The following is a 144,179-nucleotide window of genomic DNA, read 5'->3' on the forward strand; positions in this document are numbered from 1 at the left end:
ACCACCACACCACTACCATTACCACTGCATCATGACTGAATAATACCGCCACACCACTACCGTTACCACTGCATCATTACTGAATAATACCACCACACCACTACCATTACCACTGCATCATGTCTGAATAATACCACCACACCACTACCATTACCACTGCATCATGACTGAATAATACCACCACACCACTACAATTACCACTGTATCATGACTGAATAATACCACCACACCACTACCATTACCACTGCATCATGTCTGAATAATACCACCACACCACTACCATTACCACTACATCATGACTGAATAATACCACCACACTACTACCATTACCACTGCATCATGACTGAATAATACCACCACACTACTACCATTACCACTGCATCATGACTGAATAATACCACCACACCACTACCATTACCACTACATCATGTCTGAATATTACCACCACACCTCTACCATTACCACTGCATCATGACTGAATAATACCACCACACCACTACCATTACCACTGCAGCATGACTGAATAATACCACCACACCTCTACCATTACCACTGCAGCATGACTGAATAATACCACCACACCTCTACCATTACCACTACATCATGTCTGAATAACACCACCACACCACTACCATTACCACTACATCATGTCTGAATAACACCACCACGCCACTACCATTACCACTACATCATGACTGAATAACACCACCACATCACTACCATTACCACTGCATCATGACTGAATAATACCACCACACCACTACCATTACCACTGCATCATGACTGAATAATACCACCACACCACTACCATTACCACTGCATCATGACTGAATAATACCACCAGACCACTACCATTACCAGTGCATCATGACTGAATAACACCACCACACCACTACCATTACCACTGCATCATGACTGACTAATACCACCACACCACCACCATTACCACTGCATCATGACTGAATAACACCACCACATCACTACCATTACCACTGCATCATGACTGAATAATACCACCACACCACTACCACTGCATCATGACTGAATAACACCACCACATCACTACCATTACCACTGCATCATGACTGAATAATACCACCACACCACTACCGTTACCACTGCATCATGACTGAATAACACCACCACACCACTATCATCACCACTGCATCATTACTGAATAATACCACCACACCACTACCATTACCACTGCATCATGACTGAATAATACCACCACATCTCTACCATTACCACTGCATCATGACTGAATAATACCACCACACCACTACCATTACCACTGCATCATGACTGACTAATACCACCACATCACTAGCAATACCACTGCATCATGACTGACTAATACCACCACATCACTACCATTACCACTGCATCATGACTGAATAATACCACCACACCACTACCATTACCTCTGCATCATGACTGAATAATACCACCACATCACTAGCATTACCACTGCATCATGACTGAATAATACCACCACTACCATTACCACTGCATCATGACTGAATAATACCACCACACCACTACCATTACCACTGCATCATGACTGAATAATACCACCACACCACTACCATTACCACTGCATCATGACTGAATAATACCATCACACCACTACCATTACCACTGCATCATGACTGAATAATACCACCACACCACTACCATTACCACTGCATCATGACTGAATAATACCACCACACCACTACCATTACCACTGCATCATGACTGAATAATACCACCACACCACTACCATTACCACTGCATCATGACTGAATAATACCACCACACCACTACCATTACCACTGCATCATGACTGAATAATACCACCACACCACTACCATTACCACTGCATCATGACTGAATAATACCACCACACCACTACCATTACCACTGCATCATGACTGACTAATACCACCACACCACTACCATTACCACTGCATCATGACTGAATAATACCACCACACCACTACCATTACCACTGCATCATGACTGAATAACACACCACACCACGACCATTACCCCTGCATCATGACTGAATAACACACCACACCATGACCATTACCACTGCATCATGACTGAATAATACCACCACACCACTACCATTACCACTGCATCATGACTGAATAATACCACCACACCACTACCATTACCACTGCATCATGACTGAATAATACCACCACACCACTACCATTACCACTGCATCATGACTGAATAATACCACCACACCACTACCATTACCACTGCATCATGACTGAATAATACCACCACACCACTACCATTACCACTGCATCATGACTGAATAATACCACCACACCACTACCATTACCACTGCATCATGACTGAATAACACCACTACACCACTACCATTACCACTGCATCATGACTGAATAATACCACCACACCACTACCATTACCACTGCATCATGACTGAATAATACCACCACACCTCTACCATTACCACTGCATCATGACTGAATAATACCACCACACCACTACCATTACCACTGCATCATGACTGAATAATACCACCACACCACTACCATTACCACTGCAACATGACTGAATAATACCACCACACCACTACCATTACCACTGCATCATGACTGAATAATACCACCACACCACTACCATTACCACTGCATCATGTCTGAATAATACCACCACACCACTACCATTACCACTGCATCATGACTGAATAATACCACCACACCACTACCATTACCACTGCATCATGACTGAATAATACCACCACACCACTACCATTACCACTGCATCATGACTGAATAATAATACTACCACACCACTACCATTACCACGGGATCATGACTGAATAATACCACCACACCACTACCATTACCACTGCATCATGACTGAATAATACCACCACACCACTACAATTACCACTGTATCATGACTGAATAATACCACCACACCACTATCACTGCATCATGACTGAATAATACCACCACACCACTACCACTGCACCATGACTGAATAATACCACCACACCACTACCACTGCATCATGACTGAATAATACCACCACACCACTACCATTACCACTGCATCATGACTGAATAATACAACCATACCACTACCATTACCACTGCATCATGACTGAATAATACCACCACACCACTACCATTACCACTGCATCATGACTGCATAATACCACCACACCACTACCATTACCACTGCATCATGACTGAATAATACCACCACACCACTACCATTACCACTGCATTATGACTGAACCATACCACCACACCACTACCACTGCATCATGACTGAATAATAGCACCACACCACTACCATTACCCCTGCATCATGACTGAATAATACCACTACCATTACCACTGCATCATGACTGAATAATACCACCACACCACTACCATTACCACTGCAACATGACTGAATAACACCACCACTACCATTACCACTGCATCATGACTGAATAACACCACCACTACCATTACCACTGCATCATGACTGAATAATACCACCACACCACTACCATTACCACTGCATCATGACTGAATAATACCACCACACCACTACCATTACCACTGCATCCTGACTGAATAATACCACCACACCTCTACCATTACTACTGCATCATGACTGAATAATACCACCACACCACTACCATTACCACTGCATCATGACTGAATAATACCACCACACCACTACCATTACTACTGCATCATGACTGAATAATACCACCACACCACTACCACTGCATCATGACTGAATAACACCACCACACCACTACCACTGCATCATGACTGAATAACACCACCACACCACTACCATTACCACTGCATCATGACTGAATAATACCACCACACCACTACCATTACCACTGCATCATGACTGAATACCACCACCACACCACTACCATTACCACTGCATCATGACTGAATAATACCACCACTACCATTACCACTGCATCATGACTGAATAATACCACCACACCACTACCATTACCACTGCATCATGACTGAATAACACCACCACACCACTACCATTACCACTGCATCATGACTGAATAATACCACCACACCACTACCATTACCACTGCATCATGACTGAATAATACCACCACACCACTACCACTGTATCATGACTGAATAATACCACCACACCACTACCACTGCATCATGACTGAATAATACCACCACACCACTACTATTACTACTGCATCATGGCTGAATAATACAACCACACCTCTACCATTACCACTACATCATGACTGAATAATACCAACACATCACTACCACTGCATCATGACTGAATAATACCATCAAACCACTATCATTACCACTGCATCATGACTGAATAATACCACCATACCACTACCACTGCATCATGACTGAATAATACCACCACACAACTACCATTACCACTGCATCATGACTGAATAATACCACCACACCGCTACCATTACCACTGCATCATGACTGAATAATACCACCACACCGCTACCATTACCATTGCATCATGACTGAATAATACCACCACACCACTACCATTACCACTGCATCATGACTGAATAATACCACCACTACCATTACCACTGCATCATGACTGAATAATACCACCACACCACTACCATTACTACTGCATCATGGCTGAATAATACCACCACACCACTACCATTACCACTACATCATGACTGAATAATACCAACACATCACTACCACTGAATCATGACTGAATAATACCACCAAACCACTATCATTACCACTGCATCATGACTGAATAATACAACCACACCACTACCATTACCACTGCATCATGACTGAATAATACCACCACTACCATTACTACTGCATCATGACTGAATAATACCACCACACCACTACCATTACCACTGCATCATGACTGAATAATACCACCACACCACTACCATTACCACTGCATCATGACTGAATAATACCACCACACCACTACCATTACCACTGCATCATGACTGAATAACACCACCACACCACTACCATTACCACTGCATCATGACTGAATAATACTACCACTACCACTGCATCATGACTGAATAATACCACCACACCACTACCATTACTACTGCATCATGACTGAATAATACCACCACACCACTACCATTACCACTGCATCATGACTGAATAATACCACCACACCACTACCATTACCACTGCATCATGACTGAATAATAATACTACCACACCACTACCATTACCACTGCATCATGACTGAATAATACCACCACACCACTACCATTACCACTGCATCATGACTGAACCATACCACCACACCACTACCACTGCATCATGACTGAATAATAGCACCACACCACTACCATTACCCCTGCATCATGACTGAATAATACCACTACCATTACCACTGCATCATGACTGAATAATACCACCACACCACTACCATTACCACTGCAACATGACTGAATAACACCACCACTACCATTACCACTGCATCATGACTGAATAACACCACCACTACCATTACCACTGCATCATGACTGAATAATACCACCACACCACTACCATTACCACTGCATCATGACTGAATAATACCACCACACCACTACCATTACCACTGCATCATGACTGAATAATACCACCACACCACTACCATTACCACTGCATCCTGACTGAATAATACCACCACACCTCTACCATTACTACTGCATCATGACTGAATAATACCACCACACCACTACCATTACCACTGCATCATGACTGAATAATACCACCACACCACTACCATTACTACTGCATCATGACTGAATAATACCACCACACCACTACCACTGCATCATGACTGAATAACACCACCACACCACTACCACTGCATCATGACTGAATAACACCACCACACCACTACCATTACCACTGCATCATGACTGAATAATACCACCACACCACTACCATTACCACTGCATCATGACTGAATACCACCACCACACCACTACCATTACCACTGCATCATGACTGAATAATACCACCACTACCATTACCACTGCATCATGACTGAATAATACCACCACACCACTACCATTACCACTGCATCATGACTGAATAACACCACCACACCACTACCATTACCACTGCATCATGACTGAATAATACCACCACACCACTACCATTACCACTGCATCATGACTGAATAATACCACCACACCACTACCACTGTATCATGACTGAATAATACCACCACACCACTACCACTGCATCATGACTGAATAATACCACCACACCACTACTATTACTACTGCATCATGGCTGAATAATACAACCACACCTCTACCATTACCACTACATCATGACTGAATAATACCAACACATCACTACCACTGCATCATGACTGAATAATACCACCAAACCACTATCATTACCACTGCATCATGACTGAATAATACCACCATACCACTACCACTGCATCATGACTGAATAATACCACCACACAACTACCATTACCACTGCATCATGACTGAATAATACCACCACACCGCTACCATTACCACTGCATCATGACTGAATAATACCACCACACCGCTACCATTACCATTGCATCATGACTGAATAATACCACCACACCACTACCATTACCACTGCATCATGACTGAATAATACCACCACTACCATTACCACTGCATCATGACTGAATAATACCACCACACCACTACCATTACTACTGCATCATGGCTGAATAATACCACCACACCACTACCATTACCACTACATCATGACTGAATAATACCAACACATCACTACCACTGAATCATGACTGAATAATACCACCAAACCACTATCATTACCACTGCATCATGACTGAATAATACAACCACACCACTACCATTACCACTGCATCATGACTGAATAATACCACCACTACCATTACTACTGCATCATGACTGAATAATACCACCACACCACTACCATTACCACTGCATCATGACTGAATAATACCACCACACCACTACCATTACCACTGCATCATGACTGAATAATACCACCACACCACTACCATTACCACTGCATCATGACTGAATAATACCACCACACCACTACCATTACCACTGCATCATGACTGAATAACACCACCACACCACTACCATTACCACTGCATCATGACTGAATAATACCACCACACCACTACCATTACCACTGCATCATGACTGAATAACACCACCACACCACTACCATTACCACTGCATCATGACTGAATAATACTACCACTACCACTGCATCATGACTGAATAATACCACCACACCACTACCATTACTACTGCATCATGACTGAATAATACCACCACACCACTACCACTGCATCATGACTGAATAATACCACCACACCACTACCATTACTACTGCATCATGGCTGAATAATACAACCACACCACTACCATTACCACTGCATCATGACTGAATAATACCACCACACCACTACCATTACTACTGCATCATGACTGAATAATACCACCACACCACTACCACTGTATCATGACTGAATAATACCACCACACCACTACCATTACCACTGCATCATGACTGAATAATACCACCACACCACTACCATTACCACTGCATCATGACTGAATAACACCACCACACCACTACCATTACCACTGCATCATGACTGAATAATACCACCACACCACTACCATTACCACTGCATCATGACTGAATAACACCACCACACCACTACCATTACCACTGCATCATGACTGAATAATACTACCACTACCACTGCATCATGACTGAATAATACCACCACACCACTACCATTACCACTGCATCATGACTGAATAATACCACCACACCACTACCATTACCACTGCATCATGACTGAATAATAATACTACCACACCACTACCATTACCACGGGATCATGACTGAATAATACCACCACACCACTACCATTACCACTGCATCATGACTGAATAATACCACCACACCACTACAATTACCACTGTATCATGACTGAATAATACCACCACACCACTATCACTGCATCATGACTGAATAATACCACCACACCACTACCACTGCATCATGACTGAATAATACCACCACACCACTACCACTGCATCATGACTGAATAATACCACCACACCACTACCATTACCACTGCATCATGACTGAATAATACAACCACACCACTACCATTACCACTGCATCATGACTGAATAATACCACCACACCACTACCATTACCACTGCATCATGACTGAATAATACCACCACACCACTACCATTACCACTGCATCATGACTGAACCATACCACCACACCACTACCACTGCATCATGACTGAATAATAGCACCACACCACTACCATTACCCCTGCATCATGACTGAATAATACCACTACCATTACCACTGCATCATGACTGAATAATACCACCACACCACTACCATTACCACTGCAACATGACTGAATAACACCACCACTACCATTACCACTGCATCATGACTGAATAACACCACCACTACCATTACCACTGCATCATGACTGAATAATACCACCACACCACTACCATTACCACTGCATCATGACTGAATAATACCACCACACCACTACCATTACCACTGCATCATGACTGAATAATACCACCACACCACTACCATTACCACTGCATCCTGACTGAATAATACCACCACACCACTACCACTGCATCATGACTGAATAACACCACCACACCACTACCACTGCATCATGACTGAATAACACCACCACACCACTACCATTACCACTGCATCATGACTGAATAATACCACCACACCACTACCATTACCACTGCATCATGACTGAATAATACAACCACACCACTACCATTACCACTGCATCATGACTGAATAATACCACCACACCACTACCATTACCACTGCATCATGACTGAATAATACCACCACACCACTACCATTACCACTGCATCATGACTGAACCATACCACCACACCACTACCACTGCATCATGACTGAATAATAGCACCACACCACTACCATTACCCCTGCATCATGACTGAATAATACCACTACCATTACCACTGCATCATGACTGAATAATACCACCACACCACTACCATTACCACTGCAACATGACTGAATAACACCACCACTACCATTACCACTGCATCATGACTGAATAACACCACCACTACCATTACCACTGCATCATGACTGAATAATACCACCACACCACTACCATTACCACTGCATCATGACTGAATAATACCACCACACCACTACCATTACCACTGCATCATGACTGAATAATACCACCACACCACTACCATTACCACTGCATCCTGACTGAATAATACCACCACACCACTACCACTGCATCATGACTGAATAACACCACCACACCACTACCACTGCATCATGACTGAATAACACCACCACACCACTACCATTACCACTGCATCATGACTGAATAATACCACCACACCACTACCATTACCACTGCATCATGACTGAATACCACCACCACACCACTACCATTACCACTGCATCATGACTGAATAATACCACCACTACCATTACCACTGCATCATGACTGAATAATACCACCACACCACTACCATTACCACTGCATCATGACTGAATAACACCACCACACCACTACCATTACCACTGCATCATGACTGAATAATACCACCACACCACTACCATTACTACTGCATCATGACTGAATAATACCACCACACCACTACCACTGTATCATGACTGAATAATACCACCACACCACTACCACTGCATCATGACTGAATAATACCACCACACCACTACTATTACTACTGCATCATGGCTGAATAATACAACCACACCTCTACCATTACCACTACATCATGACTGAATAATACCAACACATCACTACCACTGCATCATGACTGAATAATACCACCAAACCACTATCATTACCACTGCATCATGACTGAATAATACCACCATACCACTACCACTGCATCATGACTGAATAATACCACCACACAACTACCATTACCACTGCATCATGACTGAATAATACCACCACACCGCTACCATTACCACTGCATCATGACTGAATAATACCACCACACCGCTACCATTACCATTGCATCATGACTGAATAATACCACCACACCACTACCATTACCACTGCATCATGACTGAATAATACCACCACTACCATTACCACTGCATCATGACTGAATAATACCACCACACCACTACCATTACTACTGCATCATGGCTGAATAATACCACCACACCACTACCATTACCACTACATCATGACTGAATAATACCAACACATCACTACCACTGAATCATGACTGAATAATACCACCAAACCACTATCATTACCACTGCATCATGACTGAATAATACAACCACACCACTACCATTACCACTGCATCATGACTGAATAATACCACCACTACCATTACTACTGCATCATGACTGAATAATACCACCACACCACTACCATTACCACTGCATCATGACTGAATAATACCACCACACCACTACCATTACCACTGCATCATGACTGAATAATACCACCACACCACTACCATTACCACTGCATCATGACTGAATAATACCACCACACCACTACCATTACCACTGCATCATGACTGAATAACACCACCACACCACTACCATTACTACTGCATCATGACTGAATAATACCACCACACCACTACCACTGTATCATGACTGAATAATACCACCACACCACTACCATTACCACTGCATCATGACTGAATAATACCACCACACCACTACCATTACCACTGCATCATGACTGAATAACACCACCACACCACTACCATTACCACTGCATCATGACTGAATAATACCACCACACCACTACCATTACCACTGCATCATGACTGAATAACACCACCACACCACTACCATTACCACTGCATCATGACTGAATAATACTACCACTACCACTGCATCATGACTGAATAATACCACCACACCACTACCATTACTACTGCATCATGACTGAATAATACCACCACACCACTACCACTGCATCATGACTGAATAATACCACCACACCACTACCATTACCACTGCATCATGACTGAATAACACCACCACACCACTACCATTACCACTGCATCATGACTGACTAATACCACCACACCACTACCATTACCACTGCATCATGACTGAATAATACCACCACACCACTACCATTACTACTGCATCATGGCTGAATAATACAACCACACCACTACCATTACCACTGCATCATGACTGAATAATACCACCACACCACTACCATTACTACTGCATCATGACTGAATAATACCACCACACCACTACCACTGCATCATGACTGAATAATACCACCACACCACTACCATTACCACTGCATCATGACTGAATAATACCACCACACCACTACCATTACTACTGCATCATGACTGAATAATACCACCACACCACTACCACTGCATCATGGCTGAATAATACAACCACACCTCTACCATTACCACTACATCATGACTGAATAATACCAACACATCACTACCACTGCATCATGACTGAATAATACCACCAAACCACTATCATTACCACTGCATCATGACTGAATAATACCACCATACCACTACCACTGCATCATGACTGAATAATACCACCACACAACTACCATTACCACTGCATCATGACTGAATAATACCACCACACCGCTACCATTACCACTGCATCATGACTGAATAATACCACCACACCGCTACCATTACCATTGCATCATGACTGAATAATACCACCACACCACTACCATTACCACTGCATCATGACTGAATAATACCACCACTACCATTACCACTGCATCATGACTGAATAATACCACCACACCACTACCATTACTACTGCATCATGGCTGAATAATACCACCACACCACTACCATTACCACTACATCATGACTGAATAATACCAACACATCACTACCACTGAATCATGACTGAATAATACCACCAAACCACTATCATTACCACTGCATCATGACTGAATAATACAACCACACCACTACCATTACCACTGCATCATGACTGAATAATACCACCACTACCATTACTACTGCATCATGACTGAATAATACCACCACACCACTACCATTACCACTGCATCATGACTGAATAATACCACCACACCACTACCATTACCACTGCATCATGACTGAATAATACCACCACACCACTACCATTACCACTGCATCATGACTGACTAATACCACCACACCACTACCATTACCACTGCATCATGACTGAATAACACCACCACACCACTACCATTACCACTGCATCATGACTGAATAATACCACCACACCACTACCATTACCACTGCATCATGACTGAATAACACCACCACACCACTACCATTACCACTGCATCATGACTGAATAATACTACCACTACCACTGCATCATGACTGAATAATACCACCACACCACTACCATTACTACTGCATCATGACTGAATAATACCACCACACCACTACCACTGCATCATGACTGAATAATACCACCAAACCACTATCATTACCACTGCATCATGACTGAATAATACCACCACACCACTACCACTGCATCATGACTGAATAATACCACCACACCACTACCATTACCACTGCATCATGACTGAATAATACCACCACACCGCTACCATTACCACTGCATCATGACTGAATAATACCACCACACCGCTACCATTACCATTGCATCATGACTGAATAATACCACCACACCACTACCATTACCACTGCATCATGACTGAATAATAATACTACCACACCACTACCATTACCACTGCATCATGACTGAATAATACCACCACACCACTACCATTACCACTGCATCATGACTGAACCATACCACCACACCACTACCACTGCATCATGACTGAATAATAGCACCACACCACTACCATTACCCCTGCATCATGACTGAATAATACCACTACCATTACCACTGCATCATGACTGAATAATACCACCACACCACTACCATTATCACTGCAACATGACTGAATAACACCACCACTACCATTACCACTGCATCATGACTGAATAACACCACCACTACCATTACCACTGCATCATGACTGAATAATACCACCACACCACTACCATTACCACTGCATCATGACTGAATAATACCACCACACCACTACCATTACCACTGCATCATGACTGAATAATACCACCACACCACTACCATTACCACTGCATCCTGACTGAATAATACCACCACACCTCTACCATTACTACTGCATCATGACTGAATAATACCACCACACCACTACCATTACCACTGCATCATGACTGAATAATACCACCACACCACTACCATTACTACTGCATCATGACTGAATAATACCACCACACCACTACCACTGCATCATGACTGAATAACACCACCACACCACTACCACTGCATCATGACTGAATAACACCACCACACCACTACCATTACCACTGCATCATGACTGAATAATACCACCACACCACTACCATTACCACTGCATCATGACTGAATACCACCACCACACCACTACCATTACCACTGCATCATGACTGAATAATACCACCACTACCATTACCACTGCATCATGACTGAATAATACCACCACACCACTACCATTACCACTGCATCATGACTGAATAACACCACCACACCACTACCATTACCACTGCATCATGACTGAATAATACCACCACACCACTACCATTACCACTGCATCATGACTGAATAATACCACCACACCACTACCACTGTATCATGACTGAATAATACCACCACACCACTACCACTGCATCATGACTGAATAATACCACCACACCACTACTATTACTACTGCATCATGGCTGAATAATACAACCACACCTCTACCATTACCACTACATCATGACTGAATAATACCAACACATCACTACCACTGCATCATGACTGAATAATACCACCAAACCACTATCATTACCACTGCATCATGACTGAATAATACCACCATACCACTACCACTGCATCATGACTGAATAATACCACCACACAACTACCATTACCACTGCATCATGACTGAATAATACCACCACACCGCTACCATTACCACTGCATCATGACTGAATAATACCACCACACCGCTACCATTACCATTGCATCATGACTGAATAATACCACCACACCACTACCATTACCACTGCATCATGACTGAATAATACCACCACACCACTACCATTACCACTGCATCATGACTGAATAATACCACCACTACCATTACCACTGCATCATGACTGAATAATACCACCACACCACTACCATTACTACTGCATCATGGCTGAATAATACCACCACACCACTACCATTACCACTACATCATGACTGAATAATACCAACACATCACTACCACTGAATCATGACTGAATAATACCACCAAACCACTATCATTACCACTGCATCATGACTGAATAATACAACCACACCACTACCATTACCACTGCATCATGACTGAATAATACCACCACTACCATTACTACTGCATCATGACTGAATAATACCACCACACCACTACCATTACCACTGCATCATGACTGAATAATACCACCACACCACTACCATTACCACTGCATCATGACTGAATAATACCACCACACCACTACCATTACCACTGCATCATGACTGAATAATACCACCACACCACTACCATTACCACTGCATCATGACTGAATAACACCACCACACCACTACCATTACCACTGCATCATGACTGAATAATACCACCACACCACTACCATTACCACTGCATCATGACTGAATAACACCACCACACCACTACCATTACCACTGCATCATGACTGAATAATACTACCACTACCACTGCATCATGACTGAATAATACCACCACACCACTACCATTACTACTGCATCATGACTGAATAATACCACCACACCACTACCATTACCACTGCATCATGACTGAATAATACCACCACACCACTACCATTACCACTGCATCATGACTGAATAATAATACTACCACACCACTACCATTACCACTGCATCATGACTGAATAATACCACCACACCACTACCATTACCACTGCATCATGACTGAACCATACCACCACACCACTACCACTGCATCATGACTGAATAATAGCACCACACCACTACCATTACCCCTGCATCATGACTGAATAATACCACTACCATTACCACTGCATCATGACTGAATAATACCACCACACCACTACCATTACCACTGCAACATGACTGAATAACACCACCACTACCATTACCACTGCATCATGACTGAATAACACCACCACTACCATTACCACTGCATCATGACTGAATAATACCACCACACCACTACCATTACCACTGCATCATGACTGAATAATACCACCACACCACTACCATTACCACTGCATCATGACTGAATAATACCACCACACCACTACCATTACCACTGCATCCTGACTGAATAATACCACCACACCTCTACCATTACTACTGCATCATGACTGAATAATACCACCACACCACTACCATTACCACTGCATCATGACTGAATAATACCACCACACCACTACCATTACTACTGCATCATGACTGAATAATACCACCACACCACTACCACTGCATCATGACTGAATAACACCACCACACCACTACCACTGCATCATGACTGAATAACACCACCACACCACTACCATTACCACTGCATCATGACTGAATAATACCACCACACCACTACCATTACCACTGCATCATGACTGAATACCACCACCACACCACTACCATTACCACTGCATCATGACTGAATAATACCACCACTACCATTACCACTGCATCATGACTGAATAATACCACCACACCACTACCATTACCACTGCATCATGACTGAATAACACCACCACACCACTACCATTACCACTGCATCATGACTGAATAATACCACCACACCACTACCATTACCACTGCATCATGACTGAATAATACCACCACACCACTACCACTGTATCATGACTGAATAATACCACCACACCACTACCACTGCATCATGACTGAATAATACCACCACACCACTACTATTACTACTGCATCATGGCTGAATAATACAACCACACCTCTACCATTACCACTACATCATGACTGAATAATACCAACACATCACTACCACTGCATCATGACTGAATAATACCACCAAACCACTATCATTACCACTGCATCATGACTGAATAATACCACCATACCACTACCACTGCATCATGACTGAATAATACCACCACACAACTACCATTACCACTGCATCATGACTGAATAATACCACCACACCGCTACCATTACCACTGCATCATGACTGAATAATACCACCACACCGCTACCATTACCATTGCATCATGACTGAATAATACCACCACACCACTACCATTACCACTGCATCATGACTGAATAATACCACCACTACCATTACCACTGCATCATGACTGAATAATACCACCACACCACTACCATTACTACTGCATCATGGCTGAATAATACCACCACACCACTACCATTACCACTACATCATGACTGAATAATACCAACACATCACTACCACTGAATCATGACTGAATAATACCACCAAACCACTATCATTACCACTGCATCATGACTGAATAATACAACCACACCACTACCATTACCACTGCATCATGACTGAATAATACCACCACACCACTACCATTACCACTGCATCATGACTGAATAATACCACCACACCACTACCATTACCACTGCATCATGACTGAATAATACCACCACACCACTACCATTACCACTGCATCATGACTGAATAACACCACCACACCACTACCATTACCACTGCATCATGACTGAATAATACCACCACACCACTACCATTACCACTGCATCATGACTGAATAACACCACCACACCACTACCATTACCACTGCATCATGACTGAATAATACTACCACTACCACTGCATCATGACTGAATAATACCACCACACCACTACCATTACTACTGCATCATGACTGAATAATACCACCACACCACTACCACTGCATCATGACTGAATAATACCACCACACCACTACCATTACTACTGCATCATGGCTGAATAATACAACCACACCACTACCATTACCACTGCATCATGACTGAATAATACCACCACACCACTACCATTACTACTGCATCATGACTGAATAATACCACCACACCACTACCACTGTATCATGACTGAATAATACCACCACACCACTACCATTACCACTGCATCATGACTGAATAATACCACCACACCACTACCATTACCACTGCATCATGACTGAATAACAGCACCACACCACTACCATTACCACTGCATCATGACTGAATAATACCACCACACCACTACCATTACCACTGCATCATGACTGAATAACACCACCACACCACTACCATTACCACTGCATCATGACTGAATAATACTACCACTACCACTGCATCATGACTGAATAATACCACCACACCACTACCATTACCACTGCATCATGACTGAATAATACCACCACACCACTACCATTACCACTGCATCATGACTGAATAATAATACTACCACAAAACTACCATTACCACGGGATCATGACTGAATAATACCACCACACCACTACCATTACCACTGCATCATGACTGAATAATACCACCACACCACTACAATTACCACTGTATCATGACTGAATAATACCACCACACCACTATCACTGCATCATGACTGAATAATACCACCACACCACTACCACTGCATCATGACTGAATAATACCACCACACCACTACCACTGCATCATGACTGAATAATACCACCACACCACTACCATTACCACTGCATCATGACTGAATAATACAACCACACCACTACCATTACCACTGCATCATGACTGAATAATACCACCACACCACTACCATTACCACTGCATCATGACTGAATAATACCACCACACCACTACCATTACCACTGCATCATGACTGAACCATACCACCACACCACTACCACTGCATCATGACTGAATAATAGCACCACACCACTACCATTACCCCTGCATCATGACTGAATAATACCACTACCATTACCACTGCATCATGACTGAATAATACCACCACACCACTACCATTACCACTGCAACATGACTGAATAACACCACCACTACCATTACCACTGCATCATGACTGAATAACACCACCACTACCATTACCACTGCATCATGACTGAATAATACCACCACACCACTACCATTGTATCATGACTGAATAATACCACCACACCACTACCATTACCACTGCATCATGACTGAATAATACCACCACACCACTACCACTGAATCATGACTGAATAATACCACCACACCACTACCATTGTATCCTGACTGAATAATACCACCACACCACTACCATTACCACTGCATCATGACTGAATAATACCACCACACCACTACCATTACCACTGCATCATGACTGAATAATACCACCACACCACTACCATTACCACTGCATCCTGACTGAATAATACCACCACACCACTACCACTGCATCATGACTGAATAACACCACCACACCACTACCACTGCATCATGACTGAATAACACCACCACACCACTACCATTACCACTGCATCATGACTGAATAATACCACCACACCACTACCATTACCACTGCATCATGACTGAATACCACCACCACACCACTACCATTACCACTGCATCATGACTGAATAATACCACCACTACCATTACCACTGCATCATGACTGAATAATACCACCACACCACTACCATTACCACTGCATCATGACTGAATAACACCACCACACCACTACCATTACCACTGCATCATGACTGAATAATACCACCACACCACTACCATTACTACTGCATCATGACTGAATAATACCACCACACCACTACCACTGTATCATGACTGAATAATACCACCACACCACTACCACTGCATCATGACTGAATAATACCACCACACCACTACTATTACTACTGCATCATGGCTGAATAATACAACCACACCTCTACCATTACCACTACATCATGACTGAATAATACCAACACATCACTACCACTGCATCATGACTGAATAATACCACCAAACCACTATCATTACCACTGCATCATGACTGAATAATACCACCATACCACTACCACTGCATCATGACTGAATAATACCACCACACAACTACCATTACCACTGCATCATGACTGAATAATACCACCACACCGCTACCATTACCACTGCATCATGACTGAATAATACCACCACACCGCTACCATTACCATTGCATCATGACTGAATAATACCACCACACCACTACCATTACCACTGCATCATGACTGAATAATACCACCACTACCATTACCACTGCATCATGACTGAATAATACCACCACACCACTACCATTACTACTGCATCATGGCTGAATAATACCACCACACCACTACCACTGTATCATGACTGAATAATACCACCACACCACTACCATTACCACTGCATCATGACTGAATAATACCACCACACCACTACCACTGAATCATGACTGAATAATACCACCAAACCACTATCATTACCACTGCATCATGACTGAATAATACAACCACACCACTACCATTACCACTGCATCATGACTGAATAATACCACCACTACCATTACTACTGCATCATGACTGAATAATACCACCACACCACTACCATTACCACTGCATCATGACTGAATAATACCACCACACCACTACCATTACCACTGCATCATGACTGAATAATACCACCACACCACTACCATTACCACTGCATCATGACTGAATAATACCACCACACCACTACCATTACCACTGCATCATGACTGAATAACACCACCACACCACTACCATTACTACTGCATCATGACTGAATAATACCACCACACCACTACCACTGTATCATGACTGAATAATACCACCACACCACTACCATTACCACTGCATCATGACTGAATAATACCACCACACCACTACCATTACCACTGCATCATGACTGAATAACACCACCACACCACTACCATTACCACTGCATCATGACTGAATAATACCACCACACCACTACCATTACCACTGCATCATGACTGAATAACACCACCACACCACTACCATTACCACTGCATCATGACTGAATAATACTACCACTACCACTGCATCATGACTGAATAATACCACCACACCACTACCATTACTACTGCATCATGACTGAATAATACCACCACACCACTACCACTGCATCATGACTGAATAATACCACCACACCACTACCATTACTACTGCATCATGGCTGAATAATACAACCACACCACTACCATTACCACTGCATCATGACTGAATAATACCACCACACCACTACCATTACTACTGCATCATGACTGAATAATACCACCACACCACTACCACTGCATCATGACTGAATAATACCACCACACCACCACTACCATTACCACTGCATCATGACTGAATAACACCACCACACCACTACCATTACCACTGCATCATGACTGAATAATACCACCACACCACTACCATTACTACTGCATCATGACTGAATAATACCACCACACCACTACCACTGCATCATGGCTGAATAATACAACCACACCTCTACCATTACCACTAAATCATGACTGAATAATACCAACACATCACTACCACTGCATCATGACTGAATAATACCACCAAACCACTATCATTACCACTGCATCATGACTGAATAATACCACCATACCACTACCACTGCATCATGACTGAATAATACCACCACACAACTACCATTACCACTGCATCATGACTGAATAATACCACCACACCGCTACCATTACCACTGCATCATGACTGAATAATACCACCACACCGCTACCATTACCATTGCATCATGACTGAATAATACCACCACACCACTACCATTACCACTGCATCATGACTGAATAATACCACCACTACCATTACCACTGCATCATGACTGAATAATACCACCACACCACTACCATTACTACTGCATCATGGCTGAATAATACCACCACACCACTACCATTACCACTACATCATGACTGAATAATACCAACACATCACTACCACTGAATCATGACTGAATAATACCACCAAACCACTATCATTACCACTGCATCATGACTGAATAATACAACCACACCACTACCATTACCACTGCATCATGACTGAATAATACCACCACTACCATTACTACTGCATCATGACTGAATAATACCACCACACCACTACCATTACCACTGCATCATGACTGAATAATACCACCACACCACTACCATTACCACTGCATCATGACTGAATAATACCACCACACCACTACCATTACCACTGCATCATGACTGAATAATACCACCACACCACTACCATTACCACTGCATCATGACTGAATAACACCACCACACCACTACCATTACCACTGCATCATGACTGAATAATACCACCACACCACTACCATTACCACTGCATCATGACTGAATAACACCACCACACCACTACCATTACCACTGCATCATGACTGAATAATACTACCACTACCACTGCATCATGACTGAATAATACCACCACACCACTACCATTACTACTGCATCATGACTGAATAATACCACCACACCACTACCACTGCATCATGACTGAATAATACCACCACACCACTACCATTACTACTGCATCATGGCTGAATAATACAACCACACCTCTACCATTACCACTACATCATGACTGAATAATACCAACACATCACTACCACTGCATCATGACTGAATAATACCACCAAACCACTATCATTACCACTGCATCATGACTGAATAATACCACCACACCACTACCACTGCATCATGACTGAATAATACCACCACACCACTACCATTACCACTGCATCATGACTGAATAATACCACCACACCGCTACCATTACCACTGCATCATGACTGAATAATACCACCACACCGCTACCATTACCATTGCATCATGACTGAATAATACCACCACACCACTACCATTACCACTGCATCATGACTGAATAATACCACCACTACCATTACCACTGCATCATGACTGAATAATACCACCACACCACTACCATTACTACTGCATCATGGCTGAATAATACAACCACACCTCTACCATTACCACTACATCATGACTGAATAATACCAACACATCACTACCACTGAATCATGACTGAATAATACCACCAAACCACTATCATTACCACTGCATCATGACTGAATAATACCACCACACCACTACCATCACCACTGCATCATGACTGAATAACACCACCACACCACTACCATTACCACTGCATCATGACTGAATAATACCACCACACCACTACCATTACCACTGCATCATGACTGAATAATACCACCACACCACTACCATTACCACTGCATCATGACTGAATAACACCACCACACCACTACCATTACCACTGCATCATGACTGAATAATACTACCACTGCATCATGACTGAATAATACCACCACACCACTACCATTACTACTGCATCATGACTAAATAATACCACCACACCACTACCACTGCATCATGACTGAATAATACCACCACACCACTACCATTACCACTGCATCATGTCTGAATAATACCACCACACCACTACCATTACCACTGCATCATGACTGAATAATACCACCACACCACTACCATTACTACTGCATCATGGCTGAATAATACAACCACACCTCTACCATTACCACTACATCATGACTGAATAATACCAACACATCACTACCACTGCATCATGACTGAATAATACCACCAAACCACTATCATTACCACTGCATCATGACTGAATAATACCACCACACCACTACCACTGCATCATGACTGAATAATACCACCACACCACTACCATTACCACTGCATCATGACTGAATAATACCACCACACCGCTACCATTACCACTGCATCATGACTGAATAATACCACCACACCGCTACCATTACCATTGCATCATGACTGAATAATACCACCACACCACTACCATTACCACTGCATCATGACTGAATAATACCACCACACCACTACCACTGCATCATGACTGAATAATTCCACCACACCGCTACCATTACCACTGCATCATGACTGAATAAAACCACCACTACCATTACCACTGCATCATGACTGAATAATACCACCACATCACTACCATTACTACTGCATCATGGCTGAATAATACAACCACACCTCTACCATTACAACTACATCATGACTGAATAATACCAACACATCACTACCACTGAATCATGACTGAATAATACCACCAAACCACTATCATTACCACTGCAACATGACTGAATAATACAACCACACCACTACCATTACCACTGCATCATGACTGAATAATACCACCACTACCATTACTACTGCATCATGACTGAATAATACCACCACACCACTACCATTACCACTGCATCATGACTGAATAATACCACCACACCACTACCATTACCACTGCATCATGACTGAATAATACCACCACACCACTACCATTACCACTGCATCATGACTGAATAATACCACCACACCACTACCATTACCACTGCATCATGACTGAATAATACCACCACACCACTAACATTACCACTGCATCATGACTGAATAATACCACCACACCACTACCATTACCACTGCAGCATGACTGAATAATACCACCACACCACTACCATTACCACTGCATCATGACTGAATAACACCACCACACCACTACCATTACCACTGCATCATGACTGAATAACACCACCACACCACTACCATTACCACTGCATCATGACTGAATAATACCACCACACCACTACCATTACCACTGCATCATGACTGAATAACACCACCACACCACTACCATTACCACTGCATCATGACTGAATAATACCACCACACCACTACCATTACCACTGCATCATGACTGAATAACACCACCACACCACTACCATTACCACTGCATCATGACTGACTAATACCACCACACCACTACCATTACCACTGCATCATGACTGAATAATACCACCACACCACTACCATTACCACTGCATCATGACTGACTAATACCACCACACCACTACCATTACCACTGCATCATGACTGAATAATACCACCACACCACTACCATTACCATTGCATCATGACTGACTAATACCACCACACCACTACCATTACCACTGCATCATGACTGAATAATACCACCACACCACTACCATTACCACTGCATCATGACTGAATAACACCACCATACCACTACCATTACCACTGCATCATGACTGAATAATACCACCACACCACTACCATTACCACTGCATCATGACTGAATAATACCACCACACCACACCACTACCACTGCATCATGACTGAATAATACCACCACACCACTACCATCACCACTGCATCATGACTGAATAACACCACCACACCACTACCATTACCACTGCATCATGACTGAATAACACCACCACACCACTACCATTACCACTGCATCATGACTGAATAACACCACCACACCACTATATCATCACTAGAGATAAGCGAACATACTCGTCCAAGCTTGATGCTCGTGCGAGCATTAGCGTACTTGAAACTGCTCGTTTCTTCGGACGAATATTTTGGCAGCTCGAGAAAATGGCATCTCCCGCCGTTTTGATTTTTGGTGGCCAAAAAACAGAGCCAATCACAAGCCAGGAGACTCTGCACTACACCCAGCATGACATGGTACCCTTACACATCGATAGCAGTGGTTGGCTGGCCTGATCAGGTGACCCTGGAATAGACTAGCCCCTGCCCTGTCTGGATGGAGGCAGATAGAGCTGCTGCTGCTGCTGCAGGGATAGCGTTAGGCTGTTATATTAGATTAGTGTTAGGCAGGAGTGAGTCTACAAGAACCCAACAGCCCTTGTTAGGGCTACAATACCGTATTTTTTTTGTTTGCTTGTGGCTGGGCTTGCTGGCACTAGTAGTGCAGCTACTACCATATTGTGACGAATTTGCAGGGAGACTTGCGAATGTTAATTTTGGCTCTTAGTGACACACATATCCATTTCAAAGAGCTAAGTGGGACAATTTATTGGGGGTTTGATTGGATTAGGCACAGTCTGCCGATTTTTTTTTTTTTTTTTTTTTTCCCCAAAAGTGAAAGTCACAGCACAAAATCCTTTTGTGTGCTGTCAGTGGTGCAAATCCAATTTCATCTAGCTTAGTCTGCCTGCTACTGTTTAGCAAGCTAGTCTCCAGAAAATTGTGTGTTGGTTAGAAACAAGCCATAGCAATCATCTTCTGAGGTTGCTGTCTGATTTCTTCTGCACGTTTTGTTCTTCTATAATTCCTAAAAAAAAACAATAAAAAAAAAAAATTACCGAAAAACATTTTTACAGTTTATATTTCTCTTTTGTCTATAAAAAAGACATTTATTTGGAAAATGTTGAACCCGAGGGCTAAGGGTAGAGGACGAGGGCGTGGGCATCCAATTACTTTAGGGGTCAGAGGCCGTGGTCCTGGGCGGGGTGAGACACTACCTGCTGATGAAGGAGCAGGGGAATGCCGCAGAGCTACACTCCCTAGCTCCATGTCTCAACTTACTGGGACGCGTGGTAGAGCACTGTTGAGGCCAGAACAGTGCGAACAGGTAATGTCAGTCTTCCACGCAGTCCACCCATGTTACCCAAGTGAGCGCTCCTCCACCTCAGCCTCCTCCCCCCCCAGTCTGCCCCCTCCCAGGAAAATTTGGAATTTGATCCGGCATACTCTGAGGAACTGTTTACTGAACCCTTCCCAGAGTCACAAACCACTTGTCCGGTTGCTTCTGAGCTCTTTCCCGAGTCCGATCTGTGGCTGGCACCGCTGGACCTGAAGCCAGGCATGGTTGTGTGTGACAATGGCCGTAACCTGGTGGCGAATCTGCAACTCGACAGACTGTCACATGTGCCATGCCTGGCCCATGTGTTCAATCTCATAGTTCAGCGTTTCCTCAAGACATACCCCAATCTGTCTGATTTGCTCACGAAGGTGCGCCGCATCTGTGCGCATTTCAGGAAGTCCAGCACAGATGCTGCCACTTTCAGGGCAGCGCAGCGCCGCCTCCAACTGCCCGCTCACCGACTGTTGTGCGACGTGCCCACGAGGTGGAATTCAACATTAACCATGTTATCCAGAGTTTACCAGCAGCGCAGAGCGATTGTAGACTGCCAGATGTCAACTTCCACCAGAACTGGTAGTCAGGTCAGTCAGCTTCCTCAAGTCTACAATGAGGAGTGGACGTGGATGTCTGATATCTGTCAGGTGCTGAGTAACTTTGAGGAGTCAACACAGATGGTCAGTGGCGATGCCGCCATCATCAGCCTCACCATCCCGCTGCTTGGCCTGTTGAAAAACTCTCTGATCAGCATGAAGTCGGAAGCTTTGCGCTCGTCACAAGAGACGGGGGAAGAAGATTCCCTTGTTGATAGCCAGAGCACCCTCAGGTCTGTTTCTCGGCGCATATCGGAGGAGGTGGAGGAGGATGAGGAGGAAGAGGAGGAGAATGTTGGCTCAGTCCTTCACTGTTCAGCGTGTATGGGCAGAAGAAGAGGAGTTGGAGGAGGAGGAAATCGAGAGTCAGGCCAGTGAGGGGAGTGAATTCTTGCGCGTTGATACTCTGGCACATATGGCAGATTTCATGCTAGGCTGCCTATCCCGTGACCCTCGCGTTCAAAGAATTTATTCCAGCACCGATTACTGGGTATTCACTCTCCTGGACCCACGGTACAAGCAAAATCTTGCCACTCTCATCCCTGGAGAGGAAAGGAGTGTGAGAATGCATGAATACCAGCAGGCCCTGGTGCACAAGCTGAAACACTATTTCCCTTCTGACAGCGCTAGCGGCAGAGTGCGTAGTTCTGCGGGACAAGTAGCGAGGGAGAGTAGGCGAGCAGGCAGCTTGTCCAGCACTGGCAAGGGTACGCTTTACAAGGCTTTTGCCAGTTTTATGTCACCCCAGCAAGACACTGTCACCTGTTCCCAGTCTCGGCAGAGTAGGGCTGATCTTTACAGAAAGATGGTGAGGGAGTACGTAGCTGACCATACCATCGTCCTAAATGATCACACAGCTCCCTACAACTACTGGGTTTCAAAGCTGGACCCTGAATTCCTTGTTTGTGCCCTACAAACAATGACTTGTACCTCTAAAACACATATGGTGGAGCCATGACTAAGAGCGTGAGGTAACGCTGGAAGTGGGTAAGCAATTATTTACGCACAAATTGCAGGGAAAAAAAAGTAAATAAAATGGATTGGAGTATTTTAACCGAGCGCTGGATCACATCTTCTGATTATTTTTTTACATGAGTTGTCGCCCTCATTCACTCTTGTCTTCCTACTGATCGGTCAAACCTGCCCGGCATAACCCCATGTGGGGGAGGGGGATATACACAAGTTGCTTCATTAAGGCAACAAACAGCAAATTATTGCAAAAAAAAAAAGTTGAGAGAAAACTACACCTGTAAGTTAAATAACTGGTTAATTAATTAAGCCGTGTATATAGCCAGCCCTCCTATGCCTCCAGTATATAGACATCCAGTCCATGCCCTCTAGTATATAGCTAGCCCATGTCCCCTAGTATATAGCTAGCCCATGCCCCCTAGTATATAGCTAGCCCATGCCCCCTAGTATATAGCCCGCCAGCCCATGTCCCCTAGAATATATCTTTAGCCAGCCCCTGGCCCCTAGTATATAGCCTAAAAACCCATATCCCCTAGTATATACCCCACCAGCCCATGCCCCCAGTATATAGCCAATAGCCCATGCCCCCTAGTCTATAGGCAGTAGCCCAGGTACGTAATTTTGACACAAAAAACTGGGAAAACCTATTGACTTGATTATAAACCAAGGGAAATGCATTGGTCACAGCCTTCACCCAGTATGTAGCCAGCCCTACCATGTCCCCAGTATATAGACATCCAGTCCCTGCCCTCTAGTATATAGCTAGCCAGCCCCCTGCCCCCCCAGTATATCAACATCCCTACCATGCCCCCTGTATATAGACATCCAGGCCATGCCCTCTAGTATACAGCCAGCCCTCCCATGCCCCCAGTATATAGGCATCCAGTCCATGCCCTCTAGTATAAAGCTAGCCAGCCCACTGACTCCCAGTATATAGCCATCAGCCCATGTCCCCTAATATATAGCCAGTGAGTCCCTGCCCCCCAGTATATAGCCTGCCAGCCTATGCCCCTTAGTATATAGCCAGCCTATGCCCCCTAGTATATAGCCCATCAGCCCATGCCCCCTAGTATATAGCCTGCCCTGAAAATATAGCCAGTGCCTGCCCCCATAGTAAATAGCCAGCCAGTCCATGCCCCCTAGTATATAGCCAGCACCTGGCCCCTAGTATAAAGCCAGTGCTTGCCCCCTCGTATATAGCCAGTAGCTCATGCTCCCTAGTATATAGCCATAAACCCATACCCCCTAGTCTATAGCCAGCAGCCCATGCCCCCTAGTATATAGCAATATCCCATGGCCCCTAGTATATAGCCAGCCAGCCCATGCCCCCAGTATGTAGCCAGTAGCCCATACCCCCTAGCATATAGCCAGCCAGCCCATGCCCCCAGTATGTAGCCAGTAGCCCATACCCCCTAGCATATAGCCAGTAGCCCATACCCCCTAGCATATAGCCAGTAGACCATGCACCTTAGTATATAGCCAGTAACCCATGCCCCCTAGTACAAAGCCATAAGCCCATGCCTCCTAGTTTATAGCCAGCATCCCATGCCCCTTAGTGTATAGCCAGCCCCTGCCCCTAAAATAAAGCCAGCGTCTGCCCCCTAGTATATAGCCAATGCTTGCCCCCTAATATAATACCATAATTTATAGTCAGAGCCTGCACCCAGTATATAGCCAGCCCTTTCCCCCTAGTTTATAGCCAGAACCTGCCCCCTAGCTTATAGCCAGGACCTGTCCCTAGTATATAGCCAGTGTCTGCCCCCTAGTATTTAGCCAGCAGCCCCCTAATATTTAGCCAGCATCCCCCTATAGCAAGCGCCTTCCCCCTAGTATATAGCAAGCGCCTGTCCCCTAGTATATAGCCAACACCTGTCCCATAGTATATAGCCAGTGCTTGCCCCATAATATAATACCCCTGCCCAGTAGTTTATAGCCAGGTCCTGCACCCAGTATATAGTCAGCAGCCCCCTAGTTTATAGCCAGCACCTCCCCCCAAGTGTATAGTTAGAGCAGACCCTCAAGTATAAAGCCAGCACCTGCCCCCTAGTATATACCCATCCCCTGCCCCTAGTATATATCCAGCACCTGCCCTCTATTATACAGCCAGCAGCCCCCTAGTGTATAGCCAGCACCTGCCCCCTAGTTTATAGCCAGCATCTGCCCCCTAGTATAATATCCTGCCTCCTAGTTTATAGCCAGCACCTGCCCCCTAGTATATACCCAGCCCCTGCCCCCTAGTATATAGCTACCGCCTGCCCCCTAGTATAATAGCCAGGCTCTGAACCCAGTAAAATGCCAGCCCCTTCCCCCTAGTATATAGCCAGCCCCTGCCCCCTAGTATATATCCAGCCCCTTCCCCCTAGTATATAGCCAGCCCCTGCCCCATAGTATATGGCTGTCTGTATCGGGGTTAGTGGACCCACTGAACCCTTGCGAGTGATAATGTAAGCCGGTGCCTGGAAATGGAGACTCCGGTATTCACCAGATACCACTAGGCCGCTCCACAAGCGCTGCTTGCTTGTGGTAGTGGCCACGGCATGGTACAGAAATGACAGGCAGAATCAGAGTATTAATCAGGGGGCAGGTCAGGACAGGCGGCACAAGATTGGAGTCGGGGTCGCCGCAGAAGGTCAAGACAGGCGGCAGAGAACCGAGGTCAGGAAAGGAAGCAGAGGTCACAATGGATAGAACAGAATAGTCTCAGTATAAGGCTTTCTCAAAGGAATCGAGGAACAAAGAATTGAGGAACAAAGCTAGATTTTGCTTGTCCCTTCTCTGGCCTGCTGTGTCCCCAGCCTGTGGACTATTGCTACACATGGGGCATTGCCATACCTGAAGTAACCCACTGAATGATTTTTGGGGTGTTTATCCACAGTGGGATGAGTTGGGCTGAATACATTTCTTCCTACTTTGGCACATCTGAGAAAACAATGCAATTTTTACACTGCCATTTTCTGTTACATTTGACCCAGCATCTCAGGGGTTGAAATGTTCATACAACCCTAGATAAATTCTTTGAAGGGTGCCCTTTCCTAAAATGGGGTCACTACTTTGGGGGTTTCTATTGTACTGGTACTGGCGCACCCCAACACCAGTCTAGTGACAAGGGTGCTCCAAACGCAAAATTTCGCTCCTTCCCTTCTCAGCCCTGCCGTGTGCCCAGCCTGTCAATTTTTGGCACATGTGTGGTATTGCGGTACTCGGAACAACCCAAACAATTATTTTTGTGGTGTTTGTCTTAAGTGACATGAATTGGACACAGTGGGGGTCATTTACTAAGGGCCCGATTCGCGGTTTCCCGACGTGTTACCCGAATATTTCCGATTTGCGCCGATTGTACCTGAATTGCCCCGGGATTGTGGCGCACGCGATCGGATTGTGGCGCATCGGCGCCGGCATGCGCGCGACGGAACTCGGGGGCGTGGCCGAACGAAAACCCGACGTATTCGGAAAAACCGCCGCATTTAAAAACCGAAAAAGTGTCGCTTGGGGAGCGCTTACCTTCACCTGGTCCGAGGTGGTGCATTCCGACGCGATGAGATGACTTTCAGCGCAGCAGCGCCACCTGGTGGACGGCGGAAGAACTGCCTTCATGAATCCCGGCCGGACCCGAATCCACCGCAGAGAACGCGCCGCTGGATCGCGAATGGGCCGGGTAAGTAAATTTGCCCCAGTATATTAGGTGCTAAAATGACATTTTTGAGATACAAACTCAATTTTTAATATGCACCATTTACCGTATATACTTGTGTATAAGCCGAGTTTTTCAGCACAAAAAAATGTGTCAATATCCTCTATAAAGAGTAAAAAGTACTTATAAAATAATAAACTTATATACTCACCCTCCGGTGGCCCCGATGTTCAGCGCTGCTCCCCCGATTGTTTGTCTTCAGGCGTCCGCGCTGCTTGTCTTCAGGCTTCCGCGCCAGTCTTTCTTCTGCTGGGCGCCGCCATGTTCTTCCCCCGGGCGGCGCCTAGTATAACGTCAGCAGCAGCGCGTCATACTAGGCGCCGGCCGGGAGAGAGCAATGGCGGCGCCCAGCGGAAGAAAGAAGACGGGCGCGGAAGCCTGAAGACAAGCGGCGAGGACATCGGGGGAGCAGCGCTGCACATCGGGGCCACCGGAGGGTGAGTATATAAGTTTATTATAAGGCTGTATACTACTGGGGGAAGGCTGTATACTACTGGGGGCAGTGCTGTATACCACTGGGGGAAGGCTGTATACTACTGGGGGCAGTGCTGTATACTACTGGGGGCAGGCTGTGCTGTATACTACTGGGGACTGGCTGTATACTACTGGGGGCAAGCTGTATACTACTGGGGGCAAGCTGTATACTACTGGGGGCAGGCTGTATACTACTGGGGGCAGGCTGTATACTACTGGGGGCAGGCTGTATACTACTGGGGGCAGGCTGGGCAGTGCTGTATACTACTGGGGGCAGGCTGTATACTACTAAGGGCAGGCTGGGCTGGTTGCATACTATAGGGGGCTGGTTGACTATATACTGGGGGGGGGGGGGCGGGGGTCTGTGACCAATGCATTTCCCACCCTCGGCTTATACTCGAATCAATAGTTTTTCCCAGTTTTGGTGGTAAAATTAGGGGTCTCGGCTTATACTCGGGCCAGCTTATACTCAAGTATATACGGTACTTTGCATTACATTTTGACCATCATGTTGGGGGTTAAAACGCTCACCACACCCCAAGATAAATTCTATGAGGGGTGTAGTTTCTAAAATGGTATAATTTCTTGGGGGTTTCTATTGCACTGGTACCTCACGGGACCTGCCAACATGACATGACCCTCTAAATCCAAACATGTAAAAACGGAGCTGCAAAAGCAAAGTTTTGCTCCTTCCCTTGTCAGCCCTGCTGTGTTCCCAGCCTGTCAATTATTGGCACATGTGTGGTATTGCCGTACTCGGGACAACCTGCAGAATGATTTTTGGGGTGTTTGTCTAAAGTGGCATGGTTTGGGCACAATATATTAGGCACTAAAATGACATTTTTGAGATAAAAACGCAATTTTTACTATGCACCATTTACTTTGCATTAGATTTTGGCCAGCATGTTGGTGGTTAAAATGCTCACCCCCAACCTGAGATAAATTCTTTGAGGGGTCTAGTTTCCTAAATGGTGACATCTTTGGGAGTTTTATATTATACTGTTACTTCAGGGGCTCTTCAAGTACACTGTGGCACCACAAAATATTTGCAGTCAAATTGGCCTTCCAAAAACCCAATGGTACAAACTCTGTTCTGGACATCGCTGTGCGGAGAAACAGCAGCTGACATCCACATGTCTGGTATTGCCATACTCGGAAGAAGCAGGGCAACAATTTTGGGATGTATATTTACCTCAAATTCCTTCTGAATGTGTCCAATCGAGGGCTAAATGAAAATAATCTTATTCAAAAATTGAAATTTCAAAATTTTCAATCCATTTCGTATGCTTCCAGAGAAAGATTTAAAGGGTTAACAGACTTCTCAAATGCTGATTTGAATAGTTTGAGATGTTAGGTTGATAAAATGGTGCTACTTGTGGGGGTATATAGTACATAAGCCTTTATAGAGCACTTCCAAACTGAATTGGTCACAAAAAACTTTACATTTTTCAAATCTCTTGAAAATCTGAGAAGTTGCTGCTAAAACTTGAAACCTTCTCAGATCCGTAAAAAAAATGGAAATGTAAAACAAATTATGGAAATAAAAATAAGACCAATGGCAAAAGGTTTCTACAAAAAAAAAATTGTGGTATCACTTTGTGTCTAACATTTGAACATTTGAAATTTGAAAATTGTCATTTTTTTTCAAATTTTTCCTAAATAATTGAATTTTTACCCCCCCCCCCCAAAAAAAAAGAAACTGATCACCGAAATGATAATACAAACATAAATTACAATATCTTACGAGAAAACAATCTCAAAATCACAAGGATATCTTAAAGTGTTGAAAAGTTATTACCACAGGAAGAGAAACTGGTCAAATTTTAAGAAAAAGGTCTGAGCATTAACTTAAAAACAGGCTGCGTCATTAAGGAGTTAAAGACAGCTGCTTAATCACAACACTAATCCATAAACCAACATACAGAACGACCTACCTGAAAAATAACAGATTCCACCCCAAACATACCAGACAGTCCATCATATACAGCCAGGCCATACACTACATCCGTATCTATCATATACAGGCAGGCCATACACTACATCCATATCCATCATATACAGCCAGGCCATACACTACATCCGTATCCATCATATACAGCCATACACTACATCCGTATCCATCATATACAGCCAGGCCATATCCTACATCCGTATCCATCATATACAGCCAGGCCATACACTACATCCGTATCCATCATATACATCCAGGCTATACACTACATCCGTATCCATCATATACAGCCAGGCCATACACTACATCCGTATCTATCATATACATCCAGGCCATACACTACATCCGTATCTATCATATACAGCCAGGCCATACACTACATCCGTATCCATCATATACATCCAGGCCATACACTACATCCGTATCTATCATATACAGCCAGGCCATACACTACATCCGTATCCATCATATACAGCCATACACTACATCCGTATCTATCATATACAGCCAGGCCATACACTACATCCGTATCCATCATATACAGCCAGGCCATACACTACATCCGTATCTATCATATACAGCCATACACTACATCCGTATCTATCATATACAGCCAGGCCATACACTACATCCGTATCCATCATATACAGCCAGGCCATACACTACATCCGTATCCATCATATACAGCCATACACTACATCCGTATCTATCATATACAGCCAGGCCATACACTACATCCGTATCCATCATATACAGCCAGGCCATACACTACATCCGTATCTATCATATACAGCCATACACTACATCCGTATCTATCATATACAGCCAGGCCATACACTACATCCGTATCCATCATATACAGCCATACACTACATCCGTATCTATCATATACAGCCAGGCCATACACTACATCCGTATCCATCATATACAGCCAGGCCATACACTACATCCGTATCTATCATATACAGCCATACACTACATCCGTATCTATCATATACAGCCAGGCCATACACTACATCCGTATCCATCATATACAGCCAGGCCATACACTACATCCGTATCTATCATATACAGCCAGGCCATACGCTACATCCGTATCTATCATATACAGCCAGACCATACACTACATCCGTATCCATCATATACAGCCATACACTACATCCGTATCCATCATATACAGCCAGGCCATACACTACATCCGTATCTATCATATACAGCCAGGCCATACGCTACATCCGTATCTATCATATACAGCCAGGACATACGCTACATCCGTATCCATCATATACAGCCAGGCCATACGCTACATCCGTATCTATCATATACAGCCAGGCCATACACTACATCCGTATCCATCATATACAGCCAGGCCATACACTACATCCGTATCTATCATATACAGCCAGGCCATACGCTACATCCGTATCTATCATATACAGCCAGGCCATACACTACATCCGTATCTATCATATACAGCCAGGCCATACACTACATCCGTATCTATCATATACAGCCAGGACATACACTACATCCGTATCTATCATATACAGCCAGGCCATACGCTACATCCGTATCTATCATATACAGCCAGGACATACGCTACATCCGTATCCATCATATAGAGCCAGGCCATACACTACATCCATATCCATCATATACAGCCAGGCCATACACTACATCCGTATCCATCATATAGAGCCAGGCCATACACTACATCCGTATCCATCATATACAGCCAGGCCATACACTACATCCGTATCTATCATATACAGCCAGGCCATACACTACATCCGTATCCATCATATACAGCCAGGCCATACACTACATCCGTATCTATCATATACAGCCAGGCCATACACTACATCCGTATCTATCATATACAGCCAGGCCATACACTACATCCGTATCCATCATATACAGCCAGACCATACACTACATCCGTATCCATCATATACAGCCAGGCCATACACTACATCCGTATCTATCATATACAGCCAGGCCATACGCTACATCCGTATCTATCATATACAGCCAGGCCATACGCTACATCCGTATCTATCATATACAGCCAGGCCATACACTACATCCGTATCTATCATATACAGCCAGGCCATACGCTACATCCGTATCCATCATATACAGCCAGACCATACGCTACATCCGTATCTATCATATACAGCCAGGCTATACGCTACATCCGTATCTATCATATACAGCCAGGCCATACACTACATCCGTATCTATCATATACAGCCAGGCCATACACTACATCCGTATCTATCATATACAGCCAGGCCATACACTACATCCGTATCCATCATATACAGCCAGGCCATACACTACATCCGTATCTATCATATACAGCCAGGCCATACACTACATCCGTATCCATCATATACAGCCAGGCCATACACTACATCCGTATCTATCATATACAGCCAGGCCATACACTACATCCGTATCCATCATATACATCCAGGCCATACACTACATCCGTATCTATCATATACAGCCAGGCCATACACTACATCCGTATCCATCATATACAGCCAGGCCATACACTACATCCGTATCTATCATATACAGCCAGGCCATACACTACATCCGTATCTATCATATACAGCCAGGCCATACACTACATCCGTATCCATCATATACAGCCAGGCCATACACTACATCCGTATCCATCATATACAGCCAGGCCATACGCTACATCCGTATCTATCATATACATCCAGGCCATACGCTACATCCGTATCTATCATATACATCCAGGCCATACGCTACATCCGTATCTATCATATACAGCCAGGCCATACACTACATCCGTATCCATCATATACAGCCAGGTCATACACTACATCCGTATCCATCATATACAGCCAGGCCATACACTACATCCGTATCCATCATATACAGCCAGGCCATACACTACATCCGTATCCATCATATACAGCCAGGCCATACACTACATCCGTATCTATCATATACAGCCAGGCCATACACTACATCCGTATCCATCATATACAGCCAGGCCATACACTACATCCGTATCTATCATATACAGCCAGGCCATACACTACATCCGTATCCATCATATACAGCCAGGCCATACACTACATCCGTATCTATCATATACAGCCAGGCCATACACTACATCCGTATCTATCATATACAGCCAGGCCATACACTACATCCGTATCCATCATATACAGCCAGGCCATACACTACATCCGTATCTATCATATACAGCCAGGCCATACACTACATCCGTATCCATCATATAGAGCCAGGCCATACACTACATCCGTATCCATCATATACAGCCAGGCCATACACTACATCCGTATCTATCATATACAGCCATACACTACATCCGTATCTATCATATACAGCCAGGCCATACACTACATCCGTATCCATCATATACAGCCAGGCCATACACTACATCCGTATCTATCATATACAGCCATACACTACATCCGTATCCATCATATACAGCCAGGCCATACACTACATCCGTATCTATCATATACAGCCAGGCCATACACTACATCCGTATCCATCATATACAGCCAGGCCATACACTACATCCGTATCCATCATATACAGCCAGGCCATACACTACATCCGTATCTATCATATACAGCCAGGCCATACACTACATCCGTATCTATCATATACAGCCAGGCCATACGCTACATCCATATCTATCATATACAGCCAGGCCATACGCTACATCCGTATCCATCATATACAGCCAGGCTATACACTACATCCGTATCCATCATTTACAGCCAGGCCATACACTACATCCGTATCTATCATATACAGCCAGGCCATACACTACATCCGTATCTATCATATACAGCCAGGCCATACACTACATCCGTATCCATCATATACAGCCAGGCCATACACTACATCCGTATCCATCATATACAGCCAGGCCATACACTACATCCGTATCCATCATATACAGCCAGGCCATACACTACATCCGTATCCATCATATACAGCCAGGCCATACGCTACATCCGTATCCATCATATACAGCCAGGCCATACACTACATCCGTATCCATCATATACAGCCAGGCCGTACACTACATCCGTATCCATCATATACAGCCAGGCCATACACTACATCCGTATCCATCATACACAGCCAGGCCATACACTACATCCGTATCTATCATATACAGCCAGGCCATACACTACATCCGTATCTATCATATACAGCCAGGCCATACACTACATCCGTATCTATCATATACAGCCAGGCCATACACTACATCCGTATCCATCATATACAGCCATACACTACATCCGTATCCATCATATACAGCCAGGCCATACACTACATCCGTATCTATCATATACAGCCAGGCCATACACTACATCCGTATCTATCATATACAGCCAGGCCATACACTACATCCGTATCTATCATATACAGCCAGGCCATACACTACATCCGTATCTATCATATACAGCCAGGCCATACACTACATCCGTATCCATCATATACAGCCAGGCCATACACTACATCCGTATCTATCATATACAGCCAGGCCATACACTACATCCGTATCTATCATATACAGCCAGGCCATACACTACATCCGTATCTATCATATACAGCCAGGCCATACACTACATCCGTATCCATCATACACAGCCAGGCCATACACTACATCCGTATCTATCATACACAGCCAGGCCATACACTACATCCGTATCCATCATATACAGCCAGGCCATACGCTACATCCGTATCCATCATATACAGCCAGGCCATACGCTACATCCGTATCTATCATATACAGCCAGGCCATACACTACATCCGTATCCATCATATACAGCCAGGCCATACACTACATCCGTATCTATCATATACAGCCAGGCCATAAGCTACATCCGTATCCATCATATACAGCCAGGACATACACTACATCCGTATCTATCATATACAGCCAGGCCATACACTACATCCGTATCTATCATATACAGCCAGGCCATAAGCTACATCCGTATCCATCATATACAGCCAGGCCATACACTACATCCGTATCCATCATATACAGCCAGGCCATACACTACATCCGTATCCATCATATACAGCCAGGCCATACACTACATCCGTATCCATCATATACAGCCAGGCCGTACGCTACATCCGTATCTATCATATACAGCCAGGCCATACACTACATCCGTATCCATCATATACAGCCAGGCCATACACTACATCCGTATCTATCATATACAGCCAGGCCATACACTACATCCGTATCTATCATATACAGCCAGGCCATACACTACATCCGTATCTATCATATACAGCCACGCCATACACTACATCCGTATCTATCATATACAGCCAGGCCATACACTACATCCGTATCCATCATATACAGCCAGGCCATACACTACATCCGTATCTATCATATACAGCCAGGCCATACACTACATCCGTATATATCATATACAGCCAGGCCATACACTACATCCGTATCCATCATATACAGCCAGGCCATACACTACATCCGTATCTATCATATACAGCCAGGCCATACACTACATCCGTATCTATCATATACAGCCAGGCCATACACTACATCCGTATCCATCATATACAGCCAGGCCATACACTACATCCGTATCTATCATATACAGCCAGGCCATACACTACATCCGTATCTATCATATACAGCCAGGCCATACACTACATCCGTATCCATCATATACAGCCAGGCCATACACTACATCCGTATCTATCATATACAGCCAGGCCATACACTACATCCGTATCTATCATATACAGCCAGGCCATACACTACATCCGTATCCATCATATACAGCCAGGCCATACACTACATCCGTATCCATCATATACATCCAGGCCATACACTACATCCGTATCTATCATATACAGCCACGCCATACACTACATCCGTATCTATCATATACAGCCATACACTACATCCGTATCCATCATATACAGCCAGGCCATACACTACATCCGTATCTATCATATACAGCCAGGCCATACACTACATCCGTATCTATCATATACAGCCAGGCCATACACTACATCCGTATCCATCATACACAGCCAGGCCATACACTACATCCGTATCTATCATACACAGCCAGGCCATACACTACATCCGTATCCATCATATACAGCCAGGCCATACGCTACATCCGTATCCATCATATACAGCCAGGCCATACGCTACATCCGTATCTATCATATACAGCCAGGCCATACACTACATCCGTATCCATCATATACAGCCAGGCCATACACTACATCCGTATCTATCATATACAGCCAGGCCATAAGCTACATCCGTATCCATCATATACAGCCAGGACATACACTACATCCGTATCTATCATATACAGCCAGGCCATACACTACATCCGTATCTATCATATACAGCCAGGCCATAAGCTACATCCGTATCCATCATATACAGCCAGGCCATACACTACATCCGTATCCATCATATACAGCCAGGCCATACACTACATCCGTATCCATCATATACAGCCAGGCCATACACTACATCCGTATCCATCATATACAGCCAGGCCGTACGCTACATCCGTATCTATCATATACAGCCAGGCCATACACTACATCCGTATCCATCATATACAGCCAGGCCATACACTACATCCGTATCTATCATATACAGCCAGGCCATACACTACATCCGTATCTATCATATACAGCCAGGCCATACACTACATCCGTATCTATCATATACAGCCACGCCATACACTACATCCGTATCTATCATATACAGCCAGGCCATACACTACATCCGTATCCATCATATACAGCCAGGCCATACACTACATCCGTATCTATCATATACAGCCAGGCCATACACTACATCCGTATATATCATATACAGCCAGGCCATACACTACATCCGTATCCATCATATACAGCCAGGCCATACACTACATCCGTATCTATCATATACAGCCAGGCCATACACTACATCCGTATCTATCATATACAGCCAGGCCATACACTACATCCGTATCCATCATATACAGCCAGGCCATACACTACATCCGTATCCATCATATACAGCCAGGCCATACGCTACATCCGTATCCATCATATACAGCCAGGCCATACACTACATCCGTATCTATCATATACAGCCAGGCCATACACTACATCCGTATCCATCATATACAGCCAGGCCATACACTACATCCGTATCCATCATATACATCCAGGCCATACACTACATCCGTATCTATCATATACAGCCACGCCATACACTACATCCGTATCTATCATATACAGCCATACACTACATCCGTATCCATCATATACAGCCAGGCCATACACTACATCCGTATCTATCATATACAGCCAGGCCATACACTACATCCGTATCCATCATATACAGCCAGGCCATACACTACATCCGTATCTATCATATACAGCCAGGCCATACACTAAATCCGTATCTATCATATACAGCCAGGCCATACACTACATCCGTATCCATCATATACAGCCAGGCCATACACTACATCCGTATCTATCATATACAGCCACGCCATACACTACATCCGTATCCATCATATACAGCCAGGCCATACACTACATCCGTATCCATCATATACATCCAGGCCATACACTACATCCGTATCCATCATATACAGCCAGGCCATACACTACATCCGTATCTATCATATACAGCCAGGCTATACACTACATCCGTATCCATCATATACAGCCAGGCCATACACTACATCCGTATCTATCATATACAGCCAGGCCATACACTACATCCGTATCTATCATATACAGCCAGGCCATACACTACATCCGTATCTATTATATACAGCCAGGCCATACGCTACATCCGGATCTATCATATACAGCCAGGCCATACGCTACATCCGTATCCATCATATACAGCCAGGCCATACGCTACATCCGTATCCATCATATACAGCCAGGCCATACACTACATCCGTATCTATCATATACAGCCAGGCCATACACTACATCCGTATCTATCATATACAGCCACGCCATACACTACATCCGTATCTATCATATACATCCAGGCCATACACTACATCCGTATCTATCATATACAGCCACGCCATACACTACATCCGTATCTATCATATACAGCCATACACTACATCCGTATCCATCATATACAGCCAGGCCATACACTACATCCGTATCTATCATATACAGCCAGGCCATACACTACATCCGTATCTATCATATACAGCCAGGCCATACACTACATCCGTATCTATCATATACAGCCAGGCCATACACTAAATCCGTATCTATCATATACAGCCAGGCCATACACTACATCCGTATCCATCATATACAGCCAGGCCATACACTACATCCGTATCTATCATATACAGCCAGGCCATACACTACATCCGTATCCATCATATACAGCCAGGCCATACACTACATCCGTATCTATCATATACAGCCACGCCATACACTACATCCGTATCCATCATATACAGCCAGGCCATACACTACATCCGTATCCATCATATACATCCAGGCCATACACTACATCCGTATCTATCATATACAGCCACGCCATACACTACATCCGTATCTATCATATACAGCCAGGCCATACACTACATCCGTATCCATCATATACAGCCAGGCCATACACTACATCCGTATCTATCATATACAGCCAGGCCATACACTACATCCGTATCTATTATATACAGCCAGGCCATACGCTACATCCGGATCTATCATATACAGCCAGGCCATACGCTACATCCGTATCCATCATATACAGCCAGGCCATACGCTACATCCGTATCCATCATATACAGCCAGGCCATACGCTACATCCGTATCTATCATATACAGCCAGGACATACGCTACATCCGTATCCATCATACACAGCCAGGCCATACACTACATCCGTATCCATCATATACAGCCAGGCCATACGCTACATCCGTATCCATCATATACAGCCAGGCCATACGCTACATCCGTATCCATCATATACAGCCAGGCCATACACTACATCCGTATCTATCATATACAGCCAGGCCATACACTACATCCGTATCTGTCATATACAGCCAGGCCATACACTACATCCGTATCTATCATATACAGCCAGGCCATACACTACATCCGTATCTATCATATACAGCCAGGCCATACACTACATCCGTATCTATCATATACAGCCAGGCCATACACTACATCCGTATCTATCATATACAGCCAGGCCATACACTACATCCGTATCTATCATATACAGCCAGGCCATACGCTACATCCGTATCTATCATATACAGCCAGGCCATAAGCTACATCCGTATCCATCATATACAGCCAGGACATACACTACATCCGTATCTATCATATACAGCCAGGCCATAAGCTACATCCGTATCCATCATATACAGCCAGGCCATACACTACATCCGTATCCATCATATACAGCCAGGCCATACACTACATCCGTATCCATCATATACAGCCAGGCCATACACTACATCCGTATCCATCATATACAGCCAGGCCATACACTACATCCGTATCTATCATATACAGCCAGGCCATACACTACATCCGTATCCATCATATACAGCCAGGCCATACACTACATCCGTATCTATCATATACAGCCAGGCCATACACTACATCCGGACTGCAGGGATTAACAAACCCAAACCTTAAATTTGGTACTTGCCCCTGTACCTTAATAAACCAACCAACCGTCTGGTACTTGACCTTGTACCTTGATAAACCATCCAACCGATTGGCACTTGACCTTGTAACTTGATCAACCATCCAACCATCCGGTACTTGACCTTGTACCTTGATAAACCTTCCATCCGTCTGGTACTTGACCTTGTACTTTGATAAATCATCCATCCGTCTGGTACTTGACCGTGTACCTAGACTAACCACCCAACCGTCTGGTACTTGACCGTGTACCTAGACTAACCACCCAACCATCTGGTACTTGACCGTGTACCTAGACTAACCACCCAACCATCTGGTACTTGACCGTGTACCTAGACTAACCACCCAACCGTCTGGTACTTGACCGTGTACCTAGACTAACCACCCATCAACAGACCGGGAAACTAAATGTTTGGGTAATGTGGGAAGGCCACAGCGTTTATTAACAACTAAGATAAATTATTAAATAATGTTATAAATTAAAACATTTCCCAACTTGCTAGGCCCGCTTGGCATCTTCAAAATCTTGAGAACCAACTTCGCCCGAAATGGCGGCTGCGTCCCTGCAGCCGGCATGTGGGCATCTTCCAGCGCCTTAGGGCCTGTGTAACTTCCGCCTTCGCTGTGACAACTGTAGGAAAACAGAAGGAAACAGCCAGAACCGAGGAAAGAAAAGCTGAAAAGAAATACTTCTGAGGGCAGGGTGGGAGGGTGACTTCTCGCCTCTTCGGTACAGGGGGCAGAAGGAAAGAGGCCCCCCCACGTGCTCTCGGACTTTTTAAAACCACCGGGCGGGTCCTTACCCGCCCCCAAACACCACCTCCTGTGACCTCACACAGGAGGAGTAAAGGGGCAAGCCCCACCAGCCTACCAGAAGGCTAGAAACCACCCCCTACAGTCCTCAGCCCCTTCGCTATTTGCTTTGGGGCTTGTTAGACTGCAGGGATTAACAAACCCAAACCTTAAATTTGGTACTTGCCCCTGTACCTTAATAAACCAACCAACCGTCTGGTACTTGACCTTGTCCCTTGATAAACCATCCAACCGATTGGCACTTGACCTTGTAACTTGATCAACCATCCAACCATCCGGTACTTGACCTTGTACCTTGATAAACCTTCCATCCGTCTGGTACTTGACCTTGTACTTTGATAAATCATCCATCCGTCTGGTACTTGACCGTGTACCTAGACTAACCACCCAACCGTCTGGTACTTGACCGTGTACCTAGACTAACCACCCAACCATCTGGTACTTGACCGTGTACCTAGACTAACCACCCAACCATCTGGTACTTGACCGTGTACCTAGACTAACCACCCAACCATCTGGTACTTGACCGTGTACCTAGACTAACCACCCATCAACAGACCGGGAAACTAAATGTTTGGGTAATGTGGGAAGGCCACAGCGTTTATTAACAACTAAGATAAATTATTAAATAATGTTATAAATTAAAACATTTCCCAACTTGCTAGGCCCGCTTGGCATCTTCAAAATCTTGAGAACCAACTTCGCCCGAAATGGCGGCTGCGTCCCTGCAGCCGGCATGTGGGCATCTTCCAGCGCCTTAGGGCCTGTGTAACTTCCGCCACGGAGCAGCCTCCTCCCTCCTACCACCGGCTGCGACCCCCCACACAGACCAAGGCCATGGCCTTCTCAGCCTGCTCCTGCAGGCCGGGAAGGAAAATATTCGAAAATATTCACCTCAATGGAATTGAGATGGACCCCGTCGCATAATAAGGGATGGTGGTTATCCCCTGCAGATTCTCATAATAAGAGATGGAGGTTATCCCCTGCAGATTCTCATAATAAGAGATGGCGGTTATCCCCGCAGATTCTCATGCCTATACACCACTCCACCCAGGGACACCATGTATTTTTGATAATCAGGACTTTCCTTGCTCTCCTTAAGGCAGCTGTGAATAGGATGCCTGACCCATTAACTGCTCGAAGACATACCTGCAAAACCCACAAGACTTCCTTCAAGGGACTAGTTATCCGGGGTGAGATGTGCCATTTACATAACCCAGGATTATCCTTTACCGACTTTAAGTTACTGCATTTACCCAAAACCAGGGACCGAGACCGCAAAAGCTCGCAACTAGTTATGGAGAGTTTTGGACACTTCCATCTTTCTCTGCACTAAGTCAACCGCCCTATCAAAGGAGACGTACATAACCGCCACAACCTCCTATATAGCGTCATTGACCGAGGGACCTTTGGGAAAAGACAGGTGGAAGATTAGACTGAACGTTCCGGGCTCCTTTTGGGAACTAAGCCTGGCGGTTCTATAAGGGGGCGGCCATCCTACCCGGGGAAACCTCTTCCCGACCATCTCCAGTGCTAATACTGGATTGAAAGAAATTAAACTGCCGCATTTAACCAACATTGCGGTGGGCTGGTGGCTAACCTGATGCAGTGGATGGGGTGAGAAGTGCCTTTTGTGCTGCCCAGGATTATCCTTCACTGACATTAACCCCTTAACGCCGAAGCCACTTTTCACCTTCCTGACACGGGCCAGTTTTTGAAATCTGCCCTGTGTCACTACGCGTGGTTATAACTTGGAAGCTTTAACAGATCCAAGTGATTTTAAATTTGTTTTCTCGTGACACTTTGTACTTTATGTTAGTTACAAAATTTTGGTGGTATGTTTTGCATTTAATTAGGAGAAATTCAGATATTTGGAGAAAATTTTTGAAAAATTCTCAATTATTTGGTGAAACTTTAGAAAAATTCTCGATTACCGGACTTCAAAATGTTCTACTTCATCCCATACATAGTCATAACCGCTAAAAACGTAATAACTAACATTCACCGAATGACTAATTTATGTGGACGTGATGCTTTATGCATATTAAATTTTAACAGGATGTTAAGGGGCTTTGAACGTTACATGCGATTTTCCATATTTTCATAAAAAACGCAAAAACCTGCTATTGAGGGACCTGCTCAGTTTCAGGTCACTTTGAGAGGTCTAAATAAAAGAAAACCCCATAAATTACCCCATTATAGAAAGGACACCCCTGAATGTATGTGAAACAACTTTTGTGAAACAAAAACGGATGCAATTGAATTTTTTTTTTTTTTTTTGACTAAATTAATGTGTTTTCAAAATGTACAAATTCAGTGGATAAAATGCCAAAACGCTCCATGAATATTAATCCCCAATCCCTTCTGCGTATAACAATCCCTCCCGCGTATAACAATCCCCCATATGTGGTGGTGACCGCTGTATGGGCACACGCCAGGGCATGGGGGGGGGGGGAGCTGCGCCATTCACCGCAGATTATGCATTGTCACTTTTTTTTTTTTTGGACAAATAAAGGCTTATTCTTTGCGTCATGAGATGCACAAATACTTCCTTTTAGTGGGTCATTAGCTTATTGATGAGATTTGATTAACTCTTGAATGTATGGGTGAAAGAAAAATTGTCAATTTTGGTTCCCTTTCTCTTTCTATTTATTGGAGGTCGTACACTAAAAATACTATATTATCTTTATTCTATATGTCACTACGATTACGTTAATACCTATGTATATAGTTTTTTTTTTTTTTTTTTTGTTTTGTTTTTACAATTTTACTGAATGAACTAAAATCGAGGAAATCTCATTTGTTTTTGCATCGCCATCTTTTCGGAGACGTAACTTTAATATTTTTTGTTGACAGAGCGAGTTTAGGGCTTATTTTTACGTGTTGAGTTGTTCTTTTCAAGTGATACCATTTTGGCGCTCAATTTTTTATTTTTTTTTAAATATGTTTTTATTAAATGTATTAACTCTTATCACTTTTACAGGTAAGCCTGATCAAGCGATCCACTGATCGCTTGTTAAAGCTATTGTTCACCACACACAGTGTAATACCGATATATTAGACTGCGCATGCACGGACCCGGCTCCTGGAAGGAGGATCGCACAGCCCCGGGCACTGGCATTCCTGGGGCTGCGATCCCTAAATGTGTTACCCTGTCCTGCGTTAGCTAAATTCCCTAAGCCCACAGGTGTATCCTGACTGGCTTCTAATTGTGTGATCAGTGATCTAATGGACGTGATCACCTCTGTTCTTGTGTGAAGACCTGTGTTCTCGTGTGATGAGATAATGGATGTGATGACCTCTGTTCTTGTGTGATGAGGCAATGGACGTGATGACCTCTGTGTTCTTGTGTGATGACCTCTGTGTTCTTGTGTGATGACCTCTGTGTTCTTGTGTGCTGACCTCTGTGTTCTTGTGTGCTGACCTCTGTGTTCTTGTGTGAGGAGGTAATGGCCGACCACGAGGGGAGGCCACTGAACTCACCGGATGAAGTCTTCGCTGGTGGAGCTGACGTGTCCTGATGAGAAGACTGTGCTTTGTCCTGTTCAGATGGTTGGTGATGTTCGGAAGCTGAAGTGATGCGTTGATGTGGTTTCTTGATGATGTCATAACTGCGAGGTGGAGCTTGAGAGCCTTGGCTGCCATGACGGGATGACCTCTGGGACTGCGGTGGCTGTAGATGAGCTGAGGATCTGTTTTCGGATTCCTGGCGAGTTGTTGGATGCTCTGATGTCCGCCTGGAGCGCTTGGTCAGGCGGTGAGGGAAATCTCTGTGACGGGTGCGGGTGTGTGAGTGTGCCGCCTCGCGGCCACTGGAACCCGGTGATGATGGGCTGCTGTAGTGTCTGCGACGTCCTCCGTGATGATGATGGCGGCTGCGGCCTGGTGAGGGGAGCTCAGAGCCAGTATCGGCAGCCCGCCTGCGGTATGGCCTCTGGGAGTCCATCCTGCTGGGATGTTGCTGCTCCTAGGACGAGGATCTGTTGCTCCGGTCTCTGTGGTGCCCAGGGATCCAGAGCTGTGGTGTTGGCTGTGCCGGGGGAGAGGGGGGGAGAGCCTGGGGCTGGCTGGGGAGTAGGCCCGAGGCCTGAGATGGGGCCTAGGGCTGTCAGGGGAGTAGGCCCGAGGCCTGGGATGGGGCCTGGGGCTGTCAGGGGAGTAGGCCCGAGGCCTGGGATGGGGCCTGGGGCTGTCTGGGGAGTAGGCCCGGGGCTGTCTGGGGAGTAGGCCCGAGGCCTAGGGCTGTCTGGGGAGGAGGGCCTAGGCCTTCGGTCGGCTGTAGGGAAGGCCCGATGCCTGGTGGGCGGCCCGGGGCTGTCTGGAGTACAGGCCCGAAGCCTGCCGGGAGGCCCTGGCTTGTGAGCCGAGTAGGCCTGAAGCCTGCCGCGGGTGAAAGGGGGGGGGGCCTGTGCGCTGCCGGAATGGCAGGGGGAGAGCCGGCCCCGCGACAGAGAGGAGCAGGAGGAGGATCGGTGTCGGGGCGGGCGCCTGGGCTCGCAGTAGGCCCAGACCACAGCGTGGCCGGGCCTGGAGGCCGCAGGCATCGGATGGTGCCGGGGTGAGCTGAACGGCAGGGGGAGCGGGATCGCGTGCGCCGCGGAGGTGGGGGGGCGGCCGATGCCGGCCGGGTGCTCAGGAAGCCGCGCCACGCGGCTGGAAGAAACTTCAGGCTGGGGCCTGGTCTGAAGGTAAGGGGACCGGAGCTGAGTGCAGGGGGTGGGGGAGCGCTGGCTGAGCGGGTCGCAGAGCTGGGGTGCGGGGCAGGTGAGGGGGCAGAGCGATGGGGTGCGGGGCAGGAGAGATGGGGTGCGGGGCAGGTGAGGGGGCAGCAGCGCTGGGGTGCGGGGCAGGTGAGCTGGCAGCAGCGCTGGGGTGCGGGGCAGGAGAGCTGGCAGCAGCGCTGGGGTGCGGGGCAGGAGAGCTGGCAGCAGCGCTGGGGTGCGGGGCAGGTGAGCTGGCAGCAGCGCTGGGGTGCGGGGCAGGTGAGCTGGCAGCAGCGCTGGGGTGCGGGGGAGGGGATGCAACGCGCTTACCCTTTGCATACTTCTCAGCAGGGCTCCCACGACGATCCTCTGGGGCAGTCGGTGTCCCACGTGGTCCAGGCGACGCCATCTTCTTCTGGCCCGGGCCGCGCTTCCTGGCTGGTGCAGGTGATCCTGGGCTCAGGCGGACAGAAGGCCTGATCTTCCTCACGGGACGTCCTCTATCTTCTGCCAGCTGCTCCCGTGGAGGAGGTGAGGAGCACTGGGTGGGTGGTGGTGACAGGGTGGCGGGCCGCCGGGCGGGGGTGGTGGCTGTACCCTCCTGGGTGTAAGCCACTGCAGCGGGTTTCGATCCAGGGAGATGGGTGTCCCCTTCAGGGACGTCCGCTTCTTGAACCGACCCCGCAGCAGGGCGCTGCAGGAGGGTATCCAGCCAGGCTGAACCATCCAGGGCCATGGGTTGAAGCACATGTTCTTCTAGGGAAGCCATGCTGGGTATTTGGAGAGGGGTCTCTGACTTCTCGCCTCTTCGGTACAGGGGGCAGAAGGAAAGAGGCCCCCCCACGTGCTCTCGGACTTTTTAAAACCACCGGGCGGGTCCTTACCCGCCCCCAAACACCACCTCCTGTGACCTCACACAGGAGGAGTAAAGGGGCAAGCCCCACCAGCCTACCAGAAGGCTAGAAACCACCCCCTACAGTCCTCAGCCCCTTCGCTATTTGCTTTGGGGCTTGTTATATCCATCATATACAGCCAGGCCATACACTACATCCGTATCCATCATATACAGCCAGGCCATACACTACATCCGTATCTATCATATACAGCCAGGCCATACACTACATCCGTATCTATCATATACAGCCAGGCCATACACTACATCCGTATCCATCATATACATCCAGGCCATACACTACATCCGTATCCATCATATACAGCCAGGCCATACACTACATCCGTATCCATCATATACAGCCAGGCCATACGCTACATCCGTATCCATCATATACAGCCAGGCCATACGCTACATCCGTATCCATCATATACAGCCAGGCCATACACTACATCCGTATCCATCATATACAGCCAGGCCATACACTACATCCGTATCTATCATATACAGCCAGGCCATACACTACATCCGTATCCATCATATACAGCCAGGCCATACACTACATCCGTATCTATCATATACATCCAGGCCATACACTACATCCGTATCCATCATATACAGCCAGGCCATACACTACATCCGTATCTATCATATACAGCCAGGCCATACACTACATCCGTATCCATCATATACAGCCAGGCCATACACTACATCCGTATCCATCATATACAGCCAGGCCATACACTACATCCGTATCCATCATATACATCCAGGCCATACACTACATCCGTATCCATCATATACAGCCAGGCCATACACTACATCCGTATCCATCATATACAGCCAGGCCATACACTACATCCGTATCTATCATATACATCCAGGCCATACACTACATCCGTATCCATCATATACAGCCAGGCCATACACTACATCCGTATCTATCATATACAGCCATACACTACATCCGTATCTATCATATACAGCCAGGCCATACGCTACATCCGTATCCATCATATACAGCCAGACCATACGCTACATCCGTATCTATCATATACAGCCATACACTACATCCGTATCCATCATATACAGCCAGGCCATACACTACATCCGTATCCATCATATACAGCCAGGCCATACACTACATCCGTATCCATCATATACAGCCAGGCCATACACTACATCCGTATCCAACATATACAGCCAGGCCATACACTACATCCGTATCTATCATATACAGCCAGGCCATACACTACATCCGTATCCATCATATACAGCCATGCCATACACTACATCCGTATCTATCATATACAGCCAGGCCATACACTACATCCGTATCCATCATATACAGCCAGGCCATACACTACATCCGTATCTATCATATACAGCCAGGCCATACACTACATCCGTATCTATCATATACAGCCAGGCCATACACTACATCCGTATCCATCATATACAGCCAGGCCATACACTACATCCGTATCCATCATATACAGCCAGGCCATACACTACATCCGTATCTATCATATACAGCCAGGCCATACACTACATCCGTATCTATCATATACAGTAAGGCCATACACTACATCCGTATCCATCATATACAGCCAGGCTATACACTACATCCGTATCCATCATATACAGCCAGGCCATACACTACATCCGTATCTATCATATACAGCCAGGCCATACACTACATCCGTATCTATCATATACAGCCAGGCCATACACTACATCCGTATCCATCATATACAGCCAGGCCATACACTACATCCGTATCCATCATATACAGCCAGGCCATACACTACATCCGTATCCATCATATACAGCCAGGCCATACACTACATCCGTATCTATCATATACAGCCAGGCCATACACTACATCCGTATCTATCATATACAGCCAGGCCATACACTACATCCGTATCTATCATATACAGCCACGCCATACACTACATCCGTATCTATCATATACAGCCAGGCCATACACTACATCCGTATCCATCATATACAGCCAGGCCATACGCTACATCCGTATCCATCATATACAGCCAGGCCATACACTACATCCGTATCTATCATATACAGCCAGGCCATACACTACATCCGTATCCATCATATACAGCCAGGCCATACACTACATCCGTATCTATCATATACAGCCAGGCCATAAGCTACATCCGTATCCATCATATACAGCCAGGCCATACACTACATCCGTATCCATCATATACAGCCAGGCCATACGCTACATCCGTATCCATCATATACAGCCAGGCCATACACTACATCCGTATCCATCATATACAGCCAGGCCATACGCTACATCCATATCCATCATATACAGCCAGGCCACACACTACATCCGTATCTATCATATACAGCCAGGCCATACACTACATCCGTATCCATCATATACAGCCAGGCTATACACTACATCCGTATCTATCATATACAGCCAGGCCATACACTACATCCGTATCCATCATATACAGCCAGGCCATACACTACATCCGTATCTATCATATACATCCAGGCCATACACTACATCCGTATCCATCATATACAGCCAGGCCATACACTACATCCGTATCTATCATATACAGCCAGGCCATACACTACATCCGTATCCATCATATACAGCCAGGCCATACACTACATCCGTATCCATCATATACAGCCAGGCCATACACTACATCCGTATCCATCATATACATCCAGGCCATACACTACATCCGTATCCATCATATACAGCCAGGCCATACACTACATCCGTATCCATCATATACAGCCAGGCCATACACTACATCCGTATCCATCATATACAGCCAGGCCATACACTACATCCGTATCTATCATATACATCCAGGCCATACACTACATCCGTATCCATCATATACAGCCATACACTACATCCGTATCTATCATATACAGCCATACACTACATCCGTATCTATCATATACAGCCAGGCCATACGCTACATCCGTATCCATCATATACAGCCAGACCATACGCTACATCCGTATCTATCATATACAGCCATACACTACATCCGTATCCATCATATACAGCCAGGCCATACACTACATCCGTATCCATCATATACAGCCAGGCCATACACTACATCCGTATCCATCATATATAGCCAGGCCATACACTACATCCGTATCCAACATATACAGCCAGGCCATACACTACATCCGTATCTATCATATACAGCCAGGCCATACACTACATCCGTATCTATCATATACATCCAGGCCATACACTACATCCGTATCCATCATATACAGCCAGGCCATACACTACATCAGTATCTATCATATACAGCCAGGCCATACACTACATCCGTATCCATCATATACAGCCAGGCCATACACTACATCCGTATCTATCATATACAGCCAGGCCATACACTACATCCGTATCTATCATATACAGCCAGGCCATACACTACATCCGTATCTATCATATACAGCCAGGCCATACACTACATCCGTATCCATCATATACAGCCAGGCCATACACTACATCCGTATCTATCATATACAGCCAGGCCATACACTACATCCGTATCCATCATATACAGCCAGGCTATACACTACATCCGTATCCATCATATACAGCCAGGCCATACACTACATCCGTATCTATCATATACAGCCAGGCCATACACTACATCCGTATCCATCATATACAGCCAGGCCATACACTACATCCGTATCTATCATATACAGCCAGGCCATACACTACATCCGTATCCATCATATACAGCCAGTGCATACACTAAATCCGTATCTATCATATACAGCCAGGCCATACGCTACATCCGTATCCATCATATACATCCAGGCCATACACTACATCCGTATCTATCATATACAGCCAGGCTATACACTACATCCGTATCCATCATATACAGCCATACACTACATCCGTATCTATCATATACAGCCAGGCCATACGCTACATCCGTATCTATCATATACAGCCAGGCCATACACTACATCCGTATCTATCATATACAGCCAGGCCATACACTACATCCGTATCTATCATATACAGCCAGGCCATACACTACATCCGTATCTATCATATACAGCCAGGCCATACACTACATCCGTATCTATCATATACAGCCAGGCTATACACTACATCCGTATCTATCATATACAGCCAGGCCATACACTACATCCGTATCTATCATATACAGCCAGGCCATACACTACAACCGTATCCATCATATACAGCCAGGCCATACACTACATCCGTATCTATCATATACAGCCAGGCCATACACTACATCCGTATCTATCATATACAGCCAGGCCACACACTACATCCGTATCTATCATATACAGCCAGGCCACACACTACATCCGTATCCATCATATACAGCCAGGCTATACACTACATCCGTATCCATCATATACAGCCAGGCCATACACTACATCCGTATCCATCATATACAGCCAGGCCATACACTACATCCGTATCTATCATATACAGCCAGGCCATACACTACATCCGTATCTATCATATACAGCCAGGCCATACACTACATCCGTATCCATCATATACAGCCAGGCTATACACTACATCCGTATCCATCATATACAGCCAGGCCATACACTACATCCGTATCTATCATATACATCCAGGCCATACACTACATCCGTATCTATCATATACATCCAGGCCATACACTACATCCGTATCTATCATATACAGCCAGGCTATACACTACATCCGTATCCATCATATACAGCCAGGCCATAAGCTACATCCGTATCTATCATATACAGCCAGGCCATACACTACATCCGTATCTATCATATACAGCCAGGCTATACACTACATCCGTATCTATCATATACAGCCAGGCCATACACTACATCCGTATCCATCATATACAGCCAGGCCATACGCTACATCCGTATCCATCATATACAGCCAGGCCATACACTACATCCGTATCCATCATATACAGCCAGGCCATACACTACATCCGTATCTATCATATACAGCCAGGCCATACACTACATCCGTATCTATCATATACAGCCAGGCCATACACTACATCCGTATCCATCATATACAGCCAGGCCATACACTACATCCGCATCTATCATATACAGCCAGGACATACACTACATCCGTATCTATCATATACAGCCAGGCCATACACTACATCCGTATCTATCATATACAGCCAGGACATACGCTACATCCGTATCTATCATATACAGCCAGGCCATACACTACATCCGTATCTATCATATACAGCCAGGCCATACACTACATCCGTATCTATCATATACAGCCAGGACATACGCTACATCCGTATCTATCATATACAGCCAGGCCATACACTACATCCGTATCCATCATATACAGCCAGGCTATACACTACATCCGTATCCATCATATACAGCCAGGCCATACACTACATCCGTATCTATCATATACATCCAGGCCATACACTACATCCGTATCTATCATATACATCCAGGCCATACACTACATCCGTATCCATCATATACAGCCAGGCCATACACTACATCCGTATCTATCATATACAGCCAGGACATACACTACATCCGGATCTATCATATACAGCCAGGCCATACGCTACATCCGTATCTATCATATACAGCCAGGCCATACACTACATCCGTATCCATCATATACAGCCAGGCCATACACTACATCCGTATCCATCATATACAGCCAGGCCATACGCTACATCCGTATCTATCATATACAGCCAGGCCATACACTACATCCGTATCTATCATATACAGCCAGGCCATACACTACATCCGTATCTATCATATACAGCCAGGCTATACACTACATCCGTATCTATCATATACAGCCAGGCCATACACTACATCCGTATCTATCATATACAGCCAGGCCATACACTACATCCGTATCCATCATATACAGCCAGGCCATACACTACATCCGTATCCATCATATACAGCCAGACCATACGCTACATCCGTATCCATCATATACAGCCAGGCCATACACTACATCCGTATCTATCATATACAGCCATACACTACATCCGTATCCATCATATACAGCCAGGCCATACGCTACATCCGTATCTATCATATACAGCCAGGCCATACACTACATCCGTATCTATCATATACAGCCAGGCCATACACTACATCCGTATCCATCATATACAGCCAGGCCATACACTACATCCGTATCTATCATATACAGCCAGGCCATACACTACATCCGTATCTATCATATACAGCCAGGACATACGCTACATCCGTATCTATCATATACAGCCAGGCCATACACTACATCCGTATCTATCATATACAGCCAGGCCATACACTACATCCGTATCTATCATATACAGCCAGGACATACGCTACATCCGTATCTATCATATACAGCCAGGCCATACACTACATCCGTATCCATCATATACAGCCAGGCTATACACTACATCCGTATCCATCATATACAGCCAGGCCATACACTACATCCGTATCTATCATATACATCCAGGCCATACACTACATCCGTATCTATCATATACATCCAGGCCATACGCTACATCCGTATCCATCATATACAGCCAGGCCATACACTACATCCGTATCCATCATATACAGCCAGACCATACACTACATCCGTATCTATCATATACAGCCAGGCCATACACTACATCCGTATCCATCATATACAGCCAGGCCATACACTACATCCGTATCTATCATATACAGCCAGGCCATACACTACATCCGTATCTATCATATACAGCCAGGACATACGCTACATCCGTATCTATCATATACAGCCAGGCCATACACTACATCCGTATCTATCATATACAGCCAGGCCATACACTACATCCGTATCTATCATATACAGCCAGGACATACGCTACATCCGTATCTATCATATACAGCCAGGCCATACACTACATCCGTATCCATCATATACAGCCAGGCTATACACTACATCCGTATCCATCATATACAGCCAGGCCATACACTACATCCGTATCTATCATATACATCCAGGCCATACACTACATCCGTATCTATCATATACATCCAGGCCATACGCTACATCCGTATCCATCATATACAGCCAGGCCATACACTACATCCGTATCCATCATATACAGCCAGACCATACACTACATCCGTATCTATCATATACAGCCAGGCCATACACTACATCCGTATCTATCATATACAGCCAGGCCATACACTACATCCGTATCTATCATATACAGCCAGGCCATACACTACATCCGTATCTATCATATACAGCCAGGCCATACACTACATCCGTATCCATCATATACAGCCAGGCTATACACTACATCCGTATCCATCATATACAGCCAGGCCATACACTACATCCGTATCTATCATATACATCCAGGCCATACACTACATCCGTATCTATCATATACAGCTAGGCCATACACTACATCCGTATCCATCATATACAGCCAGGCCATACACTACATCCGTATCTATCATATACAGCCAGGCCATACAATACATCCGTATCTATCATATACAGCCAGGCCATACACTACATCCGTATCCATCATATACAGCCAGGCCATACACTACATCCGCATCTATCATATACAGCCAGGACATACACTACATCCGTATCTATCATATACAGCCAGGCCATACACTACATCCGTATCTATCATATACAGCCAGACCATACGCTACATCCGTATCTATCATATACAGCCAGGCCATACACTACATCCGTATCTATCATATACAGCCAGGCCATACACTACATCCGTATCTATCATATACAGCCAGGACATACGCTACATCCGTATCTATCATATACAGCCAGGCCATACACTACATCCGTATCTATCATATACAGCCAGGCCATACACTACATCCGTATCTATCATATACAGCCAGGACATACGCTACATCCGTATCTATCATATACAGCCAGGCCATACACTACATCCGTATCCATCATATACAGCCAGGCTATACACTACATCCGTATCTATCATATACATACAGGCCATACACTACATCCGTATCTATCATATACAGCCAGGCCATACGCTACATCCGTATCTATCATATACAGCCAGGCCATACGCTACATCCGTATCCATCATATACAGCCAGGCCATACACTACATCCGTATCCATCATATAGAGCCAGGCCATACACTACATCCGTATCTATCATATACAGCCAGGCCATACACTACATCCGTATCCATCTTATACAGCCAGGCCATACACTACATCCGTATCTATCATATACAGCCAGGCCATACACTACATCCGTATCCATCATATACAGCCAGGCCAAACACTACATCCGTATCCATCATATACAGCCATACACTACATCCGTATCCATCATATAGAGCCAGGCCATACACTACATCCGTATCTATCATATACAGCCAGGCCATACACTACATCCGTATCTATCATATACAGCCAGGCCATACACTACATCCGTATCCATCATATACAGCCAGGCCATACACTACATCCGTATCCATCATATACAGCCAGGCCATACACTACATCCGTATCCATCATATACAGCCATACACTACATCCGTATCTATCATATACAGCCAGGCCATACACTACATCCGTATCTATCATATACAGCCAGGCCATACACTACATCCGTATCTATCATATACAGCCAGGCTATACACTACATCCGTATCTATCATATACATCCAGGCCATACACTACATCCGTATCCATCATATACAGCCATACACTACATCCGTATCTATCATATACAGCCAGGCCATACGCTACATCCGTATCTATTATATACAGCCAGGCCATACACTACATCCGTATCTATCATATACAGCCAGGCCATACACTACATCCGTATCCATCATATACAGCCAGGCCATAAGCTACATCCGTATCCATCATATACAGCCAGGCCATACACTACATCCGTATCTATCATATACAGCCAGGCCATACACTACATCCGTATCTATCATATACAGCCAGGCCATACACTACATCCGTATCTATCATATACATCCAGGCCATACACTACATCCGTATCCATCATATACAGCCATACACTACATCCGTATCTATCATATACAGCCAGGCCATACGCTACATCCGTATCTATTATATACAGCCAGGCCATACACTACATCCGTATCTATCATATACAGCCAGGCCATACACTACATCCGTATCCATCATATACAGCCAGGCCATACGCTACATCCGTATCTATCATATACAGCCAGGCCATACACTACAACCGTATCCATCATATACAGCCAGGCCATACACTACATCCGTATCCATCATATACAGCCAGGCCATACACTACATCCGTATCTATCATATACAGCCAGGCCATACACTACATCCGTATCTATCATATACAGCCAGGCCATACACTACATCCGTATCCATCATATACAGCCAGGTCATAAGCTACATCCGTATCTATCATATACAGCCAGGCCATACACTACATCCGTATCCATCATATACAGCCAGGCCATAAGCTACATCCGTATCTATCATATACAGCCAGGCCATACACTACATCCGTATCTATCATATACAGCCAGGCCATACACTACATCCGTATCCATCATATACAGCCAGGCCATAAGCTACATCCGTATCTATCATATACAGCCAGGCCATACACTACATCCGTATCTATCATATACAGCCAGGCCATACACTACATCCGTATCTATCATATAAAGCCAGGCCATACACTACATCCGTATCCATCATATACAGCCAGGCCATACACTACATCCGTATCCATCATATACAGCCAGGCCATACACTACATCCGTATCTATCATATACAGCCAGGCCATACACTACATCCGTATCCATCATATACAGCCAGGCCATACACTACATCCGTATCTATCATATACAGCCAGGCCATACACTACATCCGTATCCATCATATACAGCCAGGCCATACACTACATCCGTATCTATCATATACAGCCAGGCCATACACTACATCCGTATCCATCATATACAGCCAAGCCATACACTACATCCGTATCTATCATATACAGCCAGGCCATACACTACATCCGTATCTATCATATAAAGCCAGGCCATACACTACATCCGTATCCATCATATACAGCCAGGCCATACACTACATCCGTATCCATCATATACAGCCAGGCCATACGCTACATCCGTATCTATCATATACAGCCAGGCCATACACTACATCCGTATCTATCATATACAGCCAGGCCATACGCTACATCCGTATCCATCATATACAGCCAGGCCATACACTACATCCGTATCTATCATATACAGCCAGACCATACACTACATCCGTATCCATCATATACAGCCAGGCCATACACTACATCCGTATCTATCATATACAGCCAGGCCATACACTACATCCGTATCCATCATATACAGCCAGGCCATACGCTACATCCGTATCTATCATATACAGCCAGGCCATACACTACATCCGTATCTATCATATACAGCCAGGCCATACGCTACATCCGGATCTATCATATACAGCCAGGCCATACACTACATCCGTATCTATCATATACAGCCAGGCCATACACTACATCCGTATCCATCATATACAGCCAGACCATACGCTACATCCGTATCCATCATATACAGCCAGGCCATACACTACATCCGTATCTATCATATACAGCCATACACTACATCCGTATCCATCATATACAGCCAGGCCATACGCTACATCCGGATCTATCATATACAGCCAGACCATACGCTACATCCGTATCCATCATATACAGCCAGGCCATACACTACATCCGTATCTATCATATACAGCCAGGCCATACACTACATCCGTATCTATCATATACAGCCAGGCCATAAGCTACATCCGTATCTATCATATACAGCCAGGTCATACACTACATCCGTATCTATCATATACAGCCAGGCCATACACTACATCCGTATCCATCATATACAGCCAGGTCATACACTACATCCGTATCTATCATATACAGCCAGGCCATACACTACATCCGTATCTATCATATACAGCCAGGCCATACACTACATCCGTATCCATCATATACAGCCAGGCCATACACTACATCCGTATCCATCATATACAGCCAGGCCATAAGCTACATCCGTATCTATCATATACAGCCAGGCCATACACTACATCCGTATCTATCATATACAGCCAGGCCATACACTACATCCGTATCTATCATATAAAGCCAGGCCATACACTACATCCGTATCTATCATATACAGCCAGGCCATACACTACATCCGTATCTATCATATACAGCCAGGCCAAACACTACATCCGTATCCATCATATACAGCCAGGCCATACACTACATCCGTATCTATCATATACAGCCAGGCCATACACTACATCCGTATCTATCATATACAGCCAGGCCATACACTACATCCGTATCTATCATATACAGCCAGGCCATACACTACATCCGTATCTATCATATACAGCCAGGCCATACACTACATCCGTATCTATCATATAAAGCCAGGCCATACACTACATCCGTATCCATCATATACAGCCAGGCCATACACTACATCCGTATCCATCATATACAGCCAGGCCATACGCTACATCCGTATCTATCATATACAGCCAGGCCATACGCTACATCCGTATCTATCATATACAGCCAGGCCATACACTACATCCGTATCCATCATATACAGCCAGGCCATACACTACATCCGTATCCATCATATACAGCCAGGCCATACACTACATCCGTATCTATCATATACAGCCAGGCCATACACTACATCCGTATCCATCATATACAGCCATACACTACATCCGTATCTATCATATACATCCAGGCCATACACTACATCCGTATCCATCATATACAGCCATACACTACATCCGTATCTATCATATACAGCCAGGCCATACACTACATCCGTATCTATCATATACAGCCAGGCCATACACTACATCCGTATCCATCATATACAGCCAGGCCATACACTACATCCGTATCTATCATATACAGCCAGGCCATACACTACATCCGTATCTATCATATACAGCCAGGCCATACACTACATCCGTATCCATCATATACAGCCAGGCCATACACTACATCCGTATCTATCATATACAGCCAGGCCATACACTACATCCGTATCCATCATATACAGCCAGGCCATACACTACATCCGTATCTATCATATACAGCCAGGCCATACACTACATCCGTATCCATCATATACAGCCAGGCCGTACGCTACATCCGTATCTATCATATACAGCCAGGCCATACACTACATCCGTATCCATCATATACAGCCAGGCCATACACTACATCCGTATCCATCATATACAGCCAGGCCATACACTACATCCGTATCTATCATATACAGCCAGGCCATACACTACATCCGTATCTATCATATACAGCCAGGCCATACACTACATCCGTATCCATCATATACAGCCAGGCCGTACGCTACATCCGTATCTATCATATACAGCCAGGCCATACACTACATCCGTATCCATCATATACAGCCAGGCCATACACTACATCCGTATCCATCATATACAGCCAGGCCATACACTACATCCGTATCCATCATATACAGCCAGGCCATACACTACATCCGTATCCATCATATACAGCCAGGACATACGCTACATCCGTATCTATCATATAAAGCCAGGCCATACACTACATCCGTATCTATCATATACAGCCAGGCCATACACTACATCCGTATCCATCATATACAGCCAGGCCATACACTACATCCGTATCTATCATATACATCCAGGCCATACACTACATCCGTATCTATCATATACAGCCAGGCCATACACTACATCCGTATCCATCATATACAGCCAGGCCATACACTACATCCGTATCCATCATATACAGCCAGGCCATACACTACATCCGTATCTATCATATACAGCCAGGCCATACACTACATCCCTATCTATCATATACAGCCAGGCCATACACTACATCCGTATCCATCATATACAGCCAGACCATACACTACATCCGTATCCATCATATACATCCAGGCCATACACTACATCCGTATCCATCATATACATCCAGGCCATACACTACATCCGTATCTATCATATACAGCCAGGCCATACACTACATCCGTATCCATCATATACAGCCAGGCCATACACTACATCCGTATCCATCATATACAGCCAGGCCATACACTACATCCGTATCCATCATATACAGCCAGGCCATACACTACATCCGTATCTATCATATACATCCAGGCCATACACTACATCCGTATCCATCATATACAGCCAGGCCATACACTACATCCGTATCCATCATATACAGCCAGGCCATACACTACATCCGTATCCATCATATACAGCCAGGCCATACGCTACATCCGTATCCATCATATACAGCCAGGCCATACACTACATCCGTATCTATCATATACAGCCATACGCTACATCCGTATCTATCATATACAGCCAGGCCATACACTACATCCGTATCCATCATATACAGCCAGGCCATACACTACATCCGTATCTATCATATACATCCAGGCCATACACTACATCCGTATCCATCATATACAGCCAGGCCATACACTACATCCGTATCCATCATATACAGCCAGGCCATACACTACATCCGTATCCATCATATACAGCCAGGCCATACACTACATCCGTATCTATCATATACATCCAGGCCATACACTACATCCGTATCCATCATATACAGCCAGGCCATACACTACATCCGTATCCATCATATACAGCCAGGCCATACACTACATCCGTATCCATCATATACAGCCAGGCCATACACTACATCCGTATCTATCATATACAGCCATACGCTACATCCGTATCTATCATATACAGCCAGGCCATACACTACATCCGTATCCATCATATACAGCCAGGCCATACACTACATCCGTATCTATCATATACATCCAGGCCATACACTACATCCGTATCCATCATATACAGCCAGGCCATACACTACATCCGTATCCATCATATACAGCCAGGCCATACACTACATCCGTATCCATCATATACAGCCAGGCCATACACTACATCCGTATCTATCATATACAGCCATACGCTACATCCGTATCTATCATATACAGCCAGGCCATACACTACATCCGTATCCATCATATACAGCCAGGCCATACACTACATCCGTATCTATCATATACAGCCAGGCCATACACTACATCCGTATCCATCATATACAGCCAGGCCATACACTACATCCGTATCTATCATATACAGCCATACCCTACATCCGTATCCATCATATACAGCCAGGCCATACACTACATCCGTATCCATCATATACAGCCAGGCCATACACTACATCCGTATCTATCATATACAGCCAGGCCATACACTACATCCGTATCCACCATATACAGCCAGGCCATACACTACATCCGTATCTATCACATACAGCCAGGCCATACACTACATCCGTATCTATCATATACAGCCAGGCCATACACTACATCCGTATCCATCATATACAGCCAGGCCATACACTACATCCGTATCTATCATATACAGCCAGGCCATACACTACATCCGGATCTATCATATACAGCCAGGCCATACGCTACATCCGTATCCATCATATACAGCAAGGCCATACACTACATCCGTATCCATCATATACAGCCAGGCCATACACTACATTCGTATCCATCATATAGAGCCAGGCCATACACTACATCCGTATCCATCATATACAGCCAGGCCATACACTACATCCGTATCCATCATATAGAGCCAGGCCATACACTACATCCGTATCTATCATATACAGCCAGGCCATACACTACATCCGTATCCATCATATACAGCCAGGCCATACACTACATCCGTATCCATCATATACAGCCAGGCCATACACTACATCCGTATCTATCATATACAGCCAGGCCATACACTACATCCGTATCCATCATATACAGCCAGGCCATACACTACATCCGTATCCATCATATACAGCCAGGCCATACACTACATCCGTATCTATCATATACAGCCAGGCCATACGCTACATCCGTATCCATCATATACAGCCAGGCCATACACTACATCCGTATCCATCATATACAGCCAGGCCATATACTACATCCGTATCCATCATATACAGCCAGGCCATACGCTACATCCGTATCTATCATATACAGCCAGGCCATACGCTACATCCGTATCTATCATATACAGCCAGGCCATAAGCTACATCCGTATCTATCATATACAGCCAGGCCATACACTACATCCGTATCTATCACATACAGCCAGGCCATATACTACATCCGTATCCATCATATACAGCCAGGCCATACACTACATCCGTATCCATCATATACAGCCAGGCCATACACTACATCCGTATCCATCATATACAGCCAGGCCATACACTACATCCGTATCCATCATATACAGCCATACACTACATCCGTATCCATCATATACAGCCATACACTACATCCGTATCCATCATATACAGCCAGGCCATACACTACATCCGTATCCATCATATACAGCCAGGCCATACACTACATCCGTATCCATCATATACAGCCAGGCCATACACTACATCCGTATCCATCATATACAGCCAGGCCATACGCTACATCCGTATCTATCATATACAGCCAGGCCATACGCTACATCCGTATCTATCATATACAGCCAAGCCATAAGCTACATCCGTATCTATCATATAGAGCCAGGCCATACACTACATCCGTATCCATCATATACAGCCATACACTACATCCGTATCCATCATATACAGCCATACACTACATCCGTATCCATCATATACAGCCATACACTACATCCGTATCTATCATATACAGCCAGGCCATACACTACATCCGTATCCATCATATACAGCCAGGCCATACACTACATCCGTATTCATCATATACAGCCAGGCCATACACTACATCCGTATCCGTCATATACAGCCAGGCCATACACTACATCCGTATCTATCATATACAGCCAGGCCATACACTACATCCGTATCCATCATATACAGCCAGGCCATACACTACATCCGTATCCATCATATACAGCCAGACCATACACTACATCCGTATCTATCATATACAGCCAGGCCATACGCTACATCCGTATCTATCATATACAGCCAGGCCATACGCTACATCCGTATCCATCATATACAGCCAGGTCATACGCTACATCCGTATCCATCATATACAGCCAGGCCATACACTACATCCGTATCCATCATATACAGCCAGGCCATACGCTACATCCGTATCCATCATATACAGCCAGGCCATACACTACATCCGTATCTATCATATACAGCCAGGCTATACACTACATCCGTATCTATCATATACAGCCAGGCCATACACTACATCCGTATCCATCATATACAGCCAGGTCATACGCTACATCCGTATCCATCATATACAGCCAGGCCATACACTACATCCGTATCTATCATATACAGCCAGGCCATACACTACATCCGTATCTATCATATACAGCCAGGCCATACACTACATCCGTATCCATCATATACAGCCAGGCCATACACTACATCCGTATCCATCATATACAGCCAGGCCATACGCTACATCCGTATCCATCATATACAGCCAGGCCATACACTACATCCGTATCCATCATATACAGCCAGGCCATACACTACATCCGTATCCATCATATACAGCCAGGCCATACACTACATCCGTATCCATCATATACAGCCATACACTACATCCGTATCCATCATATACAGCCAGGCCATACACTACATCCGGATCTATCATATACAGCCAGGCCATACGCTACATCCGTATCCATCATATACAGCCAGGCCATACACTACATCCGTATCCATCATATACAGCCAGGCCATACGCTACATCCGTATCTATCATATACAGCCAGGCCATACACTACATCCGTATCCATCATATACAGCCAGGCCATACACTACATCCGTATCTATCATATACATCCAGGCCATACACTACATCCGTATCTATCATATACAGCCAGGCCATACACTACATCCGTATCTATCATATACAGCCAGGCCATACACTACATCCGTATCCATCATATACAGCCAGGCCATACACTACATCCGTATCTATCATATACAGCCAGGCCATACACTACATCCCTATCTATCATATACAGCCAGGCTATACACTACATCCGTATCTATCATATACAGCCAGGCCATACGCTACATCCGTATCCATCATATACAGCCAGGTCATACGCTACATCCGTATCCATCATATACAGCCAGGCCATACGCTACATCCGTATCCATCATATACAGCCAGGCCATACACTACATCCGTATCCATCATATACAGCCAGGCTATACACTACATCCGTATCTATCATATACAGCCAGGCCATACACTACATCCGTATCCATCATATACAGCCAGGTCATACGCTACATCCGTATCCATCATATACAGCCAGGCCATATGCTACATCCGTATCTATCATATACAGCCAGGCCATACACTACATCCGTATCCATCATATACAGCCAGGCCATACACTACATCCGTATTCATCATATACAGCCATACACTACATCCGTATCCATCATATACAGCCATACACTACATCCGTATCTATCATATACAGCCAGGCCATACACTACATCCGTATCCATCATATACAGCCATACACTATATCCGTATCTATCATATACAGCCAGGCCATACACTACATCCGTATCCATCATATACAGCCAGGCCATACACTACATCCGGATCTATCATATACAGCCAGGCCATACGCTACATCCGTATCCATCATATACAGCCAGGCCATACACTACATCCGTATCCATCATATACAGCCAGGCCATACACTACATCCGTATCCATCATATAGAGCCAGGCCATACACTACATCCGTATCCATCATATACAGCCAGGCCATACGCTACATCCGTATCCATCATATACAGCCAGGCCATACACTACATCCGTATGTATCATATACAGCCAGGCCATACGCTACATCCGTATCTATCATATACAGCCAGGCCATAAGCTACATCCGTATCTATCACATACAGCCAGGCCATATGCTACAACCGTATCCATCATATACAGCCAGGCCATACACTACATCCGTATCCATCATATACAGCCAGGCCATACGCTACATCCGTATCTATCATATACAGCCAGGCCATACGCTACATCCGTATCTATCATATACAGCCAGGCCATAAGCTACATCCGTATCTATCACATACAGCCAGGCTATACACTACATCCGTATCTATCATATACAGCCAGGCCATACACTACATCCGTATCCATCATATACAGCCAGGCCATACACTACATCCGTATCTATCATATACAGCCAGGCCATACACTACATCCGTATCCATCATATACAGCCAGGTCATACGCTACATCCGTATCCATCATATACAGCCAGGCCATACACTACATCCGTATCTATCATATACAGCCATACACTACATCCGTATCTATCATATACAGCCAGGCCATACACTACATCCGTATCCATCATATACAGCCATACACTACACCCGTATCCATCATATACAGCCATACACTATATCCGTATCTATCATATACAGCCAGGCCATACACTACATCCGTATCCATCATATACAGCCAGGCCATACACTACATCCGTATCCATCATATACAGCCAGGCCATACACTACATCCGTATCTATCATATACAGCCGGGCCGTACACTACATCCGTATCTATCATATACAGCCAGGCCATACACTACATCCGGATCTATCATATACAGCCAGGACATACGCTACATCCGTGTCCATCATATACAGCCAGGCCATACACTACATCCGTATCCATCATATACAGCCAGGCCATACACTACATCCGTATCCATCATATACAGCCAGGCCATACACTACATCCGTATCCATCATATACAGCCAGGCCATACACTACATCCGTATCCATCATATACAGCCAGGCCATACACTACATCCGTATCCATCATATACAGCCAGGCCATACACTACATCCGTATCCATCATATACAGCCAGGACATACACTACATCCGGATCTATCATATACAGCCAGGCCATACACTACATCCGTATCCATCATATAGAGCCAGGCCATACACTACATCCGTATCTATCATATACAGCCAGGCCATACACTACATCCGTATCCATCATATACAGCCAGGCCATACGCTACATCCGTATCTATCATATACAGCCAGGCCATACGCTACATCCGTATCTATCATATACAGCCAGGCCATAAGCTACATCCGTATCTATCACATACAGCCAGGCCATACACTACATCCGTATCCATCATATACAGCCAGGCCATACACTACATCCGTATCCATCATATACAGCCATACACTACATCCGTATCCATCATATACAGCCATACACTACATCCGTATCCATCATATACAGCCAGGCCATACGCTACATCCGTATCCATCATATACAGCCAGGCCATACACTACATCCGTATCTATCATATACAGCCAGGCCATACACTACATCCGTATCTATCATATACAGCCAGGCCATACACTACATCCGTATCCATCATATACAGCCAGGCCATACACTACATCCGTATCCATCATATACAGCCATACACTACATCCGTATCTATCATATACAGCCAGGCCATACACTACATCCGTATCCATCATATACAGCCATACACTACATCCGTATCCATCATATACAGCCATACACTACATCCGTATCCATCATATACAGCCAGGCCATACACTACATCCGTATCCATCATATACAGCCAGGCCATACGCTACATCCGTATCTATCATATACAGCCAGGCCATACGCTACATCCGTATCTATCATATACAGCCAGGCCATAAGCTACATCCGTATCTATCACATACAGCCAGGCCATACACTACATCCGTATCCATCATATAGAGCCAGGCCATACACTACATCCGTATCCATCATATACAGCCATACACTACATCCGTATCCATCATATACAGCCATACACTACATCCGTATCTATCATATACAGCCAGGCCATACACTACATCCGTATCCATCATATACAGCCAGGCCATACACTACATCCGTATCCATCATATACAGCCAGGCCATACACTACATCCGTATCCATCATATACAGCCAGGCCATACACTACATCCGTATCTATCATATACAGCCAGGCTATACACTACATCCGTATCTATCATATACAGCCAGGCCATACACTACATCCGTATCCATCATATACAGCCAGGTCATACGCTACATCCGTATCCATCATATACAGCCAGGCCATACACTACATCCGTATCTATCATATACAGCCAGGCCATACGCTACATCCGTATCCATCATATACAGCCGGGCCATACACTACATCCGTATCTATCATATACAGCCAGGCCATACACTACATCCGTATCTATCCTATACAGCCAGGCCATACACTACATCCGTATCCATCATATACAGCCAGGCCATACACTACATCCGTATCCATCATATACAGCCAGGCCATACACTACATCCGTATCCATCATATACAGCCATACACTACATCCGTATCTATCATATACAGCCAGGCCATACACTACATCCGTATCCATCATATACAGCCATACACTATATCCGTATCTATCATATACAGCCAGGCCATACACTACATCCGTATCCATCATATACAGCCAGGCCATACACTACATCCGTATCCATCATATACAGCCAGGCCATACACTACATCCGTATCTATCATATACAGCCAGGCCATACACTACATCCGTATCCATCATATACAGCCAGGCCATACACTACATCCGTATCTATCATATACAGCCAGGCCATACGCTACATCCGTATCCATCATATACAGCCGGGCCATACACTACATCCGTATCTATCATATACAGCCAGGCCATACACTACATCCGTATCTATCCTATACAGCCAGGCCATACACTACATCCGTATCCATCATATACAGCCAGGCCATACACTACATCCGTATCCATCATATACAGCCAGGCCATACACTACATCCGTATCCATCATATACAGCCATACACTACATCCGTATCTATCATATACAGCCAGGCCATACACTACATCCGTATCCATCATATACAGCCATACACTATATCCGTATCTATCATATACAGCCAGGCCATACACTACATCCGTATCCATCATATACAGCCAGGCCATACACTACATCCGGATCTATCATATACAGCCAGGCCATACGCTACATCCGTATCCATCATATACAGCCAGGCCATACACTACATCCGTATCCATCATATACAGCCAGGCCATACACTACATCCGTATCCATCATATACAGCCAGGCCATACGCTACATCCGTATCCATCATATACAGCCAGGCCATACACTACATCCGTATCTATCATATACAGCCAGGCCATACACTACATCCGTATCCATCATATACAGCCAGGCCATACGCTACATCCGTATCTATCATATACAGCCAGGCCATACGCTACATCCGTATCTATCATATACAGCCAGGCCATAAGCTACATCCGTATCTATCACATACAGCCAGGCCATATGCTACAACCGTATCCATCATATACAGCCAGGCCATACACTACATCCGTATCCATCATATACAGCCAGGCCATACGCTACATCCGTATCTATCATATACAGCCAGGCCATACGCTACATCCGTATCTATCATATACAGCCAGGCCATAAGCTACATCCGTATCTATCACATACAGCCAGGCCATACACTACATCCGTATCCATCATATACAGCCAGGCCATACGCTACATCCGTATCTATCATATACAGCCAGGCCATACGCTACATCCGTATCTATCATATACAGCCAGGCCATACGCTACATCCGTATCTATCATATACAGCCAGGCCATATGCTACAACCGTATATCTGCTCAGACAAGAGAGACCTGGAGAAACACCTCCTGGAGTTTAGGTCTGAATTTCTCCAGTTGGGCTACAGAACAAAAGTGACTGATAACCAAATAAGAAAAGCAGCCGCCATCAACAGAGACCATTTACTCACATATAAGGAGACCCCACAGGAGGCCAGAGTGCCCCTAGTAGTCACTTACAGCCACAACTGGAGATCCTACGTCACATTGCCAAGGAACTCCAACCGATTCTACATAAAGACACAAGACTAAAAGAATTGTTAGAGATCTTTAATCTAGGGCTCAAACAGCCCTTCTCAGTTGTGAGGTGACTTCCAAATTAACTGCTATAACCAAAATGGCTACCAGTACAGGGGATGAGAGCAGAAACCAAGACACATACTCCAGTCTCTTGGAAAATGCAGACTCACAATGTTAATTAGCGCGCATTCACATATATAAAACACAGAAAATGATCTGCATAGTGGCATGAAAAGGTGATAAAATACTACAATGCTATAGGCCAGCTTGAATATCTCCCCATAAATTCACTTTCCCAAAACATGCAGATGAACTTTACATCATATTATTTCTCACACAGAGCACCGGCTCCAGGGAAGAAGACTCCGATGGCTCCTCGGTGAGGCCAAAACATAAAATAAGCAGGTGCTGAAGCAAAAATATAGGACAAGGTCAAGGAGTCAAGGACAGAACTGTCTCTCGGCAGATTAAACTAAATTATGTTTGAATCATGAGATGAATAGACATTTAACAATATGGCTTCTGAGGGGACAACATGACCCCTGGCTAAGAAAAGATGACGTCCGGATGGACAAAATGGTGTCTGTAGAGAAATATGGTATCTCCTACATTTCCCCCCTTTTGAGTCTTGCAAACCCGTAAACTCCTTAAGCAGGGTACTTTGTGGATGCCGCTCTGGTCTTCCGGCATCACATCCCAGTGGTTCACCTTGAGAAGTAGTTGGTCATCTCCTCTGTAAGTGGCCAAATCCTCTCTGACCTGGTCCAGTACTGCACCAAGCCTCTGTTCTTGCAAGTCGGTGTGCTGCACAAGGAGAGACTGTCCTTTTATGTACTACCGCGGTCCACATCTTCCATCCTGTTGGGCCTTCCGTGGCTGCAGCTCCATGCACCAGTACGCAACCGGATGACAGGGGAAATTCTTTGTTGGGATCCAGAGTGCCAGTCCCGCTGTATGGTGGCGCCTCTTCCAGTACCTGTCTTGGTCTCCTCCGTGTCTCCTAAGCCCTTGGAAGGTCTACCAATGTGCTACCGGGACTTCTTTGATGTGTTCCCCAAGAAGCAGGCAGAGACTTTGCCACCTCACCGTCCCAACAACTGCCCTATTGAGTTGTTGCCGGGTACCTCTCCTCCCCGAGGTCGGGTGTACCCGCTCTCTGTTCCCGAGACCACAGCCATGTATATTAAGGAGAACCTGCAAAGAGATTTCATACAGAAGTCCTCCTCTTCTGCGGGTGCAGGATTCTTCTTTGTTACCAAGAAGGACAGTTCCTTGCCTCCTTGCATTGACTATCGAGGACTTCACAGGATCATGGTTAAGAACCACTATCCCCTGCCGTTGATCAAAGAGCTCTTCGACCGATCACGGTTCCAGGATTTTCTCAAAGCTGGACCTGCATGGGGCCTACAACCTCATCCGGATCCACGAGGGTGACGAATGGAAGACAGCATTTAACACACCGAGATGGACATTTCAAATATCTTGTTATGCCATTTGGGCTTTGTAATGCTCCAGGTGTCTTTCAGGAACTTGTCAACGACATCTTTCGAGATTTGCTGTACACGTGTTTCGTGGTCTACTTGGACAACATTTTGGTCTGCTCCAAGACCTTGAGTCCCACCAGTCTCACGTGCGGCAAGTTCTTGGCCGTCTACAGGATAATCGTCTCTACACCAAGCTCAAGAAGTGTCTGTTCTACCAACGAAGCATACCTTTCCTCGGTTACATTGTTCTGTCTTCATATACGTGTATAGCTGTGTATACTCTGACATACAGCATAAACCTCCCTGCCTTCCAATAAGCCAGACTGTTGTGGTTATGTAGTCAAACTTTATTGCTCCAACAGGTTGACAACTGAACAGTGAGGATTTGGATATTCAGATGTCTGTTTAATGGTAAAACAGCTATGAAGTTGACAAGGAATGAAAAGGAGAAAATATATAGCGGGTAGAATGACTAAGATGGAGAGTGTCTGATCTCCTCAAAGTACAGTCTCGAAATGGTGGAAGCTCCCACAATGCATTTCACCTACTACCAATAAGATTGCATTAAGTCATAGGTCACATGACAATGACATAAGCATTAGACAATTACATGGTTTACAACTAATAACAATAACAGCTGACAGCCACTAGGTGGCGTACTCAGGGCCGGTTTAAGGTTGGTGGGGGCCCCTGGGCGCAAAATCTGGTGGAGGCCCCCGACCTTCATTTAAATTTTTATTAGACATTGATGTGCGATTCCAGGATTCGTTTACAAACGCATCCAAAAATTCAACTTGCAGACACAGTCTAAGGCTTCTTAGAATGTGTTTGCGCCCCGTATTTGCAGGAAAATAGAGCTTTTTCCTGTGGCCTATTACAAGAATATAACTACTATAATACTGCCCCCTATGTACAAGAATATAACTAGTATAATACTGCCCCCTATGTACAAGAATATAACTACTATAATACTGCACCCTATGTACAAGAATATAACTACTATAATACTGCCTCCTATGTACAAGAATATAACTACTATAATACTGCCTCCTATGTACAGGAATATAACTACTATAATACTGCCCCCTATGTACAGGAATATAACTACTATAATACTGCCCCCTATGTACAAGAATATAACTACTATAATACTGCCCCCAATGCACAGCAATATAACTACTATAATACGGCCCCTGTGTACAAGAATATAACTGCTATAATACTGCCCCCTATGTACAAGAATATAACTACTATAATACTGTCCCCTATGTGCAAGAATATAACTACTATAATACTGTCCCCTATGTACAAGAATATAACTACTATAATACTGCCCCCTATGTACAGGAATATAACGACTATAATACTGTCCCCTATGTACAAGACTATAACTACTACAATACTGCCCCCTATGTACAAGAATATAACTACTATAATACTGCCCCCTATGTACAGGAATATAACGACTATAATACTGCCCCCTATGTACAAGACTATAACTACTATAATACTGCCCCCTATGTACAGCAATATAACTACTATAATACGGCCCCTGTGTACAAGAATATAACTACTATAATACTGCCCCATATGTACAAGAATATAACTACTATAATACTGCCCCCTATGTACAAGAATATAACTACTATAATACTGCCCCCCTATGTACAAGAATATAACTACTATAATACTGCCCCCTATGTACAAGAATATAACTACTATAATACTGCCCCCTATGTACAAGAATATAACTACTATAATACTGCCCCCTATGTACAAGAATATAACTACTATAATACTGCCCCCTATGTACAGGAATATTAGACATTGATGTGCGATTCTAGGATTCATTTACAAACGCATCCAAAAATTCAACTTGCAGACACAGTCTAAGGCTTCTTAGAATGTGTTTGCGCCCCGTATTTGCAGGAAAATAGAGCTTTTTCCTGTGGACAGCATGGTACAGTGACAGACGTTGTGTTCACCATAGTATTGCCAGACGCCATTGGCATCTATGGGGACGGATATTTGGTCACAAACTGTAGGCCGTTCGTATGAAAGGTGCCCAAGGATGCTGTCACAGGTTTGTGTTTTGAGAATAAACTACTATTACAAGAATATAACTACTATAATACTGCCCCCTATGTACAAGAATATAACTACTAAAATACTGCCCCCTATGTACAGGAATATAACTACTATAATACTGCCCCCCTATGTACAGGAATATAACTACTATAATACTGTCCCCTATGTACAAGAATATAACTACTATAATATTGCCCCCTATGTACAGGAATATAACTACTATAATACTGCCCCCTATGTACAGGAATATAACTACTATAATACTGCCCCCTATGTACAAGAATAACTACTATAATACTGCCCCCTATGTACAGGAATATAACTACTATAATACTTCCCCCTATGTACAGGAATATAACTACTATAATACTGCCCCCTATGTACAGGAATATAACTACTATAATACTGCCCCCTATGTACAAGAATATAACTACTATAATACTGCCCCCTATGTACAGGAATATAACGACTATAATACTGCCCCCTATGTACAAGACTATAACTACTACAATACTGCCCCCTATGTACAAGAATATAACTACTATAATACTGCCTCCTATGTACAAGAATATAACTACTATAATACTGCCCCCTTGCTGAGAGGTTGTGTGCAGTGTGAGCTCCTGAGGTCTCCTCATGTCTGGAGCTAGCCCAGGGCGGGGCCACCCTGGGTGGGGAACTTCCCCATGCAAGGCCCAGGCTCCAAGGCCTTCTCTGGGAAATAACTCCCAGACACCAAAACTAATGGATGAGAATCCTAAAATCTCCGGTACAGTAAGTCATGTCAGCGGCTCCAGTTCAGCCAGAAGCAGTGAAGTAAAGAATGAAGAGTTTGTGAAGAAAGAAGCAGCAGTAAGTTCCAGTTTGGTGAAGTCACCTACCAGTGTGAATGTGCAGCAGAAGCCAGTGAGTGGGAACACAATGTCGGGTCATCCAGGACAGAGGAGCGAGCAGGTTGTGCAGGAGCAGAGGAAGCCTCCAGCCCAGGCCTCACCTGTGCCGTGTACACCTCCATCATCCAGGCAGAGGAGGACATCTCTGGAGAAGCAGACCTTGCTGGAGAACCTGCAGCAGCCTGTGCTCATCCGCTCTGAGCGCACAAGGTATGGGAGTGGAGGCAGCAAGGCCGAGACCAAACTAGCAGGGAGGCCTCAGGCTGCCACAAGTGCTGCTACTGGACAGTGTCATCCCCCAGCAGTAAGAGCCGCAGCGCGTCAGAACCCAACAGTGGCGCAGAGACCCGGACCCAACAGAGTGCCATCACCTACCACCTGTAAGAAACCTGCAGCAACTCCATGTACAGCGGCTGAGCGTGCACCTGCAGCAACTCCCTATGCAGCGGCTGAGCGTGCACCTGAGCTCCTCCTGGCTGATCAGATCCCAGCACTGGTAAAGAGACTGGGAAACCTGAAGGAACAAAAACTGCTGCTACAAAAAAACATTGACTGTGCCTACAAGCTGAAGGCAGCAAACCCGGAGAGACATGAGCTGTTAGACAAGAAGCTGACCACCCTGGCCAAGCAGCTCGCTGACAATGTCGCCCAGACTGAGGCTGTCCTGGAGCAGATGGGTCCCCTGGCAGAGACCTACAGGAACCAGGAGCGCTTCCAGGCCCAGAGACATCATGGAGGGGCATCTAATCCGGCAACTGAGACCAAGGGGAAACCTATACTCCAGCCTGCGACTTTCCCATACCAGCAAGGGGATCTCTACAAGAAAGATAAAGCCATGAAAAAGCAACCACCCACAGCAGAAGCACCACAAGTCCCAGCAACCTGCAATCAGCAGAAGGATCACAGCCGTCCCTCTGATGTTACCAGAGCAGAGCAAACACCACATGTCCCAGCATTCAGCGTGCAACGTGGACATCTGCCTGATACTAGCGGTGGAGAACAAGCACCACAAGTCCCAGTTGACGGCTCACTGCAGCAGGACTGTGCACCTGATCCTGAAGGTAACGCTGTGGCATCTGAGCAGGATCATCAGGACTCTGCTGGGACTGATTGTACTGACATTGATGGGACTCCAGTGCCTGATACTGCTCATACATCAGTGCCTAATGCTGTTTCTAATATCTGTGACACTGCTGCCCCCAATGTTGGTGATAATGCTGATGCATCTGTATCTCCTCCTGATAATACCATTGTGTGTGATAATGTTCCAGCAGGGGAAGCGCAGTCTGTGTGGGATGTTGCCATAGAGCAGGCAGAGCAGTATATGGAGGCTGATGGTGGGGAGGGGGTAGTACAGTCTGATGCTCAGGACTTCCCCCCTCTAGTTGCTGAGGTATCAGACCCTCAGAGTGCAGGAGCCCAGCAGCCCCCGCAGCGCCCCCAGACACAGCAGGGTACGGGCCCTCACCAGTCTTCTTCTGGCAATGCCTGGAGCCGGGGTGCACCATCTTTTTCATCCGGCTCTCATTACACCGGTCAGGCATTTAAGAGGAGGAATGTGGTGAGATTTAGGCACAAAGGGGCCAAGGAGGACCTACCTGACAGGCGGTTTGTGGTCAGGTCGCTATTGTGTGAACAAATGGGTTTCTCGCCAAGTGACATTTTGGCAGTAATTAACCTCCCCGATCGCCAGGGATATGATGTGAGCTTTAAGCTGATGGGCAACCTGGACCGCTTTTGGGCCGTCTTCCCCAGGTTTAGAGATGCAGAGGGGTGGAATAATTTCAGCTTCATCCCCATCTCTAAACTTGGTACAGTCACTGTCACAGTCATCTTCTGGAATGAGTCTGTTCCCCAGCAGGATATTGTCATCTGGCTCAAGAGGCACTGTGACCTTATGTCAGAGCTCACCAAGACCCGGGATGAGGACGGGATCTGGACAGGAGGGTGGAAGGTCCTGGTGAAATTAAGACAATATAACAACATAACCCAGCATCTGCCCAACTCCTTCTTCATTGGCCGGGAGAAGGGGGTATGTTTCTATCCAGGTCAGCCCCGTAGATGCTTCAAATGCGGTAGAGTCGGTCACATCGCCAGTAATTGCTCTGTGGTCAAGTGCAGCCTGTGTGGGGATATCGGCCATGTGAGTGCGGACTGCCAGAACATCAGGTGTAACCTGTGCGGTGAGATCGGCCATGCCCACAGGGATTGTCCCAATGCCTGGCACAACATATGTAAGAGCTTCCCTGATGAAGACCTATTGGCAGGGGCAGATGACCTGGGGGAGGAGGAGGCTTTGTTATTAGGGTCAGATCAGGCTACGCCAGAACCTCAGCAGGTCCTAGAATCAAGTGATGCTGTACCAACACCAGACCAGCCTCAGACCCAAACCACAGAGGGAGATATGGAAGTTGTCCAGCAGGTTGCACCACCCTCAGTGCTCATTCCCTCTTCAGCCACAACATCTGCTAATAAGAGGAGGAAAAAAGATAGGTCCACCCGGAAGCCTGAGGGTGAGTGGACCACAGTTCACAAGTCATCTAAGATCAGAGTGGACAGTGGAACAGACATGACCATGACAGTGAATAGATTCAGTGTCCTCTCAGAGTCAGACGCAGAGGAGGAGCTAGAGAAGGAACTGCAGAGGATGGTGGCAGAGTATGATGAGGATCCCGATGGTGACCCCCCCTCAAAACGGAGACCCCATAGGGTGGGGCCAGAGTCTGAATCAGACATGGAGACGGGTGGTGAAGAGGAGGGATCTGATCCAGATTTATGATGATGGGGACACTCTCTCTGCTTCTTGTTATAGCTCTAATGGCGAACTTTAATCTGAAAATAATATCTAGCAATGTCAACAGCATTAGGGCAAGAAGGACAAGACATGCGGTGTATGAACATCTACATTATCTCGATGCCGATGTCTTTTTCCTACAGGAGACTCATCTTAATAGTCTTAGTTTGTTAAAAGAAGCAGAGAGAGAATGGCGCTCCGGGCCGTCCATCTGGTCACTGTCTGTGGAGCCATGTGCCGGGGTCTCCATACTGTTTAATACCCACGATGTCACCATTCACAGACTAACCGAGGTGTCGATGGGAAGATGTTTGGTGCTGGAGGTTACTATCCGAGGTAGAAGGCTCCGGCTTATCAATATCTATGGTCCACAGACAGTGACTGACAGAGTCAATCTATTTAATGATGTGAAGCCATATTTATTTACATCTCTCCCAGTCATCATGGCGGGTGATTTCAACGCCACTAGGACAGTGAGTGACAGACCCACTGGTAGGCCTCTTGCTAGGGACTCTAAGGTGTTAAATGATATTATAGCACAGTCAGGTTTGTCTGATGTCTTTGTGCAGGGTGGTAGGAAACCCAAATTTACCTACTCCTGTGCTGGGAGGCATAGCAGAATAGACCTAGCGCTGGTGACTCCCTCGGAGGTCATTGGGGATAGAAGTGAGAAGTCTGTCCCATATTCGGATCACCTGGCCCTATACTTCTACTTAGGTAATACAGAACGGCCAGATATAGGAAGAGGCTTGTGGAGACTAAATTCTACCCTATTAGAAGATGTGTTTGTCCAGGAGCAAGTCCACTCTCTTATACAGGGTGAATCGGAGAGAGTGTATTTCTATAACCACATATCCGACTGGTGGGAGGACGTCAAGGAGGAGATCCGGTCCCTCTTGAAGAGACTGTCAGTGAAGAAGGGTAAGAATAAGTACAGCCAGTATCTCAAGCTGCGGAAAGAATTGGAGTCACTCTATTCGGCGGGTGGGGATGACAAACAAAAGATTGACCGACTGAAATCTGAAATAAAGCAGTATCAGTACAGCCGCTACACGTCCCTGGTTGTGGAGCGTGACTATGGAAACTTAGTCACGCCGGATCCATATGAGAGTTGCCGGGAACGTGTGGCTAAGAAATCAATCACAGGTCTCACTGACTCCCAGGGAGTTTTACAGGAATCTCGGGAGGGTATCCTGGGGGTGGTGAGATCCTACTATGCTGAGTTATTTCAGAAGAAGGTTTTGGATAAAGACAAAATGGCTCAATTCTTGGAGGCAACTCCAGGCCCTGACACTAGAGATTTCGACTTTTCTCCTTTGACAGCAGAAATAACAGAGGAGGAGGTTAAAGAGGCCATTGATAAGTTACATCTGAAGAAGGCACCAGGTCCTGACGGTATTACAGCAGAATTTTATAAGAAGTTCAGGGACCTCTTGGCTCCAATCCTCGTGGATGTTTACAGAAATTGTCTAGAAAATCACCTGATGCCTCCATCCATGAGAGTGTCCTCCCTTATTCTGCTGTCCAAAGGTAAGGAGCCTAGTGACATCAAGAACTGGAGGCCGATCGCCCTCTTGAATGTTGATAGGAAAATTCTGGCAAAAATCCTGTTTTCTAGATTAGTCTGTTTGTCCCCGGCACTGTTGGCAGGCTCTCAGTACGGCACAGTAAGAGGGCGGAACATCTCTGGAGCAGTCATCTCGATAAGGGAGATGTTTGAGAGATGTAAAGCTCTGAGGTGTGGGAGATATGTTGTAGGTCTGGACCAGGCTAAAGCCTTTGACAGGGTTGATCACGATTATCTATGGGCCACTTTATCAAAGTACGGTATTCCGGGACAATTTATAGATTGGCTGAGAACTTTGTATAGAGAGGCGAAGAGCTTTCCTCTGATCAATGGTTGGCAGGGGGACGCTTTCGGGGTAGAGGCTGGGGTGCGACAAGGTTGTCCTCTGAGTCCACTGCTGTATGTGTTTGCTATCGACCCGTTCCTGAGATCACTGCAGCGGTGTGATTTTCAGGGGGTGCCTGTCCCCCATTGCTTGCCTTTGAAGGTAGTCGCCTACGCGGATGATGTGACTGTGGTGATATCTGAACCTCGTGAGGTGGAGATGCTGTCCACAGCCATCAGAAGTTACTCAGAGGCCTCCGGGTCTCTGGTCAACCTTGAGAAGAGTCAAGCTTTCTGGACATTGGATGCTGCTCCTGGCTTTGATCTGCCACAATTCGCCAAGGCCTCCACCCATATTAAGATCCTTGGGGTTAAATTCGGGAGGGAAGATAATGCCAAACTAAATTGGGAAGAGAAGTTGGATACCGGAAATGTAAAGGTTCAGCGATGGAAGAACTGGAGGCTGACCTATAGAGAAAGGGTTACTCTGATGAAGACTTACCTGGTCCCTGTCTTCCTCTACGTCTCTGTCGTCTTTCCTTTGCCAGAATCTTTCTCCGCTAGGCTCTTTAGCCTGTTCTTCCAGCTTTTATGGGGGAACAGGTTGAACCCAGTAAAAAGAGGGATCACCTACCTGCAGAGGAGAGAGGGTGGACTGGATATGTTAAATCCAAGGGTGTTCTTTGACTCCATGTTTCTGAAAGTCAATTTTGGTTGCCTGGACTCAAACAATGATCTCCTGTGGGTAAGTAGTGTCAGGGACTGGATATTGCCTTTTGCAGAGTCTTGGGTGCGAGGCGGCAGTCTCAAGAGGGGCCGATGGACTCCTGGCTTCCTCCCCCAGTATCTGGTATATGGTCTGAAGTGTGTCAGGATGTGGAAGCTGGAGAAGTCCTACATTGTCAGTAACACCAGGAGAGATCTCTATACTAGGATATGTCGGGCTTTCTACCACTCCCCACTCGCTCTCAGAGACTGTGTGACCACCACCTTACAGAAGAGTCTCAGGTTCCTCAATGCGAAGCGACTTCCCCCCAAGTTGTTTGATATCGCTTGGTTGTCACTACATGGGAAGTTATTTGTGAGAGGGAACCTAAAGTTTGTGAGTGTGGCAGATAGGAAGTGTCCCCTGGGGTGTCAGCAGGAGGAGACCATGGAGCATTTCATCTCTGAGTGCTGGGGAGGGAGGAAGATCTGGAAGGAAGTATCTGACCTGCTGAACATCCCGAGGCTGCAATTCCTCCAGTACCCGGACATCATCTATGGCGTCCCATCTCCAGATGGTGATATAGATCCGGGAACCATGTATCTCATAATAACAGTGATAAAGTATTACCAATGGCATGCCAGAACCCGGGTGTCCCTGCATAGTGAGGACTATAACTACATGGCTGTGGTATCCCAGATATTGTCTGAGCTAAGGTGGATAAAGTCACTGGAAATCAGGAAAGACCAGAGAACTAGGAAATTATGGAGGAATATATCTGGTGTTTAATTTCTATATTTATTGATTTAGTTTTCTTCTTTTTCCTTTCCAGCAGCAGCAGCTATGGACTCTAAGTTACATTTACTCTGAGATTATATTTGTTTGATTCCTAATTGTGTATACAGAAGAATGTATTTATGATTTTGTTTAATTGTATTTTGTTGGTTTTTACAATAAAAATTGCCCCCTATGTACAGCAATATAACTACTATAATACGGCCCCTGTGTACAGGAATATAATTACTATAATACTGCCCCCTATGTACAAGAATATAACTACTATAATACTGCCCCCTATGTACAGGAATATAACTACTATAATACTGCCCTCTATGTACAGGAATATAACTACTATAATACTGCCTCCTATGTACAAGAATATAATTACTATAATACTGCACCCTATGTACAAGAATATAACTACTATAATACTGCCCCCTATGTACAGGAATATAATTACTATAATACTGCCCCCTATGTACAGGAATATAATTACTATAATACTGCCCCCTATGTACAAGAATATAACTACTATAATACTGCCCCCTATGTACAGGAATATAACTACTATAATACTGCCCTCTATGTACAGGAATATAACTACTATAATACTGCCTCCTATGTACAAGAATATAATTACTATAATACTGCACCCTATGTACAAGAATATAACTACTATAATACTGCCCCCTATGTACAGGAATATAACTATTATAATACTGCCCCCTATGTACAGGAATATAACTACTATAATACTGCCCTCTATGTACAGGAATATAACTACTATAATACTGCCTCCTACGTACAAGAATATAACTACTATAATACTGCCCCCTATGTACAAGAATATAACTACTATAATACTGCCCCCTATGTACAGGAATATAACTACTATAATACTGCCCCCTATGTACAGGAATATAACTACTATAATACTGCCCCCTATGTACAGGAATATAACTACTATAATACTGCCCCCTATGTACAGGAATATAACTACTATAATACTGCCCCCTATGTACAAGAATATAACTACTATAATACTGCCCCCTATGTACAGGAATATAACTACTATAATACTGCCCCCTATGTACAAGAATATAACTACTATAATACTGCCCCCTATGTACAAGAATATAACTACTATAATACTGCCCCCTATGTACAAGAATATAACTACTATAATACTGCCCCTATGTACAAGAATATAACTACTATAATACTGCCCCCTATATACAAGAATATAACTACTATAATACTGCCCCCTGTGTACAGGAATATAACTACTATAATACTGCCCCCTATATACAAGAATATAACTACTATAATACTGCCCCCTATGTACAGGAATATAACTACTATAATACTGCTCCCTATGTACAGGGATATAACTACTATAATACTGCCCCTATGTACAAGAATATAACTACTATAATACTGCCCCCTATATACAAGAATATAACTACTATAATACTGCTCCCTATGTACAGGGATATAACTACTATAATACTGCCCCCTATGTACAAGAATATAACTACTATAATACTGCCATCTATGTACAGGAATATAACTACTATAAGAATACAATATGCATAACACAAATATCTGTACCACCACTGCATGAGTGGTATGTAAGATATAGCATTACACAAAGGACTGCTGCAACCTGTACCCCCGTACATTACAAAGTTCTGCCATGTGTACTAGAATACAACAATGTTACACCTGCTGCTTCACATAGAGGGAGTGGCAGCAGTCCTGTCCAAGAAAACATAGGAGGTCAGGCTGTAGCAAACCGTTGTAAAAATATGGACCTATGGGGTGCTACAGACCTGTGTAAGTTATCCTCATTTCTACTGCACCCCAAGTCACCATATTATATGCAGGAATGCTGCTGCAGGCCTAACGTCTTTCCTTCCACAGGACTTATGCTGCTACCTTGTGTGACATTTAGCAACTCACAGGTGATGATCTTCTCCATCAGGTATAGAAGTGCATAAAGATTCTCCAGGCCGTCACTTGTCGATGAAGAATTCACGCTCGGCTGTAGTCGGCTCCTTGCATCACCTCTGTGATCCTAAAGACACTACAGTCACTTACACTATAGGGTCACCTGAATAACACTGTGCCCCTAAATTATATAGCATATACCCCTCACACCACAACTGACCACACTGTGCCCTAGGATGTGTGTACTAAATTAATAATGATATTTACATTGCCCCTATTAATTTCCTTTAATACATTCAGCTCCCCACTACATTCAAATAACTACAATCTACCTGAATAAATGATTTATACAGGCGGTCCCCTACTTAAGGACACCCGACTTACAGACAACCCATAGTTACAGACGGACCCCTCTGCCCACTGTGACCTCTGGTGAAGCTCTCTGGATGCCTTATTATAGTTCCAGACTGCAATGATCAGCTGTAAGGTGTCTGTAATGAAGCTTCATTGATAATCCTGGGTCCAATTATAGCAAAAATTTTGAAACTCCAATTGTCACTGGGACAAAAGAAAAAAAATTGTCTAGAACTTCAATTATAAAATATACAGTTTCGACTTACATACAAATTCAACTTAAGAACAAACCTCCAGACCCTATCTTGTATGTAACCCGGGGACTGCCTGTACTGTGAATACAGAATTATATTCTGTTATATTTCCAGTGGCACATTGTAATAATTATGTGTTAAATCCACATATACTGCCATACTGTAGTATTACATTGTATTGTAGGATCAATCCGACAACCCAGGGGAATGAAAAATGGTAAAAAAAAAAAAGTTTGAAATCACCAGTTCGCTAAAGCTGATATAAAAAAAAAAACAAAAAAAAAAAACAGTAAATCATAAACATGTTAGGCATCCCCGAATCTCAAAATGTCTGATCTATCAAAATATAATAATGGTTATTCTCGGCATTGAGCCCAGTAACACAAAATAGCGCCCAACTGTTCGAAAGCCGTTTTTTTGCAACATAAAAAATGTTATAACAATTGATCAGAAGGTCATACAGTCCCCAAAATGGTAGCAAAGAAATCATCAGCTCATCCCGCAAAATTTCACATCCCACACACCGAAGTATGAAAAATTTTTTTGCGCCAAAATATAGCGAAACAGAGAATTTTCTTTTTGTACAGAAGGTTTTCATTTTTTTTTAAATGTACTAAAATACAATAAACTGTATATAATTTTGGTATCCCGTGATCGTACTGAGTCAAGGAATAAGGGAAATTAGTCATTTGCGATGCACAGTGACAGCCTTGAAAACCAAGCCGAGCAGAAAATGGCACAAATGTATTTTTTCACTATTTTTACTGCATTTGGAATTTTTTTTCCCGCTTCCCAGTACACGGCATGGAATATTAAATACTGTCAATATAAAGTGCAATTTGTTATGCAGAAAACGAGTGCTCACACAGCTCTGTACATGGAAAAATAAAAAAAGGTATAGATTTTTGAATGTGGGGAGTGAAAATGGAAATACAAAAAATTTAAAAAGGCCAGGTTTTTAAGGGATTAACAGCAATAGATCTAGTGACAACCTTATAGTATCCCCAATAACAATAAAGTTTTCCCTTTAATTAGTATTTGAATAATTAGTGCCCCAGCCCTCCTAATAGGAATCTAATATAGTTTTAATTGTAAATATTGAGTCCATCACCAGCCCCAGCAGTGCCCCCTCCCCCACCTACACTTGAAGTCTCACAGAGATAGATAACCTCTGGTCCCTGATTGTTTATGTTTTGTAATACATTACCCTGTCCGTCCCTGCTGCTTTTAAAGCTGCTGTCACCTCTGGCCTTCTCCACGCTGTAAATCTCCATGGGGTCCAAGATTCGGCCATTCAGCCTGCAGCCGGGCCCGCGCACTGGAGCGCAGCACACAGTATGTGCCGACACTCCTCCACGCTACACAGGTCACGCAATGATGTCACTAGCGCGACCTGTGTAGCTGACATGCAGGCCAGGCGCAGAGTATACAATGGCCAGTCCTCTCCTGCTAGAGGGGAGCGATACTCTGCAGCCAGCGTACGGAGTTACAGTCACTCAGCTGACTGTTCTAGGATGAGATCGAGTGGCCAGAGGTGCGGACCGGCGGCGCGTCACTGCCGCTGTTTCGCACATGATTGGCAGCGATCCAATGTGCAGCGCAGCTGTCACTTGTGTGCTGAGCTGACAGGAGCCATTGGTGCCAGTGTGCGGCGCCGATGCAAATAAAGCTACGGGACCGAATAAGCCGTTACCTAATCATTGCGTCGCCAGATGCTGGCAGCTGGTGGGGGCCCCCTGGGGGGGCAATATGGTGGGGGCCCCGGGGCTCGAGCCCCGGGAGCCCCGCCTATAATCCGGCCCTGGGCGTACTAATCAAAAATTAAACTTTATAATGATCATAATGTGGTCAACAATGCTTTCCACCTTATGCCCTCATTGAAGGGCAGAACATACATAATCTCTGATAAAGGCCTCCAGATGGATATAGCCAAATTGTCGGCAGTTCTGCAGTGGCCACGTCCAGAAAGTCTTTGAGCCATTCAGAGGTTCCTGGGCTTTGCAAACTACTAGGGGCAGTTTATCCCACATTTCTCTCTCGCTCACCAAGATTGGTGCTAATCCACGCCTCTTGCCTTTGGCAGCTGAAGAAGCCTTCACAAAGTTAAAGTCCACCTTTGCCATGGCTCTTGTTCTCTCTATCTAGACCCAATACAGAGAAGCCATTTATCCTGGTGGTGGATGCAATTTATGTAGGTGCAGGGGTGGTGCTCACCCAGAAGGGGCCTAAGGGCCAAACATTCACCTTAAGCCTACTAGACAGACTCTGGGTCCCATCTGTGCAGCTGCCTTCGCCACCCTGTCAGCCACATACTTGCCCTTGGCTTGTAGGGTTAACAATTGTGTGTGCTTTTACTCTTATTATCCCCACCTCTTGTTGAAGTAAAAGAGCATCCATGAGCTCTTTATTCAGCGTGCCATGCTTAAAGGGGGAAAGTGAGGAAATCTCCAGCCTTCCATATGGGTCCATAATCATGTTTAGACCCCAATCTATACCTTGGGCCACATTTATCACTTTTGTGCGCCTAAGTGTAGTAGTTGCGCCTAAATTCGGGCGCACTGTTTTCCAGAATTATCACAAGCTACAACCATCTGTGATAAGTATATTTTCTGCCTCTTATTAATCACTTTACTTTAACACAGTTTAGGCGCAGTTTAGGCGCAGTTTAGGCGCAATGTTAGATTCGGGCTCTTACATGTGATCCGGCTACAAGCTGCTCTCTGCTTCTCCCACAGCCCAGAATGAAGATAACACTCACAGGAGCACCCAGGTGTGTGACACCCTGCACCCAGTGACCAGCAGTGGCTTCTCCTAGAGGGGATCCCCCAGTGCTGGTCTCCTGCTGCACCCCTGTAATTCTGCACAGTATCCCCCTCAAACACTGTGCAGAATTACATGGGGGACACTTGTTTGCAGTATCTGCAAAATTCTGCAAGCTTCTGCAAACTTGTGCAAACTTCTCTTGCTCTTGCTTTGAGCTCAGGTTTTGCAGAATATTTTGTAAATAGAAGTGATGACCTGTAAATAGAGTCTGCAGCTCCTGTCTGTAATGTATCTAATTGTATCTATTATATGTTCTAGTGTCTGGCTGAGCTTTGCTGCTAGAAATGAGCTCTTCTGCAAAGGGGCTCAGTGCTTTCTTCTCAGATAACGCCACCTTCGAGCTGGAGTGTTTTTGCGCCCGTTTTTGCGCCTAAATGCAAAAGTCGCACGTGATGAATATCATTAGGCGCAGCAAAACATCTGGAATTGAACGATAGATGAGGGAAAGGTGGTTATTTTTGCTGCGCGGCTAATTTGACGTTTAATCGCAAAAATGGCGCAAAAACGGTGCGCCTAAACGAAAAGGCGCAAAAACAACAGAAAAAACAAGTGATAAATGTGGCCCCTTGAGTATAGATGTTTGCCCTTTTACCTTCTGCCAGCTGTAGCTCTTCCTTGAGTGAACCTCCTGCGCAGACCTGTGTGGAGGGAGTGGTTCTGCTTTTATTACCTCATGTGCGCCACTGACCACTGTATATCCAGTGTAGAACGTCTGTCTCCTCCTGCAGACCTGGAGCCATCTATGAGAAAAAATACTCAACATCTGGGTTAAGCACCCACCCCCCCTTTGAATCCTGTAAGGCTGGATTCATAATGGCAGGATTCAGAGCTGTGCACCTTGTCAGTGTGAGGTTCTGGGGCATCAGGAGTGCACACTGGAGTCTGAGCTGTCTGGCCATTGCTCAGATGCTTGGGCTGTACTTGGGTACACTGGTCTAGGATCAATTCACTGGCCTTGCTGAGCAGATTGCTGGCTGCAGCTACTGTCACATGAGGTGCTCCCCAGGAGTCTAACCAGGCTGAATAGTGGGCCACTTGGGAGGCCACCATGTTCCTGGGCTTGGACACCTTGCATCCTGGCAAACCTGCAAAATGGTTGCACAAAACAGTAGGTCCTCCGCATACTGAAAAGGAGAACATCCGGTAAGGGACTAGTCTGCCAGTCTACTCCCTGTAGGGCGGTGGACTGCTGGCTGGGGAGTTTTACCCCCTTTGTGGGTAAAAAAAAGGAAACCAGACATATTTATAGAGCGGTACAGGGATTCACCCACCTTCTGGACCAGATGAGCTGAAATTTCTGGCGGCACTTCCTGTTAACATATAACCAGCGGTAGTGAGGAATGACCCTGGTAATAAGTAGTATCCATCATTCTAAGGAGGCAGGGTCCTGGTCTTTCCATGACATCATCACCACTCTCCTGGCCTAGTATAGGGTGAACCTAAAAAAGATTTTATTGTAGTGGCCATTGATAACCTCATTCATAAAGCTAAGGAGACATGCCGGAGGGGACATTAAGCGTGGGAACTCAAAATGTTGATTAAGAAACTCCATGACTTCAGACCAAAAAACATGAATTTTAGGGCAGGTCCAAACACAGTGCAAGAAGGATCCAGCTTTACCCTGACAGCGGAGACACAAATCCTTGGGCATGACCCACATGTGACATAGTACTGCAGGGGTGAAATACACTCGGTGGATACATTTAGACTGGATTAGGAAGTCCCTTGCACTTACCACAGATGTAAAATCGGATAATTCGACCTCCCCCCAGTCATCATCCGACAGGTCAGGGATGTCACGTCTCCAACATTCAAGGGCTTTATCAAATGGTCTAGTCCTTTGTTCTTGCAAGAGAGCATAGACCTGGGTGAGTGGTTTCCGGAGGTCCGGGGTGTTCATCATAGTCTCCAGTTTGCAGAATTTCACTGTCAGGCTGGAGGAACCAAACTGGGCCCTGGGCGTAATTGTGTATAATGGAAACTAGCAGTAATGGGTACGGCATGTCTCTCTCTTATCTCATTAAATCTAGGTAGCTCTGCATCCATAGGTAGGAGCTGCCTGATGAACTTTATTCCTGCTGCCACCCACATCGTCCATCCCGGGAGGGAAAGGAAGGAGCCAAGGATTGAGCCACAATGGAGTCCTACGAGAGAGGAGGGAAACTCTTCTCTCCTACCAGAATTTGCGCCCTGCGCTAACACATCCCTGCACCCCCGTGTCCCCCTCCGTGGCGCCGTTCCCCCCGGCCTGCACTTACCTGTCCACAATCCTGCTCCCATTTAGGCCGTGTGCAAGATTTAAAGGGCCAGCACACCGCTGATTGGCGCTGGCCACTTCCGGGTTTTCCATAAAGACCGGCGGCTCCCATCATTCCCCGCCGGATCTTTGCGCTCATTAGTCTTAGAGAAAGCTTCCTGTTCCCTGCGATTGTTCCCTTTCCCATTCTGCTTAGAATTCCTTTTGTGACCTCAGACTTGACCTTGCATCTCTGCCGCCAGCCCTAACTACGTGCCTGTACCTGACCTCGAGCCTGAGCGCCGATTCTGTTCCGCCATGTAGTATAAAATGCATATAGCGTACCGTCATGTAGTATAAAATGCATATAGCATACCGCCAATGTAGTATAAACTGCATACAGCGTACTGCCATGTAGTATAAATTTCATACAGAGTACCCCCATGTAGTATAAAACTAAAATTTGCAATTATTTCAGGGCTTCCATGCCACTTTCATGGTGCATAAACCCTGATAAATATCACCAATACTGCATAAACAATACTGCATATATACACACACAGTATATACAACATCTACACACATACTGAGTATACATACAGCAAATACATATACAAACTGTATAAACAGCATATACACATACTGCACATACATACAGCAAATAAACACACACCATATACAGAATATACATATATATATTACACACACATCTATACATACATACACATATACATAAAATTTACCTTACTTTTTTCTGTTTTTACAGTCCTGGCAGGTTCGGCCTTGTCCTCTGGCACTGGTGGGTGGTTGGTCGGGTGGGCGACTGGAGCAGGGTGGGGCAGAGCCTGGCCTGGAGCCGGGCGGACCAGAGCCTTGACTGGAGCCAGGAGCGGAGGTGAGTGTGCGGGGGGGGGCTACCTGGAGCAGACAGGTGGCGCTGGGGTTATGTGGCTGTGCAGGGCAGTCGGGGGGAAGTGCCGGCGGATACATGTCCCAATGTGCGGGAGAGTGATGTTACGGGGTAGTGCTAGTGGGCAGAGGATGTGCCAGGAGGTGTGACATCATGGGGAAGTGCCGGCCGGCTGGTACGTGCCAGGGGGGGGGGGAAGACGACACGTTATGGGGAAGTGCCGTGCCGGGGATGTGCCGAGAGGCGAAATGTTATGGGGAAGTGCCGGCCAGCGGGCAGGTACATGCGCAGGGGTGGGCGGGGGATGTGCCGCCCAGTGGGACGTCAAGGGGAAGTGCCGGCAAGCAGGCACATGTGCCGGGGGTGGGCGGGGAATGTACTGGCCAGCGGGCAGGGGGATGTGCGGTTCATGGAGCGCGCTGAAGAGCTGTGATACCAGCAACCACAGGCCCTGCTTCCACGTCTACCTCACATGGCTCCGGTTTTCCAAAGGCTGCTCCAGCCTCTGGCAGCACAGTCTGCAGAGGAGTCTATGCAAGGGGACAAGGTCCGTTCCAGACGTTGCAATGAGAATCTGTGTCTGTATGTGCCAGTACCAAGCACTTCATTGGGGCTTGTCCATGTCCAGCGTCCGGGAAACGCCAGCAGCTAGGGTTCGTGGAAGCATCGTACCTAGGTGTTAATACAGCTTCTCAACGTCTGACACCCGCACTACAGGTTTCTGCTTTCTTGGACTCTCGCTCTTCGGGGAACATTGTGGATGCCGCTCTGGTCTCCCGGCATCCACACCGGGATTCCGGTGGTTCCTCTCGAGAAGACTCCTAGAGCCCGTGCCTACGCTCTCTCTGTTCCTGAGACGTCTGACATGTCCGAGTACATCAAAGAGAAGCTGCAAAGAGGTTTCATATGCAAATTCTCCACTCCAGCTGGTGCAGGGTTATTTTTTGTCACCAAGAAGGACGACTCTCTGAGTCCCTGCATAGACTGTCGCAGGCTGAAAAAGGTCACGGTTAAAAAACGCTACCCCCTGCCATTGTTTAGAGAGATCTTCGGGTGAACCAGGGTCAGTATTACCTTATTGAGTATTGTGGCTAGTATTTTTGCTGATATTTTTATATTTTATGAGTCAGGAGGCAGGGGGTCCTTGCCTTGCTTAGGTAGGACTACAATAAGAGCCTCTCGCATGGAGTCGGGGAGGGAACCACGTTCCAGCGCAGCAGAGTATGGGTTAAGGAGACGGGGAACCAAGGTGTCCTTATACCACACACCTCCCAAACCGTCAAGACCATGGGGCACATTTACTTACCCGGTCCTGTCGCAATCACGCGGTGTGTTGTCCGACGAGGATTCGGGTCTGCCGCGATTCACTAAGATCGTGCGCCCGAGTTCCTGCATCCATCGCTTCCGCGCTGAGGTCCGCTGGAGTTCACCTGCTTCTTCCTGGGGCATGTGAGTGCTTGATCTTGCGACACCATTCCTTTTTTAAATTCCGTGGTTTGCCCGAATCCGACGGGTTGCCAGATGGCCACGCCCCGATATCTGTTGCGTGCAAGCCGGCGCCACTGCGACACAATCCGATCGCGTGTGCCAAAATCCCGAGGTAATACAGCGCAAAATGGAAATCGTCGGGAAACCCGATGAAAATGCGTCCGACGGACCCTTAGTAAATGAGCCCCCAGGTGTCTTACCAGAGGGAAGCGATTGTATAGCCAGGGCCACCACCTCCACCAAGATCGAGGCAACAAGTCCAGACGACTGTGCCGCTGTAAGCTGCCAGAGGGGAAGATTATCCACAAAAAAAAGGTTCATCTCAATGGAAGAGGCGGACAACCTGGAGTATAGATTGGGGTTCAGAGACCAGGGCTCCAACGTCAAATATGGAAGGAACAGAGGCACAAGGTCGCTCAGCCCGTGAAAGATATGACATATATGACAACAGTTTCCTCTTATTATCTCCAGATTTAAATATGGCCGCTTCCCTGGCGCTTACTGGTGCGTTCTTTTACCACAGCCGGATGATTCCTTTGTGCCTGCACCCAAGCTCTTTTATCCCCGGAGTCGGGTGCACAAGGTATTTCCTTATCTGCGGTAACCAGCACAGCTGATAGCTCTTCCTATCAGATACTACCGGAAATGTGTAGTATCTGATATGGGACATGTATTTACCTATGTGATAAATACATTGGGGGTCATTTACTAAGGGCCTGGTTCGCGTTTTCCCGATGTGTTACCCGAATATTTCCGATTTGCGCCGATTGTACCTGAATTGCCCTGGGATTTTGGCGCACGCGATCGGATTGTGGCGCATCGGCGCCGGCATGCACGCGACGGAAATCGGGGGGCGTGGCCGAACGAAAACCCGACGGATTCTGAAAAACCGCTGCATTTAAAAAAAAAATTGTGTCGCGAAAAATTCACTCACCTTTATCCAGGATAGGCCGGTGTATTTCGAGGCATTCCAGCGGACTTCAGCGCAGCAGCGACACCTGGTGGACGGCGGAGGAACTACCATCATAAATCTCGGCCAGACCCGAATCCAGCGCAGAGAACGCGCCACTGGATCGCGAACGGACTGGGTAAGTAAATCTGCCCCATTGTGTATCTGATACTATCCCGAGCCCTATAGGTTTATTACCACATGGTTTCTGATTTGTGTTTACCTAATCAGAAGACCTAAGATTTTTGGTGAGGGAGCTATTGGATTATGTTAATGTGCACTATGAATATTTGAATAAAGATGATCTATAATGTTTACATCCTGTCTTTTTGTGATTTTTGATATAAATAAAGATTATTTTATATATATTCTTCTGTTTTTTCTCATGACCATAAATATATAATGACACACAATTTATAACATTGATGTAAAGGCGTGGGCACGGCTAGCAGCCGACATGCTAAGGCTTGATATGCAGAAGCTCAGGGAGCGAGTGAGAGAGACGGAGACGCGTACATCTCAGCTTGAGGATTCCTCGGCTCCTGTCCCTGGTCAGATACAGGCCCTGGAGCATGACTGCTCAATGGATGCAGCGAGCGGATGACATAGAAAACCGGCTACGCCGTAATAACCTTCGCATACTGGCTTTACCAGAGAGAGCTGAAGGCCGAGACCTGGTAGCTTTCATGGAGGCCTGGCTGAAAGATACGCTGCCAGGCGCCAACCTGTCCACCTCCTTCGCCATTGAGAGGGCACATAGGGTACCCGGAAGACCACCTATACCAGGAGCACCACCACGCCCTATGCTTGCCAGGATCCTGAGCAGCAAGAACCGGGACCAACTACTTCAGGCAGCCAGACAGATCTTCCCTGATTTTTCGGCCGCCCTACAGAAAAAAAGGGCTTCCTTTTCGGGAGTGAAAAAATGTCTTAGGGGCAGATGCAGTTTCAATACAGCATGACATTTCCATTGCGCCTACGAATCATCTACGAGGAGCGATCACAATTCTTTACGTCGCCTACCGAGGCCGACTCTTGGATAAACACTCTGCGAAGGTCACCACGGCGCTGAACTCAAGTTGCCATTCAGATGTCATCAAGGTGGATGGCTGTGTCCCACCATTGGCCCTGTTGGACATTGTGCCTCGTTTGCTGGTTAAATGTTATAAATGCATTAGCTTGGGGGACCCCAGTTAATGGAGCAATAGATTGTTCTTCTACATCTTAACTACTTACTACATACTTAACTGTCATGGAACGTGAGAGGGCTGGGGGAGATTAGGAAACGCCACATGATCTTTGCCTATACGATACGGCACACACCACATCTAATGTGTCTGCAAGAGACGCACCTTACAAGCCAAACTACCTCAGCCTTAAAAAAGCCCTGCATACAGTGGGCATGTCATGCAACACACACCTCACATTCTATAGGAGTGTCTGTCATTCATGGTACATCATGCGGTGCGATGGGAGTCTGATGTGGTGCGCTACATATTCATACATGCATGGATTAATTGCAAACCATTCGTTCTCATTGGCGTGTATACCCCCCCCCCCCCCCCCCCCGGCCTCCTCACAAGAAATACTGCATGAAGCGGGGGGATTCGCAGCCGCATACCCGCACGCCACGGTCCATTGTATGGGGGATCTTAACTCTATACTAGAACCCTCCATGGACAAATTCTGGACACCAAGCACGGTACCCTATAATCTACAGATGTTCCTTACAGAAATGCGGTGGAGTGACCTATGGCGGTGCCGCCATCCTCAGCTCCAGGAGTATTCCTGCTACACCCTGGGCAGAAACACACTCTCCCGAATAGATTACATTCTAGGAAATACCCTTTTCTAGAACACAACTCTCCAGACTATAACCCCAACCTTTTTCTGGGAATCCCTTAAAGCCTCACTTAGATCACACTTGCAATCAGCCATTAAACATATGAAAAAGACCCCAGCCGCCGAGGAGGAGGCATTAGCGGCCCAGTGCATTTCCCTGGAGGCCACGTTTATTGCTGACCCCACTGATAACAATAGGAAGGCCTGGCTCCTCGCTGGTAGGAAATATGTGCAGATCCTACACGAGAATCAGAAACGTTGCATGTTTTTCATGCAACAGAAATACTCTGAGATGGGCATCCAATCTAGTGCCCTTCTAGCCCACATAGTCCACCAGAACAACTCATCCCCAGATATTCTAAAAATAACAGGAACAGATGGGACTATACAGACTGACAATGCAGACAAACTCAACACGTTCACTTCATTCTACCAAGACCTGTACAGCGCAAGATGTAACAATACACCAGAAGAGATCGCTCAATATTTGGGTGATTTGACATTCCCCCGCCTTCCCCATGATCAAAATCAGACGTTAGGCGCCCCCATATCACTAGACGAACTAAAGGAAGCATTAGCGGAGATGGCCAAAGGGAAAGCGGCAGGTCCGGACGGCTTCCCGATTGAGAATTACCAACAATACCAGGACCAGATCCTTCCACCCCTCCTTCAGGTACTACAAAAAGCCTCTGACAGGGGCACTCTACCACCCTCCTTCTATGAAGCCACAATAGTACGGATTTTACAGCCTGTTTTAAAGATCCTTTAGATTGTGGGTCTTATAGACCCCTATCGTTACTAAATTCGGATTACAAGCTTTTAACTAAAATCCTAGTCATTCGGATCAGGTCGGTTTTATGCCGGGTTGCAGCACCTCGACGTGCACAGGTAATATTACAGATAGGACAGGCTAGACACTAGATGCCGCCAAGGCCTTTGACTCCGTAGAATGGCCATACCTAATAACAGTCCTTGAACACTTTGGATTTAGCCCCTCCTTTGTCAAGTGGATTTCTATGCTATATGCACACCCAAAAGCCTCAGTCGCCCTGAGCTTTGGGCCAAGAGAATCTGCAGAGAGGATTCATACATAAGTCCTCTTCCCCGGCTGACGACGGGTCACTCCGTCCATGCATAGACTATCGCGGTCTTAACAAGGTCACAGTTAAGAACCGCTACCCGTTGCCGCTGATTACGGAATTGTTTGACCGTCTTCATGGAGCCAAGGTCTTCTCCAAATTGGACCTTCGAGGCGCCTATAATCTTATCCGTATCCGTCAGGGAGACGAGTGGAAGACCGCTTTTAATACCCGTGATGGACACTTTGAGTACCTGGTAATGCCGTTTGGACTCTGTAACGCCCCAGTCGTTTTCCAGGAATTCGTAAATGACATTTTTAGAGACTTGCTTTATGTCTGCGTTGTGGTCTATCTGGACGATATCCTGGTATTCTCTCCGGACCTAGAGACACACCAAGTCCACGTACGGCAGGTTCTCAATCGTTTAAGGGCCAATCGTCTCTACGCCAAACTTGAAAAATGTCAATTTCATCAGCGGAGTATTCCATTTCTCGGCTACATCATCTCCGACAGAGGTCTCCAGATGGATCCTGCAAAGCTGTCAGCGGTTCTTCAGTGGCCCCGTCCAGTAGGACTGCGTGCTATACAACGGTTCCTGGGATTTGCAAATTACTACCGGCAGTTCATCCCACACGTCTCCTCGCTGGTGTCTCCTATTGTCGCGCTCACCAAGAAGGGTGCCAACCCCCGTCTCTGGCCTTCATCTGCTGAAGAGGCCTTTACAAAATTAAAGTCTATGTTTGCTTTTGCTCCAGTCCTGGTGCGTCCCGACACTGAAAAGCCTTTCCATCTGGAAATAGATGCCTCCTCAGTAGGGGCCAGTGCAGTGCTGACACAGAAAAGTTCCAAGGGCCGAACCGTCACTTGTGGATTTTTTTCTAAGACGTTCTCCCCTGCTGAGAGGAACTATTCTATAGGGGACCGAGAACTGTTGGCGATTAAGCTTGCCTTAGAAAAATGGCGCTATCTTCTGGAGGGAGCTCGGTTTCCGGTCAGCATCTATACGGACCATAAGAACCTTCTCTATCTCCAGACTGCTCAGCGACTGAATCCTCGTCAAGCTCGCTGGTCACTCTTCTTTGCCCGGTTCGACTTCCTTATTCATTTCTGCCCGGCCGAGAAGAACATCAAGGCAGACGCCCTCTCTCGTGCCTCGCATGTCATTGGGGAGGAACCGGCTCCTCGGCATGTCATTCCTCCTGATCGACTGGTACTGGCCGCACCTGTGGATCTTCATCAGCTTCCCCCTGGCAAGACATATGTAAAACCTGCTCTACAGAGGAAGATTCTGTCTTAGGGACATTGCTCCCGTGTGGCTGGGCATCCTGCAGTGTTCTCTCTCCCTCATTTCCCGATTCTACTGGTGGCCAGAGCTGGCCAAGGATGTTCGGGACTTTGTGGGTTCCTGTGCTTCCTGTGCCCGGAATAAGCCATCACGTTTCAAGCCTGCTGGTCTTCTTCTACCGTTGCCGATACCCAGCTGCCCGTGGACTCACGTGGCGATGGACTTTGTCACAGACTTTCCGCCTTCATCAGGCAACACCGTCATCTGGGTGGTAACCGACCGTTTTTCTAAAATGTCACATTTTGTCCCTCTGCCAGGCCTGCCGTTTGCTCCACACCTTGCCAGCCAGTTCTTCACCCATATCTTCCGCTTGCATGGACTTCCGTTGAACATTGTCTCAGACCGTGGGGTCCAATTTGTCTCCCGCTTCTGGCGATCCCTATGCAATCAGTTACAAGTGAGACTGGACTTCTCTTCTGCGTACCATCCGCAGTCAAATGGACAAGTGGAGAGAGTTAACCAAACTTTGGGCTGTTACCTGTGTCACTTTGTCTCTGCCCGTCAGGACGATTGGTCCGCTCTTCTACCATGGGCAGAGTTCTCATATAACTCCCTGGACTCGGAGTCTGACAGTGCTTCACCTTTCTTTATTGTGTATGGAAGACATCCACGTCCACCTCTACCCCTCTCCCTTTCTGCTGATGTTCCTGCTGTGGAGGAGTTGGTAGCAGAACTTAAGACTATTTGGGAACAGACTCATCAGTCCCTGCTTCAGGCATCTGCCCGCACCAAGGCTCAGGCCGATAAGAAACGCAGGCCTCCTCCCATCTTCTCTCCAGGGGATAAAGTGTGGCTGTCTTCAAAATATGTTCGCTTGAAGATTCCCAGCTAAAAACTTGGTCCTCGCTATCTGGGTCCATTTGAGGTGCTGAAGCGCATTAACCCCGTGGCCTATAAGCTACGCCTTCCTCCCACCATGCGCACCCCGAACTCCTTCCATGTCTCCCTGCTCAAGCCCGTTGTCCTGAACCGCTTCTCCCAGCAAGTTCCTCCCCCCATTCCAGTGGCGGACTCCACCGACACCTATGAGGTAAAGGAGATCCTGGACATGAAAACGGTAAGGGGAAGGCGGTTCTTCTTGGTTGACTGGAAGGGGTTTGGGCCAGAGGAGAGATCTTGGGAGCCAGAGGACAATATACTGGACCGTGACCTCCTGCAAGGATTTCTCCAGCCCAGGAGGAGGGGGAGGCTGAAGGGGGGGGGGTACTGTCACGGGTGGTCCCGCGACCCATATCGCGGGTCGCGGCCTCACCTGTGCTTCTCTGCCCCCGCAAGCGCTCCGCAAGCGCTGCTTACCTTCCCCAACTCCCGGCTCGCTCCCTTCCGCCGTGCGCGCGCGGCCCCGGATGCGCGGCGGTCACTTCTCAAAATTTAATGGGCCAGCGCGCCATTAATTGGCGCTGGCCATTTTGCAGAATCTATTTAAGCCTGCCTCTTCCTGCAAGCCCCTGCAACCTCACGGATCTTGACACTACTCACACTATTTAAAGACAAATGTAAGATATGGGCCTCTCTTCCCTTGTCAGTCCCTGGCAGGATCAACTTAATTAAATTGATAGTACTCCCAAAATGTTTATACGCCTTACATCACATGTATGCACCCATACCCAAGCACCTTAGACACTTTAGACTCAATGTTGGTCTCCTTCATCTGGGGCAAATCTAGATCCAAACTTCAGCTAGCAAAACTACAATGGCCAAAAGACCATGCAGGAATGGCCTTACCAAATGTATACCTATACTACCTGACTGGACAATTGAAATACTTAGCTCCATGGTTGGGCCCCTCAACACCCACATACCCTGAAGCACACCTGTCCGCATACCTAAATGAGACCCTAGAGACCCTCTGGTCTGTTCTGGAGGGAGGCGGCCTATTTAAGAGTCCTCTACTGCCCATTCACTCCACAGCCCGAAAGGTGTGGAGAGCAGCTAAACAAATATCACCTCCGACAGATATACCTGCAGAGACTCCCCTATGGGGAAACCCCACGCTCCCACACCTAATGCCACTAGGCCACGACCGCTACTGGTCTTCATCTGGAATCAAGTGACTGGGGGACATATACTCAAACAACACCCTGTATACATTTGCAGAACTGAAAGATATATTTGGGCTGACTAATACACACTTCTACAAATACTTGAGACTACACCATGCTTTATCGGCACAATTTCCAGACCCCCAATTTGCGGCCTCCAAATACCCCCTGATAGGGGTTGTAAAATCCCAGGGTCCTGGAGGGTTGATCTCCATGCTATACTCACACCGTATTTACGTAAGGGCACTGACTACTCCACTGCCAGCGGTGGCAAGATGGCGAACCCCGATACCAAATGTAGATTACACTGCGATGGATGAAATATAGCGGTCACATTTAGGGGTCTCCCCTGCTGTCAATAATAAAATGATTCAACTACACATTATACACCAGAGCTATGTAACACCTATAAGATAACACAAAATGTAATGTATACCTACCCCGCAATGCCACCGCTGTTACCACAACCCAGCAGACTTCCATCATATGATCTGGGAGTGCCCGGTACTACAACTGTACTGGTCACAGGTCATAGCGACACTGACAGCAATAATGGGAAGGCCGGATCCCCTCTCTCTGCTTATTTGGACTCCTGGAGGAGGAGGACTGGTCACATATATTGGAACAAATTCAGGGTCATTTCCCCATGATGGAGATTGACACATGACAACTTATACCCACAAATTTAGGAATACACATGATAACAGGTGAGCCTCACTACACAGGAATAGTGCAGCGGCAGCTCGAGTGTAACGTTACGTTTACCTAAGTTGTACTGTATTGTCTTCCTCTCAATCCTGTGATATTAGCCTTTGCAGGTGTCTACATCCATGTATGCTGATATCAATGTATATTGAAATAGAAGAAAAATTTTTACGAGATCTCACCTTGTATATAATGTATACCTGCAAATCTGATAATAAAGCTGAGTTAAAAAAAAAAAAAAACATTGATGTAAATGTAATATTTTGGTCATGGACGATGACGTCACAATGACATAGAACCTCCAGCATGGCTGATGACGTCACAATGACATAGAACCTCCAGCATGGCTGATGATGTCACAATGACATAGAACCTCCAGTATGGCCGATGATGTCACAATGACATAGAACCTCCAGCATGGCTGATGATGGCACAATGACATAGAATCTCCAGCATGTCTGATGATGGCACAATGACATAGAACCTCCAGCATGGCCGATGATGTCACAATGACATAGAACCTCCAGCATGGCTGATGATGGCACAATGACATAGAATCTCCAGCATGTCTGATGATGTCACAATGACATAGAACCTCCAGCATGGCTGATGATGTCACAATGACATAGAACCTCCAGCATGGCTGATGATGTCACAATGACATAGAACCTTCAGCATGGCTGATGATGTCACAATGGCATAGAATTTCCAGCATGTCTGATGATGTCACAATGACATAGAACCTCCAGCATGGCTGATGATGTCACAATGACATAGAACCTCCAGTATGGCCGATGATGTCACGACATAGAACCTCCAGCATGGCTGATGATGGCACAATGACATAGAATCTCCAGCATGTCTGATGATGTCACAATGACATAGAACCTCCAGCATGGCCGATGATGTCACAATGACATAGAACCTCCAGCATGGCTGATGATGGCACAATGACATAGAATCTCCAGCATGTCTGATGATGTCACAATGACATAGAACCTCCAGCATGGCTGATGATGTCACAATGACATAGAACCTTCAGCATGGCTGATGATGTCACAATGGCATAGAATTTCCAGCATGTCTGATGATGTCACAATGACATAGAACCTCCAGCATGGCTGATGATGTCACAATGGCATAGAATCTCCAGCATGTCTGATGATGTCACAATGACATAGAACCTCCAGCATGGCTGATGATGTCACAATAGAAAACTGACCAATCAGGAGCAAGAATGCCAGGGGGGCGGGACTAGCCAGAGTATAAAAGGCAGCGCGCGCAGCACCTTCTCCTCATTTGCTCTGGAGACATCGTAGTGACAACATCTACCATGGATCCTATGGATGGAAAACCAGAGAAGAAGAAAAAGACTAAGAAAGGGAGAGTGCGCCGAGTCTTATCCTGGCTCCTCACTCCCTCTAAATGGATTTCTTGTCTCCGCCCTCCCAGAGGTAAGAGGTCGCCTTCATTTCGGAGATCAATCTATCTGTACATAGCAACCAATCACAGCTCAGCTTTGATTTTTTTTAGCCACTTATTGGGCTTTTTTCTATTTTTGAGTTTCTGTTCTCTACTCCCCTGTTTCCACAAGCCGGATCTTTATTATTTTATTTATGAGTCTTATTATCTGCCGGACAAATTGTTTAGTTTTTACATCTTTTCCTCTGACGTCTAAATAATATCTCCCCTTTATTCCTGGTCTGTGCGGTCACGGAGATACCAAATTTATATAGGTTTTATTTGTAGATCTTACAGTTCTAAAAAATGTCTTAATGTTTTGTCCCTAAAGAAATTCTCAGTTTTGCCATATTCTGAGGCCAGTAACGTTTTCATGGCTCAGTGTGTAAGGGGCCAGGTTTTCATTTTGGTTTTTATTGATACCACTTTGGGGACTGTACAACCTTTTCATTACTTTTTATGCCGTTCTTGGAATGTAAGGTAAACATATAAAAACCAGTCCAAGAACTGTCCAAGAACGCGCCTTGTGACCGCACCCTAAGAGAGGAAACATAAGGGCAAAACATATGTGATAGGGAAAGCAGGGGGTGTTATACATTACCAAGAGGGCGGAGGCAGCAGGGAATAACATGGGATTATTATTCTGAAAGGCACATAAAGGGTTTGATGGATAAACTATGATAATAACAAATGTGTCTGTTTTGCTCCCCCTACAGAGAGTGATGACCGGAAGAACCAGTCTGGAAGACCTGACAGTGGTAAGTCAGTGGAATAAGTTGTATTCTATGCGCTGAGCTGCTACAATGTCACTCAGTCATTTTTGTTGCAATAATTCCCACTAGGAATTTTGCCCCGGGTCCAGGGGGACACTAGTTACGCCACTGGGGGGTGTACATAGTTATTATAGGGGGATTGTATATATACTCGAGTATAAGCCTAGTTTTTCAGCACAAAAAAATGTGCTGAAAACCCAAACTACGCTTATACTCGAGTAAAAAAAAAACGTTTTACCAGGTTTTTGAGGTAAAATTAGGAGCCTCGGCTTATACTTGGGTCGGCTTATACTCAAGTATATATGGTATGTATTTTAGGGGGCTTTATATAGTTATTATAGGGACTGTATATATGTATAGGGAGGCAGTATATATAGTTATTTTAGGGAGTCTGTATATATAGTTATTTTAGGGAGGCTGTATATATAGTTATTTTAGGGAGGCTGTATATATAGTTATTTTAGGGAGGCTGTATATAGTTATAGGGAGGCTGTATATAGTTATAGGGAGGCTGTATATATAGTTATTATAGAAAGGCTGTATATAGTTGTAGGGGGGCAGTATATATATTTATTATAGGAGCTGTATATGGTTATAGGGGGGCTGTATATAGTTATAGGTGACTGTATACAGTTATTGCTGGGGGAGCTCTTTATAGTGATCGCTGGGGGAGCTCTATATAGTGATTACTAGGGAGCTGTATATAGTGATTGCTGGGGGAGCTGTATATAGTGATTACTAGGAAGCTGTATATAGTGATTACTAGGAAGCTGTATATAGTGATTGCTGGGGAGCTGTATATAGTGATTACTAGGGAGCTGTATATAGTGATTACTAGGGAGCTGTATATAGTGATTAATAGGGAGCTGTATATAGTGATTAATAGGGAGCTGTATATAGTGATTACTAGGGAGCTGTATATAGTGATTGCTGGGAGAGCTGTATATAGTGATTACTAGGGAGCTGTATATAGTGATTAATAGGGAGCTTTATATAGTCATTACCGTGGGTTGTAAATAGTGATTACTGGGGCTATATATAGTGATTGCTGGGGGAGCTATATATAGTTATTGCTGGGGTATCTGTATATGTGGATTACTTGGGAATCTGTATATAGTGATAGCTGGGGAGGCTGTATATAGTGATAGCTGGGGAGGCTGTATATAGTGGTTCCTGTGGGAGCTGTATATAGTGATTACTGAAGATTCTGTACCTAGTGATTGCTGAGGGAGCTCTATATTGCTATCAGAGCTGTATATAGTGGTTGCTGAGGAATCTGCATATAGTGATTACTTGGGGCTGTATATACTGATTACTGGACGATGTATATAGTGAATACTGGGGGGCTGTATATAGTGATTGCTGGGGGGGTGCATATACTAAATACTTGGGGTTGTTCCCTGCCAGGACTACATTCAATGGGGGCCCCCACCAGATTTTACCCTCAGGGGCCCCCACCAACCTTTATCCGGCCATGTCTATAATAGTTTTCCTTAGTTGATATACAAGGTTTTACATGTTATCTGGTACTTGGAATGTGGTATCATATCTGTTATTGGCAGGGTGTTCCCTTCTGGGGAAATTTGATGAATCTGTTGAATCCCTTTCTCGCTAAGGTGTTTGGTCGGATGAGATTTATTCAGGTATTCCATGACCTGGATGGGTATTTGAGTGTAATTCAACTGATTGTCAGCTGTAGACGATAGGTGCATAAGGCATCCAATGCCGACCGTGTATATGGCGGGCGCAGCCTCTGAGCCCCCTCCATACACCCTGAATAGAAATCTGATGTACACACGCATCATATGCCATTAAGGGGTAAAAATACCTTGGAAAAATGACAGCTAAGCTGTGATTGGGCAGCAAAGAATGATTGTTTCTATTGTTTTTGTCCCGCTATAATATGCCTTGACCCTCTCCATTGACGTGATATATTAACCTCCGCTCTCTTCACCCTAATACAGGACACAGCTTCAGGGATCTAGAGGCCGAACGAAAGAGAAGATGCCATGGCCTCCGCATGCAATTCTCTTTGGCCCCAAACCCAGCAGAGATTCTTCCTCCGTCATATCTACCATCATGTCAGCGGAGCAGCAGCCATCGACGAGAGGTGCTAAACAGTTTTGCTCTGTATCAGCCCAGCAGCCACAGCACCATCTCCATTGATCCGAGCTCTCTGGACATAAGCCAACCACAAGAGCTTGAGAGTCCGGCGTCATCAGCTGCTGAAAGTGCACCGGTGCAGGAAGACACCATGGCTTTAGGACGATTAGTAACACCAATGCCACTATCGCTCTCATGGTTCACCTTCCATCGGGAGATTGCTAAAGGAAGCTTCGGGCAAGTCTACCTGGCAACAGACATCCGCCGAAAAGAGCAAGTCGCCGTCAAAGTCATGGACAAACTGCTGTACAAGTCACGTGGATACAGTTTTGTAGAGCGCCAAATCCTCCGGAACTCCTATGGAAGCCCATACCTAATCCATGGACTGGCCGCTTTCCACACTAACTGCTCTGTGTACTATGTTATGGAGCTGGCCAATAGAGGGGACTTGGATACTTTCATCCAAAATACCTTGCATAGCCCTGACAGGGAGGCTGAAAAATTCATAGCGGTAGAAATGGTGTGTGGCGCTCAGTACCTACACAAACAAGGTATCCTCCATCGTGATCTGACACCACAAAACATCTTACTGACCTCTAAAGGCCACATCAAAATCGGAGACTTTGGCCACGCTATGACCAGCTTATATCTCCAATCCATAAGCTTTTGCCAAGGTACCCCTGGATATGCAGCCCCCGAAATAGTCCGTGGCTTGTCCCATGGGAGAGGAGCTGACTTCTTTTCCATCGGCGCTATTCTCTACAAATCCTGGTGAACGTGAGCAAGCTGTCCTAAACCACACTCCGTTCTTCCCAAAGTTTCTGACGTTCAACCAAGTCAGCGTCTTAGAAGGCCTGCTGTGTAAAGACCAATACCAGCGCCTGGGAGTCAAGCAAAGCCTACGGAGACATCCATACTTCTCCTTTATAGACTGGGAAGATGCAGATGCCGGGAGAATAGAACCACCAGCTATCATAAAGACAGATGCTGCTGACCCAAACACTGAAGAGACCCTGCACTTCAAAGAACCATTCTTCAATTGTAGATTTGTAGATCAGAAGAAGTTTCTAGATTTCTGCTTTGTGTGTGCGGAGTGGTCAGAGCATTATCATCCTGTCCGGAACATATCCTGCACCAGCAGATTGATGGAAAGACTAAGCACCGTAATACGTGACTACTGCATCACCTGTGGAGAAGATTGCCTTGTGAATCTTCCATCGCCGCAAATGGTCCGCTCGAAGGTAGCCCCGTGCTTCTCACATCCAAAGACACTTGAGAAGGTTCGCAGTGTGTCTTCCATCAATACTAATGGCCTGCTCGAAGATAGCCCCACGCTCCCCGCAGCCATAGACACTTGAGAAGGTTGTCTTGAACGCCTTCCATTACCGCAAATGGCCTGCTTGAAGGTAGCCCCAAGCTCCTCGCAGCCATAGACTGTTGAGAAAGTTGTCTTGTGCGCCTTCTTTAACTGCAAATGGCCTGCTTGAAGGCAGCTTCGTGCTCCTCGCAGCCATAGACACTTGTGAAGGTTGCCTTGAACGCCTTTCATTACCGCAAATGGCCAGCTTGAAAGCAGCTTTGTGCTCCTCGCAGCCATAGACACTTGAGAAGGTTGTCTTGAACGCCTTCCATTACCGCAAATGGCCTGCATGAAGGCAGCTTCGAGCTCCTCGCAGCCATAGACACTTGAGAAGGTTGCCTTGAACGCCTTTCATTACCGCAAATGGCCAGCTTGAAAGCAGCTTCGTGCTCCTCGCAGCCATAGACACTTGTGAAGGTTGTCTTGTGCGCCTTCCATTACCGCAAATGGCCTGCTTGAAGGCAGCTTCGCGCTCCTCGCAGCCATAGACACTTGTGAAGGTTGTCTTGTGCGCCTTCCATTACCGCAAATGGCCTGCTTGAAGGCAGCTTCGCGCTCCTTGCAGCCATAGACACTTGTGAAGGTTGTCTTGAACGCCTTCCATTACCGCAAATGCCCTGCTTGAAGGCAGCTTCGTGCTCCTCGCAGCCATAGACACTTGAGAAGGTTGTCTTGAACGCCTTCCATTACCGCAAATGGCCTGCTTGAAGGCAGCTTCGCGCTCCTTGCAGCCAAAGACACTTGTGAAGGTTGTCTTGAACGCCTTCCATTACCGCAAATGGCCTGCTTGAAGGCAGCTTCGCGCTCCTTGCAGCCATAGACACTTGTGAAGGTTGTCTTGAACGCCTTCCATTACCGCAAATGGCCTGCTTGAAGGCAGCTTCGCGCTCCTCGCAGCCATAGACATCGCATCCCAATGGATTTCTTGTCTCCGCCCTCCCAGAGGTAAGAGGTCACCTTCATTTTGGAGATCAATCTATCTGTACATAGCAACCAATCACAGCTCAGCTTTGATTTTTTTTAGCCACTTATTGGGCTTTTTTCTATTTTTGAGTTTCTGTTCTCTGCTCCCCTCCTTCCACAAGCCGAATCTTTATTATTTTATTTATGAGTCTTATTATCTGCTGGACAAATTGTTTAGTTTTTACATCTTTTCCTCTGCCGTCTAAATATCTCCCCTTTATTCCTGGTCTGTACGGTCACGGAGATACCAAATTTATATAGGTTTTATTTGTAGATCTTACAGTTCTAAAAAATGTCTTAATGTTTTGTCCCTAAAAGAAATTCTTAGTTTTGCCATATTCTGAGGCCAGTAACGTTTTCATGGCTCAGTGTGTAAGGTGCCAAGTTTTCATTTTGGTTTTTATTGATACCACATTGGGGACTGTAAGACCTTTTCATTACTTTTTATGCCGTTCTTGAACCGTTTTTTAAATGCAATGCGTTTGGCTGGTTTGATCTGTTTTTCTTCATTTCTGAAAGTGTAAGCAGCTTTTAAACGGATCCAAAGCCGCCAAACATAAGGAAACATATAAAAACCAGTCCAAGAACTGTCCAAGAATGCACCTTGTGACCGCACCCTAAGAGAGGGCACTTAAGGAGAGGCAAAACATATGTGATAGGGAAAGCAGGGGGTGCCATAGACACTTGTGAAGGTTGTCTTGAACGCCTTCCATTACTGCAAATGCCCTGCTTGAAGGCAGCTTCGTGCTCCTCGCAGCCATAGACACTTGAGAAGGTTGTCTTGAACGCCTTCCATTACCGCAAATGGCCTGCTTGAAGGCAGCTTCGCGCTCCTTGCAGCCATAGACACTTGTGAAGGTTGTCTTGAACGCCTTCCATTACCGCAAATGGCCTGCTTGAAGGCAGCTTCGCGCTCCTCGCAGCCATAGACATCGCATCCCAATGGATTTCTTGTCTCCGCCCTCCCAGAGGTAAGAGGTCACCTTCATTTTGGAGATCAATCTATCTGTACATAGCAACCAATCACAGCTCAGCTTTGATTTTTTTTAGCCACTTATTGGGCTTTTTTCTATTTTTGAGTTTCTGTTCTCTGCTCCCCTCCTTCCACAAGCCGAATCTTTATTATTTTATTTATGAGTCTTATTATCTGCTGGACAAATTGTTTAGTTTTTACATCTTTTCCTCTGCCGTCTAAATATCTCCCCTTTATTCCTGGTCTGTACGGTCACGGAGATACCAAATTTATATAGGTTTTATTTGTAGATCTTACAGTTCTAAAAAATGTCTTAATGTTTTGTCCCTAAAAGAAATTCTTAGTTTTGCCATATTCTGAGGCCAGTAACGTTTTCATGGCTCAGTGTGTAAGGTGCCAAGTTTTCATTTTGGTTTTTATTGATACCACATTGGGGACTGTAAGACCTTTTCATTACTTTTTATGCCGTTCTTGAACCGTTTTTTAAATGCAATGCGTTTGGCTGGTTTGATCTGTTTTTCTTCATTTCTGAAAGTGTAAGCAGCTTTTAAACGGATCCAAAGCCGCCAAACATAAGGAAACATATAAAAACCAGTCCAAGAACTGTCCAAGAATGCACCTTGTGACCGCACCCTAAGAGAGGGCACTTAAGGAGAGGCAAAACATATGTGATAGGGAAAGCAGGGGGTGTTATACATTACCAAGAGGGCGGAGGCAGCAGGGAATAACATGGGATTATTATTCTGAAAGGCACATAAAGGGTTTGATGGATAAAGTATGATAATAACACATGTGTCTGTTTTGCTCCCCCTACAGAGAGTGATGACTGGAAGAATCAGTCTGGAAGACCTGACAGGGAAGGAGAAAGACCCAATCAAAGTATCAGTGGTAAGTCAGTCGAATAAAACGTATTCTACGTGCTGAGCTTCTATAATGTCACTCAGAGGACAATAGTTACGTCACTGGGGTGTATATAGCTATTATAGGGGGCTGTATATATTTATAGAAAGGCTGTATATATAGTTATTATGGGGAGACTATAAATAGTTATAGGGGGCTGTATATATAGTTATAGGGAGGCTGTGTATATAGTTATTATAGGGGCTGTATATAGTTAATGCTGTGGAACTGTATATAATTATTGCTGGGAAGCTGTATATAGTGATTACTGCAGAGCTGTATATAGTGATTGCTTGGGAAGCTGTAAATAGGGATTGCTGGGGGGCTGTATATAGTGATTACTGGGGAGCTATATATAGTGATTACTGGGGAGAGCTATATATAGTTATTGCTGGGTGGCTGTATATAGTGATTACTTGGGGCTGTATTCAGTGATTGCTGGGGGAGCTGTATATAGTGATTACTGGGGCCTGTATATAGTGATTACTTCGGGCTGTATATAGTAATTACTGGGGGGCTGTATATAGTGATTACTGGGGGGGGTGTATATAGTTATTGCTGGGGAGCAGTATATAGTGATTACTTGGGGCTGTATTTAAAGATTACTGGATGCTGTATATAGTGAATACTGGGGGGCTGTATATAGTGATTGCTGGGGGGGTGCATATACTAATTACTTGGGGTTGTTCCCTGCCAGGACAACATTCACTGGGGGCCCCGACCAGATTTTACCCTCAGGGGCCCCCACCAACCTTTATCCGGCCCTGTCTATAATAGTTTTCCTTAGTTGAGATACAAGGTTTTACATGTTATCTGGTACTTGGAATGTGGTATCATATCTGTTATTGGCAGGGTGTTCCCTTCTGGGGAAATTTGATGAATCTGTTGAATCCCTTTCTCGCTAAGGTGTTTGGTCGGATGAGATTTATTCAGGTATTCCATGACCTGGATGGGTATTTGAGTGTAGTTCAACTGAGTGTCAGCTGTAGGTGATAGGTGCATAAGGCATCCAATGCCGACCGTGTATAGAGCGGGAGCAGCCTCTGAGCCCCCTCCATACACCCTGAATAGAAATCTGATGTACACACGCATCATATGCCATTAAGGGGTAAAAATACCTTGGAAAAATGACAGCTAAGCTGTGATTGGGCAGCAAAGAATGATTGTTTCTATTGTTTTTGTCCCGCTATAATATGCCTTGACCCTCTCCATTGACGTGATGTATTAACCTGCTCTCTCTTCACCCTAATACAGGACACAGCTTCAGGGATCTAGAGGCCAAACGAAAGAGAAGATGCCATGGCCTCCGCATGCAATTCTCTTTGGCCCCAAACCCAGCAGAGATTCTTCCTCCGTCATATCTACCATCATGTCAGCGGAGCAGCAGCCATCGACGAGAGGTGCTAAACAGTTTTGTTCTGTCTCATCCCAGCAGCCACAGCACCATCTTCATTGATCCGAGCTCTCTGGACACAACCCAACCACAAGAGCTTGAGAGTCCAGCGTCATCAGTTGCTGAAAGTGCACCGGCGCAGGAAGACACCATGGCTTTAGAACGATTAGTAACACCAATGCCACTATCGCTCTCATGCTTCACCTTCCATCGGGAGCTTGCTAAAGGAAGCTTCGGGCAAGTCTACCAGGCAACAGACATCCGCCGAAAAGAGCAAGTCGCCGTCAAAGTCATGGACAAACTGCTGTATAAGTCACGTGGCTACAGTTTTGTAGGGCGCCAAATCCTCCGGAACTCCTATGGAAGCCCATACCTAATCCATGGACTGGCCGCTTTCCACACTAACGGCTATGTGTACTATGTTATGGAGCTTGCCAATAGAGGGGACTTGGATACTTTCATCCAAAATACCTTGCATAGCCCTGACAGGGAGGCTGAAAAAATCATAGCGGTAGAAATGGTGTGTGGCGCTCAGTACCTACACAAACAAGGTATCCTCCATCGTGATCTGGCGCCACAAAACATCTTACTGACCTCTAAAGGCCACATCAAAATCACAGACTTTGGCAACGCTATGACCAGCTTATATCCCCAATCCATAAGCTTTTGCCAAGGTACCCCTGGATATGCAGCCCCCGAAATAGTCTGTGGCTTGTCCCATGGGAGAGGAGCTGACTTCTTTTCCATCGGCGCTATTCTCTACAGACTGATGACTTTGGAAATGGCTTTTCCTGAAGAAAATCCTGGTGAACGTGAGCAAGCTGTCCTAAACCACACTCCGCTCTTCCCAAAGTTTCTGACATTCAACCAAGTCAGTGTAGAAGGAGTGCTGTGTAAAGACCAATACCAGAACCTGGGAGTCAAACAAAGCCTACGGAGACATCCATACTTCTCCTTTATAGACTGGGAAGATGCAGTGCCGGGAGAATAGAACCACCAGCTATCATGAAGACAAATGCTTCTGACCCAAACACTGAAGAGACCCTGCACTTCAACGAACCATTCTGCAATTGTAGATTTATAGATAAGATGAAGTTTCTAGATTTCAGCTTCGTATGTGTGGAGTGGTCAGAGCATTATCATCCTGTCAGGAAGATATCTTGCACCAGCAGATTGATGGACAGACTAAGCACCGTAATACATGACTACTGCATCGCATGTTGTGTACCTTCCATTACCGCATATGGCCTGCTTGAAGATAGTTCCATCCTCCTCGTAGCCATAGACACTCGAGAAGGTTGTCTTGTGTGTCTTCCATTACGGCAAACGGCCTGCTTGAAGGCAGCTTCGCGCTCCCCGCAGCTATAGACACTCAAGAAGGTTGCCTTGTGCACTTTTCATTACCGGCAATGGCCTGCTTGAAGGCACCTTCACACTCCTCGCAGCCATCAACAGTTGAGAAGGTTGCCTGGAGCGCCATCCATTACCACAAATGGCCTGCTTAAAGGCAGCTTTGCGCTCCTCACAGCCCTAGACACTTGGGAAGGTTGCCTTGTGCACCTGCGATTACCGCAAATGGCCTGCTTGAAGGCAGTTTCGCACTCCCCGCAGCCATAGACACTTGAGAAGGTTGCCTTGTGCTTCCATTACAGTAAATGGCCTGCTTGAAGGTAGCCCCATGTCCACGCCGCCATAGACATTTCAGATGGTTGCCTTGTACGCCTTCCATTACCACAATTGGCCTGCTTGAAGGCAGCTTTGGGCTCCTCGCAGCCATAGAGACTTGAGAAGGTTCCATGTGCGCTTTTCATCACTGTTAATGGCCTCTTCGAAGGTAGTTCCACACTCCTTCGCAGCCATAGACACTTGAGAAGGTTGCCTTGTGCACCTTCCATTACCACATTTGGCCTACTTCTACTTGAAGGCAGATTTGCGCTCCTCGCAGCCATAGACACTTGAGAAGGTTGTCTTGAACGCCTTCCATTACCGCAAGTGGCCTGCTTGAAGGCAGCGTCGTGCTCCTCGCAGCCATTGACACTCAAGAACGTTGCCTTGTGCACTTTTCATTACCGAAAATGGCCTGCTTGAAGGCAGCTTCACACTCCTCGCAGCCATCGATAGTTGAGAAGGTTCCCAGTGCGCTTTCCATCACTGTTAATGTCCTGCTCGAAGGTAGCCCCATGCTCCTCGCCGCCGTAGACATTTGAGATGGTTGTCTTGTACGCCTTCCATTACGGCAAATTGCCTGCTTGAAGGGAGCTTTGCGCTCCCCGCAGCCATAGACACTCAAGAATGTTGCCTTGTGCACTTTTCATTACCGAAAATGGCCTGCTTGAAGGCAGCTTCACACTCCTCGCAGCCATCGATAGTTGAGAAGGTTCCATGTGCGCCTTCCATCACTGCTAATGGCCTCCTCAAAGGTAGCCCCACAATCCTACGCAGCCATAGACACTTGAAAAGGTTGCCTTGTGCGACTTCCATTTCCGCATATAGCCTGTTTGAAGGGAGCTTTGAGCTCCTCGCAGCCAAAGACACTCAAAAATGTTGCCTTGCCATGTGCGCCCTCTATTACCGCAAACAGCCTGCTTGAAGGCAGCTTTGCGGTCCCCGCAGCCATAGACACTTGAGAAGGTTACCTTGTGCACCTTCGATTACCACAAATGGCCTGCTTGCAGGCAGCTTTGCGCTTTTCGCAGCCATAGACATTCGAAAAGGTTGCCTTGTGTGCCTTCCATCACCGCAAATGGCCTGCTTAAAGGCAAATTTGTGCTCCTCGCAGCCATACACACTTAAGAAGGTTGCCTTGTGCGCTTCCATCACCACAAATGGCCTGCTTGAAGGTAGCCTTGCGCTCCTTGTAGCTGTAGGCACTTGAGAAGGTTGTCTTGTGCGCTTTCCATTACTGCAAATGGCCTGCTTAAAGGCAACTTTGTGCTCCTCGCAGCCATACACACTTGAGAAGGTTGCCTTGTGCGCCTTCCATCACCACAAATGGCCTGCTTGAAGGTAGCCTTGCGCTCCTTGTAGCTGTAGGCACTTGAGAAGGTTGTCTTGTGCGCAATCCATTACTGCAAATGGTCTGCTTGTAGGCAGCTTCGTGCTCCTCGCAGCCATAGACACTTGAGAAGGTTGCCTTCTGCGCCTTCCATCACCGCAAATAGCATGCTTGAAGGTAGTTTTGCGCTCCTCGCAGCCATAGACACTTGGGAAGTTTGCCTTGTGCACCTTCGATTACCGCAAATGGCCTGCTTGAAGGCAGCTTTGTGCTCCTCGCAACAATACACACTTGAGAAGGTTGCCTTGTCGCCTTTTATTACCACAAATGGTATGCTTGAAGGCAGCTTCACGCTCCTCGCAGCCATAGACACTTGAAAAGGTTGCCTTTTGTGCCATCAATTACCGTAAATGGCCTGCTAGTAGGAAGCCTTGGAGTCCTCGTAGCCATAGACACTTAAGAAGGTTGCCTTGTGCGCCTTCCATCACTGTTAATGGCCTCCTCGAAGGTAGCCCCACACTCCTTGCAGCCATAGACAGTTGGGAAGGATGCTTTGTACGCCTTCCATTACCGTCAATAGCCTGCTTGTAGGCAGCTTTGTGTTCGTCGCAGCCACATACACTTGAGAAGGTTGCCTTCTGCGCCTTCCATCACCGCAAATGGTCTGCTTGAAGGCAGCTTTGTGCTCATCGCAGCCATAGACACTTGAGAAGGTTGCCTTGTGTGCCTTCCATTACCGCAAATGGCCTGCTTGAAGGCTGCAATGCGCTCCCCGCAGCCATAGACACTCAAGAAGGTCTTGTGCACTTTTCCTTACAAGAAATGGCCTGCTTGAAGGCAGCTTCACACTCCCCGCAGCCATCAACAGTTGAGAAGGTTCCCAGTGCGCCTTGCATCACTGTTAATGTCCTGCCCGAAGGTAGCCCCATGCTCATCGCCGCCATAGACATTTGAGAAGGTTGCCTTCGGTGCCTTTCATTACCGAAAACGGCCTGCTTGAAGGCCGCTTCGTGCTCCTCGCACCCATAGACATTTGAGAAGGTTGCCTTGTGCACCTTACATCACTGTTAATGGCCTCCTAGAAGGTAGCCCCACACTCCTTGCAGCCATAGACAGTTGAGAAGGTTGCCTTGTGTGCCTTCTATTACCGCAAATGGTCTGCTTGTAGGCAGCTTTGCGGTCCTCGCAGCCATAGACACTTGGGAAGGTTGCCTTGTGCACCTTCGATCACCGCAAATGGCCTGCTTGAAGGCAGCTTCACACTTCTCGCAGCCATAGACATTCGAGAAGGTTATCTTGTGCGCCATCTATTATCTCAAATGGCCTGCTTGAAGGCAGCTTTGTGTTCGTCGCAGCCATAGACACTTGGGAAGGTTGTCTTGTGCGCCTTCCATTACTGCAAATGGCCTGCTTGACGGCAGCTTCGTGCTCCTCGCAGCCATACACACTTGAGAAGGTTGTCTTGTGTGCCTTTCATCACCGCAAATGGCCTGCGTGCAGGTAGCTTCACGTTCCTCGTAGCCATAGACAGTTGAGAAGGTTGCCTTGTGTGCCATAACTTACCGCAAATGGCCTGCTAGTAGGCAGCTTTGCGGTCCTCGTAGCCATAGACACTTAAGAAGGTTGCCTTGTGCGCCTTCCATCACTGTTAATGGCCTCCTCGAAGGTAGCCCCACACTCCTCGCAGCCATAGACACTTGAGGAGGTTGCCTTCTGCGCCTTTCATCACCGCAAATGGTCTGCTTGAAGGTAGCTTTGCGCTCCTCGCAGCCATAGATAGTTGAGAAGGATGCCTTGTGAGCCATCTATTACTGCAAATGGTCTGCTTGAAGGCAGCTTTGCACTCATCGCAGCCATAGATAGTTGAGAAGGGTTTCTTGTGTGCCTTTCATTAAAGCAAATGGCCTGCTTGAAGGCTGCAATGCGCTCCCCGCAGCCATAGACACTCAAGAAGGTCTTGTGCACTTTTCATTACCAGAAATGGCCTGCTTGAAGGCAGCTTCACACTCCCCGCAGCCATCGATAGTTGAGAAGGTTCCCAGTACGCCTTCCATCACTGTTAATGTCTTGCACAAAGGTAGCCCCATGCTCATCGCCGCCATAGACATTTGAGAAGGTTGCCTTGTGCGCATTCCATTACCAATACTGCCCCCTATGTACAGGAATATAACTACTATAATACTGCCCCCTATGTACAGGAATATAGCTACTATAATACTGCCCCCTATGTACAGGAATATAACTACTATAATACTGCCCCCTATGTACAGGAATATAACTACTATAATGCTGCCCCCTATGTACAGGTATATAACTACTATAATACTGCCCCCTATGTACAGGAATATAACTACTATAATACTGCCCCCTATGTACAGGAATATAACTACTATAATACTGCCCCCTGTGTACAGGAATATAACTACTACAATACTGCCCCCTGTGTACAGGAATATAACTACTATAATACTGCCCCATATATACAGGAATATAACTACTATAATACTGCCCCCTATGTACAGGAATATAACTATAATACTGCCCGCTATGTACAGGAATATAACTACTATAATACTGCCCGCTATGTACAGGAATATAACTACTATAATGCTGCCCTCTATGTACAGGAATATAACTACTATAATGCTGCCCTCTATGTACAGGAATATAACTACTATAATACTGCCCGCTATGTACAGGAATATAACTACTATAATGCTGCCCTCTATGTACAGGAATATAACTACTATAATGCTGCCCTCTATGTACAGGAATATAACTACTATAATACTGCCCCCTATGTACAGGAATATAACTACTATAATGCTGCCCTCCATGTACAGGAATATAACTACTGTAATGCTGCCCTCTATGTACAGGAATATAACTACTATAATGCTGCCCCCTATGTACAGGAATATAACTACTGTAATGCTGCCCTCTATGTACAGGAATATAACTACTATAATACTGCCCCCTATGTACAGGAATATAAGTACTATAATACTGCCCCCTATGTACAGGAATATAACTACTATAATACTGCCCCCTATGTACAGGAATATAACTACTATAATACTGCCCCCCATGTACAGGAATATAACTACTATAATACTGCCCCCTATGTACAGGAATATAGCTACTATAATACTGCCCCCTATGTACAGGAATATAACTACTATAATACTGCCCCCTATGTACAGGAATATAACTACAATAATACTGCCCCCTATGTACAAGAATATAACTACTATAATACTGCCCCCTATGTACAAGAATATAACTACTACAATACTGCCCCCTATGTACAAGAATATAACTACTATAATACTGCCCCCTATGTACAAGAATATAACTACTATAATACTACCCCCTTATGTACAGGAATATAACTACTATAATACTACCCCCTTATGTACAGGAATATAACTACTATAATACTGCTCCCCTATGTACAAGAATATAACTACTATAATACTGCCCCTTATGTACAAGAATATAACTACTATAATACTGCCCCTTATGTACAAGAATATAACTACTATAATACTGCTCTACTCTACTCTACTAGACTGAAAAGAAAAGCTGCCATTTAAAGCCAAGTGAACATGAGGGAGACAGCCCCGCCCACACACGCATCATGTGATGGACGATCTGACAACCGCCCCTCAGTCATGTGACTATTGATCATGTGGTGGATGATCTGACACCCGCCCCTCAGTCATGTGACTATTGATCATGTGGTGGATGATCTGACACCAGCCCCTCAGTCATGTGACTATTGATCATGTGGTGGATGATCTGACACACGCCCCTCAGTCATGTGACTAATGATCATGTGGTGGATGATCTGACACCAGCCCCTCAGTCATGTGAATATTGATCATGTGGTGGATGATCTGACACCAGCCCCTCAGTCATGGGACTATTGATCATGTGGTGGATGATCTGACACACGCCCCTCAGTCATGTGACTATTGATCATGTGGTGGATGATCTGACACCCGCCCCTCAGTCATGTGACTATTGATCATGTGGTGGATGATCTGACACTAGCCCCTCAGTCATGTGACTATTGATCATGTGGTGGATGATCTGACACACGCCCCTCAGTCATGTGACTAATGATCATGTGGTGGATGATCTGACACCAGCCCCTCAGTCATGTGAATATTGATCATGTGGAGGATGATCTGACACCAGCCCCTCAGTCATGTGACTATTGATCATGTGGTGGATGATCTGACATCAGCTCCTCAGTCATGTGACTATTGGTCATGTGAATTAGTATAAACATCTAGGGGGCTGGGCTCTGCACATCGGAGTGCTAGGATTCAATACACATACGTCAGGTCTATCCTAAATTTTAACCCTTGTGGGTGCCGTGTGCCCAAGGTAAGTATCCATTTTGCTTCTTTAATGCAGTTTTTTATTGCGATCTCCTCCCCATTTGTCCGGGAAGATGCGATGGAAGCCAGTGACCTGCCTATGTGTGACACTACCTGCATGGTGATCCCTGAAGTGCTTGGATGCACCTGTGATGCTGCGGGTGCTTGCCATAGCTTTGGGATTGGCCCCGATTATGTGCTCTGATATCCTATCTTTGAGCTTGCGTGCTGTGCATCCCATGTATTGGAGACAGCACTGGGTGCACTCTAGGAGATAAATTACCCATGTGGTTTTGCAATTGATATAATAGTTGATAGGGAAAGTTTTGTTGTTGTATCGGGATTTGAGTGTAAGTTCCCTGGACATGTGTTTGCAGATGTTGCAGCGGTTTCCGCCGCAACAGTAGCTGCCTTTGTGTTTGAGCCCTGTTGTTTGCAGGTTGGTTGTACTGAAATAGTTACTGGAAAGCATATTTCCAAGTGAGGTGGCCTTGGTGGAGATGAAAGAGACACCACCCGACAACATTTCTTTACGTGTGTCGTTGTGCTGCAGTATTGGTAGATATTTGTTGACAATGGCTGTAATTTCCTTGTACTGATTATTCTATTTGGTGCTGAAGTGTGGCCTGGTGCTGTGTGGAGAGTCAGTCTTGGGTTTATCTTTTAAAGATAGTGCTTTGCTATAGCCTCTCTCCCTCAGGTGAGTCTGTAACCCTTTGCAGGTGTCATTGTAAATGTCCCACGAGAAGGAGGCCCTTTTGGCACGGATGTACTCCCCAATGGGTAAGTTCCTGACTGTGTGATTAGGTGACTGCTGTTGGCCCTAAGCAAAGTGTTGATTGTGGGGTCTCCAGTGAGACAAATGTCCAGGAAGGGAATGGTATCTTCCTGAAAATCAAAAGTAAATTTCAAATTAAACTCATTCTGGTTGAGGTAGGAGATAAAATCAACCACCTTCTCCCGATGCCCAATCCACACCAGGAGACAGTCGTCGATGTATCTACCGTACTACTGTATAAGAGACAAAAAGGGGTTAAATTCACTAAACAGCTGTTGTTCTTCCCAAGTAGCTATGTACAAGTTTGCCAAAGTGGGGGAGAAACAAGCCCCAATGGGACACCCAACCTGTTGTAGAAAAAAAGTATCATCAAAAGAAAAAAAGTTGTTATTTAACAAAAATCTTAACGCTACTATAATGTAATCCTGTAAGGTTTGGGAATAGACACTGTATTTGGCCGGATGGTGTCCCATCTTAGTGATTAGGTAAACACAAATCAGAAACCATGTGGTAACAAACCTATCTATATATACAGGGCCCAGGATAGTATCAGATACACAATGTATTTATCACATAGGTAAATACATGTCCCATATCAGATACTACACATTTCCGGCCTCTAGAGGAAGAGCTATCGGCTACGCTGGTTACCGCAGATAAGAAAATACCTTGTGCACCCGACTCCGGGGATAAAAGAGCTTGGGCGCAGGCACAAAGGAATCATCCGGCACCAGTCAGCGCCAGGGAGGCGGCCATATTTGAATCTGGAGATTATAACAGGAAACTGTTGTCATATCTCTCTCGGGCTGAGCGACCTTGTGCCTCTGTTCCTTCCATGTTTGATTGCGTTGGAGCCCTGGTCTCTGAACCCCAGTCCATACCCAGTTTTCCGTGAATTCTATTCTTCTCTTTACAGCTCCGGGTTGTCCGCCTCTTCCGTTGAGATGACCCGTTTTCTGGATAATCTTCCCCTCTGGCAGATTACAGCGGCACAGTCGTCTGAACTTGTTGCCCCGATCTTGACGGAGAAGGTGGAACTGGCTATACAATCGCTTCGCTATGGTAAGACGCCTGGTGCTGACGGGTTGGGAGGCTAATAGTTTAAGGACAACTGCGAGACCTTGGTTCCCCGTCTCCTAAACCTGTACTCCGCTGCACTGGAAGGTGGTTCCCTCCCCGACTCCATGCGAGAGGCTCTTACTGTAGTCCTACCTAAGCCAGGCAAGGTTCCCTGCCTCCTGACTCATAACACATAAAAATATTAGAAAAAATACTAGCCACAAGACTCAATAAGGTAATACTGTCCTTGGTTCACCCGCCTGCAAGGGGAATGACATTAACATACAAAGATTGCACTCGTCGGATCCTGGGTTCATACTTTCCTTAGATAGTTGCAAGGCCTTTGGCTTGTTGATTGGCCCTACTTATGGGCCTCATGTGTACACTAGGTATAGGTCCCCGTTTAACAGCGCTAGTCAGACTTCTACACAAAATCATCTGCATAGTGGCATGAAAAGGTGATAAAATACTGCAATGCTATAATAATAATTCTTTATTTACAAAGGCCATATTGAATATATCAAAACCTCCCCTATAAGAAATTCTTCCAAAATGTTGATGAATTAAGCACGGTTTCTTCCAGAGGCCTTGTTCTCATATGAACTGTTTATACCAATTGTCCTTGTGTTAGCTTTGTACAAGTCACAACATGGTCTTCAGACAGAGAAGCTACGAAATATATCTCTCACATTTCTCCCCTTTGAGTCTTGCAAACCTTTAACCTCCTTAAGCGACCTCCTCAAACTCCAGGTACGTTCAGGTGGGCAAAACCCTCACCTGCTGGACTTTTTATGGCTTCACCAGATCCCCTGGAGGCCAGTCGCTATAGGGTTACAGGTCTGCACACTCAAATGTGTAGAGGTTGCCCCCAGTCTATGGTGATGGAAGAACCTCCTGCCCAAACTACAACCAAAACCCACATATTTTTTTGCAACGTGCCAATGTAACAATTTAGGCAGTGACTTATTACTCCCTGCTCTGTCACAGGTTGAAAACGTATAGGCACCAGAAGACACCAATAGTAAAAAGAAGAAGTTCGGATTATCATTGAGCTTCCTTCCAGGGTCCTGGGCAGCCTGGGATTACAAGTGCCCTTGATTCCTGTTTGGCAAACTCTGTGCTGGGGTGAAGGTGCGGGTGCCCACAGAGAGGGCTCTGAGTGCCAGCTCTGGCACCTATGCCATAGGTTCGCCACCACTGGTGTAGAGAATGCCCCCTGTCTATAGTGATAGTAGAACCACCTCTCCTCTAGGTGTAGAGGATGCCCCCTGTCTATGGTGATGGTAGAACCTCCTCTCCTCTAAGTGTAGAGGATACCCCCTGTCTATGGTGATGGTAGAACCTCCTCTCCTCTAGGTGTAGAGGATGCTCCCTGTCTATGGTGATGGTAGAACCACCTGTCCTGTAGGTGAAGAGGATGTCTCCTGTCTATGGTGATGGTAGAACCTCCTCTCCTCTAGGTGTAGAGGATGTCCCCTGTCTATGGTGATGGTAGAACCTCCTCTCCTCTAGGTGTAGAGGATGTCCCCTGTCTATGGTGATGATAGAACCACCTCTCCTCTGGGTGTAGAGGATGCCCCTGTCTATGGTGATGGTAGAGCCTCCTCTCCTCTAGGTGTAGAGGATGTCCTCTGTCTATGGTGATGGTAGAACCTCCTCTCCTCTAGGTGTAGAGGATGCCCCATGTATATGGCGATGGTAGAACCACCACTCCTCTAGGTGTAGAGGATGCCTCCTGTCTACTGTGATGGTAGAATCGCCTCTCATCTAGGTGTAGAGGATGCCCCCTGTCTATGGTGATGGTAGAACCGCCTCTCCTCTAGGCGTAGAGGATGCCTCCTGTCTATGGTGATGGTAGAATCGCCTCTCATCTAGGTGTAGAGGATGCCCCTGTCTATGGCGATGGTAGAACCACCACTCCTCTAGGTGTAGAGGATGCCTCCTGTCTACTGTGATGGTAGAATCGCCTCTCCTCTAGGTGTAGAGGATGCACCCTGTCTATGATGATGGTAGAATCGCCTCTCATCTAGGGGTAGAGGATGCACCCCGTCTATGGTGATGGTAGAACCGCCTCTCCTCTAGGTGTAGAGGATGCCCGCTGTCTATGGTGATGGTAGACCCCCCTCTCCTCTAGGTGTAGAGGATACCCCCTGTCTATGGTGATGGTAGAACCTCCTCTCCTCTATGTGTAGAGGATGTCCCCTGTCTATGGTGATGGTGGAACCTCCTCTCCTCTAGGTGTAGAGGATGCCCCTGTCTTTGGTGATGGTAGAACCTCCTCTAGGTGTAGAGGATGTCTCTGTCTATGGTGATGGTAGATCCACCTCTCCTCTAGGTGTAGAGGATGTCCCCTGTCTATGGTGATGGTAGACCCCCCTCTCCTCTAGGTGTAGAGGATACCCCCTGTCTATGGTGATGGTAGAACCTCCTCTCCTCTATGTGTAGAGGATGTCCCCTGTCTATGGTGATGGTGAAACCTACTCTCCTCTAGGTGTAGAGGATGCCCCCTGTCTATGGTGATAATAGAACCTCCTCTCTTCTAGGTGTAGAGGATGCCCCCTGTCTATAGTGATGGTAGAACCCCCTCTCCTCTAGGTGTAGAGGATGCCCCCTGTCTATGGTGATGGTAGAACCTCCTCTCCTCTAGGTGTAGAGGATGCCCCCTGTCTATGGTGATGGTAGATCCACCTCTCCTCTAGGTGTAGAGGATGTCCCCTGTCTATGGTGATGGTAGAACCTCCTCTCCTCTAGGTGTAGAGGATGCCCCCTGTCTATGGTGATGGTAGAACCTCCTCTCCTCTAGGTGTAGAGCAGTGATTTTCAACCTTTTTGGAGCCGCGGCACACTTTTTACACTTAGAAAATCCTGGGGCACACCACCAACCAAAATAGCACAAAATGACACTAAAACAGTCATATTATACATATAGTTAATAATATAGATTCTAAATTTATTTTACTCACTCAGTGTGAAACCTGGGCCTGTTTCGATAAACACAAAAGGGTTATCCTGGCAGGAAAGACACACACGAAGCTCTTCCTCAACAGTTCTCAGTTTCTCCCTGTTTTTAGTATATGGTGCTGATTATTATGTGGCTCATATACTGCATTATAAAGGGGTACAATGAGAAGTACTATGGCCATGAGGCCAGAGTACAAGTGCCAGCTCATATACTCAGCATATGAGCTAGTACTTGTAGTACTACAGCCTCATGACTGTAGTATTTCTCATTTTACATTTCTCTGGGAAACAAAACACAGGGGGCACCATAGTTAGAGGAACTTTCCTCGCGGCACACCTGACCATGTGTCGCGGCACACTAGTATGCCACGGCACACTGGTTGAAAATCACTGGTGTAGAGGATGCCCCCTGTCTATGGTGATAGTAGAACCTCCTCTCCTCTAGGTGTAGAGAATACCCCCTGTCTATGCTGATGGTAGAACCGCCTATCCTCTAGGTGTAGAGGATGCCCCTGTCTATGGTGATGGTAGAACCGCCTCTCCTCTAGGTGTAAAGGATGCCCCCTGTCTATGGTGATGGTAGAACCTCCTCTCCTCTAGGTGTAGAGGATGCCTCCTGTCTATGGTGATGGTAGAACTGCCTCTCCTCTAGGTGTAGAGGATGCCTCCTGTCTATGGTGATGGTAGAACCTCCTCTCCTCTAGGTGTAAAGGATGCCCCCTGTCTATGGTGATGGTAGAACTGCCTCTCCTCTAGGTGTAGAGGATGTCCCCTGTCTATGGTGATGGTAGAACCTCCTCTTCTCTAGGTGTAGAGGATGCCCCCTGTCTATGGTGATGGTAGAACCTCCTCTCCTCTAGGTTTAGAGGATTCCCCCTGTCTATGGTGATGGTAGAACCTCCTCTCCTCTAGGTGTAGAGGATGCCCGCTGTCTATGGTGATGGTAGACCCCCCTCTCCTCTAGGTGTAGAGGATACCCCCTGTCTATGGTGATGGTAGAACCTCCTCTCCTCTATGTGTAGAGGATGCCCCCTGTCTATGGTGATGGTAGAACCTCCTCTCCTCTAGGCTTACAGGATGCCCCCTGTCTATGGTGATTGTAGAACCTCCTCTCTTCTAGGTGTAGAGGATGCCCCCTGTTTATGGTGATGGTAGAACCTCATCTCCTCTAGGTGCAGAGGATGCCCCCTGTCTATGATGATGGTAGATCCTCCTCTCCTCTAGGTGTAGAGGATGCCCCCTGTCTATGGTGATGGTAAAACCTCCTCTCCTCTAGGTGTAGAGGATGTCCCCTGTCTATGTTGATGGTAGATCCGCCTCTCCTCTAGGTGTAGAGGATGTCCCCTGTCTATGGTGATGGTAGAACCTCCTCTCCTCTAGGTGTAGAGGATGCCTCCTGTCTATGGTGATGGTAGAACCTCCTCTCCTCTAGGTGTAGAGGATGCCCCCTGTCTATGGTGATGATAGAACCTCCTCTCCTCTAGGTGTAGAGGATTTCCCCTGTCTATGGTGATGGTAGAACCTCCTCTCCTCTAGGTGCAGAGGATGCCCCCTGTCTATGGTGATGGTAGAACCTCCTCTCCTATAGGTGTAGAGAATACCCCCTGTCTATGGTGATGGTATAACCTGACCTCCTCTAGGTGTAAAGGATGCCCCCTGTCTATGGTGATGGTAGAACTGCCTCTCCTCTAGGTGTAGAGGATGTCCCCTGTCTATGGTGATGGTAGAACCGCCTCTCCTCTAGGTGTAGAGGATGCACCCTGTCTATGGTGATGGTAGAACCTCCTCTCCTCTAGGTGTAGAGGATGCCCCCTGTGTATGGTGATGATAGAACTGCCTCTCCTCTAGCTGTAGAGGATGTCTCCTGTCTATGGTGATGTTAGAACCTCCTCTCCTCTAGGTGTAGAGGATGCCCCCTGTCTATGGTGATGGTAGAACTGCCTCTCCTCTAGGTGTAGAGGATGTCCCCTGTCTATGGTGATGGTAGAACCGCCTCTCCTCTAGGTGTAGAGGATGCACCCTGTCTATGGTGATGGTATAACCTCCTCTCCTCTAGGTGTAGAGGATACCCCCTGTCTATGGTGATGGTAGAACCTCCACTCCTATAGGTGTAGAGTATGCCCCCTGTCTATGGTGATGGTATAACCTCCTCTCCTCTAGGTGTAGAGGATACCCCCTGTCTATGGTGATGGTAGAACCTCCTCTCCTCTAGGTGTAGAGGATGCACCCTGTCTATGGTGATGGTAGAACCTCCTCTCCTCTAGGTGTAGAGGATGCCCCCTGTGTATGGTGATGGTAGAACTGCCTCTCCTCTAGGTGTAGAGGATGCCCCCTGTGTATGGTGATGGTAGAACCGCCTCTCCTCTAGGTGTAGAGGATGCACCCTGTCTATGGTGATGGTATAACCTCCTCTCCTCTAGGTGTAGAGGATACCCCCTGTCTATGGTGATGGTAGAACCTCCTCTCCTCTAGGTGTAGAGGATGCCCCCTGTCTATGGTGATGGTATAACCTCCTCTCCTCTAGGTGTAGAGGATACCCCCTGTCTATGGTGATGGTAGAACCTCCTCTCCTCTAGGTGTAGAGGATGCACCCTGTCTATGGTGATGGTAGAACCTCCTCTCCTCTAGGTGTAGAGGATGCCCCCTGTGTATGGTGATGGTAGAACTGCCTCTCCTCTAGGTGTAGAGGATGCCCCCTGTCTATGGTGATGGTAGAACCGCCTCTCCTCTAGGTGTAGACGATGTCCCCTGTCTATGGTGATGGTAGAACCTCCTCTCCTCTAGGTGTAGAGCATGCCCCCTGTCTATGGTGATGGTATAACCTCCTCTCCTCTAGGTGTAGAGGATGCCCCCTGTCTATGGTGATGGTAGAACCTCCTCTCCTCTAGGTGTAGAGGATGTCCCCTGTCTATGGTGATGGTAGAACCTCCTCTCCTCTAGGTGTAGAGGATGCCCCCTGTCTATGGTGATGGTAGAACCTCCTCTCCTCTAGGTGTAGAGGATGTCCCCTGTCTATGGTGATGGTAGAACCTCCTTTCCTCTAGGTGTAGAGGATGCCCCCTGTGTATGGTGATGGTAGAACCGCCTCTCCTCTAGGTGTAGAGGATGCCCCTGTCTATGGTGATGGTAGAACCTCCTCTCCTCTAGGCTTACAGGATGCCTCCTGTCTATGGTGATGGTAAAACCTCCTCTTCTCTAGGTGTAGAGGATGCCCCCTGTCTATGGTGATGGTAGAACCTCCTCTCCTCTAGGCTTACAGGATGCCTCCTGTCTATGGTGATGGTAGAACCTCCTCTCCTCTAGGTGTAGAGGATGCCCCCTGTCTATGGTGATGGTAGAACCTTCTCTTCTCTAGGTGTAGAGGATGTCCCCTGTCTATGGTGATGGTAGAACTTCCTCTCCTCTAGGTGTAGAGGATGTCCCCTGTCTAAGGTGATGGTAGAACCTCCTCTCCTCTAGGTGTAGAGGATGCCCCCTGTCTATGGTGATGGTAGAACTTCCTCTCCTCTAGGTGTAGAGGATGCCCCCTGTCTATGGTGATGGTAGAACCTCCTCTCCTCTAGGTGTAAAGGATGCCCCTGTCTATGGTGATGGTAGAACCTCCTCTCCTTTAGGTGTAGAGGATGCCCCCTATCTATGGTGATTGTAGAACCACCTCTCCTCTAGGTGTAGAGGATGCCCCTGTCTATGGTGATGGTAGAACCTCCTCTCATCTAGGCTTACAGGATGCCTCCTGTCTATGGTGATGGTAGAACCTCCTCTCCTCTAGGTGTAGAGGATGCCCCCTGTCTATGGTGATGGTAGAACTTCCTCTCCTCTAGGTGTAGAGGATGTCCCCTGTCTATGGTGATGGTAGAACCTCCTCTTCTCTAGGTGTAGAAGATGCCCCCTGTCTATGGTGATGGTAGAACCTCCTCTTCTCTAGGTGTAGAAGATGCCCCCTGTCTATGGTGATGGTAGAACCTCCTCTCCTCTAGGCTTACAGGATGCCCCCTGTCTATGGTGATTGTAGAACCACCTCTCCTCTAGGTGTACAGGATGTCTCTGTCTATGGTGATGGTAGAACCTCCTCTCCTCTAGGTGTAGAGGATGCTCCCTTGTCCTGGTCACAGGTCTAGGTATAAAAAGATCTTTGGAGAGATCCTTGTACTGTCCGTTCAGGTATTTGTACATTGTAATGAGGTCTCCTCTCAGTCGTCTTTTTTCTAAACTGAATAATTCCAGATTTTGTAATATGTCATTGTATTCTAATCCCCCATTCCCCTAATAATCCTGGTTGCTCTCCTCTGCACCCGTTCCAGCTCTACTATATCCTTTTTATACACTGGTGCCCAAAACTGTACACAATATTCCATGTGTGGTCTGATCAGGGATTTGTATAAGGGCAAAACGATGTCTTTATCATGAGAATCTATTCCTCTCTTGATACATCCCATAATTTTAGTTGCTTTAGCAGCAGCCGCTTGCCTCTAGTCACTAAAATTAAGTTTACCATCCACCAATACCCCCAAGTCTTTTTCAGCTTCAGTTTTACTAAGTAATTGACCGTTTAGAACATAATTATACTTTTTGTTTCCATGGCCCAAGTGCATAACTTTACATTTATCTACATTAAATCTCATCAACCATTTCTCTGCCCACTCCTCAAGCTTCCACAAATCCCTCTGTAATGCTAAACTATCGACTCAGTATTTATTACTTTACACAGCTTAGTATCATCTGCAAATATTGAAACTTGACTGTGTAAACCCACTACAAGGTCATTGATAAAAATTTTAAAAAGAAGTTGCCCCAATACTGACCTTGTGGCACTCCACTGGTAACATCAACCCAATCTGAGAATGTGCCATTAATGACGACCCTTTGTTTTCTATCAAAGCCAATTACTTGCACAAATACACAGATTTTCTCCTATTCCCAGCAGTCTCATTTTATATACCAACCTTTTATGTGGCACGGTGTCAAATGCCTTTGAAAAGTCCAGATATACAACATCCACAGCGTCCCCCAGATCCAGTCTGGAAATTACTTTCTTGTAGAAATCAGATTAGTCTGACAGGACCGATCTCTCATAAACCCATGCTGACGCTGGGTTATAAGGTTGTGCACAGTGAGATACTCCAGGATAGCATCTCTAACAAACCCCTCAAATATTTTCCCCACCACAAAAGTCAGACTCACAGGTCTGTAGTTTCCAGGATCGCTATTTGATCCTTTTTTGTATATAGGTACTACATTTGCTATGCGCCAGTCCTGTGGAACATAACCAGTCCTCAGTGAATCTTCAAAGATTTATTGATCCTTCCCTTCTTACATTTCTGTAGATCTCTCCCCACTCCTCCCCTGATATCCTTCCTACCCTGTTTTCCCATTTCTCCTGTGTTTTGTGTAACACCCCTGCACAGTGACCATTAACCAAAAACTTGTAAAAACAAGCAATCCTTTTCATTTACCGATGTTGTGTAAAGACTCTATACCCTGATGTGATTGATTGCATTATTACTCATTGAAAATATCTCAAAACGTCTCTTTCACCTATTGCAAATGTTTCTTTCATTAAGTCAAAACTAAATACTCTTCTACTTTCTAATATCTGCGAAAAATAACAAATCCCTTTTTTTCCCCAGTAACAAGAATCTGGTAATCTACTCAATTCAGGGAATTCATAATTGTGCCACAGAGAAGTGCAGTCTAATAAACCATTAATGTGTAACAGTTTCTTGACCTCTTTCCAGCCCTTATACATGGCCCCTTTCATTGCTTTCTTACCCTCTTTGTGATCTAGATTTCTTTCTAGTGCTTCAAATACCAAATCCGAGTGGTCACCTCTTATTATAAGAGCCATAGGGTCAGGCCCATCCCTCCAGCCCACTATCCTCCACATCTGCAAGGTAATAACCACAGAGAAAGGGCATCCCTATTCCTCCCTCTGCAGTGGATTTGTACCAACGTCTAAGCTTTATTCTTACTCTTTTTCTGCCCCATATGAGTTCGTTAAACAAGGATTCCATAGCTTTGATAAGAGAATTATCAATCCAAAGGGGGCAGGCTGCCAAAAATAAAAAAATAGTATTTGAGGTAGGAGAACCATTTTATCAGGGAGACTGTCTGCAAGTGAAAGGGGCTTATACCACGCAAGTATCCTACTTCTTGTTGTTCTAATTAAAGGTTTTAAATGTAAAGTGTCGAATTCCCCAATCTTTGCGGATACTTCTACACCTAGATACTTAAAAGAATCGTGACACAATCCAATTTCCCCAATAACCCAATCCTCTCCCCTATACCCACCCAGCTCTGTCCTGTCCATTACCTCTATTTAGATGAAAGGGTGCGACTATCCCATTTATAAGAACTTTTGCTTTTGGTGAGTCATACAAACACCTAATCCATATCATAAAACTAGGCTAAAACCAAATCTATACATAGCCTCCCCCAGGAACCTCCACTCGCCCCTGTCAAATGCCTTAACCGCGTCCAAAGACCGGATCGAGCGGAGGTTCCCCTCACCATCCTCCAGAGATGCTAATAACCTATTCAGACAAGCACGGACATTTCTTTCATGGATGAATCTCTTGGATCTTCATGTACAATACTGGTAATCACCTCCTGGAGCCTTTGGGCGAGTCATTTTGCCAAGATTTTAGCCACGTATTAACGAGAGAAATAGGTCTATACGACCCCATGTCAAGCGGGTCCTTCTCCTTTATAGGGAATAATATTATACTGTCTCTTGTGCCCATTATGTCCCCTAATAGCTGTAACAGATTTATTACCGCCCCCTATATTCTTAATTATTTTAGCCAGCAATTTCCATGGCTTCCCTTTTTCTTTAAAACTGGATTACCCTGCAAAGAGGATCTTATGTTGGGCTTTCTCAACCAGGAAATCATTATATTTCTCTTTGCTTCATTCTTATTTTCACCTTCCCCAGACTCGACTAGATTTTTAAGGGACTGTTCTTATGTGATTTTGAAAGTCTCTTTTCTTCTAAATTCCTTTTTTGCTGAATTAAAAGCTTGAGATACTGGGAAACATTTACTTACCCGTCCCGTTGCAATCCCCGCTGTGCGTTGTCTGACGAAGATTCGGGTCTGCCGGGAGTCACTAAGATCGTGCGTCCAATTTCCTGCATGTGTCGCTGCTGCGCTGAGGTCCGCCGGAGTTCACTTTCTTCTTCCCGTTACATGTAAGTGCTGATCTTGCGACACAACGTTTTTGATTCTGACAAACCGCAGAATTTAGTCGGGTTGTCCGACGTCCACGGCCCCCGATTCTTGTCGCATGCAAGCCAGCACCGATGTGCCACAATCCGATCGTAAACCCTTAGTAAATGTGCCCCATCGAGTTTTGAATAAATAACTTAAGCAGTCTGTTAAAAAACGCATGCGTTTTTTTTTCCTTTTATTTGTCCGTTATTTCCATTTATGGTAATTGGGGAAAAACAAACAGAAAAAACTGATGCGTTTTCAAAAACGGACTGCTAGAAAACCTTTAGGCCACATCCACACCACCATATGGGAACGTATGCCCCCCTTACATACGTCTCCCATAGACTGCAATGGCCGCAACGTAAACAGAAAAAAGAAAGCACTTGTCCTATCTTTCCCCGTGTCCACGGCCTGTATACAGTGCACTTCTATGGAGAGGGGTCACCCCTCCTCCTCTCCTGCGCCCCCCCCCCCCCTCTGGCCGGATGTTCATATAAATGCAGTCTTAGTTAGAGAGGGAGGAGAATGCTGCTGACAGATTCCACTATAAAGTAAGAAGCTACTAAACTTACACTGACATACCTATGGGTCCTCCATATAGGCAAACAGCTACTACATAGTCCTTTACATTGTCTACGAGGCTCCGCTCCATACCGTAGACATGAAACTTTCTGCAAACAAAAAGAACAGCACAATACTGAGTACAGAGCAGCAGAGCTGTAAGTAGAGTTACTAGGATGCGTTAGTGCAGGGCAGGATTGTGTTACATTATAACACTATAAAGCTCCTTCCTTCCCATGTAGTGTGCAGGGTCCTGGAAGACGTCTCATGTCTTCAGGATAGCTGCGCGCCCTCCTCCGAGAATCCTGTGTCTGTGCATGCACAGTGGCTCCGGCTTCAGAGCTGTGATCGCGCAGCCGTGGGGCTGCTGTCCTGCACAGAAGGCAGGTTTCTCGGACGGGGACGTAGCTACGAGGAGCTGTTCTGGTAGGAGGAACAAAGAGGCTACTGGGGCCTGGAGTAGCCGCGCCGTGTGGCCTCAGCTCCGCCTACTCCACACCCCAGTAGCCGATTTAGAAAGTGTACATATTAGCCAAATAAAAGATATCAAAAGATTGCGGAGATGTGAGGATTAGCCCTTAAATGGGCTATCCACGCGTCCTATAGATGCACCTACCACCCGATCTACCTTTATAGGCAGATATGTGGTGGTAGGTTCCCTTTAAACAAAAGACAATGGGGCTCATTTACTAAGAGTCCGAATCACGCATTTTCGTCGGGTTTCCTGAATTTTCCGAATTGCCCCAGGATTTTGGCGCACGCGATCGGATTGTGGCGCATCAGCGCCGGCTTTCATACAACAAAAATCGGGGGGAGTGGTCGTCAGAAAACCCGACGGATTCGGAAAAAACATGGAATTTAAAAAAGAAATTGTGTCGCAAGATCAGCACTCACATGCAGCGAGACGGAGGAGGTGAATTCCGGCGGACCTCAGCGCAGCAGCGACACCTGGTGGACATTGAGCGCACGACCTTAGTGAATCCCAGCAGAACCCGAATCAGCGTTGGAGAATGCACCGCTAGATTGCGACTGGACCAGGTAAGTAAATCTGCCCCAAGGGTCAGTTATGGAGGTATGGTCCATCTCAGCCCAAGGGCCAGTACGTTTTTGGAATCGCCAGAGCACTGCATAGCTATGACTCACTGGATTCCAGCATTCTTGGACACCGAGAATGGAACCATAACAAATGGGTCAGGTTTAGTATCAATGCGATCCAGGGATTCACCTCGATCCAATGATACCAGAACCCTGACCCTATTCCTTTCCCTTGAGAAGTTAGGACTTCTCCGAGGTTCTGGATTTAATACCAGGTAGGAGGGACCTTAAAGTCTTCCTGAGGTTGTGCAGGGGTTTGTCTGCACCTAATAGAATCAGAACACCCCACGAATCCCCCCACATCTGTGTCTCTTATTTAAATGCTACCAGGTCGGTTCCTCTCCCTATATAATCCTGTTACGGACCGGGCTTATAAGAAAGGAGAACTGGTGGCAGCTTATAGGGTTTTAGTGAGAGGGTCTTATAGCCATTCAGAGCTGTGATTTATTGTGCTATATCTGGAGGTTCAGTGGACAACTCTAAATCACGTCCTGCGCCTTCCAGAACCCGTGCGTTTTGGGAGTATCTATACAAGCATAATTGACCTTGTGTACCCCTCAGGGGTCGGAAACGTCACATTTTCCTTCAGTCGTCTCTTTTCTAAATAAATAAATGCAGTTGTTTTAAAGGACACCTGTCATCAGGTCTCTGCCACTAGTCCTGTCACCTCTACCCGTTGGAGCAGCTCACAAGGATCCCATCCCAGCCTTTATCTAGTTATTTCATACATTAATCATTATAAAATCATCTATTCTTTATCATATAAATGAGGCTGGTCACATGGTCAGAGGCAGTGATGTCACCCCTGTTACCCCTCCCCTCTCCTCCCCCTGCTCATGTCTGTGTGTAATGTATAGTAAAGCATTGCTAGTGTGTGTGCTGCATCTGCTGACATGCTGCATCCTCCTAATATACAGGTGAGAGACACAGACATCAGCTACACATGAATCTGACATGTTCTGCTGTAACATGGCTGCCTGGAGCTGCTGTATCTCTCCTATATACACACACACACATGCACACACAGGCTGCAGGGGGCGTGGCCACCAGCACCAGGAAGCACATCATTATACAGCCTCACACCATTATACAGGCTGTCAGTCATGCACTGGGGGTGTGGCTGTGTCTCCCACTCATGAATAAGCTGGACAGCTTGAATATGCTAATGCTTCATTGGACATTTCACAGGTCATTTGCATACAGCTTTAGGACCTCATTGCTTAGGGTTACAGGCATATAGAGGGACAATGAAGGGATAGAGGCAATGCTCTCTAATGGCAGTTTATGAAAATATATTTAGTTTAGGGGGGTTATTTTGCATGACGGGTTCTCTTTAATCTTTCCTCATAACTGAATAAGGGTACATTCACACAGCGGTATGCCCGCCGTGCGGGCATACCGCCGTGTGCTGGAGAGGAGGAGGAGGCGGCCCCTCCTCCCTCCATAGAGAATAGCGGCGCACGGCCGCACACACGCCAAAAGATAGAGCATGCTCTATCTTTTTGCGGTGTGCGGGCCGGATCGGTGCCACACATGTATCTGCGCCGCGCCGCTATTGCCGTCTATGGGGACGCACATGCGGCCGCAAATTTGCGGCCGCATGTACGTCCCCGCAGACGGCCATGTGAATGTGCCCTAAGTCTGAAGTAGATCCCCGAGTTACATACAAGAGTCTGTAGGATTGTTCTTAAGGGACCAACGAGGAAACTAAAATCCTGGCAGCTGCAGGTCCCTCCTTCCCTCCTGAGCCTTGCTGTGCCCCCAGAAACAAGTCAAGGCCACATACTGAGGCCTCTGTACTCAGGAGAAATTTCATAACAAGCTGTAAGATGGGTTTTCTCTCTTTATCTTTCAGAAATGTGTAAATTTTAGGGTTATAAACGTATAACCGGCACAATATGACCTTTCTAAATTTCACCTCCATTTTGATTCAATTACTATGAAGATCTTGAGGGGTTAACAATCTCCCTAAAAGCTGTTTCTGAGTGGGGCAGATGTGAAAATGGGTTGGTTATATAGGGGGAGTTTTGATGTTAAAATATGTAAAATTTCATTCAAAACAGAATTTATCCCCAAAATAGTCAATTCTGAAAATCCGGAAAATTTCAATTTGTAAGCCGCGTGACGTCAATATTATCCAGACATTCCAAAAATGATGAAAATGTAAAGTAGACGAATGGGAAATGTTATTCTGCAAGTTATTTAGGTGGTAAATCTTCTGCCTGAAAACGCGGTGATTTCAAATTTCAAAAATGGCAAATTTTTCAAAAAATTCATAATTTTTTCTGTAAATAAACGCAAAATTTATCAGCAAAATTTACCACTAAAATGAAGTACAACATGTGGGGAATCGCTTTGATAAGTAACAGAGTTCACAAGTTACAACCATATAAAGAGATACAAGTCAGAATCCAAAAAAATCGGGCTGAGCTTTAAGTTACAAAATGGCTGCGGCCTTAAGGGGTTAAAGGGGGCTCTGCTGTGGACATTACTGTAAAGGGGTGCTGGTTTGGGCTGCGGTGGTGTCGTCAGGTGGAGGAGATTAAACCTCGGGGCACAGTCCAGGGGAGACTTTCTCCGTCACTGTCTGATGATAGGTTTTGGATGACTTGTAATATTGCAGCGGGAGAAGATGACAAGTTTATATTTCACGTTTCTGTTGCCGTGAAAGGCAAGAATATAACAAGTGGCATAAATAGCAGCAGAATAGCAGGGAGACATTAAGACCTGCAGGCTAGCCATGTGTAATGATCTCCTATAGCCAGCAGATGGCAATACAGTATTGCCTCGCAGTCCTTCCCGCTGTCCCGAGCAGCGCACCCTGTTTGTTTACAGGGGCACGGAGCTGCGCTGAGTTCAGCCAATCACACCAGTCCCCAAATCTCAGTGCCGATACAATGCCGGGAATGTGGATGGGACAACAATGTATAACAGAACATCCCCCCCCCCCTCACTGTATCACACCATCCACCACAATGTATAATAGCCACTCTCCCCACTTTACAACGTCCATCCCCTACACAGTATAACACCCCTTCCCCTCACTATATCACCCATCCCCCCGCACTGTATAATACCCCACACACTGTATAATACCATCCCATTCTATTACAGGCTATTAACATAGAAAATATAATACTCATCGGCAAAATTGCTCCTTAAAAAAATTACTCTAATGGAAAAAATGTGTCTGACTTCTTGGAACAGGTAATAGCTGAAAGCTATGGCAGGTAGGACCTGGTGCACATGTGATGCTGGGGCACAAGAGATGCCTAAGCCCAGCGCGTGCGCCCCCTCCTGGTGGAGACAGTCATCTAGTCTCTTCTGTGCAGCCAGTAACATCTCCTCTCTCCCATAGATCAGGCTACGTGTCACCATCAGGTCACATTTGTGTTATTCCTCATTAGGGAAGGTTTTACAAAATACAGAGGCTGAAATAAGAACAGTAGGAGAAAATAAGAAAACAGTGATTTTTTTTTTTTAATTGATATTTTATATAAACTTTATTCAACTCTATGAATATTCCATCCAGAGCAGTGGACGCTATCCTCCTAGTGGAGATCACTGGTACTGCTGGTAAGGTCACTGCAGTATCCAACAAATCCGGAAAAAGGCAATGGACGCACGGCTCTCACCAACCACTGAGGTCTTCTTCATCCATCTTTATTTCATAGTTTTAGTGCTGTACAAGTGCTGAGCAGTACAAGGCTGCAGCGGTGACATGAAGCTGATGGCACGAGACTGCTGCAGTCTACTACCGGCCTCACAGGAGAATACAAGACTGAACACACGCTGAAGGCTCTGTTTGTAAAAGGCCACTGGGTGACGCTCACATGAACAAAATGCAAGAGAGGCAAGTAGATAGGATAGAGGATGGCAATCCGATAGGTGGGGGATGAATGCAGTGTTCAGTTCTTATATATGAATGGAGTGCAAGGTAAAGTGAACGTGAGTGACGGACATTGACAAGAGCAACAACAGTCATCTCTGGCACTAGCGTGTTCCTCTATGACGGTGACGTAGATAGCCGGGTGATGAGCTTGACCTGCCACCCCATTCATCCATGAGAACAGGACTCTGGTTATTGTGGGGTCCCAGCACTTAGCCCACACCAATCAGATTGCCATCCTCCATGTGGATAGGGTATAACATGCCACAACCCCTTTAAAAGGGAACTTTCTATACATTTAACATACTAAAGAGGCCGAAGTGCAGGGACACAATGTCCGGAGCTCTGGGCTGCCAATTATTCACACCTCTCGTGTGCCATCACTCCCCTTACTGCATGGGAGAGGGAGGTGCGAGGGACATGAATAATTAGCAGCCTGGCACTCCAGACATCCTCGTCCAGGTGCTCAGGTGGTCCCTGAAAGACAAGCACCAGGAAGGGGATGGACAGGAGTGTAGGTGAGTATGTGTAGCTGCTTCTTACTTTTTTGAACTGGTAGATTTCCTTTGAAAGACACCTATCAGCACAAATTAGTGCCCCCATCCAAACACCTACTAAGTCTACACCCCAGCACCCAGCATACACTTTGCTATTCCTATGTGTGATCCTATAGACACTGACCGCTTCCTCCTCTGCAGCTGCACCGCGCCCCCGGGAGATCCACATCCTGGAAAGAGGGGGAACAAGCACAATATTATTACCCCTCACAGGCCTAGAAGCAGGATGGGACAGTCCTCCTCACACCACATACCTTACTCAGCGCCATCTTCAAACGAATCTGAAAGTGACGTCTTCAATAATGTTTTGCCGCCAACGAGTCACGTGGTCTCCTGAGGTGGCGTGACCAGTGACGTCAGAAGGTCTTCTGAGTAACAGGATTTAGCCGCTGACTTTCCCAATATGGCGCCCTGCCCCCGCCATGACGCCACTTCCGCTCCCGACAGACATTGCTTAATACGTCACAGCGCGGGCCGGAAGTAGCAGCTTTTCTCTCCTCAGCGCCTGTTCTCCGGGTTTCTCTCCTCAGCGCCGCGCGGAGCCGCAGTCATGGCCGATGTCCTGGACTTACACGAGGCGGGAGGCGAGGACTTCGCCATGGACGAGGATGGTGACGGTGAGTGATGTTACTGGGGTGCGCGCAGTATATCCGGGCACCGTCACAGCTTTGTCTGTTACACAGCCGGCCCGTCTCTGAGGGTTATTCCTCATCTGTAGCCCATGGGAAGGCCCTGCAGTTGCGGCCGCTATTACACGGGATGACCAGTAATGCCCGGCCGCCTGTATACTGCTGCAGTACCGGACCTGTCCTGCGCTCCGGAGTGGCGCTGTGTGTGGGAGATCTTCTATCTATAATGGCTGCCGGTGACGCTCATCTCCTGTCTCTTCTATCCCATAGAAAGTATCCACAAGCTGAAGGAGAAGGCCAAGAAGAGGAAGGGGAGAGGGTTCGGAGCAGGTAAGTACCGAGGAGTGTGTGCACTCTATTACTCTCTGTTATCAGCCATTACACCCCGGGGAGAGGAGACTGTACAGGGGGGGATACAATCTATTACTCTCTGTTATCAGCCATTACATCCCGGGGAGAGGAGACTGTACAGGGGGGGATACAATCTATTATTCTCTGTTATCAGCCATTACACCCCGGGGAGAGGAGACTGTACAGGGGGGGATACAATCTATTACTCTCTGTTATCAGCCATTACACCCCGGGGAGAGGAGACTGTACAGGGGGGGATACAATCTATTACTCTCTGTTATCAGCCATTACACCCCGGGGAGAGGAGACTGTACAGGGGGGGTACAATCTATTACTCTCTGTTATCAGCCATTACACCCCGGGGAGAGGAGACTGTACAGGGGGGATACAATCTATTACTCTCTGTTATCAGCCATTACATCCTGGGGAGAGGAGACTGTACAGGGGGGATACAATCTATTACTCTCTGTTATCAGCCATTACATCCTGGGGAGAGGAGACTGTACAGGGGGGATACAATCTATTACTCTCTGTTATCAGCCATTACATCCCGGGGGGTGGAGACTGTACAGGGGGGGATACAATCTATTACTCTCTGTTATCAGCCATTACATCCCAGGGAGAGGAGACTGTACAGGGGGGATACAATCTATTACTCTCTGCTATCAGCCATTACATCCCGGGGAGAGGAGACTGTACAGGGGGGGGGATACAATCTATTACTCTCTGTTATCAGCCATTACACCCCGGGGGGGGGGGGGATACAATCTATTACTCTCTGTTATCAGCCATTCCATGCTCTGTATTGTAGATAATCTGGTGATGACTATTGATGTCTTATTTCCTTCCTCAGTAGACGAGGGGTCCCGGGCCCGGATCAGGGAGGACTATGACAGTGTGGAGCAGGATGGGGATGAGCCTGGACCTCAGAGATGTAAGTTGCTCCGTCTTTAAGGGGTGATAAATGATTCCGGATTATCAGAATGGTCCATGTTAAATATTGGGGGTGAATAGATTCAAAATTCCATTTCCATCTTTCTGCAGCGGTCGAGGGTTGGATCCTGTTTATCACTGGAGTCCATGAAGAAGCCACAGAGGAGGACATCCATGATAAATTTGCTGAATTCGGGGAGATCAAGAATGTCCACCTTAATCTAGACCGGAGAACGGGCTACCTCAAGGTAAGAGACCCCGGACCTGGCTGTGCCCCTCATCCCATCCTCTGGGGTCACAGGATAAGACATATGATGTACTAGCCATACAGGTTATGATTATGGATCCCTGGTCCCCAGCAGTATCAGGACTGTGATTTCTCACCTGCAGGGTTATGCTCTGGTGGAGTACGAGACCTACAAAGAAGCCCTGGCCGCTATGGAAGGGTTAAATGGGCAGGACATGATGGGGCAGCCGATCAGCGTGGACTGGTGCTTTGTGCGTGGACCACCAAAGGGAAAGAGACGGTAAGAGCCGATCCCTACATTCTGTTATCTGTGTTTTATAATAGTGGGAACGCCAGAGTACGAATTTTGGTCACTTCCCAACCCCCGCTCCTTCTCATGCTCTACACACACTGCAAGCCCCTATCCCCTCCTCCTCATACTCTATACACACTGCAAGCCCCTCTCCTCCTTCTCGTGCTCTATACACACTGCAAGCCCCTCTCCCCTCCTTCTCATACTCTATACACACTGCAAGCCCCTCTCCTCCTTCTCATACTCTATACACACTGCAAGCCCCTCTCCTCCTCCTCATACTCTATACACACTGCAAGCCCCTCTCCTCCTTCTCGTGCTCTATACACACTGCAAGCCCCTCTCCCCTCCTTCTCGTGCTCTATACACACTGCAAGCCCCTCTCCCCTCCTTCTCGTGCTCTATACACACTGCAAGCCCCTCTCCCCTCCTTCTCGTGCTCTATACACACTGCAAGCCCCTCTCCCCTCCTTCTCATACTCTATACACACTGCAAGCCCCTCTCCTCCTTCTCATACTCTATACACACTGCAAGCCCCTCTCCCCTCCTTCTCGTGCTCTATACACACTGCAAGCCCCTCTCCTCCTTCTCGTGCTCTATACACACTGCAAGCCCCTCTCCTCCTTCCCATACTCTATACACACTGCAAGCCCCTCTCCTCCTTCTCGTGCTCTATACACACTGCAAGCCCCTCTCCTCCTTCTCATACTCTATACACACTGCAAGCCCCTCTCCCCTCCTTCTCGTGCTCTACACACACTGCAAGCCCCTCTCCCCTCCTTCTCGTGCTCTATACACACTGCAAGCCCCTCTCCCCTCCTTCTCGTGCTCTATACACACTGCAAGCCCCTCTCCCCTCCTTCTCGTGCTCTATACACACTGCAAGCCCCTCTCCCCTCCTTCTCATACTCTATACACACTGCAAGCCCCTCTCCCCTCCTTCTCGTGCTCTATACACACTGCAAGCCCCTCTCCCCTCCTTCTCGTGCTCTATACACACTGCAAGCCCCTCTCCTCCTTCTCGTGCTCTATACACACTGCAAGCCCCTCTCCTCCTTCTCATACTCTATACACACTGCAAGCCCCTCTCCTCCTTCTCATACTCTATACACACTGCAAGCCCCTCTCCCCTCCTTCTCGTGCTCTACACACACTGCAAGCCCCTCTCCCCTCCTTCTCGTGCTCTACACACACTGCAAGCCCCTCTCCCCTCCTTCTCGTGCTCTATACACACTGCAAGCCCCTCTCCCCTCCTTCTCGTGCTCTATACACACTGCAAGCCCCTCTCCTCCTTCTCGTGCTCTATACACACTGCAAGCCCCTCTCCTCCTTCTCGTGCTCTATACACACTGCAAGCCCCTCTCCTCCTTCTCGTGCTCTATACACACTGCAAGCCCCTCTCCTCCTTCTCGTGCTCTATACACACTGCAAGCCCCTCTCCTCCTTCTCGTGCTCTATACACACTGCAAGCCCCTCTCCTCCTTCTCGTGCTCTATACACACTGCAAGCCCCTCTCCTCCTTCTCGTGCTCTATACACACTGCAAGCCCCTCTCCTCCTTCTCGTGCTCTATACACACTGCAAGCCCCTCTCCTCCTTCTCGTGCTCTATACACACTGCAAGCCCCTCTCCTCCTTCTCGTGCTCTATACACACTGCAAGCCCCTCTCCCCTCCTTCTCGTGCTCTACACACACTGCAAGCCCCTCTCCCCTCCTTCTCATACTCTATACACACTGCAAGCCCCTCTCCTCCTTCTCGTGCTCTACACACACTGCAAGCCCCTCTCCCCGCCTTTTCGTGCTCTATACACACCCTAAGCTCCTCCTTTGCTTACATCTAAATCTGCAGTTGTGATTCTTGAACACGGCTCACAGTGAGAGCTGTTAGACTTTGTGGCTGTCTTGCGTTGCTGGAGATGCAATGTTTGTTCCTCTGTGATGATTTTTGTGTTGTATTTCAGGAGCGGGCGCAGGAGGAGCCGGAGTCCGGACAGGAGGAGGCGCTAGTCTCTCATCTTTTAGTTTCTATAAGGGTTTTTGTTCTGTGCTGCTCTCTAGTGGTGGGGGGATGGGGTGACAAGATGAGTTCATACCACGGAAGGTCAAGAGAGTGGAGACGTGTGAGGTCTTGTGGGCTGAGTGTTGTCAATAAAGTTTTTTTATGTTACATATTATCTCTGTGTCCTGATTCGTATTGTCCCTGGATTGATGTGTAATCGCTCCCTGATGACATCACGTGGTGCAACGATCTGAGCCAAGATGGCCGCCGGCTATGTAATGCCAACAGTGATCGATGGGTTAACACTGGGGGGTGTTGGTTGCAATATGCAGCAAACACTTACTGGCTATGGAGAAGGCTCAGCCTGTGATAGCCCTTTCCGATCACCCACAGCCGATGATGCACTACTATGCCACGCATCGGTAAGGGGTTAAACCTGAAATGTTTGTTCAGGACTAGACATGGCAGCAGATTTGCATCTCCATATTACAATTCCTTGTACCATACAGTGCGGGGTCACACAGGGTGTGACTGTCTGTAGCTATAGGTGATGTGGAGGCGCTGCTGTCATCCATGGGGGACGTGTAAATGTTATACAATCTCTAGTCCAGTCCTTACTGTAACATGTGCACTGCTCCCCGGCCATATTACATGCACAGGACGGAATCCTTGCTGGGAGCAGTAGTTCCACAAGTAAGGACAATGTGAATGGTGGCTGAATCCATGGTGTGTGCTCTATGCATTCTGGGTAATGATGTGCTCCAGATCTCAGCATATATCTCCTAGTATAATTCTGCGATGTGATGGTAGGTCTCAGACCCAGTGTATCTCCCGCAGTGACGTGCATGTGAATTTCTTGTAGATGCTGTAAGGCTTTCCACCAGATCTGCGGCCCTCTCTAGCAGCCCGGGGATATTTTGCCTCAAAGGGGGTTTCCCACAAACGCAACTTTTTTTCTGGGAGACTTTGATGTTGTCTCCTGTGTAAAAGTGATTGCCCACTTTATACGCTGCTTACCAGGAAAAGCTAGAGGTGGGAGGAAAGGGTAAATTTGTAATATTTAGTTCCTTCCGCAGGTCCCTTCAGTTGCAGGAGGGTGTTTGTCTCATTTTATTTTATCTTTCTTAAGGCCTCATTCACACTAACGCAAGGGGGACGTATATACGGCCGACATACGTCCCCCGGCAATGGGCGCACCGTACCGCTCCGTACCCCATGCGCCATGTATCCCTATGGAGAGGGGAAGTGTCCTGTCTTATAGGAAAAGGATAAAATAAATGTAGAGCAGTGATGGCCAACCAGTGACACACATAGCCATTTTCAGTGACACGCGGTCGCCGGAGAGTTACGTTTCATCCTCGGCTCCTACACGGCCCGGTGCAGTAGCCGGGAGGCTGAGAGATTGTCCAGCACATTGTAATAAATAGATGATGTGGAAAATCCCCATATACTGCCAGACTGTAGTACATGGTAGGATCAATCACACAACCTAGGGTTAAAGTACCCTAGAAGTTAAATAATTTTGTGATAATTATTTATAGTTTAAATAACAAATGTTTGGGTTTTTTTTGTCAAGCTGACACACCACCCGAGTTATGCTCGTTTTTTGGGGGAATTTTGACACACCAAGCTCAAAAGGTTGCCCATCACTGCTGTAGAGTATATAAAGCTTAGAACCTGTGTCCTGAGGCCGGCTATGCCCCCCCCCCTGGGTGAGATGATGGCCCCATACACCTGTACCTGGGCTTCCTTCCATACAGCTTGTGTTCTGGGAGACTGGGCCAGGCTGTAGTCCTGTCTAGAGGTCAGACCCCTGGGATCTAAACAAGAGTCCGTCTGGATTCCAAAAGGAAGTTCTTATAATTATCATGGACACTTGGGGTTGGAGAACACAGGTAGCGGGTCAGTTTTTTTTTTCAAGGGAGTAGTAGTCATTAAACTGAAGATCAACTTTCATCCCTTGCTTACATGGTGACATACACTCACCGGCCACTTTATTAGGTACACCTGTCCAACTGCTCGTTAACACTTAATTTCTAATCAGCCAATCACATGGCGGCAACTCAGTGCATTTAGGCATGTAGACATGGTCAAGACAATCTCCTGCAGTTCTCCCGAGCATCAGTATGGGGAAGAAAGGTGATTTGTGGCCTTTGAACGTGGCATGGTTGTTGGTGCCAGAAGGGCTGGTCTGAGTATTTCAGAAACTGCTGATCTACTGGGATTTTCACGCACAACCATCTCTAGGGTTTACAGAGAATGGTCCGAAAAAGAAAAAACATCCAGTGAGCGGCAGTTCTGTGGGCGGAAATGCCTTGTTGATGCCAGAGGTCAGAGGAGAATGGGCAGACTGGTTCGAGCTGATAGAAAGGCAACAGTGACTCAAATCGCCACCCGTTACAACCAAGGTAGGCAGAAGAGCATCTCTGAACGCACAGTACGTCTAACTCTGAGGCAGATGGGCTACAGCAGCAGAAGACCACACCGGGTGCCACTCCTTTCAGCTAAGAACAGGAAACTGAGGCTACAATTTGCACAAGCTCATCGAAATTGGACAGTAGAAGATTGGAAAAACGTTGCCTGGTCTGATGAGTCTCGATTTCTGCTGCGACATTCGGATGGTAGGGTCAGAATTTGGCGTCAACAACATGAAAGCATGGATCCATCCTGCCTTGTATCAGCGGTTCAGGCTGGTGGTGGTGGTGTCATGGATCCATCCTGCCTTGTATCAGCGGGTCAGGCTGGTGGTGGTGGTGGTGTCATGGATCCATCCTGCCTTGTATCAGCGGCTCAGGCTGGTGGTGGTGTCATGGATCCATCCTGCCTTGTATCAGCGGCTCAGGCTGGTGGTGGTGGTGTCATGGATCCATCCTGCCTTGTATCAGCGGCTCAGGCTGGTGGTGGTGGTGTCATGGATCCATCCTGCCTTGTATCAGCGGGTCAGGCTGGTGGTGGTGGTGTCATGGATCCATCCTGCCTTGTATCAGCGGCTCAGGCTGGTGGTGGTGTCATGGATCCATCCTGCCTTGTATCAGCGGGTCAGGCTGGTGGTGGTGGTGTCATGGATCCATCCTGCCTTGTATCAGCGGGTCAGGCTGGTGGTGGTGGTGTCATGGATCCATCCTGCCTTGTATCAGCGGCTCAGGCTGGTGGTGGTGGTGTCATGGATCCATCCTGCCTTGTATCAGCGGGTCAGGCTGGTGGTGGTGGTGTCATGGATCCATCCTGCCTTGTATCAGCGGCTCAGGCTGGTGGTGGTGTCATGGATCCATCCTGCCTTGTATCAGCGGGTCAGGCTGGTGGTGGTGGTGTCATGGATCCATCCTGCCTTGTATCAGCGGGTCAGGCTGATGGTGGTGGTGTCATGGACCCATCCTGCCTTGTATCAGCGGCTCAGGCTGGTGGTGGTGGTGTCATGGATCCATCCTGCCTTGTATCAGCGGGTCAGGCTGGTGGTGGTGGTGTCATGGATCCATCCTGCCTTGTATCAGCGGCTCAGGCTGGTGGTGGGGGTGTCATGGATCCATCCTGCCTTGTATCAGCGGCTCAGGCTGGTGGTGGTGATGTCATGGATCCATCCTGCCTTGTATCAGCGGGTCAGGCTGGTGGTGGTGGTGTCATGGATCCCTCCTGCCTTGTATCAGCGGCTCAGGCTGGTGGTGGTGTCATGGATCCATCCTGCCTTGTATCAGCGGGTCAGGCTGGTGGTGGTGTCATGGATCCATCCTGCCTTGTATCAGCGGCTCAGGCTGGTGGTGCTGGTGTCATGGATCCCTCCTGCCTTGTATCAG

At 46.1% G+C, this 144,179-nt stretch overlaps 1 protein-coding gene and 1 long non-coding RNA gene across 3 annotated transcripts; one reads left to right on the top strand and one right to left on the bottom strand.

Moving 5' to 3' along the window:
• Positions 1–25,083: 25,083 nt before the first annotated feature.
• On the bottom strand, positions 25,084–88,655 carry LOC140068647 (uncharacterized). Its single transcript, XR_011848509.1, has 3 exons — positions 88,517–88,655; positions 84,506–84,620; positions 25,084–25,423 (listed from the first exon to the last, which is right to left on the bottom strand). It is a non-coding gene; the product is annotated as an uncharacterized lncRNA (long non-coding RNA).
• A 47,681-nt stretch (positions 88,656–136,336) lies between these two features.
• On the top strand, positions 136,337–140,556 carry RBM8A (RNA binding motif protein 8A). Of its 2 annotated transcripts, none has more exons than XM_072114563.1 (6): positions 136,337–136,554; positions 136,837–136,896; positions 137,774–137,851; positions 137,962–138,098; positions 138,241–138,377; positions 140,351–140,556. In XM_072114563.1, the coding sequence occupies exons 1-6, from the start codon at positions 136,488–136,490 to the stop codon at positions 140,394–140,396; spliced, it is 525 nt and encodes a 174-aa protein (XP_071970664.1). In that variant the 5' UTR covers positions 136,337–136,487; the 3' UTR covers positions 140,397–140,556. The 2 variants fall into 2 exon arrangements, with proteins under 2 accessions (XP_071970664.1, XP_071970663.1); XM_072114562.1 differs by having other exon boundaries at positions 136,340–136,554; positions 137,771–137,851.
• The last annotated feature ends 3,623 nt before the right edge of the window (positions 140,557–144,179 follow it).

Source organism: Engystomops pustulosus, chromosome 7, assembly GCF_040894005.1.
Source record: "Engystomops pustulosus chromosome 7, aEngPut4.maternal, whole genome shotgun sequence".
Taxonomy (NCBI): domain Eukaryota; kingdom Metazoa; phylum Chordata; class Amphibia; order Anura; family Leptodactylidae; genus Engystomops; species Engystomops pustulosus.

Coding starts and splice junctions, on each gene's coding strand:
- RBM8A (XM_072114562.1), top strand. CDS start 136,488: ATGGCCGATGTCCTGGACTTACACGAGGCGGGAGGCGAGGACTTCGCC. Junction 136,897..137,770: donor GGGGAGAGGGTTCGGAGCAG/GTAAGTACCGAG, acceptor TTCCTTCCTCAG/TAGACGAGGGGTCCCGGGCC. Junction 137,852..137,961: donor TGAGCCTGGACCTCAGAGAT/GTAAGTTGCTCC, acceptor ATCTTTCTGCAG/CGGTCGAGGGTTGGATCCTG.